The 144,179-nt window shown below is 42.0% G+C and overlaps 1 non-coding gene across 1 annotated transcript; it reads left to right on the top strand.

Annotated features, from left to right (window-relative positions):
• The first annotated feature begins 26,091 nt into the window (after positions 1-26,091).
• Positions 26,092-26,166, top strand: Trnas-uga. The gene has a single exon. It is a non-coding gene; the product is annotated as a tRNA-Ser (tRNA).
• The last annotated feature ends 118,013 nt before the right edge of the window (positions 26,167-144,179 follow it).

Here is a 144,179-nt window from a genome sequence, read left to right as displayed (position 1 = left end):
CATTCCACATCCCGACTCGTACTACGATATCCTTTCGTTGGTTATTCAATCTTTTTCTCTTGGTCACCACCCCCTTGGCAGTCCCCTACCGATGATCCGAATGGAGGACTATTGCCGAAGCTTTTGTCCAGTTACTTATTATGTCCCTTTTTCATTCTACTTCCAGATAACCTGGATGAAACGTTATTTTTATGCGAATGAAGAACTTTCTTCTACCTAAGGCTGCCTGCTGATATTAATCACTACATAAATTTGTTCTACCACTGCACCGTAGTAGATTGTAATACATTTTAACATGATATCAATATTTATTTCATTCGCAGATTGCTAATTACAGTTACTGGAGTAGTGTGGTTTTATGTTGCTTAGTAAGTCCAAGTACAGATGGCAAGATAAAGCCATTAAGGGGCTCCGGAACGCCCTATACTTGCAATGTTAAAATAACGCTTATAAATTACATCTTTCCTCACAAAGTATTTGAGGTAGGAAGTTGAACTTTTTACAGATAATTTATTGGAATATGGGCTATAACTTAACACAAGGACTTTACAAAACTTTATTTCAGTTATTAAAGACGATTTTATTTCAATTATAATGAAAATTCACAACACTTTTTAGCAATTTTTTATTTATATATTCAAAAATATACAGTTTTTTGGAAAAGGGCTGTGTTAAATTATGCAGAAGGTACTGTGTAACATTTACTGAAAGTTTGAAACAAATATGTTTGGAAGATCCTTAGAAAACATGTAATTAGTATGAGAAAATAAAAGTTTTGGGAATCGAGCGACAAAGATTGGATTAACTTTTTAGTGCATTCCAGGTCCATAGGATGGATTATCTTCATCCTCTGCAAACTCCTCCTCCTGCTTCCTCTTGTTCCTCCTCCGGTTGACTCTTGCTTGTATTTCTAGACTCCTTACAGCCCTGTCTGCAGCCCGAAGGCGTTCCTTGTCTAAAGCAAGCATCGATCGTTGTTGTGTTCGTATATTTTGCTACCATTTTCTTCAGTTGCAGTTACTGCAACACTGTTCCAAAAGGTGGTCATGTATGAACACTTATCACATTTCAGTTGTATTTCACTAGCATGTCCTACGTGCTTTATTATGGAGAGTTCCAGAGCAACTTCACTACAATGACTACATCTTACACAGTTTGAAAAAATTCCTTTGAGAACCGACATATCAAATATTTCATTCACATCCGATTCGCCCATAAAACATTCATAGTTTTCACTCATTGAACCATGCTTCTTCTGTGAAGTATTTTCTTTCCCACTTTGACTGCTATGGGCAGGTGTACTTGAGACGTTAGGTTCACTCACTTGGTTATCGTCTTTATTGTTTACAGTAATAACACATACCTTTGGCTTTCCAACATTTCTCCTTTTCTTAAAAGCCTTCAGAGGATTTCTAATAACTTTACTTTTACTCATTATTATACTTCAACAAAACAGAGACTCAAGAAACAGAATTAATTACGAATATTTTCGAGATAACGACAGAGTAAATAAACATGAAACAATCGACAATCACACCAGCGATATATATTGAACCATCACAGGTTAGCCACAACACATACTTTATCTCACATCACTATAATGTACCTGAAGAACACGGACGTTAATAATAACACCATTTGACAGCAGTTTAACAGCGCCACAGTGGGTCACGCCCATGTAGAACACATTTCAAAAAAAATTTAAAAATAGTTGTAGTCTTCGGAATTGAATAAATTATATATCTATTAAAAGGTAATAGTCTGCAGATTCAGAAAACGCAAAAAAGTAAAAATTGAACATTTCATGATTATGAGCCTTTCCGGAGCCCCTTAACAGGTAGTGCCCCTTGAGCAGCAGGCCAGGTATTTAAGTGCGGACTTGTAGACGCAAAAAGATTAATGTCTAGCGACAAGCGTAGTCAACTTACTTGTGCAGTTACGACTATACAGAAAACATCAGGCATTAAATTATGTGATGTATCTGCAGCCCCTAACACCATTCGCAGTTCCTTTTTTTCTTTTTCTTTTTTGCAATACGTATTTCTTCTAGAAAACTTTAATTTGCGGGCATCACTACTCATGCTGCTAAACCTGGTTTTCATATGAACGCTTTTTGATCATACCATAGTACTTATTCCTGTGTTGTAGAAGGCACTGTGCATTGAACTTTGGTTGACGCAGTGAGGCATAGTGATGCTGGTAAGAATTCGTTAGCAAGGAAATAAACATTCGGTTAAAAACTGCTCACTTCACTCCATTTCATAATCATGTGTTTAATATGTGTTCTGTGAGCTCACTGACTCTATTATTATCCATTTTAATTATTTCCTCTTGTGTAAAGTATTAATAAACTAATTGCCGGAATTCATACTTATTTAATAATGTACGATTATTTTTTGAAATAAGTAGAATTTTTTATTGCACGTTTTTAAGCAAGGTATCTTCAAACAAAGTCCAATCTTCCGTCCCGACACTTAAATGGTTGAAACTAACAATCAGAAAAGCAGCAATTGCAGATATATTTATTTGTAAACATAGCACAGTGCAGAAAACAACGCGGAGAACAGCATCGTTCGTATATTGATACTGCAACTGCCACTTTTTGTAAGCTGATGATCATACAGAGCCTTTGCAATCTAGCACACAGAACAAGTAGGTATGAATTCATATTTAATTTTATTTGCATTGGACTAGGAAATGACGTTGTGAAAACGTACGTGCTTCAGTTTCTCAGTTGGGTTACAGTTCACTTGCATAGAGTTATCTAGCACTATCTAACCCTTTCAGAATCTCTGGCTACAATCATGTACTTCAATTTTACTGTGTCTTAGCTGCAACACAAGTATTTTTTCCCAGTGGAAACCTGAGGTACACATTTCTGAGCGTTCAAACTTTTCATTTTGTGCAAGGGCTGCCAAGTACTGGGCATCACTACGAAAGTATCAGGAAGTCAATGTAGCAGTGCACAACAGCTACTGAACACCGGAATACACGGATGTCGTTGGTTCGCTGTATTCCACTGTATAACTGAGTGTCGTTATTGCTATTTTGCACAATAATTACTGAGTGTTCATTTTAGTATTTATTACAATGGAAAATATTTCTTAAGTACTTATTTTAGTCTATAAAATGAAGCCAAGTGCACAAAGTATGTTTTGGAAACGGGTATATATATTTCATTAACTTTGCAACTAAAATCATTAAAAAACCACCTAATAACATTGCGACGAGGGGAATAAATATCCGTCATCCAAAAAAAAAAAAAGTTAGGTCTGATGTTGTTGTTGTTGTCTTCAGTCCTGTGACTGGTTTGATGCAGCTCTCCATGCTACTCTATTCTGTGCAAGCTTCTTCACCTCCCAGTACTTACTGCAACCTACATCCTTCTGAATCTGTTTAGTGTATTCGTCTCTTGGTCTCCCTCTACGATTTTTACACACCACGCTGCCCTACAATGCTAAATTTGTGATCCCTTGATGCCTCAGAACATGTCCTAACAACCGGTCCCTTCTTCTTGTCAAGTTGTGCCACAAACTCATCTTCTCCCCAATTCTATTCAATATCTCCTCATTAGTTATGTGATCTATCCATCTAATCTTCAGCAATATTCTGTAGCACCACATTTCGAAAGCTTCTATTCTCTTCTTTTCCAAACTATTTATCGTCCATGTTTCACTTCCATACATAGCAACACTCCATACAAATACTTTCAGGAACGACTTCCTGACACTTAAATCTATACTCGATGTTAACAAATTTCTCTTCTTCAGAAACGCTTTCCTTGCCATTGCCAGCCTACATTTTATATCCTCTCTACTTCGACCATCATCAGTTATTTTGCTCCCCAAATAGCAAAACTCATTTACTGCTTTCAGTGGCTCATTCCCTAATCTAATTCCCGACTTAATTCGACTACATTCCATTATCCTCGTTTTGCTTTTACTGATGTTCATCTTATATCCTCCTTTCAAGACACTGTCCATTCCATTCAACTGCTCTTCCAAGTCCTTTGCTGTTTCTGACAGAATTACAATGTCACCGGCGATCCTCAACGTCTTTATTTCTTCTCCACGGATTTTAATATCTACTCCGAATTTTTCATTTGTTTCCTTTACTGCTTGCTGAATATACAGATTGAATAACAACGGGGACAGGCTACAACCCAGTCTCACTCGCTTTCCAACCGCTGCTTCCTTTTCATGCCGATCGACTTGTATGACTGCCATCTGCTTTCTGTACAAATTGTAAATAGCCTATCGCTCCCTGTATTTTACCCCTGCCACCTTTAGAATTTGAATGAGAGTATTCCAGTCAACATTGTCAAAAGCTTTCTCTAAGTCTACAAATGCTAGAAATGTAGGTTTGCCTTTCCTTAATCTATTTTCTAAGATAAGTCGTAGGGTCAGTATTGCCTCACGTGTTCCAACATTTCTGCCGAATCCAAACTTATCTTCGCCGACGTCGTCTTCTATCAGTTTTTCCATTCGTCTGTGAAGAATTCCCGTTAGTATTTTGCATCCGCGACTTATTAAACTGATTGTTCGGTAATTTTCACATCTGTCAACACCTGCTTTTATTGGGATTGGAATAATTATATTCTTCTTGAAGTCTGAGGGTATTTCGCCTATCTCGTACATCTTTCTCACTAGATGGTAGAATTTTGTCACTGCTGGCTCTTCCAAGGCCGTCGGTAGTTCCAATGGAATGTTGTCTACTCCTGGGGCCTTGTTCCGTCTCAGATCTTTCAGTGCTCTGTCAAACTCTTCACGCAGTATCCTATCTCCCATTTCATCTTCATGTACTTCCTCTTCCATTTCTATAATATTGTCCTCAAGTACATCGTCCTTGTATAGACCCTCTATATACTCCTTCCACCTTTCTGCTTTCCCTTCTTTGCTTAGAACTGGGTTTCCATCTGAGCTCTTGATATTCACACAAGTGGCTCTCGTTTCTCCAAAGGTCTCTTTAACTTTCCTGTAGGTAGTATCTATCTTACCCCTAGTGAGGTAAGCCTCTACATCGTTACATTTGTCCTCTAGCCATCCCTGTTTAGCCATTTTGCACTTCCTGTCGATCTAATTTTTGAGACGTTTGTATTCCCTTTTGCCTGCTTCATTTACTGCGTTTTTGTATTTTCTCCTATCATCAATTAAATTCAGTTTTTCCTCTGTTACCCAAGGATATCTACTAGCCCTCGTCTTTTTACCTACTTGATCCTCTGCTGCCTTCACTACTTCATCCCTCAGAGCTACCCATTCTTCCTCTACTCTATTTCTTTCCCCAATTCCTGTCGGTTTTTCCCTTATGCTCTCCCTGAAACTCCGTACAACCTCTGGTTTAGTCAGTTTATCCAGGTCCCATCTCCTTATATTCCCACCTTTTTGCAGTTTCTTCAGTTTTAATCTACAGTTCGTAACCAATAGATTGTGGTCAGAGTCCACATCTGCCCCTGGAAATGTCTTAAAATTTAAAACCTGCAGGTCTGATAGGCTGAAGAAATATTTGTCAGAACTTTTATAAGAAAATACTAAGAAGGAAGGAAGTAGTTATGAGATAATTGTGTTTTCCGAAATTCGTTGGTTTACTGAAGCCATTAACCCCTAGTGAATTCAGAGAATTACATCTATAACGAAATTCCCAATGTTCTGATATTCGTTCAATTGGATTATAATTGTGACATCTTAGTTCTTTCCTTGTAACTCCTGTCTTGTTAAGTCTGGTATTGAATATGTTATCTGTGTCTCCAAAAGGCTCAGTTCCACTCAGTAATGTGAGCTTCTGGTGTTACTAGAACACAGTATATCCGAAAGGAGCCCATTAGCGCACCAAGATGAACGCCATGCGAGAAAATGAAGTTGTACTAAATTAAGTTAGATATGTGCAGATACTTTGTAGTTCATTTCGACATTAATATATTTCAGTCTTTCGAGCAAATGCAAAAAGATATAGTTTTTAGACCTTACAGCTACATAAATTTGGGAACACTATCCAGGTGACGATGCATATTCCCATTTCCAAGTTCCTACATAAACTGATTGATCCTGGTATTTGATTCCCAAGATCCTCAGACAGATACGTTTAATTCAGGAACGGTTTTGAAAGTAAACCAAAGAATACGAAATCAGTGAGGAGTGGAACGTATGAGATAATGATAAACATAAAATCAAAATTGGAGAAAACAAAGCAGAGGCAGTGAATTATATATGTTACCCTACAAGCAACATAAAGTATGGTGGACTAAACATGGGGGACCTCAAAAGTAGGTTAACAACAACCCAGAGGGCATTTCCAGCTAAAATATATCTACTAGTATGAAAAATTGGTCTTGATTTGAAGAATAAATTTCTGATTATATACATCAGGAAGAGAGCACTGAATGGAAGTGAATCACGGCCAACGGCGTTAACGGAATTGAAGCGAATCAAAACATCTGACACAGGGTACTAAAGAGGAATGTTCAGAATTAGTTGGACGGATAATACAAGAAATGATAAGATTCTCCGCAGAACCAGCGATGATAGGAGCATACTGAAAACACTGAGAAAATGTTGGGAGAGGATGTTAGCACATCAGGGAATAAACTTCATTGCAGTGGTGAGAGCGCAGAGTATAAAAATTGTAGAAGAAGTCACAGACTGGAATATATCCAACAAATAACTGCGGACTTTCATTGTAGTTGTTACATTTTCAGTTAAACCACAAAAACACATGATTTAGACAGAGGTTCGCTACAGGATGCACTCATGCCGTGCGATCGTTTATCGTAAGTCTTAAGAAGCGCTGCAGAGGTCTCTAAGTCGCGGTATCTCGCTTGACGTCGTTTTCTTGGTATTCCGCGTATCCACCCTGGCGCCATGTCGTGTTAAGTGCCCTTTATTGCAGCGGCCTCCTTCATCAGTGGGGGTAAGCCTTGCGCAGCCGCCTTGAATAATAGCCTGCCATTATTTAGGGACCAATAAGTGGCGAGAAGGGGGGCGAGGGCGGACTAGAATGGCAGCAGGATCCATCGCTCCCCAGGTCACCATCTTGACTTTCTCTAACTACATTTACTGTGGTAAAGTTACGTACTCGAACTACGAAAATCATCTCTCAGCCAAAGCACCTGTGGCGAGCAAGATATAAATCGCAAGAATGACAGACGTATAACTGCTTTATATACTAGAGGCTAAATGGAATACAAAATTCCATTTAGCCTCTTCTTAGCGTTCATGTGACGTAAGGAGAATTTAAATGTTCGATGTAAGCGTTTGCAGAAAGCAGAACGTTAAAAATATATTGAGAAACTGAACATACAAATGTACTGACCTAGAAAAATGCGTTCAACGTGTACCACAACTCTTTTTGAGAAAATACTGTAAATGATAAGCTGCATCCTTTAAAAAGCCTATTTTGTTAGTAGATGATATTATGTTTTTCATGGTTGGATTGTACATTATAAAAGTAGCAGCCAAGCGCTAACTTGATGATATTCTTATTGAACACGTTTTATTGTTTCTTACCGTTACTCGTTTCTAACATTTTGTTCATCGTCGTCAGCTTTAGAATGCTTTGTCATGGTAAATGAAATGAAATAACCGTTTGGCATTATTGGCCGGGAGACCTCAATTGAGGTTTTGTGGCAGCGTGGTTTGCCTATTCATTTGGGGCCACTTCGGCGACTTGGACGTGGATGATAATCACTTGAAATGGATAGGAGAGCCCTACAGAGCAAACATTTCATGTAAAAGTATGAACAGAAATTGAAAATCGAGGATTAACTGAAGTTAGAATTGTATGTGATATGTAATATAGTATTGAATTCAACAGAAGATTAAAAATTTGTTCTGCCAATACAATTCAGACGTCTGATGATGAGCAAAATGTTCGAAACAGGGAATGGCAAGAAACAATGAAACGTGTTAAAGAAAAACGTCATCTGAATAGTTGTTGGTAACTGTTTTTATAACATACAAGCGAACCTGAGAATGCTAAGCACGTATATAAACTGTATATATATCCTAAACACGTTTCTCCCTCTCTCTGCCCTCTCCTTCTCCAGTTCTCTCCTCATCTACTACTCTCACCTCTTTTGTCCCTCTCATTCACCTCCGATCACTCTCTGTGAATCTTACCTCCTCTCTCTTCCCTCTGTTCACCTCTCCTAGCACCCCCTCCACCTCTACGTCTGTTTTCGGGGTCTGAGAGAGGCCTCTACAACTGCATGATGTGTGAGAACAGTAACGTCAGTGACAGTATTTCGCCTAATTTCAACCTGCGGACGGATAAGATTACAAAATTTAGAACGATTCACATCCCGTGACATATTCTAATAATCTACATCTACATCTATACGCCGCGAGCCACCTTACGGTGTGTGGCGGAGGGTACTTATTGTACCACTATCTGATCCCCCCTTCCCTGTTCCATTCACGAATTGTGCGTGGGAAGAACGACTGCTTGTAAGTCTCCGTATTTGCTCTAATTTCTCGGATCTTTTCGTTGTGATCATTACGCGAGATATATGTGGGCGGTAGTAATATGTTGCCCATCTCTTCCCGGAATGTGCTCTCTCGTAATTTCGATAATAAACCTCTCCGTATTGCGTAACGCCTTTCTTGAAGTGTCCGCCACTGGAGCTTGTTCAGCATCTCCGTAACGCTCTCGCGCTGACTAAATGTCCCCATGACGAATCGCGCTGCTTTTCGCTGGATCATGTCTATCTCTTCCATTAATCCAACCTGGTAAGGGCCCCATACTGATGAGCAATACTCAAGAATCGGACGAACAAGCGTTTTGTAAGCTACTTCTTTCGTCGATGAGTCACATTTTCTTAGAATTCTTCCTATGAATCTCAACCTGGCGCCTGCTTTTCCCACTATTTGTTTTATGTGATCATTCCACTTCAGATCGCTCCGGATAGTAACTCCTAAGTATTTTACGGTCGTTACCGCTTCCAATGATTTACCACCTATGGCATAATCGTACTGGAATGGATTTCTGCCCCTATGTATGCGCATTATATTACATTTATCTACGTTTAGGGAAAGCTGCCAGCTGTCGCACCATGCATTAATCCTCTGCAGGTCCTCCTGGAGTACGTACGAGTCTTCTGATGTTGCTACTTTCTTGTAGACAACCGTGTCGTCTGCAAATAGCCTCACGGAGCTACCGATGTTGTCAACTAAGTCATTTATGTATATTGTAAACAATAATGGTCCTATCACGCTTCCCTGCGGTACTCCCGAAATTACCTCTACATCTGCAGATTTTGAACCGTTAAGAATGACGTGTTGTGTTCTTTCTTCTAGGAAATCCTGAATCCAATCACAAACCTGGTCCGATATTCCGTAAGCTCGTATTTTTTTCACTAAACGTAAGTGCGGAACCGTATCAAATGCCTTCCTGAAGTCCAGGAATACGACATCAATCTGCTCGCCAGTGTCTACGGCACTGTGAATTTCTTGGGCAAATAGGGCGAGCTGAGTTTCACATGATCTCTGTTGGCGGAATCCATGTTGGTTATGATGAAGGAGATTTGTGTTATCTAAGAACGTCATAATACGAGAACACAAAACATGTTCCATTATTCTACAACAGATGGACGTAAGCGAAATAGGCCTATAATTATTCGCATCTGATTTATGACCCTTCTTGAAAATGGGAACGACCTGCGCTTTCTTCCAGTCGCTAGGTACTTTACGTTCTTCCAGCGATCTACGATAAATTGCTGATAGAAAGGGGGCAAGTTCTTTAGCATAATCACTGTAGAATCTTAAGGGTATCTCGTCTGGTCCGGATGCTTTTCCGCTACTAAGTGATAGCAGTTGTTTTTCAATTCCGATATCGTTTATTTCAATATTTTCCATTTTGGCGTCCGTGCGACGGCTGAAGTCAGGGACCGTGTTACGATTTTCCGCAGTGAAACAGTTTCGGAACACTGAATTCAGTATTTCTGCCTTTCTTCGGTCGTCCTCTGTTTCGGTGCCATCGTGGTCAACGAGTGACTGAATAGGGGATTTAGATCCGCTTACCGATTTTACATATGACCAAAACTTTTTAGGGTTCTTGTTTAGATTGTTTGCCAATGTTTTATGTTCGAATTCGTTGAATGCTTCTCTCATTGCTCTCTTTACGCTCTTTTTCGCTTCGTTCAGCTTTTCCTTATCAGCTATGATTCGACTACTCTTAAACCTATGATGAAGCTTTCTTTGTTTCCGTAGTACCTTTCGTACATGATTGTTATACCACGGTGGATCTTTCCCCTCGCTTTGGACCTTAGTCGGTACGAACTTATCTAAGGCGTACTGGACGATGTTTCTGAATTTTTTCCATTTTTGTTCCACATCCTCTTCCTCAGAAATGAACGTTTGATGGTGGTCACTCAGATATTCTGCGATTTGTGCCCTATCACTCTTGTTAAGCAAATATATTTTCCTTCCTTTCTTGGGATTTCTTATTACACTTGTAGTCATTGATGCAAACACTGACTTATGATCACTGATACCCTCTTCTACATTCACGGAGTCGAAAAGTTCCGGTCTATTTGTTGCTATGAGGTCTAAAACGTTAGCTTCACGAGTTGGTTCTCTAACTATCTGCTCGAAGTAATTCTCGGACAAGGCAGTCAGGATAATGTCACAAGAGTCTCTGTCCCTGGCTCCAGTTCTGATTGTGTGACTACCCCATTCTATACCTGGTAGATTGAAGTCTCCCCCTATTACAATAGTATGATCACGAAACTTCTTCACGACGTTGTGCAGGTTCTCTCTGAGGCGCTCAACTACTACGGTTGCTGATGCAGGTGGTCTATAGAAGCATCCGACTATCATATCTGACCCACCTTTGATACTTAACTTAACCCAGATTATTTCACATTCGCATTCGCTAATAACTTCACTGGATATTATTGAATTCTTTACTGCTATAAACACTCCTCCACCATTGGCGTTTATCCTATCCTTGCGGTATATATTCCATTCTGTGTCTAGGATTTCGTTACTGTTCACTTCCGGTTTTAACCAACTTTCCGTTCCTAATACTATATGCGCACTATTTCCTTCAATAAGAGATACTAATTCAGGAACCTTGCCCTGGATACTCCTGCAGTTTACCAATATTACGTTAACTTTTCCTGTTTTTGGTCTCTGAGGACGGACGTTCTTTATCAACGATGATAATGTCCTCTCTGGTAAGCCGTCAGGTATTTTATCGTTTCGCCCAAGGGGGGGTCCCTCTAACCTAAAAAACCTCCGTGTGCACTGTGCACGCCACACGTACTCTGCTACCCTAGTAGCTGCTTCCGGTGTGTAGTGCACGCCTGACCTGTCTAGGGGGGCCCTACAGTTCTCCACCCAATAACGGAGGTCGATGAATTTGCAACCATTATAGTCGCAGAGTCGTCTGAGCCTCTGGTTTAGACCCTCCACACGGCTCCAAACCAGAGGACCGCGATCGACTCTGGGCACTATGCTGCAGATATTAAGCTCAGCTTGCACTCCGCGTGCGATGCTGGTTGTCTTCACCAAATCAGCCAGCCGCCGGAAGGAACCAAGGATGGCCTCAGAACCCAAGCGGCAGGCGTCATTCGTTCCGACATGTGCTACTATCTGCAGCCGGTCACACCCAGTGCGTTCAATAGCTGCCGGAAGGGCCTCCTCCACATTACGGACGAGACCCCCCGGCAAGCACACCGAGTGCACACTGGCATTCTTCCCCGACCTACCCGCTATTTTCCTGAGGGGCTCCATAACCCGCCTAACGTTGGAGCTCCCTATAACTAATAGGCCCGCCCTCTGTGACTGTCGGGACCTTGCCGGAGAATCGGCCACTGGCCCAACAGGCGAGGCATCCTGTGGTGGCTCGGAAACGATGTCACCACCACTAGGAAGCACCCCGTACCTGTTGGAAAGGGGCAAGGCAGCTGCCACGCGGCCAGATCCCACCTTCGCCTTTCGGCCAGGCACGCGCGAGCCCACCACTGTCCGCCATTCACCCTGGAGTGATGGCTGACCGGTAAGATGCTCACTGCCGGAAGACGCAGCGACATCAGGGGTTCCATGTGATTCCAAGGCCACCGAAGTAGGTATAGGTCTCACCACAGTTGCCCCAACGCCACTACGTGCCGACGCCTGCGCCTCGAGCTCGATGAGCCTAACAGACAAAGCCTCCACCTGCCCCCGAAGAGTGGCCAATTCTCCTTGCGTCCGCTCACAACAACCACAGTCCCTACACATGACTATGTTTACCCTACTCTATACGGTGACAAATTCCCAAGATAATCTGCTGATGAGCTACTCTGATAATCAAGAAACACTCACTGAAATACGAGACGCGAAAACTACGCTAGGTATTCCCAGAAAAACTATTTAAAAGCTAAGCGCAGCAAATAAGTACAAAAACGCTTTATACAAACAGTACTCGCTGCTGGTGGTGCTCTCGCTCTGGTTGTCGCAAGACAACTGCTGATTCAAGTGACTAGTGGCTAACGGCCGCGAAACAAACAAAAGACGGTTTTAGGGCGCTTTCTGTTCTAAACGATCAAGAAAACACTAAGAAATCTAACACGAATACTACGTAAAGTTTTATCAAGAACTGTTAGTTACCATGCAGAGCAGATAAACACAAATAGAATCCCTTCCTTAGTGGAACCATTAAATATATATACACAATGTCTGTTACCCTTAAATCAAATGGCAAGGAAAAAACCAAAACAGCATGTTGTTGCGCAGCCTGTGGTTCGGTTTCGATCTTTACTTCAGTCCCATGTCCTATAATTGTATCGCTCTCACTTTCGGTTTCTGGAGACTAAACGAAAGACACACCTGACCACAACTTCTCTGGCGGGGATCTTGAATTTGTTGCGTAACTTCAGTGCTAATTAACACGCAAACGTTGAAAACGTAACTAATTTGTTTCTTGACAGTTATTTCTCAGGAAACTATCCTTCAAGACACTTAAAAACTTTTCAGACAATTACTGAACATGCCCTTTACTATGATTCCCAAACTCTCACGAGTAAGCTCGAAGCTCGCCATTTCGATCCTCATTTGTTGTCTTCGTGGAAAGACGAAGTTTTAATATGAGATATACACATAGCGAAAAGAAACATTTACTTTTCTAAACAATAATAATGTATTAAAGAATCGTGATAATACAGGGTGAATCATTGAAACTTGCGCCGAAAATATTGGGGAAGTGGAAGGAACTACTGATGTGCGATTTTCACAGAATGATCGTATGGTTAGCCAACGAACAGATTATAACAATACTGCGAAAGTGTATTTTTTGTGCAAACAAACACTTACCTAAATGGAACAACTCCTATTGATATTAAGAAACTAAAAGTAGGGTGGATTAGAGTGTCAGTGGTGTTCGTTGCGGGATTCTAAAACGAGATATCCTATTTCGAAGATTCCACACTGACACTTGTTTGCGCCATTCAAACAGCGCAGTTGCTACGTACGATATTGTTATGTTTGCTGTGAGTATGCTAGCGTGTTCGTTGAGTGCATTGTGACTTGCTACTCAGTATGTGACAGTCAAATAGCAAGTCGCGAGTGAACGATGTAACTTACAAATGCAGAGAAAGTTCGGCATGGTGTATAGACATTGTAGGAAGAATGCGGTTCGTTCATGTAATGTGTAAGCGGGAAGGTATCCCAATAGACGATAACCATATCGGCAATTATTTATTAACCTCATCAACCAGTTACGTGAAAGCGATAGTGTAGGACATAGACAACGTAAAAGAAGGAAACAAGTAACGGGAGTAGGGGGAATTATTGTTCTTGCTGCTGTTCAGTTTATCGGCACATTAGATCCTGCGTAGTCTCACGAGGAAGTAACGTCAGGGAAGTGTCCTACGCACTCTCCGTCGACAAAGATTCCATCCTCGTCTCATCTCTCTCAGTCAAGAGCTTCCCGGAAACGATTATGTGAATCGTGTTAACTTATGTACATGGGCATTAAGACAGGATACCCGATGTGTCTCGTTTAGTGGTGAAGCCTTGAAACGTAGGCATCAAAGGAGTGTAAATGTGTCATGTCGAATAATGAGACACCAGCTCACAGTCTCGTTTATCATAGATGGAGCACTGAACGCGCACAGGTATCACAGCCTCCTAACAGACCATCTTCCAGGGATGCTAAAAAACGTTCCTCTGCAGACTAGGAGGAACCTGTAGCTCTAACATGATAGATGTCAAGTCCATAGAGCATGAAGTCTTACAGCATGTCTCCACGAGCTGTTTCGAATACGTTGGACTGGACGCAGAGGACCTGTACCTTGGACGACCCGATCCACGGATTTGACGCCCTTAGAATTTTTTCTCTGGTGAAAGCTGAAAGACCCTGTCTATAAGGACGTACAAACTATACCCGATTATAAGCAACGACTCATTACTGCAGCCTACTCGGACATATTTGCTGAATGCTAGCATGTGTGCAGCAACAGTTCCATACCAGCCTGGAAGCGTATATTGCCGCTGCCGGTGGTCATTTTTAACACAACCTGTGATGATCAGTTGTCTCGATATAGGTCAGAATCCATATACCTAGTGTGTAGTCGTATGTTGTTCTTTACAGTGTGTGGTAACATTGCACAAATGCCGGTGTGGGAACTTTTCAAATATGATATCTCGTAAATTACTCGCACTAGAAACCTACAACAAACATCCTGACATTTAAATTTGTCCTACCTTTAGTTGGATAAAGTCAGATGGAACTGTTCCATTCATGATAGTGATGATGATGAAATCCCGTACTCCTTGACAGAGTGTAGGGGAAGATGCGGGAGACCCGCACCACTGCACTAGGCAAGATCCTAGCGGAGGTTTGCCGTTGCCTTGCTTCGACTGTAATGGAGATGAATGATGATGATGAAGACGAAGGCTAGTCCCGGCGGAGGTTCGAGTCCTCCCTCGGGCATGGGTGTGTGTGTTTCTTCTTAGGATAATTTAGGTTAAGTTGTGTGTAAGATTAGGGACTGATAACCTTAGCGCTAAGTCCCATAATATTTCACACATTTGAACATCTTTTTTTATGAAGACGACACAAAAACACCCAGTCATCTCAAGGTGGGTGAAAATCCCTGACCCCGCCGGGAATCGAACCCGCGGCCCTCTGCTCGGGAAGCAAGAACACTACCGCGCGACCATGAGCTGCGGCCAATCATGATAGCGTATATATACACAAAACATTCACTTTCTAAGTATTAATATTATCTCTTGCTTGGCTAACAATACAAACTCCTGACTACTAATCCATTCTGTGAAAACAGCAAATCAGTAGCACTTCCCATATCCGCAATGATTTCGGTACAAGCTTTGGGTGATTCACCCTTCATAGACGGAAGAAAGTGAGACTAGATTGAGAAATATTTTGGGAAAAACTAACAATAATAACGGGAAACGCGCTGAAAATTCCTTCGAAAAATCATTGAAAATACAACTGCAATCACGAATTCTAAAAATCATGTATTGAATATTTCATTGTTGACATGTGTACATACATTGTGCACATACCACACACGTTTAAAGTTACAGAAATCAGAGGAAGTTCATCCCCACGTACGTCGTAAGAATAATTCTCATGAAAGCGAAGGAACTTATCCTGTGACTTACACAATTGTTATTCACTTATATCAAGTTAGCATCATACTCGCAAAAGTAAATGATCAGGGTAATTCAGAAACAACTACTTCGGTTGCCACAAGAAGTAGATGTGGCCAGTTTTTTATTTAGCATTTAATCTACACTTTAGTAACTGCCATATCATGAAGATGAACGAGAGATTTTTCTTTCTACTGAATTAATTACCTATTTTGTTGATAAAGAACAAAAAGATACGAAAGATTGAAGGCAAGCAAAGGATACTGTAAGAGGTTGATGAAATGGGAGGGTTTGGCGCTTTCTTGTGGAAAGAAAATAAGTTCTCTCCAGAAGACCTTTCCACCAATAAACGGCCAGTTCAAATTAATAAGTACGCTTTTGTTGTCTATCGAATTCTCATTATGCCGGCATTCTTATTAGACAGCTGAAATGCGCGCCAGCACCGAGAAAGCCGTCGTAATGCTTTCCCCTGCGGTGTCTGACAGAAATAGCTCAACTTTCTGACAACTCAGACATTCTTCTCACAAATTAATTCGGACCACTTAAGAGGTTCATTTGAAAACCTAGTTTCTGATTCACATAAAAGTAACTGTATTTCACTCTCTAATGGTTGATACGAAAGTACCTTAGCATGCTACTCGACGTTCAAATATATTTTACCTCCACACTATACGACTGCGTATGACTATGATGTGGAACTGTTACAACAAATGAATAACTCTGCATATGTCCTTCCAGAAATAATGGAATTTTTCTTAATTTAATTGTACCTGACTTTCACTGAAATATGCGATGTTGATGACGATACATAATATGACAGACCACACCAGTATGCCTTAACTTGATTACAAATTATTCGTTAATGTGGAGCAACAGCCAAGTACACGTGACAGTGATGTGAAACACTTGCCAGGAATATTTAGGACCATTTATTTCACGTGGTTCATTTCGAAGTAAAAATATATAACTGATAATCTGTGTCTGCCGACATCCCAAAACAAACTCCAATAAAACAAAATACCAGTCGTACTTACATGTTAATCACTATGTAAACTACCTGTCTAAGTAGAAATATGTTTCACATTTTATTGTAGTTACAACCACGAAGAATATATTTCCCAGCGTAAATATGCAGTACGTTTGTTGGTTACGTAACGATGATCACATACAGAAGTAAATATATTTCGTTGCGTTACTTTTGTATTTTTTCAATCACTGTTTCTTTTAATTTGATGGTTACGGTGTCCACTGTTTAATACAAAACTAATTATTAAATAAAATTAAATTATAATAAACCACACGTGAAAATTAGTGAGCGAAGAGTTGAGAGTGGCAGTACCAGGTGACAAAATAAACATCATTCAAAAAAAATTCTATTTACTCAGACCTGGACTGCGTTATCTGAACTGAACCACAAATAGTTGCCAAAAGGTGTGCAATTAAAAGAAAGTGTGCCGAGCGCACCGGCAAAGCTTTTACAATAAGCCGGTAGCTCACCCAATGAGAAGTGGACGTAGGTCACCAGTATTGATGGTGACATCCTGCACCATAGCCCGTTTAGGTTCCCGCAGCCCCTGGGCGTATTATAACATTCACAAAGAAATTCGTTAAAGTAAATACAACAGCTTTAGACAAGAACCGCTGCAATTTCGTTAGCGATTATTAAGTCCCCAACGTTGATGAGAATTAAAGACCAGCAATACAAACTGTTTTACAATAATAAATATTCTAGAAAAATAGGAACAGTTAACACTGATGAAGTAAATGTGTTCAGTTTTTAATTTAGTATTTCATCTACACTTTATTAACTCTCAGATCATGAAGACAAACGAGAGATTTTTACGTCTACTGAATTATTTACCCAACGTGTTGATAAAGAACAAAAAAATAACAAAGGTTGAAAGCAAGCGAAACGATGATGTCAGGGGTGATGAAATTTATTGCTGTAAGTAATATGAAACTGAAGTTGAAATATAATGTAAACTAACTGTAATTGCAGAAGTAGCTGAACTCAAATGTTTCAATATATCATCAATGTGATTTTTCCAGTCCATTTTCTAATATCAATGCACAAACCCAGATATTTTGAATATCCTGCCTTAGAAACAACCTTCTATTAAAATTCTATATTTATGAATCGTATTATGCCAGTTACTCTACAGAACAGTATAATTATGCTGTGTTTTCTCTAAATTTGTGTGAGTCCTTTCACAGAGAACCACTCAATAATTTCTGAAACATATTATTTACCATTTCCTTAATAATTTCTTACTTTCTTAACATAATTATTATACTTATATCGCCAGCAATAAGAACTGCCTTTGCATCTTCAGGAATATAGAGGGGACAATCATTAATATACGTATATTAAAAACAATAACAGACGCAAGACTGAACCCTCCAGCACGTCATTCTTGATACGTCCCCAGTCAGAGAACTCTCCTGGTTTTTGCAGACTATCTGTACTGTTATTTTGAACCTTCTGCATTCTTCCAGTTAAATATGAGTTAAACCAGTAGAGTACTGTCCCACTCATACTACAACACTTAAGTTTATCTAGAACAATTCCGTGATTCACACAATCAAAAGCCTTTGAGAGATCACAAAGACTCCTAGTGGGTGGTGTTCCGTTATTCATGGTAGTTAATATTTACTCATTGAAAGCATATATAACATTTTCTGTCGAAAAGCCTTTCTGAAAACCAAACTGACTCTCTGTTGGTACTTCATTTTCACTAACATATCATGGTGCTCTTTAATAAATTGCTTTTTGAAGGATCTTAAGTAAAGCTGTCAGAAGTGAGATTGGTTGGTAGCTGTTAGCAACTGACCTACCGCACTTTGTATGCAATGGTTTAACAATACCATATAGGAGCCTATCTGGAATAATGCCCTGTTTGAGTTAGCTACTACATAAAGTGCTGAGAATCCATCGTATCTTTTAGGAACAAACTTTTAGTGCTCTGTTGGATACGCTATCAAATCTATGCCATCTTATACTCATGCGTGAATTTAGTATTTACCTTATTTCAGTATCATAGATGGGTTGACCTTCAATTTTATCGGCTAGGATATGTGCTGTCTATTCCATATACAGCCCCGCATTTTCTAACGAAAAGCTGGATACTATTTTCTCTATAACATTAAAAAACGATTACTGAAAGTATTTTCCACTTCTGACTTTTCACTGGGTTTGGTAGGAATACAGTCTTCCTGTGGTCTCCGTTGCCCAGTTTCTCTTTTAACAATATGCTTTATCGCTTTAATTTTGTTTTCTGAGTTGCTAATATCAGACATAAAGCACATACTTCTGTACCTCATAATACTTTTTCTAGATACAGTGGAATAGGTTGAGTAACGTTTGACTGTTAGTGGATCACTGCTCCTTCTAGCTCTAAGTTAAATTTCCCTTTTCTGTTTACAAGATATTTTCTCCCTTTAGCAAGCCATGGATTTTTAAAAAGTTTCTTACAATTATGTTTCAATGTTTTCTTAGGAAAACCGTTTTCAAATATACTCGCGAAGGTACCATGAAATAGGTTAAATTTTAAATTAGCATCGGGTTCCCTGTACACCTCATCCTAGTCTGATTGTTTTAAGCTTTCCCTAAAATTTGCATTTGTTAAATCTTGAATTGAACACTATTTTGCAACAGTGGTTTGCGTTACCATATGAAGCTATGTCATGCACTGTGCTTACATAATTATCTTGCTCCTATGATAGCTGGCATTGATCACGGAGCGCCGAGTATGCTTCCACAGCCGATTCAGCAGTGATTGCGAGCACAACTTGTGGCCAACCGTGCCAGTCGACCCACTGCGCGTTGCAGCCAAATAACCTCTGCCCTGCTTCCTCTTTTGACTCCGCATCGCCTCGGTATGCTGCCATCGACCAGCACTGCGTCCTCCCGTCCTCTCCAGTCCGAGGTTGAAAACACAACCCCTGAGAACGGCGTGAAGTGTACTTTCAAGCTTCACAGACAGATAGGCCATGCCCTGTATGGAGACACTCCCAGACCCATTGTAGCAAAATTACCGTAGATAATTGTGGAGAATCACTATCGATATGAACTGGCATGTCTGAGTTTACCCCCTCCCCCCCACAAAAAAAAGGAAAAAAGTAAAAAACAGGGTGTTTTCACTATGATAATATATGGTGGACAGTCTTAACCTAGCTAAGGTGAGCCTCATTTGTGTTATCAGTAGACAGCAATCTAACCAAGAGGCTAACTGTGGTCAACGCTGTCACGACAAGCACTACAAAACATGGCGGTAGCTTACTCGAAATAGTTGCATCCCCCAGGACTTCGGCTAAAAATTGATGGTAAAAACGACATCAACCACATTCAACTTCGCAGAAGGTCGTTTAAGAGCTTAAGTTGGACAAAGGGGAATTAAGAAGGTATGTAAGGATCAAAGCTACTGAGTTTTGTTTTATCAACTCCATTATTTTCGGTTTCCTTAAACTTTCTGGAAACAAATGCGGGTGCGTTTTCGCTAACTAAGGTCTTAGGTGAGCTGAAAATATGAAAAAAGCGTTAATGAGATGGCAAATGGTCAGCCCAAAAGTCACCATTGTAGTAGGCACCAGCCAAGTTAACGAAAAAATACGTCAGTAATTATAAGTATGTGTATGTTCCCATTTTGAGTGGAAGAAGGAGGCCTCACACAGTCGATAAACACCTTTTGCACGGGTCACTCCTCACAAGTTCAGAGAAAGATACTTCCATGAGTATTCGTATTTTGCTTTGCCCCTATCGAGGCCTCGCATTCACCATCCAATCAAAAGATTGTGCATACCAAGACAGGTGCACCTTGATTTTCAATGCAGTTTTGTTGATTCCCCGGTGTACCCCAAGTATGTATTGATGTTAGGATTTAGAAACAGCAGGAACAAATGCCTCAGAAAGACAAATCTTTAATTTATTATCACCAATCAGTGAGGTAGCAAAGCGGCCTTTTCGTGAGTTGGCAGCCTGGTACTTGTTCCACGGGAAGAGTGTTTCACGTTATGAATCATCAGGTTCTGATACGTTTTCAATACTGTCGAGATTCAAGCTCCATCGTCGGTACACTCCAAATCTACAAGGTCACTACTACCTCTCTGGAACATCTTGTATATGTTATCGGCGACTTGGTTATCAAGTCCTGTTACGTGTTTACAGAAAATCAGAAGGGGGGAAATGTGAACAACCCCGTGGGAAATCACACAGTTAAACGTCCAATGTCCCAGATAGAATCAAAAATTTTTTTTACACTCCCTCTGGAGGTTCGAGTACGCCCTCGGGCATGAGTGTGTGTGTTGTTACCACCATAAGTTGGTTTAAGTAATGTGTAAGTCTAGGGACCGATGACCTCAGCAGTTTGGTGCCTTAGGAATTCACACACATTTCAACCAATTTTTGTCATTTTTCTTAGGCGAATGAGACTCCCAACACCTCCAATTCATAAATAGAGTACTGCAATTCAGCAGCCAACAGAGTCACGGAAGCGGATACTACTAGCTACCTGTTACCCTCTTGCTTCTGAAAGAGGACCATAGCATCTCTAGATCCATAAAATTTAGCTCAAAGTCCAATTGCCCAGACGAGTTTTAAAGCATCAAACAAAGTCTGTTGACCTCTATACACTGGGAATCTTCTCCTTTTCTGTGTAACTTAGGGTGCACTAACTGAGCGAAATTGGTTATAAACTCCCTAAAAGAATTTACCATCTAACAACCTGGGCGATACAGCCCTTATTCGTCGGGTGAGGGAAAGTACAGATTGCTTCGGAGTGCTCCTTGTTGACCTTTATTTTGCTGGCAAAAACAAAAGAACCCAGGAATGCAATTTCCTGATGGACTATATTTACCTTAGTTTGCTTAAAGGTCAATCCTGTAACACAAAAACAAAAGTAATAGTTGCCTGACATGCTCTAAATGTTATTAAAATGTCCTATCACACACCACTAACGTTCTACCATATGCCACTACAGCAGCTAAATAGTTTTAAACACTTTTAAACTTTAGATTCCACATAATGGACTGCCACTACTGCGAAAGGACAGTGGCACCTGTAGACTATTCTAATGAAAACCATCTGACCACGAATCAATTGCAACTGATGCAGAATGTTATGACCGAGTTCAAATCCTCAGTCTAAGAAACCCAGACTTCGAGTCCACCGTGAAAGTGACCTGATGGCAGGTTTCGTTAAGGTCCAGAACCATAAAATAATAAGCGCCCTCTGGGAATCAGGCAAAACAGTTATTTGGCAACGGATCTGGTTGTAAAACTACCATCTGAGTAAGGACACAATAAATCACTGTCAGCCTGCAGCCTGAGGCCTATTGCATTTCCCTTGGGTACCTTGACATATAAGGTGAGGTTGATGGCCTAACTTATTATTCAATCATTTTGTCAGTTATGTGATGCAGTACCCTCATCTCTGGAAGGTAGAATAGGTATTGTGCCTGACTAATAGGTACCCCTTTGGGCAGCTGTATGCATTATTGAATCTTGCTCTTGATTTGTACCTGTTAGTTAATACATCAGCGAACCGTTCGGCCTAATCTTGTTTCAAATGGACAAGTTTGAATCCGTTCGGCCTAATCTTGTTCCAAATAGACAAGTTAGAATCAAACAGCAGGATTGGAAACGTTGTAAATTCCATGGAAGGAACTAAGATCACACAATCGACGAAGCCTACCTGGCTGAAATTTAAAGTTAAATTGTATATTGAAATAATCAATAACCAATTTCTTGCTCTGAACGAAATCACAGCCTGGCAGAAGTTTGGTAGATAATCCTTTGGCAACCATCAAAATCACGTACCATGACAGTCCATGAATTTTTACGCTTCTGGGCCCACAGCCTACTGAGGACAGTACCTGTCGGTTAACAGTAAAAATATTCTGATTGTCTGGGTGTAACAACAGACCCTTAGTGATATCATAATACTTTAGATGTATGGAGATTTTGCTCCCTGAATCCAACAAGGCCAGCATGGTTCGCGATTAGGCACACAAATGAAAGGAGCTGTTTTGTGACTGCATTAACCTTATGACACCCCTTCGGTAGGAACCTGTGTTTGCACTGACTCCTTACTGTCAGCCGTTCTGAAACGTCTCTCATCAGGTTGGAGGCTCGCGTACAAAATGCCCTGGCTAGCCATAACGATAACAAAGGGGTAACACTTTCATTTGGTTAGCGTGTCTACCATCTTATAACAGCCGACTTACTACCTGCTTCTTTGTATCAAGTTTTCAAAAATGGTTCACGTGGCTCTGTGCACTGTGTGTTGAGTGGTACTTAAGATAAGTAAATAAATTAGTGAAATCAAAGTGAAGTAGAAATTAGAAAATAAATGAAAAACTTGGTTTAGTTTAGAGAGTTACATACTGGCAAACAGCGGGCAGAGCAGCAGAGCAGAAAGAGACAATGACTGTGAAGTCAGCAACTTCAGAAGAAGCCATCGCCCTCCCCACATAAGCCGATGCTGTCGATTCAGCCGTCAGGGCATCGCTCGACCGGCTCACGTGTTTCTCAATTGTCACATGTGAGCAAAGACCCTCGCCTACATTCCAAGAGCCAATGACCGACGGTAAGAAGATTTTTCGAGAAGCTTTTCAACGTGACAGAAGAGGCAATGACCGTGAAGTCGTTTACCTCCCGCGAACTGAAGTGAATAACTACGCGAGACGCAGTGGGCCTGACAGAGGGGAAGAGTAGCAATAGTTTTCGGTCAGTTTCGGTGCTGACGTCCGTCATGCAAGAAGAGACTACATCGTACACAGACGCACCAAGTCCGCCGCTGTAATGGAATAGCGAGCAGCAGTCTCGGCGCCAGAAGACAGAAGTTAAAAGGTACTTGAAGACTGATTTTTACGTACCCGGGTAACTCTTGAGGACGGGAAGGAGACGGCCGCGCATCAGCAGTCACCTATGATCTGGGATGAAGACCTGACAGCCGAAGACTGGCAAGCGGGAGTCCGTTGTTCGAATCCGGGACACTGGCCTTCCCCCGCAGCGCCGCTCCGCTGGCCTACACACAACACACGCGGCCGCTTAGAGAAGAGAAACACTGGAACGCCACATCCAAGGTATGACCGTCCGATGCACGACTTCGCTCTCAATAATTAAACGGGCCACAGCACGATGCGCATCTCCAGTCAACTGGGCGAGACGGCGACACGAGATACACACCGCCAGGCGTAATCAGGCGCCGCCGTCGCCGCTGCCGCAGCAGAAGGCTTCGCAAACGACACAGCTGCCGCTCTCCGAGCCAGAACGTCCAGTAAGAAAACCATGGTACAAATCTTCAATAAAAGTTATCTTATGTAAAAATGCTCTTTCATTCTACCTCATACCCGAGCCAAGGAAGAGCCCACCCTGCCCACATGTTGTTAAGAGAGAAAAATTAATTTATTTGGTATTTTCACCCTGACGTAATGCTTTAGAATCAAATACCCTTTGCAGTAATGGTCATCCTGACAACTGACAAGCATCAAAAGAGAAAATCCAGTTACATTTAGTGACAGAAGTGTTACATATGGGACTTAACTGTTGTGGTCATCAGTCCCCTAGAACTTAGAACTAATTAAAGCTAACTAACCTAAGGACATCACACACATCCATGCCCGAGGCAGGATTCGAACCTGCGACCGTAGCGGTCGCGCGGTTCTAGACTGTAGCGCCTAGAACCGCTCGGCCCCTCCGGCCGGCAATCATGGTTTCGGTCACCAAAACGAAATCTGTCTTTACTTGACACAACTCTATCAAAGTCTGTGAAGGCTCTAGTTTTCTCAGAAAATAGTATATATGAATAATATTTGCGTCACATTCCTTCCAAATGTTATAACATCTTCTGTTTCGGTGACCTGTAAACGCGATGCCCAGACAGCGCTTCAGATCTGGTCAGCAAACTTAACTAACAATTCATAATGGATTTGAATGCAAACGTAGTACTGCGTCTTAACTTGGTTCCTAAATCGATTAGAGGAATTTTCCTGCATAGTCTTCTCCCTTAAATCCTTCAACGTGCCTCAGTTACACAAAATTACACTAACCATCCTAATCATGCAAGGAAGATTACCTGACAATCACGACATGACTAACTTCAAGAGCACGCACCAGGTGTTCCAACTGACCACGGAAACCTGTTTCCTGCTATGCTTAATAAACAAATCGCTAATACTTTGAAACAATGGCAAAATGGGATTGGGTAATTTAGCAGATTGTTATGTCCCATTACAATTTCCTCCTTCATCATGCTGTCAACTACTCCTGCCTTTCATTCACAAGAGAGGTTTCTACCTTAACTTAGAAAAAAAGTGTTTCCCTCCTTTCTAAAGCACTGAGTTGGACTTTCGATTGCATAACCCAAGTCTGTAAATTGTCAATAGGATAAGACTGTTCGTTACTGATGTTACATAGTCTTGAATTTGGTTGAGCTAATGACTAATTATGACTCGTACATATGAAATCTGAGGCCACGAAAGACTGGTGCACTCCCGGGCGTTAACATTTTCCGCCACACTGGGGTGTATGAACACTCAGGGAGGAGCTTACCTCGCCAACAATGTCCGTGGTAACAAGCAGCGGACAGCTCTAGGCCCCATTCAACCATATTCGCACTTCGGTGAACTTGGTCTTTTTTCCAGCTGATCACATATCCATGACTAAGACTGGAGCTACTTCTTTTTTAAATAAGAAATCCACAATACACCTCTTGCTTCCAAATCTGATAAGCACGTACAATCCGCACATAACCCGTTGAAAATTTAACCTAACAAACTTGTCAGTAGTTCCAGAATGAGATTTTCACTCTGCAGCGGAGTGTGTGCTGATATGAAACTTCCTGGCAGATTAAAACTGTGTGCCCGACCGAGACTCGAACTCGGGACCTTTGCCTTTCACGGGAATGTGCTGTGCCAACTGAGCTACCGAAGCACGACTCACGCAGGGTACTCACAGTTTTACTTCTGGCAATATCTCTTCTCCTACCTTCCAAACTTTACAGAAGTTCTCCTGCGAACCTTGCAGAACTAGCACTCCTGAAAGAAATGATATAGCGGAGACATGGCTCAGCCACAGCCTGGAGGATGTTTCCAGAATGAGATTTTCACTCTGCAGCGGAGTGTGCGCAGGAGAGCTTCTGTAAAGTTTGGAAGGTAGGAGACGAGATACAGGCAGAAGTAAAGCTGTGAGAGCGGGCGTGAGTCGTGCTTCGGTAGCTCAGATGGTAGAGCACTTGCCCGTGAAAGGCAAATGTCCCGAGTTCGAGTCTCGGTCGGGCACACAGTTTTAATCTGCCAGGAAGTTTCATATCAGCGCACACTCCGCTGCAGAGTGAAAATCTCATTCTGGAAACATCCCCCAGGCTGTGGCTACGCCATGTCTCCGCTATATCCTTTCTTTCAGAAGTGCTAGTTCAGCAAGGTTCGCAGGAGAACTTCTGTAAAGTTTGGAAGGTAGGAGACGAGATACTGGCAGAAGTAAAGCTGTGAGTACCGGCCGTGAGTCGTGCTTCGGTAGCTCAGTTGGTAGAGCACTTGCCCGTGAAAGGCAAAGGTCCCGAGTTCGAGTCTCGGTCGGGCACACAGTTTTAATCTGCCAGAAAGTTTCATATCAGCGCACACTCCGCTGCAGAGTGGAAATCTCATTCTGGAAACATCCCCCCGGCTGTGTCTAAGCCATGTCTCCGCAATATCCTTTCTTTCTGGAGTGCTAGTTCTGCAAGGTTCGCAGGAGAACTTCTGTAAAGTTTGGAAGGTAGGAGACGAGATAGTGGCAGAAGTAAAGCTGTGAGTACCGGGCGTGCGTCGTGCTTCGGTAGCTCAGTTGGTAGAGCACTTGCCCGTGAAAGGCAAAGGTCCCGAGTTCGAGTCTCGGTCGGGCTCACAGTTTTAATCTGCCAGGAAGTTTTTTGTCAGTAGTTATTAGTTTTAATTACAATTTCAGCCTGCTCACGGAAACTTTATTTTTCTATCACTTAAAAATCGTGAGAGAGGTGCCGTTAGTGCCAGGGGACCTACAGAAGAATAAAATTTTATCCACTCAAACCAGAACTAGAGTAACTGAATTATCCCACAAATAGCTGCCAAAACCGTAAAATTGAAACAAAATGTGCTGAGAATGGCGTAAAAATCTTTTAATAAAAGCCCATGATTATCTGGGGTCACTTGAAAAGGCACATTACTCAAGTTCCACCATTAGTATATCAAAATACCGCCTGTTCTACGGCGTTACTCAATGATGTAGCCAACCGCACTAAAGTGGGTACGGCATTTAGATGAAAACTGATCATGTCGTCTTATAAGGATAGCCCATTTTGTCTCTCCCAGGTAAAGTATCATGAATGGTCTTGGTCCTTTCAACACTTCAGCACCTCTAGGTGTCTCAGGACGAAAATTTCTGATGAAGCTTAGTTAACCCTGGAAGGCTTCCCAGTAAGACTGGTCTCCCTTACGTGCTCCAGAATTTGCCTGATTGAGATGTTCTGTAAACGTTTCACTGCAAATGACTGTGTCATCCTAGTAATTATGTAGAAAACGAAACTTTTGTTGTGTCAAGGTAGATTACTAGAAGGGGGTTAATACAGTTGCTGTTGCCGTGAGGGTGCATAAAGTGACTTGGAAGGCCTCAAGACTGAATCCTCTAACAACTAATTTCGCTTTTAGTATCCACAAGATATCCTTTTGTGTCATAGGTTCACCCCGTTATCTAGCTTCATTCAGGTGTACATCAAAATATCATCTCAAGTCTCCTGTCGTGAATGGGAATGGTTTTGGATTGAAGACTTCATTTTTAAGACTCTCCTGAATCCCTTTATACCAAGATTTGGTGAGGAAAGCCTTCTCCACATCTTCGTATGTTTGACATACATTCATCATATCGGTTGCCCACGGGGCTCTGTTCGGTTGGATTTATCCTGAGACATGGCTTATCTTCTGTTGCTCAGCCCAGAACCTGGAGAGTACGTCGCTAAATCCACGAATAAATACCACTGGGTTAACTGTCATTTTATCTGGCGAAAAAATATGGAATCGACAATGATCTGGTGCCTGAGGCCTATTGCATGTTGATGTTCAAATGCAACCCGAAACTCTTCCAGAGTTCTAGAGCAAGCATCTAGAGATTTTGTGTCATCGATTTTCCATTGCGAAAATTCAGAGCCTTTTTGTGCATGTACTCCTTGCAATTCTTCTTTAGTTGAAATTAGTAAATCATAAACAAAAAGTTGCTAAATAGCCTCCTCGAGGCTCTTGTTGACGTAAGGAATTAATTCTGTTTCTTACCTTTTCCAGCTGAATTGAATAATTTTCCAGCAGTTCTTGATATATTTGTTCCATAACCTTGCCGTAAGCTGTAGATAATCGCTGTAATGTTTTTTATAATTAGTCTATAATTGTATCCACTTCCTGATGCTTAGTCTGCAAGTCCTGAAATCCTAGATTAACTTTTGAGAACTCTAGCAGAAATTATTCTTGTCCTTTACGAAGCTAAACTGCCTTGTTAGAAATTTCCAACTGATTCTGTGCAATTGTATTCAATTCAGTTAAAACATTTTGGAAATCTTGCTTTATGGGAATACCTGGTAACTGCAACGAGAATTCCGAGTGCTGGGTACCTACATTGTTAATAGTTGTATGCTAATTAGTTACTGTCGTTGACCAAAATATTTATTCATTCAGTATTTCAATCTTGAGATCTACAATCGTTTGATTTAATGCTGCAAGTTGTTCCATTTCGTGTAACTCCGTAATAGGCTGAACATTCGGTTCCGTTCGCATTTCATTTTGAAATACTGTATAGTTTTGACCATAACCTATTAAGATTTCCCGTTTCAGTAAACAGATTCTACTGGGGCTTCTACAGCTCTGCATTATATCTGGCACCACTCAGTCAACATGAAACAGGCTCCAACATAAATATTAAAATTCAGCATTGTTATAACAATACATAATAATAATGTAACACAGTGTAATACTAATTTGCGATTTACGTGTCCTGTGACGATGGCCATTTAAACTATATGAATTACATCACTTCGCCGAATTTTAGTTAAGAAACTTACTTTAAGGTTATTAATAAAATATTTTTAATTGGTATCATGATTACTATTCTTACTCATCATGTGCAAGTACTTTTTTATTTAGTTATTGTTTTATTTAGCTGTAACTCTGCAAAATAATGTACGATCGCCGAGCTGTCTAAAGCGCTGCAGGCATGGACTGTGCGACTGGTCCCGACGGAGGTTCGTGTCCTCCCTCAGGCATGGGTGTGTGTGTGTTTGTCCTTAGGATACCTTAGATTAAGTAGTGTGTAAGCTTAGGGACTGATGACCTTAGCAGTTAAGTCCCAGAAGATTTCACACACACTTTTAATGTACGATCACTTAAAATTGATAGTGTATTTACTGTCACTCATAGAACGTCCGGAGCCCGTACTAGCGTAATTACAGTATTCCATTGACTCACGGTTGTCATAGCCGTATGTAGATTCCTACAAAAGAATAACGGACTGTAAATTCCGGCGATGAAGATTCGCTACGAAACATCCAGGAGCTAATGTCCGAAAAATGTATACAGTCAGATCAGTCACTTTTGGACAAGTAAAAAATGCAATGAACCATAAATTTCCGTTGTTCTGTTTTCTTCATATTATTACGCTTCCTTAAATCTAGATTTTATTTGTGTCGAAAAATTGACTTTGAATGGATACGTGCAAAAACAGCGTTCAACAATAGTATAAACTGATGCTAAGCAATATACAGGTCTCCGAAACATAGTAAGTAACAATCGCTGGAAACGTTCATTACAAGATTTGATTACCATGGAGAAGCGCTACTATCACAGAACTTCTCGTAGTCAATAAAACTATTCTTGATAACGTTTCATTACTTCCCTTAAGCAAAGGAATATATTTGAGAAGCTTTCCTAATTCCTTTTTAAGCAGGGGCAGACACAAACACACCACATTTGATTAGCAAATCCATTGAGGATTTCTTCGCGAAGATTAGTGTGAAGCCAATGACAGTACTCAGGGCGGACTAGACATTACGTCCGATGCTGGGACTAATTAGTGCTTTATAAAAGCTGCTCACTGCACACAGAACTGAAGGGTTGTTCGGCAACTGCAAGTGATATCAAGATGTTCGAAACCTGAACGAAACCGGTAACCGTGATCAATAAAACGCGACAATAGACAGCAATAAGAAATATATTACAATAATAACAATTTGTCGCAGATTTCTATCTCCTCGTGGTATGTCATGCTTTCATAACGTTTCTTTTTTGAGGTCTGCTACTAGAGCGAATGTGATCATTTGCACGAAATTTTGCTAACAACTGAATGCAAAATTGCAACAAAATACTAACGCATACTTAAGAGATAATTGGAGACGGACAGAGACTAATAGATTGGAAAGAATATCGGTCATTCTTTTTCAAAGGATCGACTCCGGCATTGGCATATCGCACTCGCCAGCTCAAAAAACTTATTCTTGATAGCAATATGAGGATTATGAATGTGGTCCAGAGGTAGAATCTTTGACCAGTAACCAAAATTTCCTTGATTTCTGGTTCGGGTTCCACAGAAGAGCGGCCTGCGTTTAACCTCTTACCAAACTCTTGCATGGTTTTAAAGTTACCTAACGGTCCTTCCACCAATGTTTCTTGAAAATAGTTAAAGACGCACAGAACCAGGTGCAACCGAAAGACTGTTTCGTCGCCTGAACATCCTCGAGATGTGCAGCTTAAATCTTTCCACTCATCAGTCACGGCTTAGCGGTTCCCCCTTTTCACTAATGCTCTTTAGTAGAGGCCAGCTCCATGTCGTCGTTTTGATGTTGATAAATGTCCCTAAAAAGGACTGGCACCCCGTTCAAAATAGGCATAACGTTTCACCTGTTTCAGTTCCTACGACTTTCACTTACTCACCCTTACAGGTAGCTTCCTCGCTTTCACAGCCAAACATTCGGTTTAGGCTGTCAGCAACATATCCCTCGGATACGCTTAACCCTACATTGTAAACCAGCTATCCTGACCGTCCACTTACCTATACTGCATATACGCCTCGGGTGCGCGAGCACACAGATGAGAGCCAGATTATGTGTCTCTAACTGAAACTTCCGTCTTCACCAAAACGATTAAAATGGCCATGGCCTCTTGTTCGTGCAATGAGTACGTAATTACCAGTGGCGAAAGACCCCGAGGGACATACGCTACCGGCCTCCTACATCCTGGATATTCATGTAGCAAAATGACGGCCACTGCTGACGTCGACTCACTAGCCTAGACAACGAACTCCCTTTCAGAAACTGCCACCGCAAGTATATCCTCATTTTCCAGAGCTGTCTTCAGACATTTATACCACGCCTGCTGCGAGGGAAACCACTCAAACCTACTTCCCTCTTCCTGTAACTCGTTAAGAGAAGCAGCTAATTCCGCAAAATTGGGAGAGAATGTACGGGAGAAATTTGCCATGCTTACAAATTGTGCGACCGCTCTCCCGTTCCTAGATGGAAGGTAGGTATGGACTGCTTCTGTTCGAGTTTGATCAGTACTGATGCCCGCAAAATATGCTATATGCCCCGAAGAGGGTTCTGTGGTGATGTACATCAGACGCTGGAAGGTTTTATCGTAAATGCGGCCTCCCTCTGACGCTTCAGTACTTCGGTAGTATTCCATACGTGTTCTTGGAAATCCCGGCTAAACGTGACTAAATCATCCAAATCAACATAAATGAATTTCAGATCACAGAAACATTATCCAAAATTCATGACAACAACGCTGCGTCAGTTGAGAGGCTGAACGGAATCCGATTGTACTCGTACAGGTTCCAGTCGATGGCAAATGTGGTTATTGGCTTAAATTCTTCCCATAACGGCAGCTGAAAATACACCTGGTTAAAATTAAATGTTATATAGACGTTAGCTTCCTGATACTACGCAAAGCAAAAGTACAAATCCCCAAAAGGCTCGAATGCAGTAGTATTTCCTTATTGAGCACACGATAATCAGCTAAAAGCCAAACGCTGCTCTGCGATTTGGGCCTAAGAAACTAGGAGACGTAACCGGTGACTTACTTAGGTGGTCTAGTCACGCCATCCCTGAACATTTCAACCTCTAGCTCCTTTAATTACTTCATGCATGGCTAAGGCAGCCGATATAGAGAATATCGCACATGAATGTTTCCACTCATTTCTATTTTATACTAGCCATTCACAACCAGAACTAGCTGGTTAGTAAGGACATACTTAAATTCCCGACGTACTTCCTCCCACTGCTACCGTTATACATGGCTTCATTGACTTAATCCGGAAACGGACCTTGTGATGGAGTCACTAGTGTTAATCATCGTGTGTGCGTCAAATCTTACATGTTCACAAAATTCAAAGGTGGATTGTGACTCAAAATAAAAGAAAAAAATTATTATCACGCCAGTTAAGGGCTAACACCATGCTGTAAGCAAAGTCCACCTCCAGAATCATTGGTAGTGTGATCCTTCTGTTAACTTGACCTAAGAACGGCCTTGTAAATTTGTCAATGCGAAACACTGAAACGGGACGGTCCTATTAGCCATGATGGTTTTAGGGTAGTTTACGCCATAAACTTCAACGAAATTTCGAATTTGATAAATGTACTAAACCTCTCTAATATTATATTCTTCGGTCAGAGAGGTTACTTCTTTTGAAGAGAGTAGCAGTGTGTGTTGGACAGTCTGGCCATGTACTTGATTTGAAAAGAATAGAAACTGGCTTACCTTGTAGTGGAGCATCATTATTTGAAAATGAGTTTGTAATACTTTACTTTTGAGAAAAAAATATTGCGGAAATGAATTCATGTGAATGGAAGAATGATAAAGCCTATATTTAAGGTAATCTAGTCTTTTTATATTTGTAACTGGGTAGTTTCTTATTGTTAGAACATAGTGTATCGGAGAAATTAGCTGTAAAAATTTTGTTATTAGGCACATGGCTTTATCTTATAACTGAAAAAAGTTTCAAGAAAGGCATTTGTATACAGGAGTGTTATTAAGAAATGTTTTTGCCAACTTGTCTACGAGTGAGAACTTTATGATAAGGTGTATTGTTGCCATGGCTTAACAGAGCATAGCTAAATTTGAAGTCTTTGTTCCCATTTATCAGTCGTTAAACTAGCTCCCTATGTTCTTTTACTTTCATGCACACTCGCATTACACCTCGCGCTTTGTGTACTGAGAGGCATTTAAGAGAAATGGTAAGATACCGTCTTGCATTGCACATTGCAAATATGGCAAATGAAATTTGAATTTGACAGCCACATCATTATGCCACAGGTTGCAGAGCAGACAAGAGTTCCGTGCCTAAAAGTTTGGCAATAAATTTAATTTCCATCAAACCTCATGTCCACTGTGACGCACAGCGATTGTCAGACTGGTTTCTGCGAACTATCAGTATCAGTTCTGGGGCTTAATACCAATAAAAGATTTAAGTAAAGTGCTATCTTCTGAATTTTCAAACAGTTTTATCAAAAACCTAGCTATTTTAATTTCTATATTCATATGCTTTGTAATTACAATAACAATTCTGGCACAGTTGTTATTTGCAAGACTAAGAAACAGGTTAGCTTCATTGAGGGCCAACATTTTAATCTGTCATCTGTTTTGCAGTCTGATAGCACATCTAATTTTAATTCAAATCGGATTGCTTTCTTTCAAATGTACTGTAGCGTGTAGTGTGTGGTCCACATATTTCCGTTCAAAATTGAATTTTCAAATGGTTGTGTTGTCCTGGACTGAGATTTACGTATTTCGATATCAAAATACGTTTTACACATTTCTCAGATACCAACCTGACCAAAACACAAGTTTGAGAACTACAATAAATTTTCAGTCTTATGCCCAACTTACCCAATAAAAATATTTCACTTAAATTGGCCACCCAGCACCCTCCTTCTTCCCTGATCGGGACCCAAACTTAGAAATGTCTTCAAGTGTGTTACAAAAGAACTTAGTCCTACATATTAAGGAACCACATGTATCAACCTCGAACAAGCAGGATCTCTATTAATCTGAATGCATACAAGAGGCACCCTGGTTGTAGGTATCGCAGATATCCTATTATAAGCGGGCGGGAGCACCCTCGTTCTCTGGTATCATCTGCTAGTATGTTTCTGTTTGTCAGGACAGTTCCTGGCCAGATGACTTGTACAGTTATATGCGTGACACCATACATCCTCCCCCTTATATTTTCCAACTGAAAACTATTTACCTTTCTGTTGTACCAATTCTACGATATTTTCCCAGGAAACTGCCTTCACGTGCGCCAGGAACCGCCAAAATATAAAAAATTACTTGCTTGAGTATTAAACACGATTCACAACCTATTATCAGGGCACACACTTTTTGATATGTTATTAACAATCGAAGACATACATCGAGCACTTCGTTTCATTCAGCTAACATAATCATTTAGTGACTCATAAGAATTGTGTACCTCAAGGTACAATTCACAAATCACCTCAGGCCACGCTCTACCAGAGCGGTGCCGGATGCAAGTAAGTTCAAGAAAATATGTAGATGTTACATTTCTCTCCATGACTTCCCATAACAGCTGTTCTAAATGGCCAGAAACGATTGAAACCAACAACAGGTAAAATAGAAAATGCTTCAATCCTAGCACATATCCGTGATATTGTAACTCCAAAAAGAAGTGTAATGTATGTTGGATACCCCTGCCTCCTTTAAGTAACAAGACCTCACCATCAGCAAAAATCCTGATGAGGATCTAGGTGACTTGGTAAATAATTCCATTTACCCCTATATTTTCTACCTCAACATCATAATACCTTTCAATATGGAAACGATCAGAAAGTTTGCATTACAGTGCCTAGTTTCGATCTTCCAAGCATTTCACTTGACTTTGCAATGGAGAGATAGATTCTTAAAATCGTTCGACATCCTGACATTGCAACCATACTGAAACAGAACAATAACAGAGTAGTGTTTGTCACACAAAATTACTGAGATACTAAACCATCCTGTTTACTACTCACAGCAGGCCAAACCCATAGCCGTGGTCTGCTACATATCTGCTGCAAGAGGGAGTGGTAGGACATGATTGAGGTGTGAGTGATTTGCCACAATTAAAATTTTTATCCGGCAGATTCTCAAAATTCGACAGTTTATTTTGAAACATTTTAGATTTGCATTATTCAGTGTAATCTCTTCAACAGTTCAATAATGAGGAGAGTCACAACAAGATTTCACGATAAGAAGAAGAGACCAAAATACTCAGAAAAAGCAATCATTGCATCCCTGGCATCAAAAAATAATCTTCAAATACAAAGCCAATAGATTCGGTGAATAATTCTACAAGTTCTTGGACCATAAAAATTTCCCAACGGCATTCAACAAACATACACTTAGCGAAACTCTTTGAAAATCAACCAAGGTCGAATTCGGCAACGAATGCAGTGTTTAACACAACAAGATTCAAGAAGAACAGTAACTGACCTTACTTATAAGTTAGTTCAAAAGTTGTACGTACGGCATGGCCCCTAAAGCTACTTTAATCAGTGGACCATCAGTCAGATACCAAACGACTTCTTGGTACAGCAGCTGGGCAACAGATTTAAAAAATCCCAATGTAAATTAAAATGTGTATTTGGATTTGCTTCACTGGAGCACATAAAATGAATGAAAAAAAAATGGCTCCGAGCACTATGGGACTTAACATCTTCGGTCATCAGTCCCCCAGAACTTAGAACTACTTAAACCTAACTAACCTAAGGACATCACACACATCCATACCCGAGGCAGGATTCGAACCTGCGACCGTAGCAGCCCCGCGGATCCGGACTGCAGCGCTAGAACCGCACGGCCACCGCGGCCGGCAAAATGAAAGATATAATCTTGTGACAGAATTGAGTGAGAAGGTAATCGGCAAAGAGAAGTGGACTGTGAAGCAAATATACTATATATATGTTGCCACTAAATTTGTGGGCGTACCGAGATAACAAGCACAACATTTGTTTAGTGTGCCGAATACTACGGCACTACTGCAGTGACTGAATGAATCTTGCGAAAGAGGCATCATTGTTTCATAACCAGTCTGTGTAACACACAATAATTAGAGATGAGCTTAGTAAGGGCAACAAATGTTGCACGTAGAAATCACTCCGTTCTTCTCAATTTTACACACTGCTTATAACAGTTGGGATAGAGGCAACCACCACTCACACGGTCTAAGTCGCTGTCTCCAATGTGGCGTACCACAGCCAATCGGTTAGCCCATTTTTCATCGTACCAGCCGACTCCATCAAGCCGCCTAGGTGTACAGTTAAATCCTTGCTGCCCGCTTCTCGGGTGGTGTCCCCAGGTTCCTTCTTCATTTTTCTCATTGGGATTCCACCATCCCCTGCCACTCTCGGGAGCTAGTTTCTCTCGTTGTTTGTTGTCGTGCCCCCGGCAGAAGGACCTCCAAGCAGTTGTTTACCAGTGACCGCAGCGCCACCAGCGCGATTTTTGAATACTTTGAATAGCAATGACGTCCAATGAAGGCACGAAGTCCCTGTGTAGAGTCTGGGAGACGGGCGGCATGTCATCAGACATTCGAGAAAACAATATCACACAATTCCAGTCATACCAAGAGCATATAAACGGCTGAAATACCGCACAATCTGTAGAACAGCTCATGAATCCAATTTGGTGGAAAGAATAATGTACAGAAGAATGGGAAAGAACAATGAGTATCGTTTAGATGACGATCAGTTTGGTTTTATTTAAGGTAAAACCACAAGAGGGGCCATCATAGCGTTACATTTGATAACAGAATTGCATTAGATGATAGAAGAAAGACTGAAAAAAAAAAACGAAAAAAAGTTCATAGAATTTCTCTACCTGAAAAAGCGTTCAACGATGTAAAATGCTGCAAGATGTTCTAAAATCCGAGAAAAATTACGAGTAAGCTACATGGAATGATGGTTAATGTACGATGTGTACAAGAGCGTTGAGGGAACAGTAAGAGGGCGAAACGAAGAACGAAGTGCTGGGATTGAATAGGACGTAAGACAGGGATTCAGTCTTTCGCCTCTGCTGTTCAATCTATACATATGGAAATAAAAGAAAGGTTCAAGAGTGGAATAAAAATTCAAGGTGAAAGGATATCAGTTTTACGATTCGCTGAACTACATCCTTCCAAACGGCGATTTAACCATTCTACTAGATCGTGTAGGGCGGCATCAGTTTTTGTTTCTTATCAGTTGATTCGCGCATGTAGTGCACCTTTGGATTCGAAGACACTTTCTCACCGAAATTCAGAGTGCTCTGCTGCAACCCTCACAAGGTTGCGAACTCTATCGCTTCCTCCGTGGCACTTTTTAACTGCACCCAGACAGTTTTTCTGCCACAGTTTACAGGGTATGTTCTTATTGGTACAAACCATTTAAGTTCATCGTAGACTTCCTGTAGGTTCTTTGCGTCCTGTGGATGAGATAACGTCTTTGATCTGATCATGGTATGACTGTGACGCAGTAAAGTAAGTGACTAGTTGATTCTTTATTAATACAAGCCATTTGTTGTATTATTTGTAAATATATTTAGCAGTTTATTTATTGCTATGTTTCTTCTGTAATACTATTCTTTATTTATTTACTTTTTAACTGAAGGAAAGTTGCTGATGGGAGCTCCCTACTGAGTTATCATATACAACCGCTCGCTCACCGATAGATCTGTACCTGCAGATTGGAAAATTGCGCAGGTCGCACCAGTGTTTAAGAAGGGTAGTAGGAGTAATCCATCGAAGTACAGACCTATATCATTGACGTCGATCTGCAGTACGGTTCTGGAGCATATACTGTATTGAAACATTATGAATCACCTCGAAGGGAACATCTATTGATACGTAATCAGCATGGTTTCAGAAAACATCGTTCTTGTCCAACGCAGCTAGCTCTTTATTCGCACGAAGTAATGGACGCTATCGACAGGGGATCTCAAGTTGATTCCGTATTTGTAGATTTCCCGAAAGCTTTAGACACCGTTCCTCACAAGCGACTTCTAATCAAGCTGCGGGCCTATGGGGTATCGTCTCAGTTGTGCGACTGGATTCGTGATTTCCTGTGAGGAGGGTCGTGGTTCGCAGTAATAGACGGCAAATCATCGAGTAAAACAAAAGTGATATCAGGTGTTCCCCAGGGAACCGTTCTGGGACCTCTGCTGTTCCTGATCTATATAAATGACCTGGGTGACAATCTGAGAAGATCTCTTAGGTTGTTCGCGGATGCTGCTGCAATTTACCGTCTAGTATGGTCATCCGAAGACCAGTATCAGTTGCAAAGTGATTTAGAAAAGATTGCTGTATGGTGTGGCAGGTGGCAGTTGACGCTAAATAAAGAAAAGTGTGAGGTGATCCACATGAGTTCCGAAAGAAATCCGTTGGAACTCGATTACTCGGTAAATAGTACAATTCTCAAGGCTGTCAAATCAACTCAGTACCAGGGTGTTAAAATTACGAACAACTTCAGTTGAAAAGACCACATAGATAACATTGTGGGGAAGCCGAGCCAAAGGTTGCGTTTCGTTGGCAGGACACTTAGAAGATGCAACAAGTCCACTAAAGAGACAGCTTACACTACACTCGTTCGTCCTCTGTTAGAATATTGCTGCGCGGTGTGGGATCCTTACCAGGTGGGATTGAGGGAGGACATCGAAAGGGTGCAAAAAAGGGCAGCTCGTTTTGTATTATCACGTAATAAGGGAGAGAGTGTGGCAGATATGATATGCGAGTTGGGATGGAAGTCATTAAAGCAAAGACGTTTTTCGTCGCGGTGAGATCTATTTACGAAATTTCAGTCACCAACTTTCTCTTCCGAATGCGAAAATATTTTGTTGAGCCCAACCTACATAGGTAGGAATGATCATCAAAATAAAATAAGAGAAATCAGAGCTCGAACAGAAAGCTTTAAGTGTTCGTTTTTCCCGCGCGCTGTTCGGGAGTGGAATGGTAGGGAGATAGTACGATTGTGGTTCGATGAACCCTCTCGCAACACTTGAATCTGAATTGCAGAGTAATCATATGGATGTAGATGTAGATGGAGTATTTCAGCACACTGTAAGGGCAGTGCTAATAATAAACGTCATTGTGACAGATTAAGGATAGAAAATATAGTCAGTCTAATTTACATTTTTCGTCAAGAATAGCTCAGACCTGAAAAGCTTCTAAATAGATCTTTTAAAAGATCTTTTAAAAGATATTGTTTTTCTCTCGTGTTCCGCCGTGGTAAGCTCATTTTAAATATTTCTCCGCGTGTTTATTACATGCGGCGCAGTATCATATGGAATCGTAAGTACTCAGTCGCAGGCTATGGATCATTTAAGTGTTAACGGAACAGTGACTCAAACCAAAGAATTCCGGTAGCGAATTCTCCTCCGAAACACCATACCTTGCTCCCCCGTTCTCTCGTGCTGCCACTAACAAGCGGCCATCAACGCCAGGTCTGGGAGAGCTAATGCCCTTGGGGAGGCTTGTTTCGCGTTTCGCACGGAACTGGCGGGGCATCTGGAGCGGTAATGAGACACGGCCTACCCCAGTGGATCGCTCTTAAGACGCGGCGCAAGCTTTATTGAAAAAGTTGCCCCGCAAAATATTACAGCCAGCTGGCTTGCTCGCCCTAAGTGGAACGGCTAAACGACGACGGTTCACGCAGCTGGCATTAACGGTCTCGTATTTCCACCGTCAACCCGGCTAACGGACTTCGCCCGAATTCGTGACTGCAGCTGTGCGAAGGAAGTTATTCCGAGAGCTGCTCGCAGTACTCCGCAGTTGCGACCGATAAGAGGCCTACTCTGACCTATGCATTATCGCAACGCCGAATTATCGATATTATCTTGTTCTCGGTTTGTAGTAGTAGTAGTAGTAGTAGCAGCAGTAATGGTAGTACTTCCTAAGTACTTTCAGACGGTGACCAATTTCGTGTTGTAATCCAATCGCTTTCTTAAATTTTCTTCTCCCAATTTACTTTTGTAATAAACAGACATATAACATGAAAAGAGGAGAGTAAGTTCTATTTCTTTTTTTTTTTAAATATTGTTTATTTTTTCCTAAAAATTTCATGAGACCGTAAACTTTGCAGCTTCTTTCTATAATTTCCTGCCGTGTAGTCTATGTTCTTTTTATATCCGCCAGTAATGAAGTCACATTAAAAAGAAAAGGAGTGAGAGAGAGACCAAATACATGAGATTCTGAACTACATAATAAATAGACAGAGATTCAGAAATCAGATATATGATTGCAAGTTGTATACAGGAGCAAATATACGCCCAGAACACAATGTAATAGTGAAGAATAGATTTGTCTAAAAAATACAATGTGGAAATCAGTGAGATATTGGAGTACTGAGGAATAACGGTGTACGTTTGGATTTCTCTACGTCTGTAGATACTACGAACAGAGTACCACAATAGGCAGTTGAGCTGAAATGGTGCGAACCTCCAAAATTATCTTTCACAGGGACAACAGTAGATAAAAGGAAATGTAGTGTCTTGCTACACTTTGCAGATATACATTGTTCCGACTGACAATGTATTTAAATTATTTTGTTGACCTTATACACCTACGTGTAAACTACTACTTCTTTATTTTTGTTATTCATATGCTTGCAGGTTCGATTTCTCTAGACAGAATAATGGCACTTGTTGATAAAGACTACTTGTTAGAAATTTATATGAATGTCATTCTATAGTTGCTTATTGCCTCGTTGCTTGTAAGCCAACTAGTATTTATTTTTAATAGTGTGCTCCTTAATACACTCCTGGAAATTGAAATAAGAACACCGTGAATTCATTGTCCCAGGAAGGGGAAACTTTATTGACACATTCCTGGGGTCAGATACATCACGTGATCACACTGACAGAACCACAGGCACATAGACTCAGGCAACAGAGCCTGCACAATGTCGGCACTAGTACAGTGTATATCCACCTTTCGCAGCAATGCAGGCTGCTATTCTCCCATGGAGACGATCGTAGAGATGCTGGATGTAGTCCTGTGGAACGGCTTGCCATGCCATTTCCACCTGGCGCCTCAGTTGGACCAGCGTTCGTGCTGGACGTGCAGACCGCGTGAGACGACGCTTCATCCAGTCCCAAACATGCTCAATGGGGGACAGATCCGGAGATCTTGCTGGCCAGGGTAGTTGACTTACACCTTCTAGAGCACGTTGGGTGGCACGGGATACATGCGGACGTGCATTGTCCTCTTGGAACAGCAAGTTCCCTTGCCGGTCTAGGAATGGTAGAACGATGGGTTCGATGACGGTTTGGATGTACCGTGCACTATTCAGTGTCCCCTCGACTATCACCAGTGGTGTACGGCCAGTGTAGGAGATCGCTCCCCACACCATGATGCCGGGTGTTGGCCCTGTGTGCCTCGGTCGTATGCAGTCCTGATTGTGGCACTCACCTGCACGGCGCCAAACACGCATACGACCATCATTGGCACCAAGGCAGAAGCGACTCTCATCGCTGAAGACGACACGTCTCCATTCGTCCCTCCATTCACGCCTGTCGCGACACCACTGGAGGCGGGCTGCACGATGTTGGGGCGTGAGCGGAAGACGGCCTAACGGTGTGCGGGACCGTAGCCCAGCTTCATGGAGACGGTTGCCAATGGTCCTCGCCGATACCCCAGGAGCAACAGTGTCCCTAGTTTGCTGGGAAGTGGCGGTGCGGTCCCCTACGGCACTGCGTAAGATCCTACGGTCTTGGCGTGCATCCGTGCGTCGCTGCGGTCCGGTCCCAGGTCGACGGGCACGTGCACCTTCCGCCGACCACTGGCGACAACATCGATGTACTGTGGAGACCTCACGCCCCACGTGTTGAGCAATTCGGCGGTACGTCTACCCGGCCTCCCGCATGCCCACTATACGCCCTCGCTCAAAGTCCGTCAACTGCACATACGGTTCACGTCCACGCTGTCGCGGCATGCTACCAGTGTTAAAGACTGCGATGGAGCTCCGTATGCCACGGCAAACTGGCTGACACTGACGGCGGCGGTGCACAAATGCTGCGCAGCTAGCGCCATTCGACGGCCAACACCGCGGTTCCTGGTGTGTCCGCTGTGCTGTGCGTGTGATCATTGCTTGTACAGCCCTCTCGCAGTGTCCGGAGCAAGTATGGTGGGTCTGACACACCGGTGTCAATGTGTTCTTTTTTCCATTTCCAGGAGTGTACAATGGATCTCCAGATTACGCCCTGTCAGTTAATCTGTGATCAAATGGTTTCAGCATAAATATACTCGCTTTCCAATAACGTCTACACTACTCTCCTATAACACTTATTACTAAGTTAAACCGCAGTCCGTCTATCGATCTGAAGAAATAAAGACAGGCTGGCCGGTGTGGCCAAGCGTTTCTCGGTGCATCAGTCTGGAACCACGCGACCGCTACCGTCGCAGGTTCGAATCCTGCCTCGGGCATGGATGTGTGTGATGTCCTTAGGTTAGTTAGGTTTAAGTAGTTCTAGGTCTAGGGGACTGATGACCTCAGATGTTAAGTCCTATGGAGCTCAGAGCCATATTTTTTATTAAAGATATTTTGCTTTTGTACTTTACGTAACAGTAATCATTCTAATTCTCTTTCTTTTCAAGGACATCAATCGTCCTATTGATTATTCACTAAGTCCCCGTGTTAAAATATTTTTCATACATATACTTTCAGAAATATTCACCATTCCTGGAATTTTTACCTGCACAAAACCTTTACATCCGTTTACTTATCAGTGCAGCGTCCGTAACACTGCCATTTGGTTAAAGCTCTTCGTAGTGATGTCTAAGGTACTGTTGTCAAATGTAAACTAATAACAGCTCTAAGATAAAGATTTTGGTTTCTTTTTTCTTAACTTCAGATTCTCTTATTACCACGGCGTGGTGAAAAGTGATACCTCCGAATTTTTTGTCTCTAAACTCTTAAGACTTTTAAAGTAAAACTAACTTTATTAACATTCTACACACTTAATATTCGTTTCCGCACATTTTATTTCTCTACCTAGTTACCCTGTAGTGAACACATTTCTACCAACATGACATCAGTTTATTGATACCGTCGCTCTTGCATTTGTTGACGGAGCCACAACCTCACCTCTACTTGCACCGCTTCATCAGTATCAAAGTGAAGTCGTAGATTGTTTTTCTTAAGTTTTGGAAACAGAAGGAAATTGGATGGGGCCAGGTCGGGATTGTGCGGAGGATGGTCAATGACAGTGAATCCAAGGCGCCACATTTTTGCAGATATTTCAGAGCACATGTGTGTTCTGGCATTATCGTTCTGAAGGAGAGGGTTATCCATTTGGCGTCAAGCTCTATGAGTCCGTGCTTATAGTTTTCTGAGTGTTTCGCATTCGATGCACTCGTGTTGACACAATTTTCGGTTCCGCAGTGGTGCCCCGTAGACGCTCTCGTGATATGCCATACTTACTGAGAACCTTGTGTGCGTTATCCAACGATTTTCTACGATGAGTTCATCAACCAAATTCCGATGAGTCTCTTAACTTACAGAGTTTATGGTGGGGCTTTTATGTATCAGTTCGAAATGCAACATACCTTGAAAATCGAAGAACACTGAGTATGACTTTGCCTGTTGGTGGCATGGTCTTGCCCTTTAGTGGGGTCGGTAATCGTTCGTGGAGGAGCTCCACTGATGGGCTCTTGTTTTTGAGATCAAAATGATAAGCCCAGTTTTCATCATCTATCACAATATTGATAAGGAACCCATCACCCTCGCGCTTAGCGCACAAAAGAAACGGTTGACGGATGTCCAGTCTCCTCTGTTTCATGTCGTGTGTAAGCTTTCGATCCACCCACGGTGTACGCAGTTTCGAGTACCGGAGTTCTACAATAATGGCCTGTAAACGCTCCTAAGATATACCACACTTACCTAATAACTGTACGTGTGATATCTTGCGATTTTCTCTGTTAAGTTCGTCAACCCAGTGCCGGTGAGTGTCGTCGGTTGACATTCGCCATTGTCCACTCGGACTCTGTCACACACGATGAGGTTAGCAGCGCTGTTTCCTTTATTATGACCACGGCCATCCAAAAATCGCACATTATTGATGTCGATACAATCATCAAGGTATACGTCATTCATTCGTCTACGGATTTCAATGGGAGGCAGGTTTTCTGCGATTGGAAACAGTACAATATTTCTCATGCATCGACGTGGTTATGTTGCACAACGGCGTGTTACAGGCTGCAATTCAGCGCCCTCTAGCGTCAGTGAAGGGGGAAAGTCAACCGAGAAATATGCACGACGAATAATACTGCCAACAGAATAAAAAAAATTCGGAGGCATTACTTTTCCGCTCACCCTCGTAGTATTCATTATCGGGCACTTCTTCCGATAGATGGCCGTCGACCCAGTAAAGATTTGATCCGGTAACGTGGTGTTCCCGTGTCACGTGAAGAACAGCCGTTAGCTCTCGTCTGATGTCTGTATCATCATGTGTCAAACAGAACACAAAAACATTTTTAGGTGTTTAATCTCAAATAGCTGCTACTGTAAAATCCTTGTCATACTTATATGACGCACCGGATGATCCAGCTGCCCTTAGCCAGTGGTTTTGCGCAGCCCTAAACGCCTTCAAATAGCACCAGCAAGATTTTCGTATTCTTTCACTCGTAAAAAGTCGTACAGAAAGAAATGAACAGAACCTTTCTGCATAAAATTTGGCGTAGTTAATTTTTGCACTGGGGCACATTTTCTCTAGATGCCGTATTTTCGAATTATTCAAGAAAAACATATAGAGATGGCCTTCAAACGCGTTCTATTTGAATAACTCCTAAAGCCTGCCTTCCAGCGAAAACGCATCCCAGTACAAAATTTAGCAACGCTAATTTTCCTACAAAAGTGTCCCCTTCATTGTTTTCTGTAGCTTAACAGTTTGCATGTAGTCAGCAAGAGAGTATAAATACCTCGAGTGTTGTTTCTGTAGGCGTTGCGGGTTGTGTAAAACCCATTACAAAGTGAAGCAAAATCTTCCTGTAATGCATAGTTTACAGTATGTCGTGGAGGGTGAATAAATCTCAGTGGTACATCCTGAAGTCTGTATCACTGTGGAGGGTAACAGCGAAGGTAAGTTGGATAACAAAAGAAATATCTCGGTTGATTGCCGAGAGAAGAGAGTACGCAAATACCCTGTGAGAGATACAGCATTCTATAACTTAATTGTACAACACTGGTACACAAAACATAAGACGTAAGCAAATTTGCCTCGAAATGTCGCCGTCCAGTAAGACAGCTCAATGAAACTTGGACTACATGTAGTAGAAAAACGGTAAATGTAGTACAGAAGGTAACTGGACATTACAAAAAGTGGAAAGTGGTCCTCAGTAGGTAGCATGTTCACGATGGAAAGCAATACGCGCTCTGCAGTGTGATTCTGTGCTGGCCGCAACGTTGATACTGAGTTATTGTGGTAGCGCGTTCCACTCCCACATCGGCACGGTTAACAGATAACGGCTGGCGTTGTTTCATGTGGACTTGCTGCCTTACGTCCCTCCAACACATCCCACGTAATAGGATTTAAGGCAGGGTCACGCTCAAGTCAGTCCATTCGCTCCATATCCTCTGGTTCCAAGAGCTGCTCGACCTGTGCTGTTCGATGCACACAGGGAGGGAGGATGCAGCATCATATGGCGCCGGGTGAAGTTACATGAAATTTTCTACCAGAATTGCTCCGAACCCTAATTAATAACCCACTATTCAAATTAGACTATCAAGCGAATTCAAGTTACAATAGCCGGCCGAAGTGGCCGTGCGGTTAAAGGCGCTGCAGTCTGGAACCGCAAGACCGCTACGGTCGCAGGTTCGAATCCTGCCTCGGGCATGGATGTTTGTGATGTCCTTAGGTTAGTTAGGTTTAAGTAGTTCTAAGTTCTAGGGGACTAATGACCTCAGCAGTTGAGTCCCATAGTGCTCAGAGCCATTTGAACCAAGTTACAATTGACATATGAAAACAGGCGTGTAACTGAAACGAACGTCAGTGACTCTGAATTTAGGTAGTGCTTCATTTCATTTCTACAGCATGTCCCAAAAAACATAGAGAAATTTTGGAGACAGGTTCATTACTACAAAGAAAGAAAAAAAATCCGAGTAAAGAACGACTCTAAGGCGCATACCTGAAGATATATGAACACTTGTTCGTCTTCGATACTATGAAACACACCCTCTTCTAATGTGAGCTCTTTGCTTTTCATATTTAGTTAGAAGGTAATACGGACCGGAAAAAGAAAAAGTCTGCTATAAATTGTTACCTTCAGTAGAAGAGATGTGTTTGACTCTAGCGAAGATAACAAAGTGTTCATAGCTCTACCCCCTGAGGAGTAAAACGAAATTTTCTCACGAGTAAAAACTAAATGATTTGATTCTGTTTCAGTAAAGAAACTAAATTATTTTCAAAAGACGATAACTATTATCAAAGTTTTGTAAGATTGTAATATTTTTTAATTTATGAATTTGGCCAGCTATGGACCGCATACAACTTAAAACTTACGGTGTTTCTTTTTCTTCCGTGCTTCCCAGTACATCGTCATTATCTCGCCAACTGCTCGTCTCTGCTCGTCTGTTCTCACTCTCTTGAGTCGAGGTTTTGGCTCATCTTCTTCATAGTTTGCGTTTTCTGTTAGTAGCCTGAAGTGATTCCTGTCACGTATTATTTCTTCAGTAACACCTATTTTGTTAGCGTTTTCCTTTAGTGCTTCTATCCATCCTACAGGTTTTTTTTTCCAGCTTACTAACGTAATTAAAAATTTTCTTAGTAACCCGTGTTTCTTCCATTCTTTTTAAATGTCCATAAAATTTTAGCCAACTCTTCCTCATTCTATCTGTGATATTTTCTATATTTTTGTGTAAGTCTTCATTTCTCCTTTTAATCCACCTATTTTCCTTGTTTTTCTCAGGATCTAGAATTTTTCTTAGTAATTTTCTCTCTTTTTTTTCTAGTTCTCTTAATTCGCCTTTCTTATTCAATGTTAGGCACTCTGATCCATACGTTGCTTGTGTCCTAATAACTGAATTATAATGCTTAATCTTCGCTTGTATGGATATTGATTTCTTATTGCAGTAGTTTTGTGTTAATTTATATGAAAATTCTAACTTTTTTAATATTGATTATATAAGTTATCAATAATTACGAGGGTTATTCGAAAAGTAAGGAACGATCGGTAGCGAAATGGAAAATACAGTGAAAATCTGATGCGTTGGGCACTGTGTCTAGTACGCCCGTCGGTCGCATCATGTCGCTCTTTTACGTTCTGAGCTCACAGGGAGAACGTAAAGATGGCTAGGAATTAGCATCTCCCGCCAAGTATAAGAGCGTGGCGAAATATTTCGCCTGAAGCTATGCATCCACATAACATAACTGTCATGTGGTTCGTTCTACACGCCAATTCTCGGCCGTACTCTGCAGTGGCAATGAAGATGATCCTTCAGCGTTTTCGCCCACAATACAGCCAGTAATTGTCTACCCTGAGGTTCATCTCTGCTCTGATGAACCGCTGGCTATGAAGACGATGTTTTGACACAGACAACGATCTGAAGTCCAGAGTAGCAAAATTGTCGTAAAGCACTGGCGGCTGTCTTCAATAACGATGGAATTGAAAAGTTGGTAAAACGCGGACAGATCTATAAGTCGGAGCGGCGACTGTGTAGAGAAGTAGCTGCAAGGTGTCACTAACGGTGGCAGATAGAACAGTTTTGATTTTAAGTGTGGTTTCCATTTCGCGACCTATCGTTCCTTACTTTCCGAATAGCCCTCTCAATCAGGAGCATTAATACAGTGGAGGTCACAGGTTCTTCACATAGCTCATCCACTACACACATATGCTGTGCCCTACCCCATACATCGCTGATGGTAAAAGTGAAAAATATACGTAACAAGTGTTCAACATCGAAAGAAAATGTCTTGACAAAGTTGGAGATAGTACTTGCAGCAGCCCAGAAATTGCTTCATTACTCGCCTGGAAACAGATAAATGAATTAATTGACTGCAGGACAAATCAGTATCTACATAAGGGCTACTACGGTACAGTACTATTATTATGATTACTATTAGTGGTTGAGGTCAGACATAAAGCATTAAGAGCCTGACGTCTTCCAATTTTCGACAGTTAAGAAGTAAGGAGTGCAGCAAGCAAGAGCCACAATGGAGAGAAGTACTGCAGGGGAAGTACGTTTTGTAACAAGTGTGTACCCTCAATGTGGATAGTTAGCTTTCTTATCAAAGAAGGAGACGTGGGTAGCAGTAGCTAAGCACCACGAATTCCTTCGTCATTCATTCTAATACACACATACACACACACACACACACACACACACACAAACAAACACAAAATAAATATCATTCATCTTTTATCAATTTGTAAGTAAAAGTATTCCACAAAATTGCTTCATTCTACAGTTTAAATAGGTGCTCAAATATGTGATACTGAGGGGGAGGGGGTGTTACAGTTGGCAGGTGAGGAGTACTAACTAATGTCTAATTGTACTCAGAGGTAATGGTCTCAGAAAGGTTGAGAACCAGTGTCTTAAGCTATGAGCTTTAGACGCCATGTTTACTAGACACTTTTTTCTTGTTTTGGTAGATACTTCCTCCTCCCAGAATATGGAAACCACAGATCTTGCAGTAGAAGAGATCTTTTCATAGTATCTAAGATGAACAAGTGCTCATATCTCGTAAGGCATGCATTTATATGCATTAACGGAAAGTAAACCAGAAGTGATCTCTGGCGTTCCCCAAGGTAGTGTTATAGACCCTTTGCTTTTCCTTATCTTCATCATCATCATCATCATCATTTAAGACTGACTATGCCTTTCAGCGTTCAGTCTGGAGCACAGCCCCCTTATAAAATTCCTCCATGATCCCCTATTCAGTGCTAACATTGGTGCCTCTTCTGATGTTAAACCTATAACTTCAAAATCGTTATCAACCGAATCCAGGTACCTTCTCCTGGGTCTGCCCCGACTCCTCCTACCCTCTACTGCTGAACCCATGAGTCTCTTGGGTAACCTTGCTTCTCCCATGCGTGTAACATGACCCCACCATCTAAGCCTGTTCGCCCTGACTGCTACATCTATAGAGTTCATTCCCAGTTTCTCTTTGATTTCCTCATTGTCGACACACTCCTGCCATTCTTCCCATCTACTAGTACCTGCAATCATCCTAGCTACTTTCATATCTGTAACTTCAACCTTGTTGATAAGGTAACCTGAGTCAACCCAGCTTTCGCTCCCATTCAACAAATTGGCCGAAAGATTGAACGGTGCACAGAAAACTTAGTCTTGGTACTGACTTCCTTCCTGCAGAAGAGAGTAGACCGTAGCTGAGCGCTCGCTGCATTAGCTCTGCTACACTCGCTTCCAGTTCTTTCACTATGTTGCCATCCTGTGAGAATATGCATCCTAAGTACTTGAAACCGTCCACCTGTTCTAACTTTGTTCCTCTTATTTGGCACTCAATCCGTTTATATTTCTTTCCCACTGACATTACTTTCGTTTTGGAGATGCTAATCTTCATAACATAGTCCTTACATTTCTGAACTAGCTCTGAAATATTACTTTGCAAACTTTCAATCGAATCTGCCACAACAACTATGTCACCCGCATATGGAAGACTGCTTATTTTGTGTTCACATATGTTGATCTCACCCAACCAGTCTATTGTTTTCAACATGTGATCCATAAATAATATGAACAACAGTGGAGACAGGTTGCAGCCTTGTCTTACCCCTGAAACTACTCTGAACCATGAACTCAATTTACCGTCAACTGCTGCCTGACTATCCATGTAAAGACCTTTAATTGCTTGCAAAAGTTTGCCTCCTATTCCATAATTTCGTAGAACAGACAATAACTTCCTCCTAGGAACCCGGTCATATGCCTTTTCTACATCTATAAAGCATAGGTACAATTCCCTGTTCCACTCATAACACTTCATTATTCGCCGTAAGCTAAAGATCTGGTCCTGACAACCTCTAAGAGGCCTAAACCCACACTGATTTTCATCCAACTGGTCCTCAACTAATACTCGCACTTTCCTTTCAACAATACCTGAGAAGATTTTACCCACAACGATGATTAAAGAGATACCTCTGTAGTTGTTACAATCTTTTCTGTTTCCATGTTTAAAGATTGGTGTGATTACTGCTTTTGTCCAGTCTGATGGAACCTGTCCCGACTCCCAGGCCATTTCAATTATCCCGTGTAGCCATTTAAGACCTGACATTCCACTGTATTTGATGAGTTCCGACTTTATTTCATCCACCCTAGCCGCTTTATTGCACTGCAATCTATTGACCATTTTCTCCACTTCCTCAAATGTGATCCTATTTCCATCATCATTCCTATCCCATTCTACCACGATATCTGAAACATTGCTGATCGTATTTTCACCTACATTGAGCAACTCTTCAAAATATTCCCTCCATCTGCCCAGGGCATCCACAGAATTCACCAGCAGTTTTCCTGACCTGGCCAAAATACTTGTCATTTCCCTCTTACGTCCCTTTCGAAGACTGCTAATTACACTCCAGAATGGTTTTCCAGCAGCTTGACCCATAGTCTCCAACCTGTTTCCAAAGTCTTCCCAAGATTTCTTCTTGGATGCTGCAGTTATCTGTTTGGCTTTGTTTCTTTCTTCAACATAACTTTCTCTGTCTACCTGAGCTCTAGTATGTAGCCATTTTTGATACGCCTACTTTTTCCTTTTACAGGCTGCCTTGACTGTGTCATTCCACCAAGCTGCTTGCTTCATCCTGCTTTTACACACTACTGTTCTAAGACATTCTTTAGCCACTTCTAGTACTGTGTCCCTGTACCTTGTCCATTCCTTTTCCAATGACTGTAATTGACTACATTCAACTAACTGGTACCTTTACTTATCTATTTACACGATTTGGGAGACTGCCTGAGAAGCCGTCTTAGGTTGTTTACAGATGACGCTGTCGTGTATCGACTAATAAAGTCATCAGAAGCTCACAACAAATTGCAAAACGATTCAGAAAAGATATCTGAATGGTTCGAAAATTGGCAGTTGACCCTGAAAAACGAAAAGTGTGAAGTCATCCACATGAGTGCAAAAAGGAATTCGGTAAACCTCTGTTACACGATAAATCAGTCAAATCTAATTGCCGCAAATTCAACTAAATACCTAGGAATTACAATTACGAACAACTTAAATTGGAAGGGACACACAGAAAATGTTATGGGGAAGGCTACTCGAAAACTGTGTTCTATTGGCAGGACACTTAGGAAATGTAACAGATCTACTAAGGGTATTGCCTACACTACGCTTGTCCGTCCTCTATTAGAATACTTCTGCGCGGCGTGGTATCCTTACCAGATAGTGGTGAAAACTGTGTGTAATTTTTCTGAGAGCTGAGTCCACTGGCTGACTGTGAGAACGGGAGGGCCACAGCAATAAAATAGAGGGTCGTAAAACTGATATTCGTTAAAGACGGAGTCCCTGGCAGTTATGCACTGGGAGGAGGGCGCTCTTTGGGACAGTGTTCAGCACCCCGGTGGCTGCGACAGCAGGGGAAGAAAGGTCGAACTAGGCAGTCGTACTTGTTACGTTGTGAGAATCACTGGAAATAATTCATTCCACAAAGACAGAGATCTTAGAAATCTGTAAGAGGAAGGGAAGGAATGAGGCACGCAGAGCGAGAGGAACATGCTGAACTCAAAGGACATCAGCACTAAATGATGTGTAAATTATTTTAGGGAGCTCAGAATTGGTTCACCAAAATTATTTTCAAAGCGGACATGAAAATCTACGAGTGTCTGCGTGTAGTAGCTATCTTTGGTCGAAACGTCAAACAAATAGCATATTGGAAGGTAATTCTGTTTTTTTCCCACTCTAAGACATAAATATAATATGTGTTACTAATCATAGGAGATTCTTTAGGAGGAGGAAGATTTTGTAGTATTTTTACGAATTGTATGGAACGACGAAGGTCCACAGCGATTTCCAAATGAGAGTCCGAGGCTGGCAGAACGAGCATGATTTTGATGAGTACATATAAATCAATAGTTTCCTGTGTATATAGGTCCTTATCCACTTCAAATTTCTTCAGGGACGTCATTTCACTGCGTACGCTGTCCTTATTTTTGATATAAAGGCTTTACTTTATGACTTTTGCTGGGAGCTTATTTCGCTCCCTAGGGAACTTTTAAGCAACACAGATGTGAATTTCGTATGTTCATTGATAAGATGCAATCCTCATGCGTGCCATTTCTGGCTGTGGCAGCGTGAGCCACACTCATGTTGGATTGGCAAAACAGACCCGCGTGTTGATTCCACTTTACCGTTTCACATTCTGGATTCACATCTATATAGATTCAAAATTCTCTAAAGGGCGAAATTAGCTAAGAGCGTAAACTCGTGAAATAAAATGTTTATTTAAAAAATAAAATCGTCATATCCAGGACAATGACTGCCATGAATAACAAACAGACACTTAGTGGTAGAGCTCTATGGTAGGGCGCTTCATCTTACAGCTCCAGATAGGAAAAACACCATCTTCATCTGCGCTTACAGAAGACAACGCTTTAGTTAATGGTCGTCTTAGGACTGTTTCACAGCCGATCTTTGACGCTGGGGCCAAACCTGTAGCTTTCAGCTACCACTGCAGCCATTGTGATCAATTGAGTCTTAAAATGATGGTAAGCATGTGAAGCACTTGTGTCTGATGTGACGTGGCGAAGCGGACACTATATCATTTGTCTGGAGTGAATTAATTGACGCACTCACCAAGTTGAACGCCACATGTGCTTATGCAAGAGAACCGGTTTCCATATGTACTTTACTGACTGTATCCTTTACTCTGTTAGCTGATTCCGCAAAACATTGGATGTCTACTTGGACATACCTAATTTTCCATCATTATTGCCATTTTCTTTGCTATTCCACCCACCTGGGCCAATGCATTACCGTGTATATTTATTGTAATATATAGTTTCATTGCATGAATGAAACAATGTCTCATTACATGGTACCTATATTTAATGTTTTATCGGGCCGCTCCAGTTCAAATTCAGATGTGCAGTACCATCAGTTGCGTGACTTTGTCTTATCAATCAACAGCATTCTATTGGGAGCGGACTGTTAACTGCTCATGTCACCGTGTTCAGTTCTAGAAAGCGTCAAACGGTTATCCTCGAAACTCACTGTAGTCTCACATTAGGAGCATGTAATGCACAGAGGTACATTGTCCAGCATGATCATGAGATGTTATGATGTGGGGAGACTTGCATGGATGTACTGACCTCTAAATCTTTGAACATGGCACATTAATCGGTCAACGTTATCGTAACACTGTACTGTTTGATCATACGCGTCGTTTTTGGCCATAACTGCATCCTTATGGGTGACAATGCATGACTGCAGCAAACTGCGAAGTTGGAGGAGCTCCTGGAACGAGAGGATATTTGGCAAAAGCCCTGGCTTCCCTGTCCTCTGACTTAAATCCCATCGATCACATATAGGACGTCTTGGGGAGATGTAGTGTACCGCTTCCACATGCACCATCCAGTAGATGTCAGCGGCACTGGCGGAGGAATGGAATGACATACAACAAGAACTCCTCACCAACCTTGTGACCAGAATGGGTTCACTTTGCAGATCGTCTGTGGTGATCACACACCCTATTAAGATCCACGTCAGGCAATTTGTAATGTCCAGGGCACCACCACGAATCTCGATGACTTCAGGGTACATATAATCTTTGAATAAAAGGGTCATTTGTGTTCGGCTCATTGCGTATTTTATATGCCAACCTGTACTATAATGTATCAGTTGTGTCTACATATGGCTTAAGTTACATCGATCCGTGTGCCTTAGCGGTGGCAAAATATGCGAAAGCTATTCCCTCCTCAAGTTCTGCAACGCTGCAGCAAAGCTTAGCACATATTGCGGATGCAAAAATATCCACAGTGGTACAGCCCGAATTCTATTTTATTATAAAAGGTAACTGCGAATAAACCTGGAGTAACAGAATAAATGGTTCGGTAAATCAACGAAAGAAGAAACTACATAGATGCTCAATAGAAGGCAGTAATACAGGAAAGAGTAAAAAAAGAAATGGTCAGTCTAATCGTAGATTCAACATACCGAAAAGTCAAAACGCGAATCTGTGAATGTAATGGCAAAAGCATCAACATAAATTATGCAGCGGGATATCTTCTTTTAAACGCAGTAATGTCGTGTGACTAGGGCCTCACGTCGGGTAGACCGTTCGCCGGGTCCAAGTCTTTCACTATCAGTGATTGCAGACCGAGCGCCGCCACTCGGCAGATCTAGTCTAGAGACTCCCTAGCACTCGCCCCACTTGTACAGCCGACTTTGCTAGCGATGGTTCACTGACTACATACGCTCTCATTTGCTGAGACGACAGTTTAGCACAGCCTTCAGCTACCTCATTTGCTATGACGTAGCAAGGCGCCATATTCGGCTACTACGAATTTATTCTGAACAGATAATATTGTGAATCATGTACCGTCAGGAGCGACGTTCATCATTAAAGGATTGAAGTTAAGTATCAAACTAATTACGTCCGCTTTCTCAATTCTAATTCCTTTTTATGTTCCAGACCTCACGTCGGTATATTCCTTCCCTCCTCACGCCAGCCTGCGTGAGCTAAAACGCGTGCATTTCGGCCTCCACTAGTAACACGGTGTTGGCTCTTCTGCCAACACAACAGCATTGACGTTCTGTCGCACTGACCACGCAGCTACCGGTGGCGGACTTAATCGCAGTGATAGGGTGGATAGGTGGAAAGGCAATTTCGACGACTTATTCGATGACGCAAATGAGGAAAAAGTGGGAGACAATACGCAGCATATAGGAGATCCTGTATTGCAGTTCAACAGGGATACTGACGCTGATTGAGGAGCTACTTGATTGACAAATAACTGCTCGAAGAGATAGGGATATGCTGACCTAACACAACCTGACTCCGTGCTCATTCTTACCACATCCAGATGACGCCAACGGCAAAGAATGACACTGTGTTGGGTCGATCTCCATTGGCCAGTGTGAGCCAGAGCTTCGCTTGTTATATCGGTTTATTTTCCATGCATACAAGGTACTCGTTAGACTATACATTCCATTCAGCATGTAACGTAGTGTAACTCTAATGAATTGCCTATTTGCATCTCAGAGAAGTTACCTACAATAATCGCTCATGATATTAAAATTCCCGTGAACGTGACACCATCTTTCCATCGCATCAACGTCTTTATCAGAGTGCACATTTTAGTTTCTGAGCGACGTACGTTTCCAGTGAAAAATTCAAGTTAACTGTTTCAAATGTGATATCTTAGCCTCACTCTACACTGTGTCTGTTAAGAAACATTGTGTTTATTACCAATGATCTTGGTAACGAAGTAAAATGAAATGATCGTAGGCCATTACAGGACGGGAAACCCCAGATGGGTTTGTTCAGCTTCCTGATGCTAGACTTTCTATTTGACGCCACTTGAGCGACTTGCGCGTCGATGAAGGTGGCATTAAATCATTAGGAGTGCACAAAAACACACTCTGCGAGTGAAGAAAATCTCTGATCCAGTCGCAAATCAAAGAGAGTACCCGGGATCTAGAGGTAGTGACCGCAAGCTGCGTACCAAATAAGCAACAGTCTTTATTTGAGAAATGCATGGCGTGATAGAGTCTCGTATTTTTGCTGTAATAAATAAGAATTACAATACAGCACTGTATTATGTATTTTTCCACATACAGGGTGCAAAAATTTTATTTGAAGTTAGCTCTTCGTCATTTTGTTTTATTCTTGACCTGTGTTCAGGCGATCTAATAGGGACGTGTTTAGTATAGTTGTGTTAGTTTGAAGATTCGTGTTTGTGTGTCGTAGATAAAAACGCAAATGAAAGATTTAAGTGCACAATCGCGTCTGAAGAGGTTTGCTTTTGTTACCTGTGATAGTTTGTTGCACATGCTAACGTAGTTGAGTGTTACCTATTTGCGTATGGGAGGAGAATGTTACTACGAGGTAGCAGCTTCCACAATGAAATTTCCACTCTTCAGCGGAGTGTGCGCTGATATGAAACTTCCTGGCAGATTAAAACTGTGTGCCAGACCCAGGCTCGATCTCGGGACCTTTGACTTTCGCGGGAAAGTGCTCTACCATCTGAGCTACCCAAGCAAGACTCACGCCCCGTCCTCACACTTTCCAAACTTCACTGACAATTAAAAGAATTAACTTAAATACAGAATGAAACATATACCATGCAAGTAGCTGAAAACCGTCTTTTTTAAATATTTGAATCTTAATCGTAAAACAAAACGTTGGGTAATACGGCTATTTTTTTATCATATTGGCGTTCAAGAGAAACTACGAGAATAAGTAATTTACTTTATAAAAGTTTTAGCACTGTTGGCAGCTGCCATCAGCAGTGAGATAACACGCGCAGAGTCATCAGCGGAGAAGACTAATGAGTTGTGTCTATTCACCGGGAAAGTTAGCAGATTGGCCTTCTGCTGCATCACTATCGCACTCATTTAGTAGTCACATTACAACAGGTGCCCAGGAATGTTCGATCATCCCAAGTTTGAAGAGGGGGAAACTGTATGGCTTCTTTCGTCGAATAGGGTGGTGGTGGTTAGTGTTTAACGTCCCGTCGACAACGAGGTCATTAGAGACGGAGCGCAAGCTCGGGTTAGGGAAGCATTGGGAAGGAAATCGGCCGTGCCCTTTCAAAGGAACCATCTCGGCATTCGCCTGAAACGATTTAGGGAAATCACGGAAAACCTAAATCAGGATGGCCGGAGACGGGATTGAACCGTCGTCCTCCCGAATGCGAGTCCAGTGTCGTCGAATAGGGAACCTGTTCCGCGGAACTCATAGTTTGCGAGTAAAACTTTGTTGGAATATATAGCGAGGTGCAGAGGCAAGCTACGATCGACCTTTCCGTTACATACTGACGTGTCAAATGCAGCAGGAAAACCTGAATTCAGCTTCGACATAGAGAAAAGGCGTAATTTAAGTGTATCACCAATAAAGCAACTACTGCTCTTTCCAAGGCTTGACTTAAGTTTACAAGACGGTAACCAAAGGTAGGATCATGTCGTTAACAGTAACTGAACATAATGATCCTCTGGTGTCTGGGCAATACCGCCGCTACTGGTCTGAAGTGTTGTGGTCACCTTAGGTAGATGTTCAAAGTGGTTCAAATAGCTCTGAGCACTATGGGACTTAACTTCTGAGGTCATCAGTCCCCTAGAACTTAGAACTACTTAAACCTAACTAACCTAAGGACACCACACAACCCATTCCCGAGGCAGGATTCGAACCTGCGACCGTAGCGGTCGTGCGGTTCCAGACTGTAGCGCCTAGAACCGCTCGGCCACTCCGGCCGACCTTAGGTAGGCGTCGAGCATAAAAACACCTAGAAACTAAATCCCCACAACTGATATCACTCGGTAATTGGACGTGAACTGCTTGCAGGCTGGCTTCAAATTTTTCAAGGGTAGTATCTCTAAAACAAATTCACTAGGCAGGTCGTGACAAAAGAATCATTTACTGTAATAAGATGCATCACAAGTACTCAGCTTTGCAAGCAGAATGGTGAACACTGATGTAAGGTAATACACCTAGACCAATGACCATCAAACTTTTTTTCTCGAGTGCTCATACTGACACTGTTAGGTGCTATGTCGGGCCGCAGGGAGTCGACGGGCAGTTAGGTAGGGTGCAAGGGGGTGTAAAGTGAGAGCTCAAAGGGAAACTGAATTTTAACAAAACCATGCAAACTTACCACTTACACACTTATCGTCTACGTAATTTACATCGTATCACACTAAATATTTTTAATTGAAAAAATATTAGAACCTACATGGACGCTTCTGAAGAACATTTTTTTCTTATGTAAGCGGGTAATATGGCCAGCACTATTGCAACAGGATCCCTCGTTCGTTTTTCCTGATTTTCGAGCACATTTTGCAAGTGTTTACACGTCCTACTACCTGAAAAAATACCAGGCGGCTGCAGCAGAACGTTTTCAGTCCGGCTTTTTGTATTAGGCCAAATATAACAGAACAGATACGGTTTGGAATAATATAAATAAATTAATTAAAATTTAATGAAGTAATGAGTGTCGGATGATAGCTATGGGTTTAAGAGTCAGTTACGTATGTTCTGTTATACCTGTTTTCAGGGAGTCACTAACTGTTATTGGGGTAAATAAGTTCGCCGCTTTTCCCGACGACTTGTGCCGTCATTGTTCCATATCTGACGCTGTTTCGGCATTAGTGATCCACAGAACATATTAACAGACTGACTGAAATAAGAAGAAACTAATTTGTAGGACAACAATGGCATTACGCAAAATTACTATTCTCTGTACAAGTAAGGTAACAAGATAACACAAATAACTTACGTGAATAGGGCCGCAAGCGGCTTGTGGGCCGCAGCTCGACGACTACTCACCTAGGCAGTGATCATGCAACATGCAGTGTAAGTAAAGAAACGAGGCAAAGTGATTTGCGAACAAACCAGTAAAGTTGATTTCGATTCCTCTCGCAACACCCAAACAGTGTTTTGCTGGATCTGGAAACTCAAGATCAAGAAGCGTTTTACTAAAATATAGCGGATCAAGCTTTCCCTGTCAATCCCAGTAATGGCGATATGTATCAGAACTAGTGTGACCACTTCTTGGTAGGCAGCGGCTTTGTTTGGTGCTAAAACTGTGTACTGACCATTTTTCCCAACCTGACCACTATACCACACCTTTGCGTACCGATTTTATCATTAATTTGTTATAATACATAAATAAGTAGACTATATTAACTGATAACACTAACTGCAATTTTAGTGACAATCACGAATGTTTGTTACAAGTTTTCAATGTAACCTTTCTTTTATTCACTGCATTGTGTTACAACAGCCTTAATTTGATTTCATATTACTTGCTAAAACAAGCAGTACACTTGAAGATGACTCTCACTATAGTGTGCGAAAAAAATGGTTCAAATGGCTCTAAGCACTATGGGACTTAACATCTGAGGTCATCAGTCCCCTCGACTTAACCTAAGGACATCACACACATCCATGCCCGAGGCAGGATTCAAGTCTGCGACCGTAGCAGCAGCGCGGTTCCAAACTGAAGCACCTAGAACCGCTCGTCCAAAGCGGCTGGCTATAGTGTGTATTCACGTATCCATGTTACTTCCATGTGACATTTATACCATAGCAGATCTTGGGTGCTAGTTGCTCACTTTCTTCAGTTGTCAGCTATTGAAAGACAAACAATAAAATAGTCCCAGACCCGCCAACTTCCATTAACCCCGTACTAGGAGCGCTGCATACTACTCTGCCCTGAAGTAATGGGCATACCTTAATTAGTTCACTGCCGAATTCACCAACGTCAATTGTAATTAAAAAGAACTTAAAATATTAATATCTCTGCTAGTATTTTTGTTCGTTACTGAGCTAGAAAAATATACTCTTAAGGAACTTTTAACCTTTGTTGGATTTTTTGCATTATGCTTTTACGGAGTTGCTAGAAGAATACTAATATAAACTTCGGCTGAAATGGTTCAAATGGCTCTGAGCACTATGGAGCTTAACATCTGAGGTCATCAGTCCCCTAGAACTTAGAACTACTTAAACCTAACTAACCTAAAGACATCACACACATCCATGCCCGAGGCAGGATTCGAATCTGCGACCGTAGCGGTCACGCGGTTCCAGACTGAAGCGCCTAGAACCGTTCGGTCACACCGACCGTCAAACTTCGGCTGAGAACATGGCCACTTTATTTGAACCGTATGTGGCCTGGGGGCTGCAGTTTGACGACCATTCACCTAGATTGACCTAAGACAGTAGATGATTACTAACTGATCTAAATGAGCCGGCCGTTGTTGACGAGCGGTTCTAGGAGCTTCAGTCCGGAACCACGCCGCTACTACGGTCGCAGGTTCTAATTCTGCCTCGAGCATGAATGTGTGGGATGTCCTTAGGTTAGTTAGGTTCAAGTAGTTCTAAGTCTAGGGGACTGATGACCTCAGATGTTAAGTCCCATAGTGCTCAGAGCCATTTGAACCATTTGATCTATCAGGAGATCAAGCAGTTAAAGGCCAGTCTCTCTACAGGTAAACGCTTTGACTGTCACTTCAAAATCAACATGAATATTGTGTAATATTTTCGACGACGCCATTGGTCGGCATTCTGGATAACTTGTACAGAACGGTAAAATCGTAACTCTTGACGATTTATTGTATCTCTCTATGGCAACGCCTCAGTGTTGTCACAGCTTTGTAATCGGCTACTGTTTTCGCCTATAGCCGTTAGCGCTCCGCATCTGTAAGCTGGAAACAGCGCTACAAGCTGTCAGAGATCTGCTTACGCCGTGTCGAACAGAGCCAGACGTATATCGACGCTTGCGGCCGGTAACCGTAACAGTTGCGATCCGTTTCGAGTTTGTGTGCTGTGTCACTCTGTGCGTCTAGTTTCAATGTGTGAAGCTTGCAGTGGAAGCATGCAGAAAAGTGTGGCTGCTAAACAGAATGGTCAGCCATCTGCTCATATTTGGCGTCATCAAACATGTGAGTTTGGGCAGTCGTTGCGCGAATATTGCTAGATGGAGAGAGACAAAGGTGCCATTCTATCGCCACTAACGACGGTAGTCGAAAGAACTGCTAACGCTTTGAAGGGACGTTAAAACGCTCTTATCAAAGTTCGTAAGGAAAAATAGTACATAAACAGAAGAACATGGTTCATCGAAGCTATGGACAACTGGTACGTGGACGAAGGCGAAAACATGAGTAAAAAACCTGGACTCATTCCAGCAACTTGCTGATCACCAAATATATGGATAATACGAGAGAAAAACACATCCAATTATAAAAAAATTGTGCGTTTATTATTTGGTGGCAGCAAGACTTCACTATAAACTGTTGTAGAGTCTTCGGTATTCAGTTCAAAAAATTTCTGGGCGGTAAAATTATAATGGAGAAATCTAATATAGTAGAATGGGCTTTGTCAATTTTTAAGAAACATCGTTAAACATCCAACTGAAGATAATCTTTCGCTCGACGAAACGTGGATAAACTGGAGAGACTACAGGACAGGTGAACATTCTGCTGGTCCCGTCTGAAAGGAAGAATGAATTATGGCATTGCTTGCAGGAACCTCATCTGGTTTAGCACCAACTGTCTCCTTGGTCACAAATCGAGGAAGAAATGCGACCACCACGGGAAGATGAAACACGACAATTCTCTGAAGTTGTTCAAGGGCAGCTACTAGAAAATTTAAACCGGCCGTCTGTCGTTGTAATGGATAATGTCTCGTACCATTCGGATGTTAAGGATAAAGCTCCGGCGATTGTAACTAGAAATGCCGGCATTGTTGAATGGCTGAAACAAGGGAAGGGAAAAACTGGCAGTTTAAATCCGGTACCGATTTTTTTCCTCTGAATGATCGATGTCTTTCGGTATTTGTTTGGTCTCGGTTATAAGAGATTTGTCTCAGTTTTAACTAATAACCTGGTAAAAAGTTGTATATCAATTTGTCAGAGCAGTGGTGCTAAAATGTTTGTTTTTTTAATTTTTTTAACGAATAAAAACCTTTTTATAACCGATTTCAGTATATTCAAAAAAATTTTCATTGCTTTGAAACACTGTGCTTAATTTCTGAAAATGTAGAATGCGGTCAATGATATTTCAACAACAATGCCGACAGTTAGAAAGGAGCGACAAATTCGTGATGTATGTCTCGGGAAACCATTGTTGAGATGAGAGTGTGAGCCTACTTTTTGTCCTGTACTACTCAGGAACAATGATACTTCCGTTTTTTTGGGAGCATAGTAGAAGGTATATGCCAAGCTTGTCATTTGCACCCAAACAATATTTATTGTTGGTAGGAAGTTCTGTGGACTCTAAAGGATTGTTATTGTGTTTGAATGATGATGTTTCTGATGAGTCGTCTTAGAGATCCACACATTATAAGGTTCAAATGGCTCTGAGCACTATGTGACTTAACATCTGAAGTCATCAGTCCCCTAGAACTTCGAACTACTTAAACCTAACTAACCTAAGGACATCACACGCATCCATGCCTCAGGCAGGATTCTAAGCTGCGACCGTAGTGGTCACGCGGTTCCAGACTGAAGCGCCTAGAACCGAACGGCCACACCGGCCGGCTACACTTTATAAAAGAGTATTTATGAACGGATTGGATTGTAAATATTGGCAACTAGATTAATCATTTTCTGAAAATTTAACTATAATGAAGCAATGGTTCCTGGTGACTGGTTTATTTTGCCTACTATCTAAATCGTTTGTTTGAATTTTTTGATAGGGCACTTTCAGTTTAGTCTTCCGAAAATCAGTTGTACTCAGATTTCTGTTAAGAGGTAACTGACTATATTTGACTACAGATGGGTTTTTCGTTCGAAATTGTTGCAGATAAAACGCTACAAATTTACCCAAAAGCGTATTTTTGTCTGGTATTTCTGTGAATTAATAAAAGAGAATGGAAATTAAGGCAACAGTAATAAGTAAAAACCTAAGAAATCATTCACTGTTTATAATATAGAAAGGAGCTAACCCGTTGCCAGTTTTTACGTATTATGCCTTTATCTAATTTTAGCCCTTGGAAATGGACAATATAGTACGAAAAATAGAGCTCTCCAGCCAGTGTCGGTTGGTCACAGTCAGTGTGCTCCCTGCCGCCGTTGGATAAGCAGCTGAGCAGCAAGTCGTATACTCCTAGCTCACTCGTTTGTTACATAGTTTAATTCTTAATTTCTTTGGGTGTTTTTGGTACTTGCATTGTTTAATTCATAAATTTCGGGCGTATTATAGTATTTGAGAGTGTAGCATCGCGTTTTAGTACCTGAATAGTGTAATTTCGCTTAGTCTCCTTTCGCCGCCGAGCAGTGTCAGCAGTGCGCAAGTAGCAGCATTACTGCATTTACTAGGCAATCTTGTATTTTAATAACCGTTTAAATTTTGTCGATTTGTTTGCGCTCTCTGTAGATTAGCTCAGACGTCCTTTGCAAAACAGTTTTTAGCATGGGTAGGGACTGCAACTGCTGTGTTCGGATGCAGTCTGAGTTGGCATCCCTTCGCGCCCAGCTTCAGGCAGTGTTGGCTTCCGTCACACAGCTCGAGGCTGTTGCCAATGGGCATCACTGTGGGGGTCCGGATGGGGGTTTGTCGGGGACCGCCAGCTCGTCCCACGCATCCCCTGATCGGACTACGACTGTGGTTGCCCGGGATACTGCCCGCATTGAGGCTGATCCCTCACCTGTGGTAGAGTGGGAGGTCGTTTCAAGGTGTGGCAGGGGGCGAAAGACATTCCGGAGGGCTGAACGGAAAGCCTCTCCAGTTTGTCTGACGAACCGGTTTCAGGCTCTGTCTCAGGCTGATACTGATCTTCGGCCTGACATGGCTGCTTGTCCTGTTCCAGAGGTTGCCCCTCAGTCTGCAAGATCCGGGCAGTCGCAGAGGGTGGGCTTACTTGTAGTTGGGAGCTCCAACGTCAGGCGCGTAATGGGGCCCCTTAGGGAAATGGCAGCAAGAGAGGGGAAGAAAACCAATGTGCACTCCGTGTGCATACCGGGGGGAGTCATTCCAGATGTGGAAAGGGTCCTTCCGGATGCCATGAAGGGTACGGGGTGCACCCATCTGCAGGTGGTCGCTCATGTCGACACCAATGATGTTTGTCGCTATGGATCGGAGGAAATCCTCTCTGGCTTCCGGCGGCTATCTGATTTGGTGAAGACTGCCAGTCTCGCTAGCGGGATGAAAGCAGAGCTCACCATCTGCAGCATCGTCGACAGGACTGACTGCGGACCTTTGGTACAGAGCCGAGTGGAGGGTCTGAATCAGAGGCTGAGACGGTTCTGCGACCGTGTGGGCTGCAGATTCCTCGACTTGCGCCATAGGGTGGTGGGGTTTCGGGTTCCGCTGAATAGATCAGGAGTCCACTACACGCAACAAGCGGCACACGGGTAGCAGGGGTTGTGTGGCGTGGGCTGGGCGGTTTTTTAGGTTAGATGGCCTTGGGCAAGTACAGAAAGGGCAACAGCATCAACGGGTGCGGGGCAAAGTCAGGACATGCGGGGACCAAGCAGCAATCGGTATTGTAATTGTCAACTGTCGAAGCTGCGTTGGTGAAGTACCGGAACTTCAAGCGCTGATAGAAAGCACCGAAGCTGAAATCGTTATAGGTAAATAAAGCTGGCTTAAGCCAGAGATAAATTCTGCCGAAATTTTTACAAAGTTACAGACGGTGTTTAGAAAGGATAGATTGCATGCAATCGGTGGTGGAGTGTTCGTCGCTGTTAGTAGTGGTTTATCCTGTAGTGAAGTAGAAGTGGATAGTTCCTGTGAATTATTATGGGTGGAGGTTACACTAAACAACCGAACTAGGTTAATAATTGGCTCCTTTTACCGACCTCCCGACTCAGCAGCATTAGCGGCAGAACAACTGAGAGAAAATTTGGAATACATTTCACATAAATTTTCTCAGCATGTTATAGACTTTGGTGGAGATTTCAATTTACCAGATATAGACTGGGACACTCAGATGTTTAGGACGGGTGGTAGGGACAGAGCATCGAGTGACATTATACTGAGTGCACTATCCGAAAATTACCTCGAGCAATTAAACAGAGAACCGACTCGTGGAGATAACATCTTGGACCTACAGATAACAAACAGACCCGAACTTTTCGACTCTGTATGTACAGAACAGGGAATCAGTGATCATAAGGCCGCTGCAGCATCCCTGAATATGGAAGTTAATAGGAATATAAAAAAAGGGAGGAAGGTTTATCTGTTTAGCAAGAGTAATAGAAGGCAGATTTCAGACTACCTAACAGATCAAAACGAAAATTTCTGTTCCGACACTGACAATGTTGAGTGTTTATGGAAAAAGTTCAAGGCAATCGTAAAATGCGTTTTAGACAGGTACGTGCCGAGTAAAATTGTGAGGGACGGGAAAAACCCACCGTGGTACAACAACAAAGTTAGGAAACTACTGCGAATGCAAAGAGAGCTCCACTCCAAGTTTAAACGCAGCCAAAACCTCTCAGACAAACAGAAGCTAAACGATGTCAAAGTTAGCGTAAGGAGGGCTATGCGTGAAGCGTTCATTGAATTCGAAAGTAAAATTGTATGTACCGACTTGACAGAAAATCCTAGGAAGTTCTGGTCTTACGTTAAATCAGTAAGTGGCTCGAAACAGCATATCCAGACACTACGGGATGATGATGGCATTGAAACAGAGGATGACACGCGTAAAGCTGAAATACTAAACACTTTTTTCCAAAGCTGTTTCACAGAGGAAGACCGCACTGCAGTTCCTTCTCTAAATCCTCCCACAAACGAAAAAATGGCTGACATCGAAATAAGTGTCCAAAGAATAGAAAAGCAACTGGAATCACTCAACAGAGGAAAGTCCACTGGATCTGACGGGATACCAATTCGATTCTACACAGAGTACGCGAAAGAACTTGCCCCCCTTCTAACAGCCGTGTACCGCAGGTCTCTAGAGGAACGGAGGGTTCCAAATGATTGGAAAAGAGCACAGATAGTCCCAGTCTTCAAGAAGGGTCGTCGAGCAGATGCGCAAAACTATAGACCTATATCTCTGACGTCGATCTCTTGTAGAATTTTAGAACATGTTTTTTGCTCGCGTATCATGTCATTTCTGGAAACCCAGAATCTACTATGTAGGAATCAACATGGATTCCGGAAGCAGCGATCGTGTGAGACCCAACTCGCCTTATTTATTCATGAGACCCAGAAAATATTAGATACAGGCTCCCAGGTAGATGCTATTTTTCTTGACTTCCGGAAGGCCTACGATACAGTTCCGCACCGTCGCCTAATAAACAAAGTAGGAGCCTACGGAATATCAGACCAGCTGTGTGGCTGGATTGAAGAGTTTTTAGCAAACAGAACACAGCATGTTGTTATCAATGGAGAGACGTCTACAGACGTTAAAGTAACCTCTGGCGTGCCACAGGGGAGTGTTATGGGGCCATTGCTTTTCACAATATATATAAATGACCTAGTAGATAGTATCGGAAGTTCCATGCGGCTTTTCGCGGATGATGCTGTAGTATACAGAGAAGTTGCAGCATTAGAAAATTGTAGCGAAATGCAGGAAGATCTGCAGCGGATAGGCTCTTGGTGCAGGGAGTGGCAACTGACCCTTAACATAGACAAATGTAATGTATTGCGAATACATAGAAAGAAGGATCCTTTATTGTATGATTATATGATAGCGGAACAAACACTGGTAGCAGTTACTTCTGTAAAATATCTGGGAGTATGCGTGCGGAACGATTTGAAGTGGAATGATCATATAAAATTAATTGTTGGTAAGGCGGGTACCAGGTTGAGATTCATTGGGAGAGTCCTTAGAAAATGTAGTCCATCATCAAAGGAGGTGGCTTACAAAACACTCGTTCGACCTATACTTGAGTATTGCTCATCAGTGTGGGATCCGTACCAGATCGGTCTGACGGAGGAGATAGAGAAGATCCAAAGAAGAGCGGCGCGTTTCGTCACAGGGTTATTTGGTAACCGTGATAGCGTTACGGAGATGTTTAATAAACTCAAGTGGCAGACTCTGCAAGAGAGGCGCTCTGCATCGCGGTATAGCTTGCTGTCCAGGTTTCGAGAGGGTGCGTTTCTGGATGAGGTATCGAATATATTGCTTCCCCCTACTTATACCTCCCGAGGAGATCACGAATGTAAAATTAGAGAGATTAGAGTGCGCACGGAGGCTTTCAGACAGTCGTTCTTCCCGCGAACCATACGCGACTGGAGCAGGAAAGGGAGGTAATGACAGTGGCACGTAAAGTGCCCTCCGCCACACACCGTTGGGTGGCTTGCGGAATATCAATGTAGAATGTAGATGTAGATGTAGATACCAACGTAATGATAACCACAACACAGTACTCAGTCCCTAAGCGGAGAAAATATCCCACCCGGCCTGGAATCGAACTCGGGCGAGGTGGCTAAAGAGATTGGCAACACGGTTCTTAACCTTTCACCATACCACTGCCAATTCAACGTCATCGAAATGATTTGGGAGCAGATCAAACACTATGTGACAACAAGCGACAGAAGAGTCATTGTGGCTCAACAGAGACACCAATAACGTCAGAGAAGTGGAGTAATGCTCTAAGCTGCACAGAAACGGTTGTAAGTAGGCCTAATGCCGAAAATGTAATTATATCATTAGACAGTAGCAGTGAGTCATCCACGGACCATGCCCAGATAACGACAGTGTCGAGAAAAACGTTACATCTTGGTACATCTACTGTTTACCATGATTCGTCTATATTTTTGTGTCTGTGTCACATACTTTTGACTGAAGGATGTCTACGGCGTTTCCACAACGAATCTCATGATATTATTAAGGAATAGCCTTCTGCACATGCATAACTTACTAAATACATCCTACAGTGATTGGTATGTGCCTAAGGAGTTTATACACTGAAGAGCCAAAGAAACTTGTATACCTACCTAAAATCGTGTGGGACCTCAGCGAGCACGCAGAAATGCCTCACCACGACGTGGCATTGACTCCACTAATGTCGGAAGTAGTGCTGCAGGGAACTGACACCATGAATCCTGCAGGGCTGTCCATAGACTGGTAAGAGTACAAGGGGGTCGGGATCTCTTCTGAACAGCAAGTTGCAAGGCATCGCAGATATGCTCAGTAATGTCTAGGAAATTTGGTGGCCAGTGTTTAAACAGAGAAGAGTGTTCCTGGTACCACTCTGTAGCAATTATGTACGTGTGGGGTGTCCCATTGTCCCACTGCAATAGCCCAAGTCCGTCGGAAGGCACAATGGACATGAATGGATGCAGGTGATCAGGCAGCATGCTTACGTACGTGTCACCTGTCATAACTGTATCTAAACATATCAGGGGACCCATATCACTCCAACTGCACACCCCCAACATCATTACAGAACCTCCACGAGCTTGAATAGCCCTCTAAAGACACTCAGGGACCATGGATTCATGTGGTTGTCTCCATACCCGTACACATCCATCCGTTCGATACAATTTGAATCCGATGACCTCGCAGTTTGGACTCTACCCCCAAAGAACCCCCACAATTTGGTACGAGATTCATTCGACCAGGCAACGTGTTTCCATTCATCAACAGTCCAATGTCGGTGTTGATGGGCCCAGGCGAGGCTTTGTGTCGTGTAGTCATCAAGGTTACACGAGTGAGCCTTCGGTTTCGATGACCTAGCACTGAAATCTGCAGCAATTTGCGGAATGGTTGCACTTCTGTCACGTTGAACGATTCTGTTTAGTCGTCGTTGGTCCCGTTCTTGCAGGATCTTTTTCCAGCCGCAGGGATGTCGGAGATCTGATGTTTTAGCAGTTTCCTGATAATCAAGGTACATCGTGAAATAGTTGTACTAGAAAATGCTCACATCATCGCTACCTCCGAGACGCTGTGTCCCATTGATCGTGCACCGAATATAACACCGAGTTCCAACTCACTTAAATCTTGATAACCTGCCATTGTAGGAGTAGTAGCCCATCTAACAACTGCGCCAGACACTTGTTGTCTCATATAGGCGTTGCCGACCGCAGCGCCGTGTTCTGCTTATTTACATATCTCTGTATTTGAATACACATGCGTATACCAATTTCTTTGGAGCTTCAGTGTATTGTGTTAACGTTTTGAGTTATTGTTTTTACATCTATTTCAACACCTCTTTTGTAAGGAAACCGTAAACTAAACGTGAATCTTCAGATTATTACAAACGACAGCAAACATTCTGTTGTTTTAGTTGAGTTATACAGATAATACGAACACGTTGTCATTTTATACACGAGAATATGTATGCTAAATGACAGGGATATTACACTAATGCGGTTATCAACAGTTTAAGTGGGTCATATGTCGTTAGACATCCGTTATCGAGCAAACTTTGCCTTAATTTGTCGAATGCTCTTTGGCATTCAGTCTTTCACTCAATATTGTGCCTATACTTAATAATTTGGTAAGCTGTTCTTTTATAGGCGAAGCATATGGAAATAACTTCAAGTAGTAAGTTCTTTGTCCTAATACAGTACGTCGTTGTACTGTACTTCATTAAAGAGTTAAAAACTTTTTAATATAGTCACTGTATTGTGGTTTTAGCCTGAAACCGCGTGCAGACGAAATGTGTCCATATTACTGTATTTCACTCTAGAAGAATATATACTTGTCCTATGATTTTAAATTTGCCATTTGCGAAAGTTTTAAGACAGATTCAGAATTGTGTAATAGTTTGGCTGGAATTTTACTGTGACATTCATGTCGTCCAAGTTGTTTACAGCGTAAGGAAACTTGATATAGTAATTATTGGAAGTAATGCCCGACCGAATTCGGAGCATTGGCGATACCAAACGTTATCCTCTTTTGCCAATATAGATACATCAGACAAAATTGCATCGCCCAGGTTCCCAGAACTCCAAAAGGTAGAGGTTTACCGTGGATATTCTATCACAGACACAGTCCCTTTGACTGTTCCGAGATGACACTAAACCCGCAGAAAGACGTAAACAACCAGGCATTAGCAGCGCGTGTTAGACGGAGGGGGTTTGACAGCCGATCAGTTCCAGTCATTCCACAAGGAAGGAGGTACACTGCTCGTGTTGTTTTTAGTTCAACCATGCCTAGACGATCAATACCGCGCTCGATCACGTACGTATTGTTACTTTGGGCCATGAAGGGCTCTTAACAAGGGAAGTGTCCAGGCATCTCGGAGTAAACAAAAGCTATAACGTTCGGACATGGAGGAGATACAGAGAGACAGGAACTGTCGATGTCATGCCTCGCCCAGGCCGCCCAAGAGATATTACTGCTGTGGATGACCGCTACCTACGGATTATGGCTCGGAGATACCCTAACAGCAACGCCACCATATTGCATAACATTTTTCGTGTAGCCACAAGACATCGTGTTACGACTCAAACTGTGTGGAATAGGATGCATGATGCTCCACTTCCGACGTCCGTGGCGAGGGCCATCTCTGCTACCACGACACTATGTAGCGCGGTACAGATGGGCCCAACAACACGCCGAATGAACCGCTCAGGATAGGCATCTCGTTCTCTTCACCGATGAGTGTCGCATATGCCTACAACCAGACATTCGTGGGAGATGTGTTCGGGGGCAACCCGAGGCTGAGCGGCTTAGACACACTGTCCAGCGAGTGCAGCAAGGTGGAGGTGCCTTGCTGTTTTGGAGTGGCATTATGTGGGGTCGAAGTACGCCGCTGGTTGTGATGAAAGGCTCCGAAACGGCTGTACGATACGTGAATACCATCCTCCGACCGATAGTGCGACCATATCGCCAACATATTGGCGGACCGATAGTGCGACCATATCGCCAACATATTGGCGAGGCATTCGTCATCACGGACGACAATTCGCGCCACTATTGTGCACGTCTTGTGAATGACTTCCTTGAGGAAAGCGACATCTCTCGATTAGAGTGGCCAGCATATTCTCCAACATGAACCCTGTCGAACATGCCTGGGATAGATTGAAAAGGGCTGTTTATGGACGACGTGACGCACCAACCGCTTTGAGGGATCTACACCGAATCGCGTGTTGAGGATAGGGAAAATATGGACCAAGAGTGCTTTGATGAACTTGTGGATAGTATGCCACGACGAATACAGGCATACGTCAGTGGAAGAGGACGTGGTACTGCGTATTAGAGTTACCGGCGTGTACAGTAATCTGGGTCACCACCTCAGAAGGTTTCGCTGTATTGTGGTACAACATGGAATGTGTGGTTTTCATGAGCAATAAAAAGGAAGGAAATAATGTTTATGTTGATCTCTGTTCCAGTTTTCTGTACAGGTTCCGGAACTCTTGGAACCGAGGTGATGCAAAACTTTTTTGATGTGTATAGATTGAAAGGAGTATTTATAACCCAAAATCCTTACGTGTCGTCGTCCAAAGGTATTTGAAATAGGCTTTCTTGAGATGAAGTTTTACAAAGCATGCAGCAGCCGCTAATTTAAACATTCGTTCTTCTGGTTTCGGCACAGGATAAGACTCAGCGATAGATTGTGCATTTGCTTCTCCACAGACAACTCAGCCGTTCGATTCCTGCAAAACAGCGAAATTTGTTGCCCTCTGACGACGTTATAAATTCTGCAATACTATTTTATTCAGGGCAGTTACGTTTCGTCTTACTTTATCCATTAAAACAAAGGGATTGTTGTATGCTTGCAAAATTTTGTTACAGAATTGTGACTCGAAGTGCTGTGAACCATCTTGTAGTAAATTTTACTTGTTGGTTAGGAAAAAACGTCAACATATTTTTCAACAGGTTTAGCAACTTTTCCGTCGGATCATCTGCATAGTTCTGGTTCAGTCCTTCGTGAGTGGTGATAGGATTTGTACTGAAGATATCGATTCCCAGCAAATCTGTTGCTTTCTGGAAATCGAGAGTTATGAATCAAGCTTGTTTTGTTAATTGCTAGTATGAAACACATGTACAAATTGATCATTAACTGGTATCTGACAGAGGTTGTAGGTAAATCACCAAATCTGGATTTCATTTAATTTCAGAGATCGTAATTTCTTATTGTATTTGCCGGTCATTAATGATGGATACTGGCGAGCCTGTGTCAGTCTGAAATTTTAATGACTACGTTAAAACGAAGTCTTAGACATGAAACGTTACCATTCACTGGAGTCATCGGCATCAATTACTTTTTGGTCATGGAAGTTTACTGATTTGCATATACTCATTGTGAACGTCCTTTGAATTATTATTCTGAATCATTTATGTATGCCTTAATGTCTTATTTAGTTGTCTGATTTGTTTAGTATTACGCACATTTGATCGATGTCCTGACAAATGACAATTACTAATATGTGCATTTCGAGGCAATGGTCCCGTTAATGGTTGACACAACAATTTATACAAGACTTTTGTTTAACGTGAAATAATATATTGACAGAATACAGATTCCATCGTGGTTTCTAAATGCCTGTGCCTGCTGGCTGCGGCCACTGATTACGTGGCGGTGAAGTTCCTGAATTTACTGCCCTCCAGGAAGCGTATGGCGCGCAAATTATTCTCGGGACTGAGACCTGGCTGAACCCTGATATAGTAAGTTCTGAAATATTTAGTTAGGGTTGGAACGTGTATCGGAAAGACAGATTAGACACCGCAGGAGGTGCTGTCTTCATTGCAGTTGACAAAAGTATCGTGTCTATTGAGGTCGATGTAGAGTGTGATTGTGAAGTTATCTGGACACGTTTAACAGGGCTAGGGGAAATAAACTTAATTGTGGGGTGTTACTACCGGCCACCAGGTTCCACCGTGACAGTTCTAGCATTATTCAGAGGGAGTCTACATTCTGTATCGCAGGAGTACCGGATCATGCTATAATAGTCGGAGGCGACTTCAACCTACCTAGTATAGACTGGGATGTCTATGGATTCATTGCAGGTGGTACAGACAAGCCGTCGTGTGAATTACTTTTGAACACATTATCCGAAAACTGTCTTGAGCAGCTAAATCGACAGCCGACGAGTAATGGAAATATTTTAGATCTGGTAGCCACGAACAGACCAGACCTCATCGACGGTGTCAGAGTTGAGACAGCGATTAGTAATCACGATGTTGTCATTACGACTATGGTTACGAAAGTTAAAAAGTCGGTCAAGAAGGCTAGGAGAGTATTCTTACTAGAAAGACCTGATAAGCAGTTGTTGGCATTCCACTTAGTAAATGAATCGACTTCATTTACTTCCGGTACGATGGACGTGGAAGAATTATGGGCAAATTTTAAACACATTGTAAATCACGCATTGAACAAGTATGTGCCGATAAAGTGGGTTACGGAAGGAAAAGACCCACCGTGGTTTAACAGCGCAATTCGTAGAATGATCAGGAAGCAAAGACAGTTGCACTCGCGGTACAAGAAAGATCGGGAGAATGAGAACTGGCAAAAGTTAGTAGAGATTCGTGCTGCTGTAAAAAGAGTGATGCGAAAAGCATACAACCACTACCACCGTCATACCATAGCAAAAGATCTTGCTGAAAACCCAAGGAAATTCTGGTATGTAAAATCGGTAAGCTTCCATCCAGTCACTAACTGATCAGTCTGGCCTGGCAACGGAAGACAGCAAAATGAAAGCTGAAATTTTAAATTTGGCATTTGAGAAATCTCTCACGCAGGAGGATCGTACAAACATATCGCCGTTTCAGTCTCGTACAGATTCCCGTATGGAGGACATGGTGATTGGGATTGGGATTGTGAAGCAGCTGAATGGGTTGAAAATAAATAAATCGCCAGATCCTGATGGGATTCCAATTCGGTTTCACAGTTTGTACTCTACTGCACTGGCTCCTTACTTCGCTTGCATTTATCGCGAATCTCTTGCTCAACGTTAAGTCCCGAGCGACTGGAGAAAAGCGCAGGTGACGCCTGTATATAGGAAGGGTAGAAGGGCGGATCCTCAAAATTACAGACCAATATCCTTAACATCGGTTTGTTGCAGGATTCTCGAACATATTCTCAGTTCGAATATAATGAATTTCCTAGAGACAGAGAAGTTACTGTCCATGCATCAGCACGGCTTTAGAAAGCATCGCTCCTGCGAAACGCAACTCGCCCTTTTTTCACATGATATCTTGCGAACCATGGATGAAGGGTATCAGACGGATGCCATATTCCTTGCCATCCGGAAAGCGTTTGACTCGGTGCCCCACTGCAGACTCCTAACTAAGGTACGAGCATATGGGATTGGTTCCCAAGTATATGAGTGGCTCGAAGACTTCTTAAGTAATAGAACCTAGTACGTTGTCCTCGATGGTGAGTGTTCGTCGGAGGTGAGGGTATAATCTGGAGTGCCCCAGGGAAGTGTGGTAGGTCCGCAGTTGTTTTCTATCTACATAAATGATCTTTTGGATAGGGTGGATAGCAATGCGCGGCTGTTTGCTGATGATGCTGTGGTGTACGGGAAGGTGTCGTCGTTGAGTGACTGTAGAAGGATACAAGATGACTTGGGCAGGATTTGTGATTGGTGTAAGGAATGGCAGCTAACTCTAAATATAGATAAATGTAAATTAATGCAGATGAATAGGAAAAAGAATCCTCTAATGTTTGAATACTCCATTAGTAGTGTAGCGCTTGACACAGTCACGTCGATTAAATATTTGACGTAACATTGCAGAGCGATGTGAAGTGGGACAAGCATGTAATGGCAGTTTTGGGGAAGGCGGATAGTCGTCTTCGGTTCATTGGTAGAATTTTGGGAAGATGTGGTTCATCTGTAAAGGAGACCGCTTATAAATTACTAATACGACCTATTCTTGAGTACTGCTCGAGCGATTGGGATCCCTATCAGGTCGGATTGAGGGAGTACATAGAAGCAATTCAGAGGCGAGCTGCTAGATTTGTTACTGGTAGGTTAGATCATTACGCGAGTGTTATGGAAATGCTTCAGGAACTCGGGTGTGAGTCTCTAGAGGAAAGGAGTCGTTCTTTTCGTGAATCGCTGCTGAGGAAATTTAGAGAACCAGTAATTGAGGCTGACTGCAGTACAATTTTACTGCCGCCAACTTACATTTCGTGAAAAGACAGACGAACATACAGGTAACAAAGTGATACCACAAAGGTTCCGTTTTCAGCGGTTGAGGTACGGAACCCTAAAAATGTAGATCTCCTCAGACGGGTAAACAATCTAGAACATCTTACAAAGAAACGCTGCAGACGGTTTTGTAGTTGATAAAACTGCAGAATTTTTCCTGTTGTGAGCACCACTACACTAAATAAAAACTAAGAGTACTGAATTCCCTTCTTGAAATTACTGAAATACAAAGGCAGGTTAATACAAAAAATTTGGTACTATCCGGCGGCAACAAATTACGGGAGGAATATGGGAATATCGAAAATATGAAGCGACAGGTCCTAATTATCTGTGTATCACAGAGTAATGTTCGTTAAAGTGAGGGCAATATCATTTAAAGCCTACCGTCAGAAGTTATATGTTCCATTTTCTCGGGCGATTTCACGAAAAAATATGAAAACAATGGAAATCCATCCTTTCGGGAAAGCCACCAGGACTGCAGTACCTCATATTTGAAGTAGGTAGTTGTAGGATTCCACATCACCAAGCACAATGATGGTGATAGATTACTATATTAAAGTGGCGAATTGTAAGTTAGATTCGTAGACGAGACGTGTCTTGAATTAAGAGAACTTGGGGCAAGATGGAAAGGCTCATTTGGGTTAATGATAGAAATCCAAACCCACCGTTCCCTGCTCTCCCGTGAGTTTAACAATGCTCTTCAGGATTCATGCAATCCAAAATTATATGGTCAAGGAAATATTCTTGTGTTCTGCCCACAAATTAAAGCAGTACAAACTAAGCAGAAACAAAGTTTTGCAGCTAATACTGTTGTATGTATTAGAGTTCCTTATCTAACTTATATTATGTTACTTTAAAATTGTCATGTTACAGCTCGTAATGAGCAGTAAATGCATTATACGTTCAGAGATTGTCGTGATTCTGTATTCCCAGGATGCATGAACTATCTGTACATAAAAGTAAGTTTCTATGGGACCCTCGCAGCGCGAATATTACTTGCATTTCACCATCTTCTTCTGATATTTGGTTTTTAAAGTGATGTGAACTGATTTGCTTATCAGTCTCGCGAGAACCCTTACACGCCTCTTAGGGCGGAAAGCTAAAACAGTTGCTTTCCAGACGCCCAGAAGGTGTTTAGAGTTAAATTTGATATCGGACGATACCGGCTCCGGAAGCCGTCAACGGTTTTATGGCGCCGTAAAGCGCGAAGAGCGAATAATGTTGCAGTTGTGGGTCCGTACTGTAACAGCAGATTTCCGCGCAGCAGATATGCCCTTTGCCTGGCCTCAGTGCCCCCTTGTAACATCTGCGCGAGCGCCCACGCACACACATATACTCATGCCCATGTACGGATATACACACGCACACACACACACACACACACACACACACACACACACACACACACAAGTATATACAGGGTGTCCCAGCTATCTTGTCCACCCAAAATATCTCCGGAACAATAACAGCTATTGGAAAACGACTTTCACCGGTAGCAATGTAGGGCTGGGGCCAATGAATGTACATATTTGGAAACATTCTAAAACGAAAGCATATGTGCTTTTTAACACAAACTTATGTTTTTTTAAATGGACCTCCTATATTTTTTCTTCAGCAATCCATAGCATGACAAAACACATACACAATGGCGTTGATTGCATCGCAATATTCCCATTACATCCCGAGATATTGAGACGCGAAGTTGACGCTTGAAACACCCGACATGCGCTGCTAGCGCACGTCCTGAGGCTCAGGCGTGAACCCCATGCTGCCCGTAATCGCTATGTGATTGACATGCGTAATCACACTTTCATACTTATCAAGAGGTCCGAAACGAATCATACGGTCTGCTGCCATCAACACATAATGGTTTCCCTCTTGCACGTTTTACGTATCTACGTACACAATATGAACCAGTACCGATCGGTGTACACCCGTCAGGTTGTGTTATTTATCCTGCACACCCAAAATAAGGTTTATCTAATGTATTATATGACCCATTATGCCTGTCGCTCAGGGTCTGGATATACCTAGTCAAGTGTCCAACGTAGTTCCCACTACTGCCACAGTTATCACTTCGCCTTGTTTATGAGTTGCGACCCATGTAAACTGCTGTACTCCACCACCCTCCAAGCATACCGTTTGTTGTTGATTTGGCGTGCAGTACACCGCTTGCCAGTGTAGTCGTGCATCAGAGTAATCTAGTGACGGCACGGAGGTAGTACACATTGTGAATAAACGTTGTGCTGTGGAACTTATACTGTACAGTATAATGTACACACGTGAAGATGTGGTAGAAATGCTGCTGATCTATGGAGAATGTACGTTGACGGGAAATACGTTATGAGATTGCTTGTTTGTTGATAGCACTGTTAGCGAACATTATGATTATTAAGTTAATATGTCTGTTTTCTACCCAACTCTACATACCTGTACTGTACCCTGTTGTAGGTGGACGAAATGCTGTTCAGGCAGAACAACTGCACAGAAGACGATCCCCTGACAATCCATCGCCTTCGCGCCATATGTTTGGTCGTCTCACATCTCGTCTACGTGAGAAGGGAAGCTTAAATCCAAGACCTCGACATCGTCCTACAACACGCACAGATGAACGTGCTCAAGTTGCTGTGCTCGCTACCATAGCCGTGAATCCTCAAATCTGCACACGTCAAATTGAACGTTAAGTTGGTGTGTCGAAATCAAGCACACAGCGTATTCTTAAACGTCATAAATTTCATCCTTACCATGTTCATTTGCACCAGGATCTTCATGGAAATGACTTCCGCAATATGGTAACATTTTGTCGGTGGGCTAAGCAAAAACTTCTGACAAATCCAAATTTATTTGCAGATGTTCTCTTTACCAACGAGGCATCATTCTTCAACAAAGGAATTGTCAATATGAGGAATATGCATTATTGGTCCGCAGACAATCCAAAAAGGCTCCGTCAGGTAGAGCATCAACGTCCGAGGACAGTTAATGTTTGGCGTGGGATTATTGGAGATACCATTATCGTACCTTTCTTTATAAATGGCATCCAAAATGGCGGACAATTTTCCAGATATATACGACACAATCTTCCTGTTCTCTTGGACACCGTACCTCTGAACCGGAGAATGGTCATGTGGTATCAGCATGACAGATGCCCTGCACATAACGCCTTACGAGCAAGACGACTTCTGAACCGTAAGTTCACTGGTAGGTGGATTGGACGAGGTGGCCCAGTTAGGTGGCCTGCCCGATCTCCGGACCTTACACCGCTGGATTATTTTCTTTGGGGAGCAGTGAAGGATGCTGTTTACCAACATGAACCAACAACACCAGAGGACATGAAGCAACGAATTATTGATGCTTGTACAGCCATCAAAGAGGAAACAGTAGCACGGAGTAGGGAATCCTTCATCCGCAGAGTGACCCTATGTGTGCAAGCCAATGGGCATCACTTTGAGCATGAGATGTGAACGCTATGTTTAGTATGTAGTGCTGGTATCACAGTGGAAGTTTCTACAAAGGCCATTTTACCCAGTGATGTTCAGAAACATTTGTTTGCAACAGTTTGTCATTCAACGCATTAGATAAACATAACATTGATAATTATGTGATAATAAAACTAATTGGTTAAACATGTTTACATTCATCTTCTATGTCCTACCTGAACTTCCCAAATCAAAACATTTTTACCTAAACAACGGTAAAACTTATAGTCCACTTGCTCGTTTCACTAAAACCATCAACATGAATTTTACTATTACGAGTGGATGATTAACTGTCACTTGCGCTAGATCTACAGTAAAGTAAAGTTTTAACGTTGAACGGCATTACCTTTTTAGTAACGGATTATCGATAAGCGAAGTTAACTTTGTGACTAACGTTGCGGTACACAGATATGTTACAGAACCGCATCACCCCTAGCCTATGGGATAAATACCTCCTGGAATGTACGACGTTAATGCAGGATTATTCGTTTCGGACCTCTTGATAAGTATGGAAGTGTGATTACGCATGCCAATCACATCGCGGTTACGGGCAGCAAGGGGTTCACGCCTGAGCCTCAGAACGTGCGCTAGCAGCGCATGTTGGGTGTTTCAAGCGTCAACTTCACGTCTGAATACCTCGGGATGTAACGGGAATATTGCGATGCAATTAACGCCATTGTGTATGTGCTTTGTCATGCTATGGATTGCTGAAGAAAGAATATAGGAGGTCCATTTAAAAAAACGTAAGTTTGTGTTAAAAAACACATATGATTTCGTTTTAGAATGTTTCCAAATATGTAGATTCATGGGCCCCAGCCCTACATTGATACCGGTGAAAGTCGTTTTCCAATAGCTGTTATTGTTCCAGAGATATCTTGGGTGGACAAGATAGCTGGGACGCCTTGTATATGTAGATACAGTAGCGACTAACAGATTTGATAGCCAAGCAAAGTAATTTGTACAATACAGATATCTTTTGGACGGGATATGTCTCTGACATCTTCAAAATTAATTACTGTAACATAAAAGACATTTACAGGTGCCTCTGCAGTTTTCCATATAGTTAGGGGTATCGCGACTGAGATAATAAGCAAAATTTGGTTTTTTGTATTTTTATATACTTCAGGAGTGGAGATATTCGTTTTTAAATGACGTATCAATTTTGTAGTTTACTAAATCCTAGAGCTCTTAATTTTTAACATTATCCTAACAAAGTTTGGCACTACATGGCATCTGGTAAAATACCTCATTAAAAGGTTTAGTACTTCCACAAATAATATGTTAGAAACATATTCGCACAGTCGCCTAACGTAGTGCTACAGACGACTGCTTTCTTAGCAGACGACGAATATAAATAACACAATACATATCTTTTCGCTTTCTGGATTGCAGTGGTAGTTCCGTTCCAAAACAGGTCGATTCGTAAATCTCCAATGACCTCAGAGTCGACGTGATGATAAACCTGAATCTGAAATCCTTTCTTCATTCTTACGTGAAGACTTTTATTTAGTAACTCAGCGTCAGACAGATGTCTCAAAATTGTCATTATAATGTCCAAGAAAGAACAAGTTCTTATAATTAATATTTATTTTATTTGAACAAACAGTCCGGGTTATTTGAAACCTACCCATATTAAGATTCAAAATGTGTAGATAGAGAACATTAAACTCTACACTTTTGAGTATGTGAAGCTAGTACTTCATACCAAAAAGGAAAATTTATCGTCACCTACTCTACCAAGAACATGATTGGCACTGTTTCATTCAGAGACACTGACAGCGAGAGGAATGCTGGGAGGAAATATAAGCATTTATATAAGCAAGCTAGGTGAAGGACTGTAGCTGCAGAATGAAGCTTAGACGAAGAGTTGTTTAGCGACCAAGAAAATCATTCCCAAGAGATCAACGTTGTTGTAACTACATGCACGGTTTCCCATAGAAGGAGTTATTTCAGGTAGATTGTAAATAAGATTTAAAGATGCCGCTATTTGTACAATATTTACACACTTTATCACAGCGTTTCCATAATGTGTCGAAGATCAGAAGATCGGTACCTACTACCTTGTCACGATACTAGTTTAATTTCCAACATGATGGAATTTCTTTGAGAAAAATGGTTCAAATGGCTCTAAGCACTATGGGGCTTACCATCTGAGGTCATCCTTTCAAATGGTTCAAATGGCTCAGAGCACTATGAGACTTAACAGGTCACCAGTCCCTAGATTTAGAACTACTTAAGCCCAACTAATCTAAGGACATCACTTACATCCATGCCCGAGGCAGGATTCGAACCTGCGACCGTAGCAGAAGCGCGTTGAAGGGCGGAAGTGAATAGAACCGCTCGGCCACAGAGGCCAGCCTTTGAGAAAAGATGTCAAAAACATCCAGCTAGTCATTCCAAATGAAGTTATTACTACGCATGTTGTGTAAAGTAAAAACGATGCCTAAATTTAACATGTCCTTTAAAAGAGGTACAGGGCCCCGTTTACTCATGGGTACTACGACAGACATCCCATTCCTCTATTCTGTATTCACCTTACGCATTCCCAAACACATCACACAGCTATTATTTGGTCTATCATCTGTTCATATTGTTCTCTTTTCCTTTCAATACACCATCATGTTTCAGTTTTATCAAACTGTTTCGAAATACAGTGTTTATTGTTTTGAAATACATATTACCTGGTAGTAACATGTCTTCAACGAAATTCATCAGTTCATTTCTACACTCTAGTGAAAAGAAAAGAAATGTAGTTGTACCTCACTGTAGTTTCAAGAGTGAGGCAATGTTGGAACAGGAAAACCAACACCACGTTCTACGGGGTTAAATTCCTTTGTCTCCATAGAGGTGATGGAGATGTATAGTGTTCTCCCACAGTGATGAAGTCGCTGCCATTATCTCTGGTTTACACATGCCGCTCAAGAAGTTAAATTATTTCTAGCAAAATAAGTTACTAAGCGATCTGGTGCGGTGGCTAAGACAAAGAACCATGTTTCTAGCCCTCTTCAATTAATCGTAATTTAGAATTACTGTCACATCCCCAGTTCGCATCAAACAAGATCCAGAGTGGTTCTTTCGTAATGGCTGCATTCGATTTGCCATCTAATTTTTCTAGAAACCGAATCTTTATTCTGTGTGCAATGTTCTTGCACTTCGAGCATACCATATTCTCAACTTACGTTTCTTTACATACAGTTGGAAGATTACCTCATATTTGGAGTTTCAGGAGGAACAGCAAATACTTTAAGAGGTTTTAGCATAGATTAACTTAAATGAAGCATTCCAAATAACATGTATCAATTCTTTGGTTTTAGAGATACTGTTGCTAGAATGTAACACAAACAAATGCTAATAAAAGTTGTTAACCAAAGGCAGATGATTATTGCCACCTAGGCATTCTTTTGAGAGGGATCCTCAATATATAATCCGAACAATCACTACATCTCTCGTGTTAGCTGTTTCTTTGTAGACTTAGCCTTTCATCAATCGTCACAGGCCAAGTGTAAAGGGACAAGGTCCACGGAACTTGGTGCCCGAGATACCTGACCGTCCCTGCCGATCCATTCACATTACACCTACACTCCATAAGTCATCCCACGGTGAGAGATTGAGGGTACTTTGTGTGCCAGTGTCACATTCCCTTTTCCTCTTCACGTCACGAATAGTTCTTGGGAAGAGCGACGGCTGGTAAGCCTACGTGTGGGTTCGAATCTCACTGATTTTGGCTTTATGATATTCTCGCGGTGCAAATCTAGGAGGGAGCAATATATATTTCACTATTCCAGGACCATACGCTCTCGGAATCTTAACAGTAAACCTCATAGTGATAGAGAATGCCTCTTTGGAGTGTCTGCCACGGAGTTGCCTGAGTAACTCCGTGACTCCTTCTTGGGTATTAAATGAACCTGTAACCAAACGTGCTGCTCCTCTTTGAATTTTATCTATTTCCTCCATCAGTTCTGTCCGATACGGAACGCATACTGACGAACAGTATTGGTCGAAAGAGAGTTTTGTAAGTTACATCTTTTTTGATGGTCTGTATATCCTGAGGATTCTTCCCATGAATCTGAGTCTGGCACCTGCCTTTCCAGGGAGCAATTTCACGTAGTCGTTCCAATTCAAGCTTACTCGTACATACACAAATCAAACATGTTGTACATCACCCTGGTTTCCAGAACTCCTGAAGATAGAGGTTGACTGTGGATATTGTATCACAGACACAGTCCTTTTGACTCTTCAGAGACGTCACTAAATGAGACCAAAGATGTAAAAAACCATCATCAATAGCGCCTATTAGACGGAGGGGATCCGACAGCCGAACAGTTCCTATCATTCCACAGTGAAGGAGGTACACGGCTCGTGTTGTATGTAGTTGAATCATGCCTAGACGGTCAATACCGCGGTTCGATCACGTCCGCATTGTCATTTCATGCCAGGAAGGGCTCTCAACTAGGGAAGTGTCCTGGCGTCTCGGAGTGAACCAAAGCGATGTTGTTCGGACATGGAGGAGATACAGGGAGACGGAAACTCTCGATGACACGCCTGTCTCAGGCCGCCCAAGGGCTACTATTGCAGTGGATGACCGTTACCTACGGATTATGGCTCGGAGGAACCCCGACAGCAACACCACCATATTGAATAACGTTTTTCGTGAAGCCACAGGTCGTCTTACGGCTCTGACGGTGTGCAATAGGTTGCATAATGCGCAATTTCACTTTCGAAGTCCATGACGAGGTCCATATTTGCAACCACGACACTATGCAGCGCGGTACAGATGGGCCCAGCAATATGTCTTATGGGCCGCTCAGGTTTGGAATCACGTTCTCTAAACCGGTGAGAGTGGCATATGCCTTCAGCGAGACAATCGTCGGAGACGTGTTTGGAGGCAACCCGATCAGGCAGAACCCCTTAGACACACTGTTCACCGAGTGCAGCAAGGTGGAGGCTCCCCGCTGTTTTAGGGTGACATTATGTGGGGCTGACGTATGTCGCTGGTGGTAAGGAATGCGCCGATACGGCTGTACGATACGTGAATACCATCCTCCGACCGATAGTGCAAACATATCGCCAACATATTGGCGAGGCATTCGTCTTCATGGGCGACAATTCGCGCCCACATCGTGCACGTCTTGTGAATGACTTCACTCAGGACAGCGACATCGCTCGATTAGAGTGGCCGCATGTTCTCCAGACATGAACCCTGTCGAACATGCCTGGGATAGAATGAAAAGGGCTTGTTTATGGGAGACGTGACCCACCAACCGCTCTGAGGGATCGACGCTGAATCGCCGTTGAGGAGTTTGAGAATTTGGATCAACAGTGCCTTGATGAACTTGTGGATAGTATGCTACGACGAATACACGCATGCCTTAGTGCAAGAGGACGTGTTACTGGGTATTAGAGTTACCGGTGTGTACAGCAATCTGGACCCCAACCGCTGAAGGTCTCGCTTTATTATGGTACGACATGCAATGTATGGTTTTCATGACCAATAAAATTAGAGCGGAAATGATGTTTATGTTGATCTATATTCCAGTTTTCAGTACATGTTCCGGAACTCTCGGAACCGAGGTATTGCAAAGCGATTTTTTATGTGTGTATTTTATGGAAGTAACCACTTCCACTGATTATTGTGCAATCAGGTACTAGTATAGTAAAGCGTCTTTCTTTCTATGTGTGCGCAGTACACTACGCTTCTTTTTGTTGTGGGTCAACTACAACTCGATACACCGACCGTCTATCCTCTGCAGGTCTTTCTTCATATCTGAACAAAGTTCTAGCGTTGGGACGTCTCGGTACACTATACATCATCCCCGGAAATTCTCATGTATCTTCCGACGGTACCTTCTATGCCATTTATACATACTGTGTAAATTAAGTGTCCTATAATCCTCGCTTACTGTACGTCCGAAGTTACCTTCGTGTCCAAAGATTCCTCTCCGTTGAGAAAGATACGCTGTGTCTTCCGAGCTAGAAACTCCTCATTCCAGTCAAAAAGATGTTCTGATAGTTCGTATGCCCGTTCTTTGTTCAGTAGGCAGCAATTCGGAACAGTATCGGACGTCTTGTGGAAGTCAAGGAACGTGGCCTCTAACTGTATCTTCTGCCTTGACGGTCTCGTGGATGAAAAGAGTGAGATGGGCTTCACGAGAAACTTTGTTTTGGTCCACAGAAATGTCTTAATGCGGGAGCATAAAGCGTGTTCCCGAATCCTACAGTAATACGACGCCAGACATATATACCTATAGTTCTGTGTGTCTGGTTGACCAACTTTCTTTAAAACAGTAATGATGTGTTCAATCTTCCATTCATTAGGAACGCTTTGTCACCTAGAGACCTGTTGTAATGAGCTGCAAAAACAAGGGTAATTCCTTCCACGTGCTCTATGTGATTCTAAATGGTTTCCCCTCAGGTCCAGTAAGCGTTCCTTCGCTGAGCGACATTAGTTGCTTTCCCATCCCATCCTCATTTTCGGTACCTGCCTTATTGACATCCGTGCGACGATTTAAATCTGTTAGGTTTAGATTATACACTCCTGGAAATGGAAAAAAGAACACATTGACACCGGTGTGTCAGACCCACCATACTTGCTCCGGACACTGCGAGAGGGCTGTACAAGCAATGATCACACGCACGGCACAGCGGACACACCAGGAACCGCGGTGTTGGCCGTCGAATGGCGCTAGCTGCGCAGCATTTGTGCACCGCCGCCGTCAGTGTCAGCCAGTTTGCCGTGGCATACGGAGCTCCATCGCAGTCTTTAACACTGATAGCATGCCGCGACAGCGTGGACGTGAACCGTATGTGCAGTTGACGGACTTTGAGCGAGGGCGTATAGTGGACATGCGGGAGGCCGGGTGGACGTACCGCCGAATTGCTCAACACGTGGGGCGTGAGGTCTCCACAGTACATCGATGTTGTCGCCAGTGGTCGGCGGAAGGTGCACGTGCCCGTCGACCTGGGACCGGACCGCAGCGACGCACGGATGCACGCCAAGACCGTAGGATCCTACGCAGTGCCGTAGGGGACCGCACCGCCACTTCCCAGCAAATTAGGAACACTGTTGCTCCTGGGGTATCGGCGAGGACCATTCGCAACCGTCTGCATGAAGCTGGGCTACGGTCCCGCACACCGATAGGCCGTCTTCCGCTCACGCCCCAACATCGTGCAGCCCGCCTCCAGTGGTGTCGCGACAGGCGTGAATGGAGGGACGAATGGAGACGTGTCGTCTTCAGCGATGAGAGTCGCTTCTGCCTTGGTGCCAATGATGGTCGTATGCGTGTTTGGAGCCGTGCAGGTGAGCGCCACAATCAGGACTGCATACGACCGAGGCACACAGGGCCCACACCCGGCATCATGGTGTGGGGAGCGATCTCCTACACTGGCTGTACACCACTGGTGATCGTCGAGGGGACACTGAATAGTGCACGGTACATCCAAACCGTCATCGAACCCATCGTTCTACCATTCCTAGACCGGCAAGGGAACTTGCTGTTCCAACAGGACAATGCACGTCCGCATGTATCCCGTGCCACCCAACGTGCTCTAGAAGGTGTAAGTCAACTACCCTGGCCAGCAAGATCTCCGGATCTGTCCCCCATTGAGCATGTTTGGGACTGGATGAAGCGTCGTCTCACGCGGTCTGCACGTCCAGCACGAACGCTGGTCCAACTGAGGCGCCAGGTGGAAATGGCATGGCAAGCCATTCCACAGGACTACATCTAGCATCTCTACGATCGTCTCCATGGGAGAATAGCAGCCTGCATTGCTGCGAAAGGTGGATATACACTGTACTAGTGCCGACATTGTGCATGCTCAGTTGCCTGTGTCTATGTGCCTGTGGTTCTGTCAGTGTGATCATGTGATGTATCTGACCCCAGGAATGTGTCAATAAAATTTCCCCTTCCTGGGACAATGAATTCACAGTGTTCTTATTTCAATTTCCAGGAGTGTATGTCTCCTGACGTCTGAAACGTGCAGGGGCCCAGTCCTGCTATGTAACTTGAGGAATCTCTCATACTAACGCTTGCTTCCAGTTCTCTAGGACGTGTAGATGAGAGGTTACTGTAAGGCCATGGGGTATCGTCACGAGACTAATGAGCGTTCCGTGTCACACCACACATTTACAAATAATCTTTCCTGAAAATATGTCACCACAAAGGCCTTTGGCGATTCGTCGAACTACCATCACGAGTGAAGATGGCTTCATCATTAATCAGAATCAATGTAAATACGAGGGGATTTGCAAGTAACTCCTGACGAAACTCTGATCGTCTGCCTGTATTTTCTTCTTGAAGGTTTTGATTTCACTGCAAATGAGAAGGATAGAGGCCATGCATATGTAATATGTGCCACATTCTTGTCACTGTGTAACTCCGATACGTGTATAAATTCTGCGTAAGCTTGTTGATTGACTATGTTCCACCAACTGAAAAGCATTCTACTTCATTCTCACTTGTTTATTTTATGAATTAACGGGCCTTTGGTCGGTTACTTCAAATAAATTTTGTACGCTCAAATGTCGGTAAACAAAATCCGTAGATGAAAAAAGACACATCTGATTACCATGCTTTATATTTTTGCTCAGTTAATTGCATAATGCTGACCTTATATTTTCGCGCATTGCTAACAAAAAGGCGGTGTTTTGACGCATAGTATTTACGAATAGGTCTGCAGCCATCTGCATGTATGTGGACAATATGTTCAGAAGTTACTGAATTGTGATTGAGTACTGCAATCAAAGACTCAGAAACAACAAAGACCAAGGGGAGAACAGAATAACAGGAGGATTAATCGGAGAGGGAGGCGGGATCTTGCACTTTGAAGCATATAAACCGATCCATTTGATATGGCATAGTGAGACATTGCAAGAAGAATAAAAATCCTATACAATATGCCCGAACTAAGGACAGGAAGCGCAATGGAATGTGGAAACCATACAAGTATCAAATTATTCAACGTACACTACAAGGTACTATGATCAGCCTCAGAGAACTGCAACCATTCATAGAGAGCAACATGTAGGAATACCAAGCTAGCTTTCGACCAAACCGACCGAAAATAAAACACATTTTCATTCTAACACAGTTGCTTGAAAAACACTAGGAAAATGATAAGTATATCTACAGTCTGTTCGTCGAGTTTCAATGTGTATATGACAGCATTTATAGGTCTAGCGTATATAGCTTCATAATCCATGAGAAGCTTCTATGCATTGGTCAATGACAGCAATGCGTTTGTGATGTCTCATATCAGAAACTTTCGAGGTCGAGACAGGCCTCAGACATGGGATTTTCTCATGTGTTCTGCTCAATGTCATGTTAGCGAAAGTAATAAGGTAATTTAGGCAAGAGGAGTGGACTAGAGTACAGAGGGAGGGTAAATTCATTCGTCTCGCATATGGAGATGATATGTACTACTGAGTGAATCAAACCGTGAGTTGTAAGAAATGTACGACGAAATGGACAGCTACACACAGAAGGTTGGGCTAAATTTGAAACAAATCAAAACTGAGCTCATGAAATCAGGAAGATGATAAGAGAGGGAGTGATTTCTTGAGACAGATGGCGTGAGGTTCAATGAAGTTTACCAGTTCTCTGACATCTCGCTTTACTAGCGAGAATAGCATAGGCATGAACGTTAAGTAAAGAATTACGATGTATATGAAAAGTAGGTATTCCCTTCAGGGTGAGGTTCAACTGAAAGTTAGTATCAGCGAGTATTAAGATGAGAGCGTATAACACGGTGATATGCCCACCAGTCAAGTACGGTTCAGAAACCTGGAGCATGACTAAAAGAGAGGAGGAGAAACTATTAATATGTGGAAGAAGAGTAATGTGGATGAACTGTGGATCTGTCTGAGGTAAATGAGAATGGAGGAGGAAGAAGTACGAGCAAATCTACCTCTAGAGGCAACAATGGCCGATCCTACGGCAGGTGAAGAGGAAAGAATCTAGAGGGCGCGCCATTTAGCCCGTATGCAATGAGACAGACAGATGAAGAAGGCGTTTTAGGGGAAGCCAAGCACCAGACGCCCCATAGAGCGAACAAGGCAGTGTTGGCAGACCATTTACGACGCGTCTTCCGAATCTTGGGGACTGCAGACAACTGAAGTAATCGTGCACAAAAAAAGAAAAGAATGGAGGCAGTTTACGGTAGCAGTGCGTGTTCGCACCGCCTGTGATTCGACACTGAGCATATTTTGCACAAACAACCGAGAATTCAATCAAATTAGTTACAAAAATCAATTTGTATATAGTGTAGAGAGACATTTAACTTCGAAATTTACGAATTTACGTTAATTCGACAGTTTATAATAAGATAACTAAAAGGTTAGAGGACGGGGGAAGCATATTTTATTTAGATTTAATCCAAACTAGTGACCTTGGATAAAACTCAGTTGTTAAATATCCAAACTGCCATTCAAATCGTATTTTAGGAACGTACTTAGTTCAGACAATGTTGGTACTAATATAATTTTTGGATTTTTGAAACACTAAAACAATATTTAACACTTGGAAAACCACATCCTAATAAAATAAATTGGAATGTGTTGTTTAGGAGTGTAAAGAACCCAGATCAAATTACTTGGGCTGTTGGAGATAAGAATGCTAAATTGTGTTCATATAGAATGCACGAAAGTAAAGAAAGTACTTTGAAGTTACCTATATTTCTTTGATATTTACTCTACAGTTAAATAACTATCAGTGACATTCATAAATAAGTCTGTATATAAAAATTGTACTGACTTTGAAAATCTGCATCGTATTTGACATTGAAAAACTGGTCGTTAAATTGCTTGTCAAGCGTGTTGCAAAATAAATCTTTTTGTGGATTCTGGCATGTTAAATTACTGCACAGTGTCATCGTCCACGTGTGAAAAATAATAAAAATGAATATTTATGAAGCTGATGGTATTTTTTAAATTGCTTCCATTTATTTTAGAAAGTTACTTATGTAAAATTCGGCACAGTTTCTGCAACAAATGTGGAGACAGAATTCAAGCAATTTCAACTTCACCGAAGTCATCAAAAAATAAGATAACACACTGGACCCCTGCAGTTTGTAGGCTCTCAAGGAATCTGTAGCGCTGATCTGACATCAGATAAAACGTCACAAGCCAATTCCAGTGAAATGTTGAGAGGAGGTCACAGTTTATACCTTTCAGTATGACCGTTGGGCACTGCACCAGTTTCACACCATGTATCGAAAACACTGCTGAATCTACGTCTTTATGTTTAGGAAATCATGTACTGTATGTTCTATGTTCATTACAAAATCTGTACACAAGTACCATATTAGTAGACCTGGGACTATTTTGTTTCTCATTAAATAAAAGCAATAAACGTTGTACATACACGAATTACATCAATTTACTATCGAAAACGCTAGTTGTATAACACCTAAAAATATCTAATTTCAGGTTAGTACCAGACGGACCTAAATTTTAAAAATCCAGTTAAATAAAATTTTTTATGACTAACATTCTCTCATGGTCTTCCCAGCTATGAATTACGCAAATACTTTATCGAAAATTGTAATTTTATAGTACATGAAGTACTGAATTACATGTTAGAACTTGACTGTACCTCATTTTTGAAAATCCTAAAAATACCTAATTTTATATTAGAACCTAACGGTATCGAATTTTTAAAAATCCAGTCAAATAAAATTTGTATGACTAAAACCACTCTTCTAGTCTTCCTGACTACTTTCAGAAAACAGTATTGAATGATAACTGGTTTGTTTGCATGCGTGAACGCCAATCGTGAGTCAGATGACAACAGTATACGCCAGGCTGTCCCAGCCCGCCCTGTTCGGCAGAGCGTTTTCACTCGACGTAAACTGTCAAATGGGCCGGCAGGGCACGGAGGAGCCTTGTGATCTGCGACAGGCTGTTCCGACAGAGCAGAAAGGCGTCTTCCTGCCCTGTCCTAACGGCCTGTTTAAAACACTTGAACTGTATTCATCCAGTCGGTCTGCGTGCTGCTTGGATGTGGTGAAATATTCGACAGCCAAAGTGTACTTGTGGAAAGTAAAGCATGTCGAATGTAGCCAGCTCCAAATAATTTCTGATTCGTCAGTGGTTACACGGATTTCCCGATTTCTCTGCTTATGGAAGAGTTATTCACTGCAATGTGTGTGTGCAACTAAGTCGTAAGTAAAATGTTAACCTTTTATCTGGTACACTCACTCACAGAACAGTGATGCCACTGTTTTTCCCGAGTTAATTTGCACCAGACACATGCTAATGCAAAAACAATGTTTGTTTACCTTTTATGTAGGTTATTTTGTAAGTAAATCTCATACATAAATTCTCCCACGAAATATATCACATTTCTTCTTGTTTTTAGGTACGTTCTGAACAGAGGTCGCATTTAAGTCAGCAGGTTGCAGTGATTAAACACCGGGTAAAATTAAAAAATAAATCAAACTTGAAACAAACGTTTGTAACTAAACCAAATGCAACAAACAAAAACAAATATCATCTTGACCTGTGTCAATCCATTGTTGCACCAAACACACCATTCAATGTAGTTGAAAATAGCCAGTTCAGAAAATTTCTAGACAAATACTGTCACCGCAGCATTCCATCAGAATCCACACTGAGTAAGAACTATTTAGATAGTTTGTATCAAAATACGTTGAGAGACAAGGTCGATATGTGGCTAATATGATTGCTGAAAAGTTAGATCCTGACACTAACTCTGTGCCTCATCTGATCTGCAGCAAGGAGCTAAAAAAGACTAACCAGGAAACAATTGCTCACTTTGTTAATAAAGCACTCAAATTACATTTCCACAACAGTTTAGATGAAAATAAAGTACTTGTAATGTACACTTATGTAGCTGCATGCATGATTGCTGCTGTTAAATGGTTAAAAGTATTTTACCCACCCTTGCTCCAAATCACATGTCTTGCCCAGGCCATGAATCGTGTAGCTGAGACTATAAGTCTCGAATTTCCACATGTAAATAAGCTAGTTTCAATCACCAGAAAGGTTTTTTTATCAAAGCACCTACAACAATCCAGCTATTTCGAGAGGAACTTCCCAGCGTACCACTTCCACCTGAACCCCTACTTACTAGCTGGGGAACATGGCCAGAGTCCGTGGAATATTACAGCGATCATTTGGAAGATATTAAGTACATTGTTCAAAAAAATGTTCAGATTTGTGTGAAGTCTTATGGGACTTAACTGCGAAGGTCATCAGTCCCTAAGCTTGCACACTACTTAACCAGGACAAACACACACACCCATGCCCGAGGGAGGACTCGAACCGCCACCGGGACCAGCCGCACAGTGCATGACTGCAGCGCCTGAGACCGCTCGGCTAATCCTGCGTGGCTTAGTACATTCTTCTTAAATTGCAGGAGGAGAGAGTGGCCATTACTTCAGCTAAAGATCTACTAAGGGACCCCACAATTTACAGTGACATTGCATAGGTACACTCTCATTATGCATTTTTGGTCGGTATAAGAAAGCTCGTAGAGTGTTCAGGGAAACCAGTCTGCACCCAACTGCGAGTGATAGAAGAGGTCACAGAAAAAATCAATTTGGTCCCAGGTTCTATTGGTACGAAAGTCAGTGAGAAACTAAAGACAATACTACAAAAAATCCCAGGACTTACCACCCTCTGCACAATGGCTGACATCTTATCAGTAAATCAACAGAACATGGGTGTGCGGTCCAATTGCGCCTAATACTGTCATTAAAATATGCTCCGGTGACACCTGTTGACGTGGAACGCTCATTCTCGGCATAAAACATGTTATTAAAGGACAAGAGCTCAGTGTCGCAACGGAATATCTGGAGGATGTGTTAGTTTTTACTGCGACTGTACTTACGGACGTGGACAGTAATATAGTGTGCATTTTAGTGAATCTACTTATCTTTCTAGAAAATAAAATGTCAGGTTTTTGTGACCTATTTTCTGATTTTCATAACCTATTTTTCCAAGTGATAGAACTTATTTTAGGTACCTTATTTAAGATTTTTAGAACCTAAAAGTCCGAGGTCTACATATTAACATACTCAGGAGCTGTGACGCTGAACATCTGGTTACTTAACAGGAATAATATGGACTTTGAGACTGCCTTACGCTTATTAAACTATCTGTCGGATTTAAAGCTAGATCAACAATTATACTAGCGGATTTGGACGGAATTATGCAGAAAATTCTTACCAAGACATGGACGAGATGATATTTGCTCTGTCAAAGCTTCTTTAATTTATGTAGGAAGGACTTTTCATTTTTTGAAAGTAATTAATGGTGGTGGGGTATTTTGCAAAATTTCAGACAATTTTAACAGATTTCAAGGATGTTAATTTTGTACCAACTTTTACATGATAAACCTATTTTATACACCAGCGTTTCCTAAATATTCCTTCTGCATCTAATATGGCGCGTTACCTTCGTGGTCTAGGGGTAGTGTCTTTGAGGAGCGGACAGAGGTTCAGGGCACTCTCTTGTCCTAGGAGTGGGAAACTGCCCCTAAAGGTGGAAGAATCAGCAATGATCAAAGGCACGAGGATGCAGAAGGCAATTGAAACCACTGAATTAAAGACACATAACGTGTATCCACAAGTCATGTAGTCTATAGCTGAAGAAGTGTCATGATGGTTTCTCCATTGGCAAAAGATTCCGAAATAGTCCCCCATTGGGATATATGGGAGGAGACTGCCAAATGTGAGGTTCCCATTAGAATATGTTTGAATAATCAACGGAAGAATAACGTTCTACGAGTCGGGGAGTGGTATGTCAGAAGCTTCAACGTGGTAGGGAAACTAGAAAACCAAAAAAAAGGGAAATGCATAGGCTCAATCTAGATATGGTAGGGGTCAGTCGAAGTGGAAAGATGACAAGGATTTCTAGTCAGTTGAGTATAGGGTAGTATCAAGAGCGGCAGAAAATGGTATAACGGGATTAGGATTCGTTATGAATAGGAAGGGAGGGCAGAGAGTGTGTTACTGTGAACAATTCATTGGCAGGGTTGTTCTTATCAGAATGGACAGCAAAGCAGCACCGACAACGATAGTTGAGGTATACATGCCGACGTCGCAAGCTGAAGCTGAAGAGATAGAGAAAGTATTTAAGGATATTGAAAGGGTGGTGGTGGTGGTTGTTGGATGTTTAAGGGGGACTAAACAGCGAAGGTCATCAGTCCCCCTATTGAAAGGGTAATACAGTGTGTAAAGGGATATGAAAATGTAATAGTCAAGGGAGACTGGAATGGAGTTGTAGGGATGGAGTAGAAGTAAAGGATACAGGAGAAAATGGGCTTGGGACAAGGAATGAGAGAGGAGAAAGACTAATTGGGTTCTGTAACATGTTTCACCTAGATTTAGAGAATACTCTGTGAGAATCACAAGAGGAGGATGTATACTTGGAAAAGGCCAGGTGATACGGATAGATTTCAGTTAGATTACGTCATAGTCAGACAGAGATTCCGAAATCAGATACTGGATTGTAAGACGTAGGAGCAGATACAGACTCAGATCACAATATAGTAGTGATGAAGTGTAGGCTGAAGTTCAAGACATTAGTCAGGAAGAATCAATAAGCAAAGAAGTGCGATACTTAAGTACTGAGGGATGACAAGATACACTGTAAGTTCTTTAAGGCTATAGATACAGCAATAAGGGTCAGCTCAGTAGACAGTTGAAGAGGAATGGATATCTCTAAAAAGGGCAATCACAGAAGTTGGCAAGGAAAACATAGGTACAAAGAAGGTAACTGTGAAGAAACCATGGGTAACAGAAGAAATACTTCTGTTGATCGGTGAAAGGACGAAGTACAAAAATGTTCTGGGAAACTCAGGAATAGAGAAATACAAGTCGCTGAGGCATGAAATAAATAGGAAGTGCAGGGAAGCTAAGGCGAAATGGCTGCAGGAAAAATGTGAAGACATCGAAAAAGAGATGATCGTCAGAAGGACAGACTCAGCATATAGGAAAGTCAAAAATACTTTCGGTGACGTTAAAAGCAATTGTGATAACATAACGGGAATTCCACTGTTAAATGCAGAGAGAGCGGATATCTGGAAAGAATGAAGTGAAAGCTCCTATTAGAGGGAAGATTTGTCTGATGTGATAGAAGAAGAAACAGGATTTTATATAGAAGACGCAGGGGATTCAGTATTAGAATCAGAATTTAAAAGAGCTTTAGAGGACTTAAGATCAAATAAGGCAGAAGGGATCGATAATATTCGCTGAGAATTTCTAAAAGCATTTGGGGAAGTGGCAACAAAACGGCTATTCACTTTGGTGTGTAGAATATATTAGTCTGGCGACTGTGATAAACCTTTTGCATTTCCTTTATGTTTTCGTCTTTTTTAAAGGCAAAGAGAGAAGATGAAGCGGTAGCACATCATAGAGCCTATGCCTACCGTCATGTATTTTTTGCCTTTCAGTTGTTAAAAAACAGAGGATTTTTTCTGGTACCAGTAGGACGAAGAAAGGATTCGCGCTTAGCGAGTGAACGAGTGAGAAGCACGCCACACGCCATTTTTAGCGAGTAATTGTAGACCGCCATTTTGGGGTCGCTATGAATAAGTGAGGAGTATGTATTTCATATGTGCACCGTTTAGAAAATTACACTATTGTTTTACTAACAGAAAGGTCGTGTGAGTTGTTATTTCAAATAGTACAATAATTACAAGAACTGAAGCCCACCTGTGTACTTTGGAAAATTACGAAGATCCGATAAGATTAATGGGAACACGGTCAAGACTTCAAAGGTGAACACGGCGACCAAACGTAGCATTATAATGAATGGTAAGCACAAATCTACAGTGGAGAAAGAAACTACTTCGCCCTGCAAAATAATATGAACTAATACGAACTTATTTCCAGGCATAGCTCAGCTTATTGTGCTTGTCATTCATGCCGAAAAATTAATCTCATTAATTCAATACATTTTAAAAAGCCACGCATTTCCACATTTTATTATCATCTATTCCGTTATTTTATTATATTATAAAGTGGCGACAGGTGACAGGCACGATGTGTAGTGGACAAAACTGCGAGTACTAGTATTGTTAGGAAAATGAATATACATGTATGTTAACAATTTCTTTATGTTCCATGTACGCTGATGATGTGACGGAGACGGTGATGTGATACTGAAGAAATACTATCAAAAGGAAATAATAAATAAATTAGAAGGAAGAAGGCGACAATACCAAGAGCACACAAGAAAGCACAATAGAGGAAGTACCATTTACAAGACAACAATCAGGTAGGACCGCGCAATGCATATGGAGAATGCGTTCCCAGTAGACCTATTAGAAAATCCATCCACCTATTTCCTAAACTCCAGAACCTAAAGCTTCAGAGATTAACGCTATTGTAGTCAATTAGAGATAATAACATTTCTTTATTAGCACGGAAAATATATTGATTGAAGAACAGTTGAGATTACAATTACATTCAACTGTATATGCATTTTTTCGCGTGAGACGTAGCGCGGAAGTAAAATCTTAAAAAATAAATTTTTTATTTTGATAACTGCATTGGTGTAAGGATTTCTATAATGGAGGGTCAAAACAATAAGGAAATGTCATTCGAAAATCAGAATGCCCATGTAGTGGATGTTCATTTGCAAAATGCAACAATGAGTGGTTTGGAACCGTTTAGCGGTGATTATTTGGATGCTGGGCGCGACATGCCGTTGTTGCATTCGACGCCCGTGTATACAGAACATTTAAATACAAGCAATACGTTAATTACAGTAGACATAACTAATGGCACCTCGAGGCAAGAGACTATTTTCAATGAGAGCAGTACGCGTAGTACGAACGCAGATGCTGACAGGCGTAGGCCGGAAGTGAATACGGAAGATATGCAACAGAAACCATACAAACCATACAAACAAGCATGAATGCAATGGAAGCCGACATAAATTCAAAAATGTCGGGTTTAGAGACTAAAATGTCAAGTTTACAAACGATACAAGCAGACATGACTAATATGAAAGCAGACATGACCACAGTAAAGTCCGAGATCGAGAAGGTTAATACAAACATGACACACATTCCAGACGAGGTAAAAAATTTGCGCACAGAACTCAATAGTCTGGACTCAAAGTTCACACAGCAGATTTCACAAATCTCCACGGAGGTGGATAGGAAAATTAATGAACAAGTACAAATTTCGGTTCACGATATGGGTGAGAAATTTAAAGGCATAGTGGGCGAAAAATTTGAAACACTAACACACACGTATCGACAGGAGCTATACGGAATTAGAGAAACCCAAGAGAATTTACAGGCAATGCAAAAGAATACGCAGGTCAACTTAGACAATGTACAATCAGAAGTAGCGAAACTACATTCTTTCCGTGACGACCTGCCAGAAAATGTAGAAAAAATCACATTGGATGTAGGATTACTCAAGTTAGAACACAAGAGGATCAACTCAGACATTGTGCAGCTTTATGAATCGGTAAAGAGCAATGCAAAGGACGAAAATACAACGTTCGCCGAAAAATGCGTACGTGAGCAGCGTACCTATGTGGAAGCGGTAAAGGAAGTAATGGGAGACAAGGAAGAAGAAATCTTAAAACGCGTAGGACATGATATCAGACAGTTAGAACAACGGTTAAGAGACGAAATAGCTAGCAAACAAAGTAGTGTAATATCATCGCCTGGGGCGGCAAGCGGAGCGATAAACAGCCATCCGCCAGTGGGAGAAATCAGTGGCGCGGACAATAATGCCCAACCCACGCCGCGCGACCGCATGTCGACGCGCGACGCGAGCAGCGGGCAAAACTTTGCTGAAGCAAATATACCATCACCGCAGGGAAATGCTCTTCCGCCGTGCTGGACAGCGTTGTTAATGGATGAGAGCTTAATAAAACATCGACAGTTTCCCGTATTCTCAAATGATAAAAAGCGAACGCACCCGGTAGTGTTTGTCCGAGCCTTTAGAAATGTACTGCCCAGGACTTGGACAGAAGCTCAAAAGGTTAAATATGTAGTAGGACACACCGAGGGTGATGCCCTTTTGTGGGCTACGGAGATGTCAGAACTTTGCGAGACATATGATCAGTTTGAGAATGCATTTTTAGATAAATGCTGGTCAACAGCTATCCAGGAGAGGTTAAGACGAGAGGTATTTAACCCAGTACCATATCATTCAAAATTCGGGGGGCTAAGAAGCTATTTTGAAAAATACCTAAACAAGACCCGTTACTGGAATAATCCGATATCTCATGTCGATCTACTGAAAATCTTAAGGAACAAGTTACCTGCAAATTTTAGGGAAAATTTAATAACAGTTCCCGAATATGATCTCGAGTATTTTCTTTCAGTGCTCGACTCAATAGATCTGATTCTTGAGGATGGGCAAACCACGCCTAGTTATCGTAACGGTAATGGGCACAACCCAAACGGGAAGAACTACGGTAACGGCAATGGCTTTGGAAATTATAACGGTCGTGTGTGTATGAATGAACGGCATCCGTATGCACCGCCGCGCCACAACGGAAATCCGTACAATCGGTCTACCCATCAGCCACAGGGTGGCCGAGGGTACGAAACTAAATATCAGCCCCATAGGTACGGTAATGGCCGAGACATTAGAAATTCGAGGGAAAACTTCGACAATAGGTGACAAGGAAATGCAAATTACCAGGAATGGAATATGCAACACAGGGATCCGAGAGATTACAGGCAGCCCGTACAGTCAAATCGAAACAACCGGGACACGAACTGGCGAGCACGCGAACATACGGTAAACATAGTAGAAGTGACGGCAGAAAATGAAACAATACCTTTACCTTTACCGGCCCCAGGAAATAATAATCGAGCGTGACTAGAGGAAGAAGGGAATGAACTGTCAGTGTGCCACAGTACTAATATGAGCGACTTAAACACTAAAACGAACCGGAACGGAAAGGAGGAAGCAGACACTGAAATAAACCTACACATACAGCATATCCGGAATCTATTTTTAAGGTATGATAAGGACGCAGAAATGAAAGAAGACTTGTTTATCGAAGAGAAAGAAACAACACGCAAGGTAAGTGAAATTATTCAAGCAACAATAAAGGTAAAGGTGGGAAACATAGATGTACTAGTTGTTTTGGATACTGGCGCGTCGACAAGCCTAATGTCTACCAGCTTGTTCAAAGAGATAGCGAGGGAAGTAAATGTTCCCACACTACCTGTAGAGAACTGTAAGAGCGTAACTGTGATGGGAAGTAAATCTAATGTTATAAAATTACAGGCCAGCATACCCATTAGCATATGTGGTGTAATTTTGCAGTGTACTTTCTTGTTGGTAGACAAACGTATAGCGAACTGTATACCTGGTATGGAGGTGTTCAGAAGCTATGGGATAAAAATAGATATCGGCAGCGGGGAATGCCAATTTCATGTAGGGGAGCGCACACTGACTGTGGACTTAATAGGAACTATAATGACAAATCAGATTAGGCCGATACCAGACATTAATGTTAATCTTGTCTACCCTCAGTCCTTAATGGCAAAGTAGATGGAACTTGATGACACTGGTAGGGAGATCCTCGATGAGCAAATAGTAGACAGTAAAATAAGTAAATCCACTTGTCTTAACAATGAACAGCGAAGTGAACTGACAAAATTACTCTTCAAATATCATAACATTTTTCGTAAACAACCTAGTGTTATTAAGGGATATGAGTATATTATTGGCTCTGAGCACTATGGGACTCAACTGCTGTGGTCATAAGTCCCCTAGAACTTAGAACTACTTAAACCTAACTAACCTAAGGACAGCACACAACACCCAGCCATCACGAAGCAGAGAAAATCCCTGACCCCGCCGGGAATCGAACCCGGGAACCCGGGCGTGGGAAGCGAGAACGCTACCGCACGACCACGAGATGCGGGCAGGGTATGAGTATAAAATGGAAGTATACCCGCATGAAACATATTGTAGAACGTCATATGGCACCCCTTGGGCAAAGAAAGAGGCAGTAAGAAAAGAAATAGAGCGTACGATTAGGTGGAGGGTTATTGAAACATCGCACTCACCTTACTGCAGTCCGATTCTCGCAGATGGTAAAACTGACGGAACGGTGCGTTTGGTGTTAGACGCGAGGGAAATAAACTAAATCATCGTTCCTATAAGAACAAGGCCAGAGAATCTAGAAGAGCAGCTATTAAAGTTTCATGGCGTTAAGTATTTAACATCCCTGGATTTGAAAGCTTCGTACGGGCAAATTTTATTACATGAAGAGAGTAGAAAGTATACAGCTTTCATAAATGCTGGGAGGAGCTACCAATTTAGGGTGCTGCCTTTCGGATTAAATGTGAGTGCTCGTGTATTTATTGAAGCATTAGACAGGGTACTTGGACCGGAACTGCTTATCCAGGTTGCACCCTACGTTGATGAGCTATTAATTGCAACTCAACCATGGGATGAACATGTAAGTATTTTGGAAAGGATCTTTCAAAAATTTGATGAATGCAATGTCACAGTTAACTTTACAAAGTCTGAATTCGGGAAAAAAAAATAAAATTCTTGGGGCATATTATTTCACCAGTAGGAATTCTACCTGACCCCAGTAAACTAGATGCGATACGGAATTTCCCAACACCCTATACTAAGAAACAATTAAAAGGTTTTCTAGGAATGGCCTCGTTTTTCAGGAAGTTTCTGCCACAACAATTATTGAACAGTAGTTCACTATTAAACTTACTGCGTAAAAACCACAGTTGGTTGTGGACTAAAGAATGTGAAAATGAATTTCAGCAGATTAAGCAGGCGCTGATTAACGCGCCTATCCTGAAACACCCAAATATGGAGTTGGATGTTTGTTTAAGCACCGATGCTAGTTATCAGGGGCTCGGTGCGTTCCTGTTTCAAATAACAACAAAGGATGGTAAGGAACAAGTCAATGTAATCAGTTTTGCCAGTAGAGCCCTCACAGAATGTGAAAGATCTTATTCCGTAACTAGAAGCATTCGCAGTAGTTTGGGCGTTTCGTAAATTTCAATATTGCCTTTGGGGAAAACATACCAAAGTTTACTGTGATCATCAAGCCTTGTCCTTTCTCCTGACGTGCTAGTTGTTACATAAGAGAATAGCGAGGTGGTGCATATACGTCCAAGAGTTTGATTTTGAGATAGTGTACATAAAAGGGGAACAGAATGTTTTGGCAGATGCACTATCACGGTTAACTCAAGGTCTTATCGATTTCCACGAGTTAGAGGAACAAACATCAGACTTCAAGGTGGTTTCAATAAATGATGGAACTTTTAAACCATATTATATTAAAATGTGCAAAAACATGCAACGTTTACAGGAAGAAGACCCGAGATGGAGCAAGGTAAGGAAAAAATTGCAGGCTAGAACACACGAACGTTTAGAGCAGTATTACATTATACATAATGGCGTCCTCTTTCACAGAAGAGATCGACGAATGGATAAGTGGTGTGTGTGCATACCTCAGGAATATGTGGAAAACTTAATTCAACACACGCACCGCACATGGGGGCACTATGGAGTGCTAAAGTGTGCCGCCAAAATTTCTACGTATTGTTATTTCCCTAATATGAGGCGACGTATAGAGCAAGTAATCAGACGCTGTGCGATGTGTCAAAAGGTCAAACATCAGAATAGGACATGTCTTAACGTACTAAACCCAATAATACCAAAGCAACCAAGAGATCGTGTATCTATTGACGCCGCAGGACCTTATCCCCAAGCCCGCGGCGGAGTTAAATACATCGTAGCCCTGTACGATATTTTTAGTAAGTATCTCCAGCTGTACGCAGTCAAAACAGTTAGGTCAGGGCCAATTATAAGGCGAATTCTGGAAGACTACATACCACGCATTTGGAAACCCCAAGCAGTCCTAACTGATAACGCCTCAAATTTTACATGTGACCAATGGAAATCATTTTTAAAATCACAAAACGTACGTCATATTTTAGTATCCAAGTTCCACCCGGAAGCAAGTAACGTCGAACGGTGCTTCCGTGAATTTAAAAGGTTTATCCGCACATATATACCACAGAACCAAAGGAAATGGGTAGAATACTTGGGTCCGTTTCAGCACATAGTAAATCACTTACCACACACATCAACAGGGCACACACCGGCCGAACTAATGTTTGAAAAGGTGGAGCTAGATGAATGGGCAAAACCGATACCTAAATTACGGCACAAAGACGTAGTCTTAGATGAGAAAGTATGGCGAGCGCTAATAACATTGGAAGAGCAAGCTCAAATAGGGAAAGGAATTTACGACAGGAAATTGAAAAATGTAACAGAATTCCAGATAGGACAGGAGGTACTACTAAGAACACATCCGAAGTCATCGAAATTAAAGGCATTGAATAAAAATTGGCAATTGTTATATGTTGGTCCGTATATCATTGTTGACAAGCCACATCCGGGGTGCTACTTGATAGGAAATATAAAAAATGGTAAAATAAAAGGCTTGTATCCACATAAAGATTTGCGGAAATTTATTAAATGAAAATTCAAATCTCTTTCTGTCCTTATCTGTTGCATCAGTAAAACGCAAGAAGGTAGGAGGTTTGTCGCTCTTTGACGAATAAACCGACTTGCGATAGGTTCCTCCCCCGCTAGGGGGTACAATATTTATATTTCCGGTGCCCTCTCCCTCTTCTACTATCCTGCTTAATCAATAAGGAACGTTCAATTTTCTTTTACTATCTAACATGCAGAGAGTGAGACGCAGCCTAGTGAAAATAAATTTTTCTTGTATTTTGATATTGTACTTTCTTAAGACTTAATTCACAGCACGCGAGCTTTAAGCGAGAGGCATGAGCGATGAGGTATACTGAGCCGTGCTGCCGTGCTAAAGCAGAGCGCGAATGCGATTAGCACATAACTTAAGAACTAAGCGACTTACATACAACACAGAAGTGAGCGACGATGTGAAAGGTAGAATGAGATATAAACATAGAAAAATGTGTGTGACTGAGACGTGCGTGTGACTGAGACGTAAACTATAAAATAACATATCGTAGAACTACACTTCTTTACAGACAACATTAGAAGTAGTGAGCTTAATGTACAGGGAGAATGCAAATCCACAAATTTGTTATTACAGAACTCACCTATGTTAGTTGCTATTAATTACACGATACCTTATAGTATAATCAGCAAAATAAAGCTGTAAACATGAATTGAACAACACGCCTGAGATAAGCTAAGTAAATACAAAAACCAACCAGTACGCACACAACGTAATTACATGAACTTAAAACAAAAGAACTGAGGTAAGTACTGTATGTTTACAAAAACGATATGGAGAAATAAATGAAATTTCACTGCTGGATAATATTTTGAAGTAGAGAGAGTGAAAGGTTTTATTAGATTCGATTGAAGGTATTAAGTAGTTAATCTATGTTTGTGGTGACGTACCGTGCATGGAGTGAATCTGGGAAGAGAATGAAAGTGTATTAGATAATACGAGTTCATTTATATTTGTGAGAAGAAATAAATAGGGCGGTGGTTCTAGTGCGAGAACCCTGTAGGTAGTACATGAGTATAAATGACGATTTATGTGGAATATTTTTAATGAATAATTATATGGGTATACGGCGATGAATATGAAGATTAATATTACAAGGGTACCTAGGAAAGGGCCACGAAGCCGACGTAAGAAAGAATACACTACATAGTTTTAAGTCTTAGAATGAATGGTTGTATGAGCGTGGAAAGCAAAGTATGATGATGCATGTACGGTAAGTAATTATGAAAACGAACATCACGAAGAAGCAGTGAGGAGTATAGAAGAAACAGTGAAGTCGATAGTAACAATGGTACATGATAACATTTAAAACACACCACAGCACAGTGATTTGCTACACACACATCAGAATGTAAAACAACCTAGTATGAAAAATATTTCCTTAGCGACTAACTGTTACAGCTCGAGAAACTATAAGGTTAATATAAATGAAAATATGATACACGATTCGTATGAGGAATGAACACAAAATGCAGTGAAACAATATTTTCTACACTGAGTTCTTGACGCATGCAGGAGCGAAAGCATTATTGTAGCACATGCGCGTTCTTATTTAGCGATAATGAATTATGAGTGGAGCTACACATGACAAAATTACGGTAAAATTATCGGTCACACGTCACAAAAGCCCGCATCTCGTGGTCGTGCGGTAGCGTTCTCGCTTCCCACGCCCGGGTTCCCGGGTTCGATTCCCGGCGGGGTCAGGGATTTTCTCTACCTCGTGACGGCTGGGTGTTGTGTGCTGTCCTTAGGTTATTAGGTTTAAGTAGTTCTAAGTTCTAGGGGACTGATGACCATAGATGTTAAGTCCCATAGTGCTCAGAGCCATTTGAACCATTTGAACGTCACAAAGGTAAACATGTACATGTCGTCGAATCAATAAGGCAGAAATATGGCTTGAAATATGTGTTCACGAATGTGGAATATTACAACGATTAACAAGCAGTGATGAAGTCAGGATTGTCAAGGCATGAAACATCACCCACACTCGCTCACAAACGAGCACTTGTAAATATTAAACATAGTATGAAGATTTATCAAATGCCAAGGATAGAATAAGTACACTAACGACGCACTACAAATAGCAATCCTAGAAGTAGCTTGATCTCTGAAGCAGACCTTAGCGAATCCTGTTTTCCATGTAGTGAGTAGTGCTAGAACGTATTTTCTATGTGTATTTGTGATGGTAAACAGGCACAGGAGGTTGTGCCTGCAAGTCAAGAGAAAAGCAAAAATTCAGAACAAATGAGAGATTTCTTCTAATTTACTTATTAGTGTGTAAGATGGATGATGCCTAACATGGAACCCATATAGGATATGTGAATGTGACTTGTACATTTATGTGTCAACTTTACTATTGCCAATGTCGATGTCTGTGAAAATATGTATGTAGTATTTTCTACTGTAGTTGTGGATGTAAAAACGCGCAGGAGGTCGGTCCTGCAAGACAATAACAAGAAAGAGCAAACATTCAGAACAAGTGCAAGATTCCTTCTAATTCAGTTATTGCTGTGTCAGATGCTGCTTAACATAAGAGTCCATATACGAAATGTGAATGTGAATTGGGCATTTATTTGCCAACTATATTATTGTTAATGTCGATGTCTATGTCAAATGTATGTATGTACTCTTTTCTTCTTTTCTATGTGTAGTTGTGGACGTAAAAACGCGCAGGAGGTCGGTCCTGCAAGACAAGAATAGAAAAGGCCAATATTCAGAATAAATGAAAGATACCTCCTGATTTACATATTAGTGTGTAAGAGGGTGCATGTCATGGAGTCCGTATATGAAATGTGAATGTAAATTGTAAATTTATGTGTCAACTCTATTATTGCCCATGCTTATGTCTATGTATGCACTTTTATCAACTTTATGTGAGATTTTATAGTTGAAGAAGAACAACTTATGTATGTATGTGAAGTGCAACGCAATGGACGAGTAAAATATCCGCACGTGTGAAGCGATACAAAAATATTAAGTCCTAATAATATTGAAAATAACGGCTCAGCCGTAATATGAGTAAACGCTACAGTCTAGCAAAGTGAATACAGAGAGTGTGATGCGTGTGCGACGGAGATATCGGAGGAAATCCGTATAACCACGAGTTGCGGTGTGAGAACCGCTGAAGTACAATGCACGACGGAAGATAATGCCGTATCCTGCAGTGCGGCTCTTACCTTCAATGTCACTGGCCGAAAACCTCGTCCAGGCGCGAAATGAGGTATTGGTGTTCTTCGGGTTGAGCGTTGAAGCTGAATCCGTCGTATCCAGTCTCCGGACTGGAGGGCATATACAACACCGACTTCATGAGCCTGGAGCGACCTTACAGTGTGTGCGCGGGCAGTGCTGCTGCTCACGTGGCGCTTGCGTCACTGCGTCGGGTGCGTTAAACAATGAGCTGCTGGTGGTCATGTTGTTGTTGTTGTGGTCTTCAGTCCTGAGACTGGTTTGATGCAGCTCTCCATGTTACTCTATCCTGTGCAAGCTTCTTCATCTCCCAGTACCTACTACAACCTACATCCTTCTGAATCAGTGCATTGATCTCTTGGTCTCCCTCTACGATTTTTACCCTCCACGCTGCCCTCCAATGCTAAATTTGTGATCCCTTGATGCCTCAAAACATGTCCTACCAACCGATCCCTTCTTCTAGTCAAGTTGTGCCACAAACTTCTTTTCCCCCCAGTCCTATTCAATACCTCCTCATTAGTTACGCTATCTACCCACCTTATCTTCAGCATTCTTCTGTAGCACCACATTTCAAAAGCTTCTATTCTCTTCTTGTTCAAACTGGTCATCGTCCATGTTTCACTTCCATACATGGCTACACTCCATACAAATACTTTCAGAAACGACTTCCTGACACTTAAATCTATACTCGATGTTAACAAATTTCTTTTCTTCAGAAACGATTTCCTTGCCATTGCGAGTCCACATTTTATATCCTCTCTACTTCGACCATCATCAGTTATTTTACTCCCTAAATAGCAAAACTCCTTTACTGCTTTAAGTGTCTCATTTCCTAGTCTAATCCCTTCAGCATCACCCGATTTAATTTGACTACATTCCATTATCCTCGTTTTGCTTTTGTTGACGTTCATCTTATATCCTCCTTTCAAGACACTGTCCATTCCGTTCAACTGCTCTTCCAAGTCCTTTGCTGTCTCTGAATGTCAATGAAATAACGTGTGCCGAAAGGACAGCTTCTCAGAATGGCTAATGAACCAAAAGCCAAGGAGAAAAACAATTATTGAAATATAGTGAAAGGACAATTTAAGAAATGTAACATTTTCCCCCTGGTAATACTGCTTAACAAATGTAAGGAGAAATAAGAGACTACGACGTTAGCACGCCATGGACGTGAGATATGTAATATGAATATATGTGAATGTAATTACGTAATGTAAGTATATGTGAATGTATTTATATGTATGAATTTGCAATGGCAGAGAAAATGAGCTTTGTAGATATACTTGTAGTAGCATAAGGGTATTAAAACTCCATTGACGTGCACCAAGTGACTGAACTATGAGCCCCAAGGTTAATAAGGCTACTGTATACTGTCTCCCTAAATAAAGAGACTTATTTCCGACAGTATGCAGTAGGGGGGCATTTCTGATAAACCTTTTGCATTTCCATTATGTTTTCGTCTTCTTTAAAGGCAAAGAGAGAAGATGAAGCGGTAGCACATCATAGAGCCTATGCCTAACGTTATGTATTTTTTGACTTTAAGTTGTTAAAGAACAGAGGATTTTTTCTGTTACCAATAGGAGGAAGGAAGGATTCGCACTCAGCGAGTGAACGGGTGAGAAGCACGCCACACGCCATTTTTAGCGAGTAATTGTAGACCGCCATTTTGGGGTCGCTATGAATAAGTGAGGAGTGTGTATTCCATATGTGCACCGTTAGAAAAATACAGTATTGTTTTATTAACAGAAAGGTCGTGTGGGTTGTTATTTCAAATAGTACAATAATTACAAGAACTGAAGCCCACCTGTGTACTTTGGAAAATTACGAAGATCCGATAAGATTAATGGGAACATGGTCAAGACTTCAAAGGTGAACACGGCGTCCAAACGTAGCATTATAATGAATGGTAAGCACAAATCTGCAGCGGAGAAAGAAACTACTTCGCCCTGCAAAATAGTATGAAATAATACGAACTTATTTCCAGGCATAGCTCAGCTTAAGGTGCTTGTCATTCATGCCGAAAAATTAATCTCATTAGTTCAATACATTTTAAAAAGCCACGCATTTCAACATTTTATTATCATCTATTCCGTTATTTTATTATATTATAAAGTGGCGACTTTCGGAAAAGCATCATCCACAGAAGACGGAAAGAGCTGACAAGTACGAGAATTACCGGACAATCAGCTTAACAGCTCATGCTTCCAAGTTTCTGACAAGAATAATATACAGAAGAATGGAAAACAAATTTGAGGATGCGCTAGACGATGATAAATTTGACTTAAGGAAAGGTAAAGTCACAAGAGAGGCAATTCAGACGTTGTCTTTAATAATGGAAGCAAGACTAAAAAAAAATCAAGATACATTCTTAGGATATGTCGACCTGGAAAAAGCATTCGACAATGTAATATGGTGCAAGATAAAAGCTGGGGTAAGCTATAGGGAGAGATGGGTCATATACAATATGTACAACAGCCAAGAGTGAATAATACGAGTGGACGACGAAGAACAAAGTGCTCGTATTAAAAAGGGTGAAAGACAAGGATGTATCCTCTCGCCCCTACTGTTTAGTGTGCACAGCGAGGAAGCAATGATGGAAAAAAAAGGATGGTTCAGGAATGGAATTAAAATTAAGGGAGAAACGGTATCAATGATACAAAATGGCTCTGAGCACTATGGGACTCAACTGCTGAGGTCATTAGTCCCCTAGAACTTAGAACTAGTTAAACCTAACTAACCTAAGGACATCACGCACATACATGCCCGAGGCAGGATTCGAACCTGTGACCGTAGCGGTCCCGCGGTTCCAGACTGCAGCGCCTAGAACCGCACGGCCACTTCGGCCGGCTATCTATGATGCAATTCGCTGATGACATTCCTATCCTGAGTGAAAGGAGGAACAGTCTTATGAGTACAGAGATTGAGAGTAACTCAAAGGAAGATGATGGCAATGAGAAGTAGGAGAAAGGAGAACAGCGAGAAATCTCTACATCTTCGTGGTTACTCTTCTATTCACAATAAAGTGCCTGGCAGAGATTTAAATGAACCACCTTGAAGCTCACTCTCTACCGTTCCACTCTTGAACGGCGCGCGGGAAGAACGAGTGGATACATTTTTCTGTGCGAGCCATGATTTCTCTAATTATATCGTGATGATCATTTATCCTTATGTAGGGTGGGTGCCAACAGAAGATTTTCGCCATCGGAGGAGAAAACTGGTGATTGACATTTCATTAGAAGATCCCGTCGCAACGAAAATATAATGTAAAATGGTGCAAGATAAAAGATCTGGTAAGCTATGGGGAGAGACGGATCATATACAATATGTAAAACAGCCACGTTTCATGTCTGTGGCACTATCTACCCTATTTCGCGATAGTATTAACATATGGATTGATGATCACGAAGTAGATGATGTTAAGGAATTCTGCTACCTAGGCAGCAAAATAGCCAATAACGGACGAAGGAAGGAGGACATCAAAAGCAGACTAGCAATGCCCAAAAAGGGATTCCTGTCCAAGAGAAGTCTACTAATATCAAATATATAATTTGAGGAAGAAATTTCTGAGAATGTACGTCTGGAGTACAACATTTTATGGCAGTGAAACATTGACTGTCGGAGAGGTAAGGGATGAGGAGGTTCTGCGCAGAATCGGAGAGGAGTGTAATATGTGGAAAACACTGATAAGGAGACGGGACAGGATGATAGGACATCTGTTAATACATGATGGAATGACTTCAATGGTACTAGAGAGAGCCGTAGAGGGCAAGAACTGTAAAGTATGACAGAGAATGGAATACATCAATACATCCAGCAATTATTGAGGACATAGGTATCCTTGGCGGGCCGCATCAAACCAGTTAATAGACTGATGACAAAAAAAAGAAAAAAAGAAAAAAAGAATAAACCTTCTTGGGGTGTGTTTTACCCCTAACAAGCGAAACTGGGTACAAACAAAAAAATACGTATGTCTTTATCTTGTCCCCCCTCCCCGCAAAGAAAAAACTCTGACCATATTACAAGTGGGCTGCACCTAGGGCGTGAAAGGTATCTGGACTGAGGGGGTAGTCTTTGCAGATGTATGTACAAAGCCACAGTGCTAAGGCGCCGTATTAATTAACGTATCCGTCTAGCGAGCAGGAGACCTGTTTTCGAATCCCGGCCTCAGCGCAAATTTTCATTTGTCACTTCAGTCTGCGTACACACATCATAGATGTTTCAGAGATGAAAGGACGTAAATGTCTCTGGAACTATATAGATTCATTACAGTTTCGCAATATGGTGTATTTTCATTTGGGATTGTTCCCTAGTCAGATACAAACACTGAATGAGTAGAAACAAAATCCGAGGTCTCAAAATGAACTAAGAACGATGAGAGCAGACAAGTTTTACGAGGTTAACCGGTAAGAACGTTTGGAGTCTAGAAAATCTATGATTAAGAGCTCCATCTTTATGGATACTGTGAAGAATCCTACGCTTCCTAATGTTTCAATCAACGAAGCATATTACCACAGGCCCTTATCATTTCATTCACTCAATATTCGTTTGCTTTGTGTACATATGGCGAAATACTGTTCATTTTATTCACTCAATATTCGTTTGTTTTGCTTACGTATGACGAAATACTGTCCAAATAAGTTGTCTGACGAAGTTTGTTCAATGTTGTGTCATTTCTGTTCGGAAATTTTTCCTGTCACTGTGCGTGAACTCAGTGCAGCTGTGTTCTGCACAGTAGAAAAACACCTGGATGTAATGCTTTGGAGAAACTAAGATGGCCGACGTAGGCTACAAGTTTCTGACGTCATGTCAACTCCCACTACTTTTATCTCCATTAGCCTGACGCAGTTTACTACCTCTGCTACTTCAATATACACTTTCGAGAAGTATATGTTGCAGGCAGAACTGTACCACTTCCATTTAGGACCAGAGACTATTTCACTTTACCAGTGTACGATCTTTGTCTCGTTGGAGCAGACGCCATTGACTTCGGTATATTTAGCTGTTTCGTATTATAACTTGCAATATGTCTTTCCAAGGCAACGGCGCATTCAAGATTTATCACAAACATGGAACGCTTATTGTTAAATGTCAGTTAATGACGTTGAGAAAAAGTATGATAACCGAGACCATACCCATGAAATATACTTCTCTCCAGAAAAGAAACCTAAAATCTTAGTAACTGAGCGCCAAGTTGACCCTTAAAGTTGCTTAATAGGGTCTTTAAGACCATGACCGCATACTAACCCAATGGCTCAAGAATGCAATGTATGCTATAACCGGTCCTTACCAAACTATTGTGGGCAAGGATACATCGATTATGCAGACCGTATGTAACTGTAGAGATGTAACTGCCATAGCAGATGATCTCAAATCAAAATCCGCTACAATCTATTACTTTCAAAATGCCGTTAACAGAGTAAATCATCATTATTTATTCGTTTTATAAATTTAATGTTCAGAATATTAAGCCGGAGCCATGCCGAATCCCAATAAACAATTAGCTAGCGAGAACATTAAATTTCAGTAAGACAAAGACGTCCAATAAAGATGGCGCTGTTTGCCTTCGTATTAGAGCCTCTTCCACTCACTCTGCAACGACAGCTAAGAGGACTGAAAATAAATGGTCAAAGTATCATATGTACGGTATACGCTGGTGACGTGGGTATCGTGGTTACCAATGAAAATGGTATAGGGGAGGCTCTACAGATCATTGACCAGTACGAACTGGTGACAGGACCAAAGCTAAGTAAATCGAAATCAAATATCATTAATATTCGACACGGATTAAGTACGGAAAACGCAGGACAGTTAGCAGTCGTCACCCATTTGAAAATATTAGGGACCAGTTAACAATCCAACATAAAGCACTCAATTGCTATTGCCAAAAAATACAAACAAGTTTGTGAGTAGGTCTACAAGAACACAGAATGAGGAGCCGCCAGTTGCGGCCGAGCGGTTCTAGGCGCTTCAGTCCAGAACCGCGCTGCTGCTACGGTCGCAGGTCCGAATTCTGTCTCGGGCGTAGATGTGTGTGTTGTCCTTAGGTTAGTTAGATTTAAGTAGTTCTAAGTCTAAGGGACTAATGACCGCAGATGTCAAGTCCATTGTCCTCAGAGACATTTGAAAGATTTGAAGAGAATGAGGAAATTCGACGAATTTTAGAGAGTATCCTGCCAGTTATATATTTTGTTACAAAAATCAACTATGTATGGCAAGAAATACCCATTTCTCGCGGCATGACTACCAAAATGACGTCTACCTTCCCTTCATACCCCATGGGAACGCATTCCGAGTGAAATCCCTGCTGAAAGTGGTGGAATAAACCTTTTTGCATGTTAGCATAAAGTCTAAAATTCTATTTTCATGTGCGGTATGCAGATTATTGAAGAAGATCATCCAACAGCCTAACATCTCACTTGCTCAGTGAAATTACTCTTGTCAACGGCAATCCGTCTGTAAACGTGCAACGTGACTCAGTATGATTTCACCATCTGAAATAATTTTCATCGAATACAGTTACATACTGTAACCTCCCCAGAGAAATGAAAGATAATATTTAAATGTTAATGGGACATAGAGCTAAGTGTAACCTCCCAGCAAATAAAATTATTCATTGACAATGACAATTAAATGATAATGAAATCTCAGTGACAATGAAAACGCAAATAGACCGAAATGTCGATCTTAGGCCCCGTTCTTACCTCAGTAAAATTGGATCTGCTCTTAATTTTTGCCATAGCTTGGAGGAAATGCATCGCAAAAATTCCTTGAACTTAAGTAAATTTTTTCTTTAAGGATATGCATGGGAAATTTTCTTTCAATAAAATGTTTGTTTTGTTAAAATGCTTGGTTTGAAAACAAAATTATTATTGGGGCGATTCTTGAACAAATGAATTACACTTAAGATGCATTACATTATCAGATGAGCGCAGTGCTGCTTCATTACCTTATTTAAAAAATACCCCTCGTCCTGAATCTTGACCAGAGCCCCATGTCGACGTCCACCGACTCCTCACACACAACAACGACCGACTACAACTCGCAGCTGAACTGAACTCTCGCGCAGTCAAGCGCAGACTAGGAACGATAAATAACTCTCTGGTCAGAGATTCTGTCATGCCTCGCCATCGCTGCTACAGAACATACGTGTTTCAATACAAATATACATTCTGGCGAAGAATATGACGAAGACCTGGGAAATACATCTTAAATTAATAGGAAACAAAAGTAAAAGTGCTATCGAATTTAAATTTTCAGCCTATAGTTGGAAAGCCACATCGAAAAACACCAATTGTCGGAATGTAACATCAAATGTGAATGCAGCCTGGTATAAAGCAGTTAGAAAAAGAGTGTGGATCACTTCGAAGCTTTATAATTCCCACTAGCAGACTCACCATCGTGTCTGTCTTGCACTTCAATCGACAGCGGAGGACACAGATGTGTGTGTAAAAAAGTAAACGAAATTTGGTAGTTATTAAACAGAATCTAGAGCTGCTCCCAATCACATTGCACCTATGGATTCTTTTGTACCCAATCAAGAAACACAGTTCTGTTAACTGGATCAAAGGACACACAATACGCTACCTAAAAAGGAAGGAAAAAATTCTGTTTGCATATCATTACACTGCATCACAACTCAAGGAAAACCAAGTAAAATACAGGGAAAAGTTCACAAAATGGCAAAAACGTATGTTTGTGTAACCAAAATGCAGCTGTCTCAAATCGACTAAAAAGGGAAACTGAGTAAAAGCTACTTTGGAAGGTTTCAGCATATATCCTCAATTCCTAAAGTTTATAGCCAACGGATATACACGAAAATATGATGACGTTATACAAGGGTAAAAACCCGATGAAACAAACAGAAAGTAATTCATAAATTGATTATTTTGCCCTGATGTTACTGAAATGTCTTATTTGGTTAAAGAGGACAAGTTGTGGTGTGCGGAGTTATGGGACGTAGGTACGAGTCTCTCTCTCATCTCAGTGTTGTTAAAACATACTGGGACTTCCTTATGAATTTACTACATGTACGACCTACAATATTCGATTTTATTTACATTTTGGTCTGATTATTTAGGGAAGGCAGAAATAAACATTTGGTTGTTTCTTTGGTAATTTCGAGTGTGTGGTTAAGCAGTAACCTAACAGGACAGCTTAAAGCACTAGAGTGAAACAAGGAGCAGTAACATTCATGTTTTTCTTTCTCACAAATATCTGATGGTTTGCAAATAGGTATACGTGGAATATAGGTCATGGGATGTTTATTTCCTAGAATATGCAAAGATAATGAAGAGACAAATACCTCACAAATTACAACATTCAGCCACTCTGGTTGTTGCATTTCCGCAGATAATAACATATTTTTCGAAATAATCTGTAATTAATTCACCAAATATAAATTCAATTAATCTACAGCATCGGTTTTAAGGAAAGCTTTGGATTTAAGTTAGTGCTTATCACATTCCTTTCTTGAGTACTTTGACATCACACATTATTACCGATTTCGTCCAAAATTATGACGTCCAGCGATATTAGTATTGTTTCTGAATCAGCGTCGTTTTGCTGAAAATACTACCTCTGTTTCGTTATTTGTTAACTGCCACTTGATATTTATTGCACCGTAAAACTTATGTATTTTCTTTACAGGAGGGATATAAAGTTCGAATAGCTTTGAAAGAATCTCATTAGTAATCCAGAGATGTAACTGTGTCGTATCATTTCTTGCGATAATCTTTAAATGGCACTCCAATTCCAAAAAATTTTCACTTGATCCAAAAGAACTTCCATCCAGGTCATAAGTCACAAAACTGTTCTTGTAATAGAAAACCAAAATTCACAAAATTATTACGTCCCCGTTTTAAAACTTTTTAGAGATAGGGTCCCTTGTTAATAAGAGCCACGTTTCAAAAGTTAACAACGTATTTTAACACATCACAGGTGTGCTCCCTGCCGCTGTTGCATAAGCAGCTGCCAGCAGAAAGTCGTATACTCCTAGCTCACTCATTTGTTACATAGTTTAATTCTTAATTTCTTTGCGTCGTTTTGGTACTTGCATTGTTCAAATTCATAAATTTCGGGCGTATTGTAGTATTTGAGAGTTGTAGCATCGCGCTTTAGTACCTGAATAGTGTAAATTCGCGTAGTCGTCTGTCTTCTGTTTTTGTTTTGAACGGCCAGTGTCGGTTGGTCACAGCCAGTGTGCTCCCTGCCGCCGTTGGATAAGCAGCTGCCAGCAGAATGTCGTATACTCCTAGCTCACTCATTTGTCACATAGTTTAATTCTTAATTTCTTTGCGTGTATTTGGTACTTGCATTGTTGAAATTCATAAATTTCGGGCGTATTATAGTATTTGAGAATTGTAGCATCACGTTTTAGTACCTGAATAGTGTAAAATTGCGTAGTCTCCTTCCGCCGCCAAGCAGTGTGTCAGCAGTGCGCAAGTAGCAGCATTACTGCATTTACTAGGCAATCTTGTATTTTAATAACCGTTTAAATTTTGTGTCGATTTGTTTGTGCTCTCTGTAGATTAGTTCAGACATTCTTTGCACAACAGTTTTCAGCATGGATAGGGACTGCAACTGCTGTGTTCGGATGCAGGCTGAGTTGGCATCCCTTCGCTCCCAGCTTCAGTCAGTGTTGGCTTCGGTCACACAGCTTGAGGCTGTTGCCAATGGGCATCACTGTGGGGGTCCGGATGGGGGTTTATCGGGGACGGCCAGCTCGTCCCACGCATCCCCCGATCGGACTACGACTGTGGCTGCCCGGGATACTGCCCACATTGAGGCTGATCCCTCACCTGTGGTAGAGTGGGAGGTCATCTCGAGGTGTGGCACGGGGCGAAAGACATTCCGGAGGGCTGAACGGAAGGCCTCTCCAGCTTGTCTGACGAACCGGTTTCAGGCTCTGTCTCCGGCTGATACTGATGTTCGGCTGGAGATGGCTTCTTGTCCTGTTCCAGAGGCTGCCCCTCAGTCTGCAAGATCCGGGCAGCCGCAGAGGTTGGGCTTACTGGTAGTTGGGAGCTCCAACGTCAGGCGCGTAATGGGGCCCCTTAGGGATATGTCAGCAAGAGAGGGGAAGAAAACCAATGTGCACTCCGTGTGCATACCGGGGGGAGTCATTCCAGATGTGGAAAGGGTCCTTCCGGATGCCATGAAGGGTACAGGGTGCATCCATCTGCAGGTGGTCGCTCGTGTCGGCACCAATGATGTGTGTCACTACGGATCGAAGGAAATCCTCTCTGGCTTCCGTCGACTATCTGATTTGGTGAAGACTGCCAGTCTCTCTAGCGGGATGAAAGCAGAGTTCACTATCTGCAGCATCGTCGCCAGGACTGATTGCGGACCTTTGGTACAGAGCCGAGTGGAGGGTCTGAATCAGAGGCTGAGACGGTTCTGCGACCGTGTGGGCTGCAGATTCCTCGACTTGCGCCATAGGTTGGTCGGGTTTCGGGTTCCGCTGGATAGGTCAGGAGTCCACTACACGCAGCAAGCGGCTACACGGGTAGCAGGGGTTGTGTGGCGTGGACTGGGCGGTTTTTTAGGTTCGATGGCCTCGGGCAAGTACAGAAAGGGCAACAGCCTCAAAGGGTGCGGGGCTAAGTCAGGACATGCGGGGACCAAGCAGCAATCGGTATTGTAATTGTAAACTGTCGAAGCTGCATTGGTAAAGTACCGGAACTTCAAGCGCTGATAGAAAGCACCGAAACTGAAATTGTTATAGGTACAGAAAGCTGGCTGAAGCCAGAGATAAATTCAGCCGAAATTTTTACAAAGGCACAGACGGTGTTTAGAAAGGATAGACTGCATGCAACCGGTGGTGGCGTGTTTGCCGCTGTTAGTAGTAGTTTATCCTGTAGTGTAGTAGAAGTGCATAGTTCCTGTGAAATATTATGGGTGGAAGTTACACTCAACAACCGAGCTAGGTTAATAATTGGCTCCTTTTACCGACCTCCCGACTCAGCAGCATTAGTTGCAGAACAACTGAGAGAAAATTTGGAATACATTGCACTTAAATTTTCTCAGCATATTAGGTGAATATTTCAATTTACAAGATATAGACTGGGACAATCAGATGTTTAGGACCGGTGGTAGGGACAGAGCATCGAGTGACATTATACTGAGTGCACTATCCGAAAATTACCTCGAGCAATTAAACAGAGAGCCGACTCGTGGAGATACTATCTTGGACCTGCTGATAACAAACAGACCCGAACTTTTCGACTCTGTAAGTGCAGAACAGGGAATCAGTGATCATAAGGCCTTTGCAGCATTCCTGGATATGGAAGTTAATAGGAATATAAAAATAGGAGGAAGGTTTATCTGTTTAGCAAGAATAATAGAAGGCAGATTTCAGACTACCTAACAGATCAAAACGAAAATTTCTGTTCCGACACTGACAATGTTGAGTGTTTATGGAAAAAGTTTAAGGCAATTGTAAAATTCGTTTGAGACAGGTACGTGCCGAGTAAAACTGTGAGGGACGGGAAAAACCCACCGTGGTTCAACAACAAAGTTAGGAAGCTTCTGCGAAAGCAAAGAGAGCTTCACTCCAAGTTTAAACGCAGCCAAAACCTCTCAGACAAACAGAAACTAAACGATGTCAAAGTTAGCGTAAGGAGGGCTATACGTGAAGTGTTCAGTGAATTCGAAAGTAAAATTTTATGTACCGACTTAACAGAAAATCCTAGGAAGCTCTGGTCTTATGTTAAATCAGTAAGTGGCTCGAAACAGCATATCCAGACACTCCGGGATGATGATGGCATTGAAACAGAGGATGACACGCGTAATGCTGAAATACTAAACACTTTTTTCCAAAGCTGTTTCACAGAGGAAGACCACACTGCAGTTCCTTCTCTAAATCCTCGCACAGACGAAAAAATGGCTGACATGCAAATAAGTGTCCAAGGAATAGAAAAGCAACTGGAATCACTCAACACAGGAAAGTCCACTGGATCTGCCGGGTTACAAATTCGTTTCTACACTGAGCACGCGAATGAACTTGCCCCCCTTCTGACAGCCGTGTACCGCAAGTCTCTAGAGGAACGGAAGGTTCTAAATGATTGGAAAAGAGCACAGGTAGTCCCAGTCTTCAAGAAGCGTCGTCGAGTAGATGCGCAAAACTATAGGCCTATATCACTGACGTCAATCTATTGTAGAATTTTAGCACATGTTTTTTGCTCGAGTATCATGTCGCTTTTGGAAACCAGAATCTACTCTGTAGGAATCAACATGGATTCCGGAAACAGCGATCGTGCGAGACCCAACTCGCTTTATTTGTTCATGAGACCCAGAAACTATTAGATACAGGCTCCCAGGTAGATGCTATTTTCCTTGACTTCCGGAAGGCGTTCGATACAGTTACGCACTGTCGCCTGATAAACAAAGTAAGAGCCTACGGAATATCAGACCAGCTGTGTGGCTGGATTGAAGAGTTTTTAGCAAACAGAACACAGCATACTGTTATCAATGGAGAGACGTCAACAGACGTTAAAGTAACCTCTGGCGTGCCACAGGGGAGTGTTATGGGACCATTGCTTTTCACAATATATATAAATGACCTAGTAGATAGTGTCGGAAGTTCCATACGGCTTTTCGCGGATGACGCTGTAGTATACAGAGAAGTTGCAGCATTAGAAAACTGTAGCGAAATGCAGGAAGATCTGCAGCGGATAGGCACTTGGTGCAGGGAGTGGCAACTGATCCTTAACGTACACAAATGCAATGTATTGCGAATACATAGAAAGAAGGATCCTTTATTGTATGATTATATGATAGTGGAACAAACACTGGTAGCAGTTACTTCTGTAAAATATCTGGGAGTATGCGTGCGGAACGATTTGAAGTGGAATGATCATACAAAATTAATTGTTGGTAAGGCGGGTACCAGGTTGAGATTCATAGGGAGAGTCCTTAGAAAATGTAGTCCATCAACAAAGGAGGTGGCTTACAAAACACTCGTTCGACCTATACTTGAGTATTGCTCAACAGTGTGGGATCCGTACCAGATCGGGTTGACAGAGGAGATAGAGAAGATCCAAAGAAGAGTGGCACGTTTCGTCACAGGGTTATTTGGTAACCGTGATAGCGTTACGGAGATGTTTAGCAAACTCAAGTGGCAGACTCTGCAAGAGAGGCGCTCTGCATCGCGGTGTAGCTTGCTGTCCAGGTTTCGAGAGGGTGCGTTTCTGGGTGAGGAATCGAATATATTGCTTCCCCCTACTTATAACTCCCGAAGAGATCACGAATGTAAAATTAGAGAGATTCGAGCGCGCACGGAGGCTTTCAGACAGTCGTTCTTCTCGCGAACCATACGCGACTGGGACAGAAAAGGGAGGTAATGACAGTGGCACGTAAAGTGCCCTCCGCCACACACCGTTGGGTGGCTTGCGGAGTATAAATGTAGATGTAGATCTTGGCTCCATTTCAACAAGAACTGAATACATATTTTAATCCATTACAATGCAAATTACATATTTCAGTTTTCGTCCTTGTTAATGTAGGGTCGGGCGAGTAGCTTCAGAACGTCTTCTTTGGGAAACGGCTGTTGGGTCAATACCATATAGTCTAGCGATGGTGATTGCAAACTACTTGCTGTCAATGTATCATGCGGCGAAGGATAAATCGTTGGCACAGTCTGCAAACCACGGTATCATCACAGTATTCATAGCATCCAAATATTTATTGTAAATGCTCTACACAGGGTCCCACTTATAAGGGATACTTGCGGAGTGCTTACAGAAAATTTGCAATACTTCGCCGGTAATTATGTTAATTGAGATACGAAAGCCATTAATAACGGCAACATCGACCGCCAGTCTTAGGCTGACATTCTGCCTTGTCGAAATATCTCCCACATTTATTTAATTCTAAAAATGTTTCAAATGGCTCTAAGCATTATGGGACTTCACATCTGATGTCATCAGTCTCCTAGACTTAGAACTACGTAAACCTAACTAACCTAAGGACATCACACACATCCATGCCCGAGGCAGTATTCGAACCTGCGACCGTAGCAGCCGCGTGTTCCCGGACTGAAGCGCCTATAACCGCTCGGTCACAGCGGCCGTCTATTTAATTCTACTTGTAACGACAGTACCTGATCCCCTCACTTCAGAGCACAGAAATCGAATGGAGAGACACAGCAAACGATTGACGAGAAGTAAAGGTACTTTTGAACAGTAAATTAAATATGTATCTAATAATTAACGCCTACGTTACGCCGTCATGACGCCACGTACACGTTACGTACGCCACGAATACGCCGTTGCGACGCCGCTGTCTTATCGTTTGGATAGCTTCGGGCACAATTCCTCTCATCGGATTAGGTGCCACTCGACTAACAGTTCGAAGAATATGTTATGACGTCATAATTTTATACTGTGTGCCTCTCACAACAGCTTCGAATAATTTTTGTAAAAAAAAAAAAAAAAAAAAAAAAACATTTTATGTCAAATACACCAGCACTGAGCTAGAAGGGAGAGCATTTTGCTCGGGAGCAGTGGGACCCGTTCACCCTCGACGTGCAGACAGTAAATGATGGCGTTAAGCAGTAGGAATATAACAACAAAAATTGCTAGAGGGGCGCGGGTAGAGGTTACTCGTCATTGGTCGAAGCATCAGTGCTGATACTTGTCGAACTGGACTTGTTGGTGTGTAAATGCATACACATTTCTTCGTTTATAATCATGACAGGCTAAAAGTTAAAGTATTACGAAATATTCAATAATCCCACCACCATTTCTCCAAAGTATCGAATGCCTGTTTTGGTAGTTTAAGTGAGAGAAGAAGTAGTTTTTGTGTGATCTAGTATAGCAAATGTATGGTCTGTTTCTACTCATCTGTATGTTTATAACGTCATATTCCTTGAACTAGGTGCCATACATTGATATAATTTTTCAAGTACAACCTTTATTATGCGAACAGAGTTGGTAGAAAAGAAGTAACAGATTAAAACGTCATGCCTGTTGCTGAAGATTTACTGCCCGTTCATCGATAATCTAGTAAGCCATAATCCTTTTTCCTTTCTTAATTTGCTGGGGTGTAAATAGAGAAAAATGTTTCGAAGTGATTTGATATTATGTGTAAATTTTGTCGAAAGATGCTAAATTCTCTCATTCATAAATACTAGATGAGTGTCGTTTGGGTAATCTGAACTCCTTGTTTGCTCAAGACGGTTTCTAACTTTAGTATCTGACTTATTTTGTTACACACTTAACGAAAAATTACACGTATTAATTAGTAGATTATGATAAATTCAGTCAGTAATTATATGAAATACTGGAAATCAATTGTTTTTGTCTCACGAACTCATTAGATACACTACTTAAAACTTGTATTGGTTTAGTGTGTGACTGTTTTAGCATTTTCGTGACGTGCATTAACACAGTGAGGTAGGGCTCTTATCTTACCTGTGTGAGATACATCAGAGTGGTGTGTATTAACTGCATGCTGATTACATGGCCATAGGGTGTCTGAGACAAGCACGTATGGTGCTCGTGAAATTCTGTTTTGGAATCTATTCTGCTTCTATTTTGCATTAATAATCATCCACTTGCATTAGCGAGGATGTAGATTTAGTGCTTACTAAAAGGGTAGCACATGGTATATCCAGTAACTTCCACATATGGTCGAAGGAAAACATATTGCCGTTGAATTGTAACTGGATTCATTTTGCACTGTTTCTCACTTTTCACAGAATTCGATCAGCTACTAAGTATATACTGTAACAAGAATAAAGGAAATACGAACTGTTACATTTTTGGCACTATATATTGATCACGGCAATAACTGGAAGACGCACGTGTTAGAACTGATGACGCGTTTCAACAAGATCCTTTGCTGTTATGAAAACTTATCTTTCTCCAAAATAAATAATGGACACCAAGTGAAAATTAATGTCTTTCGCTGTTTTGAATTAACTTTAGCTCTCCAACAACTAAATAAAGCGAACAGTTTTGACAGCTTTCCAAATTTGAGAAACGCCTTTTAAAGGGATAGATAAAATACGTCTATTTTTATGTAATGTAAAGGAATGTTTGGGCACAAATCAAATATTCACTGCATCAAAACGAAGAACTGTTTTGCACAGCTCGTGGATTTCCATCCGGTCCATTTGCACGAACTATGTCTACACATAAAATGAAGTATTACACAGATTCGTTTCTAAACTGTAAACTCACAAAGGCAAAGACGTAGTTTTACTAAATCATCTGCACTTCTCCTCATGTTACTGGTTGTGCTTGTCTTCTACTCGTATACATAAGTGTTCAAAATGTTGAAATGTGTGTGAAATTTAATGGGACTTAACTGCTAAGGTCATCAGTCCCTAAGCCTACACACTACTTAACCTAAATTATCCTAAATACACACACACACACCCATGCCCGGGGGAGGACTCGAACCTCCGCCGGGACCAGCCGCACAACCAGACTGCAGCGCCCTAGACCGCTCGGTCAATGCAAGCGGCCTACATAAGTGTACTGTGGTCCACTTCTACACAAGTATCTTATTACGGTAGCAAGTTGAGTTGAATACACTGGGCAAAAATGAGAACTACATTATGCTCACGTCGGTTAGTATAACACTGCAGTAATACTGTCTATCACAGTTCATCAGACACAGAATTACAAGACTAAACCAATGAGTGGAGGATGTTCTAAGTGATTCTTATAGTAAGTAGCAATGGTCACCAGCTGGTTAATAAGGCTACAGGTAACACGCATTATCAAAACACTGCAAACATACGACTTCCCAAAACAGTGTTCCCATATTTCGTCTGAAAAATGTAAAAATTTAATTCTGTTTTTGATACTTGGTTTGTACGTCGACAGCAAGGTTGCGGAAATAAACACATTTTTCTGTGAACAGGATTCATAAACTACTGTAATTCGAATGTTCAACACAACAGAGATGTAAGCGTCGGAACACCAAAAATACAATGTCACAGTAATATTTTGTTGACATATGAAATTAAGTTAATTTGAACGAGGTGTTATAGTCGGCGCAAGAGCGATGGCTCGCATCATTTACTAGGTCGAGATGATGGGGAGAATTTCCCGTAAGACCATTTCACGAGTGTACCGTGAATATCAACAATCCGGTAAGACATTAAATCTCCTACATTTCGGCCACCAGAAATTGATCCTGCTAAAACGGGACCAACGACGAAGGAAGAGAATCGTCCAACCTGATAGAAGCGCAACCATTCCGCAAACTGCTGCAAATTTCAGTGCTGGGCCACCAACAAGTGCCAGCATGCGAACCATTCAACGAAACCTCACTGATATGGGCGTTCGGAACCGAAAGCTCACTCGAGTATCCTTGACGACTGCAAGACAGTAAGGTATACGCCTCGCCTGGAGCTGTCAACACCTACATTGGACTGTTGATGACTGGAAACAAGTTGCCTGGTCGAACGAGCCTCGTTTCGAATTATATCGAGCGGATGGACGTGTACGGATATGGAGACAACCTCATGAATCCATTAACCCTGCATGTCATCAGGGGACTGTTCAAGCTGATGAAGGCTCTGTAATGATGTGGGGCGTGAGCAGTTGAAGTGCTACAGGACCCCTGATACGTCTAGATACGGCTCTGACAGGTGACACGTACGTAATCATCCTGTGTGGTCACCTGCATCCACTGTGCGATCCGACGGACTTGGGTAATTCCAGTAGGACAATGCGATACCGCACACGTCCAGAATTGCTACACAGTGGCTCCAGAAACACTCTTCCGAGTTTAAACATTTCCGCTGATCACCAAACTCCCGACACATGAACATTATTGAGCATTTCTGGGATGCCTTGTAATGTTATGCTCAGAAGAGATCTCCACTCCCTCGTAATCTTACGTATTTACGGACAGCCCTGCAGGATTCATGGGGTCAGTTCCCTCCAGCACTACTTCAGACATTAGTCGATTCCATGCCTCGTCGTGTTTCGAAAATTCTGCGTGCTCGCGGCGCCCCTACTCGGTATTAGGCAGGTGCAGCAGTTTCCTTGAGTTTCAGTGTATATTAGTTTAAACCTCATTAGATGTATCAGCTAACAGGTACTCCATTCATTGGCTTGCTCTTGCATTCTTGCATCACATGGACTTCAAAATAAACCATCAATATTGAATTGCCTTATAGTGGTATAACAATAATGAAGTTCTCATTTTTATGTCGTAAAGTACTAGAAAAAATCAAAAACTTAAACGACAAATACGTATTCAGAATGAATATTGATTGACATTTGATGGACAAAAAATACACTTTCAAACATGACCATGGTCATCACAGTGTTTTATTATGAGTGATGCCATAAAACAGAGTAAACATCGAAAAAATTTAAGTCACAATGATTTGAGTTTTGTTGCATAAAGTAGTCGTGGAAGCCTGACCTATTCGTATTCACGAGTGTCTCTGGTCCACACGTGAACGGATGTGCTTAATATGCAAATAGCCCGTGAAGCCATCTGAGATTCCATTAACGCGCCACGCGTGTAAGTCACTTGACGCTAAGCGCACAAATTACGCGGCAATTAACCACCTTAGGGCGTCGCCAAGCGGCGGGCACGGAGCAGGAGCTACGCCAAGCAAGGCGAGACGTACCCGAGCCATAATACAGCACGTTTCGACGTGTGAACCTGTTAATAGTGATGTATAGGATTAGAGTTGTGTCTTGCAAATATACTGTACGCGCAATAAGCACCTGCGTAGGGACACTGCGAATTGCGTTTCGTACCTAACCACACAAACAGAAACACACACGCACACACACGCAGACACACACACACACACACACACACACACACAAACACACATACACAAGCACGCACGTAGAAATTCATGCTTCATTATAATGGATGTCATTCAGGTTTTTAGAACAAATTTGTGACTTTGTACGCTCATGGTGGTCTTGTTCGTGCTCAAGATCAGTTCTCTTTAGTCATGTTTTATTATGATAATCATCTAAGGGATCAGCGTATCTCGCCACATATGTATCAAGGGTTTTACCTCTATAGAGTAGAAAATTCATTAGTGCACACGGTGTGGTGTTTTCATTGGTACATGTTAAGCTTGTTTCTTGAGTTTTTCGGTGCTTATGGTACGCCTTTTAGTACTCCATTATTTTATAATGTAAGTGCCTGAGAGCGGAAAGAATTTGTCAGAATGAAGGCCACATTTTGTGGGTGTTTCTTGTGCAATGACTTATTCAAGCTGTCTCACGTAAATTCAAGCACGTTTCATCTAGCGTTTCATTCTGAGTTATCAGGGAAGATGATCGAACTGCTGAGTAGCGATTATCAGCGGAGAGCTGTACTTTACACTTCATCACTTAGTACGCGAATTGTTAAACTTCGAAGACTGAGTTCCCTTTACTGTTGTGCAACCACTAATCGAAGAACCTAAAGCTGTTTCGTTTGAGAGATATGTATGTTGTTTATATATTACTGTGCAAAACGAAAGGAGGAGCTAGGAAAAGTAACATAACGTATTAACTAGTCGATGAAAATGACACAAAGAGCGGGAAAATGTTTCTAGAGATCACCCTGTCATGCAAAAAAAATTGGACGTGACATGGGATGAGGTTTCTTTGAGTATAGTGGCAGATGGGCCTCGTCCTGTAACACGATAGTTACTTTGCACGGTGGTGGTACTCTTCATTACAACATGGCCTAGAAAAACATCTGGATAACTTCACAAGGGAAGAATTTGAGAAAAGTGTATGAAGGACGAAGTGTGACGACTGTAGCCCGGGAGTTTGGTATTGCTCATAGCATTATTTCGTGTGAGGGGGGAGCGTTCCCAACCACAGACACTGCTACCTAAAATGGAGGATGTGGTCGACCACGGACAACTACAGCAGCATAAGACAGCAACCGGCAAGAAGGAACCTAGTTGTTATTTCAGTCAGATGTAAGAGGACTGCAAGGCACACGAACTCTCGCTCCGCAGTGGCAACGCGACTACGGGTGTGGTGTAGAGGGGGGGGGGGGGGGGGTGGAGGAGGGCGGGATGGTGGAGGGAGCGAGTGATGTCTTTGCCCTGCGACCTGTACGTTGTGTTCTAGTGTCACACGCACATCGGAGGCACCTTTTATGAAGATGCCAATAGAATAGCAATTGGTTCTACAAGGAATAGGTCGCGTGCTCTTCTTGGATGGGCTCGGATTTTGTCTGAGTGCTATTCGGGATGTACCCTCATATGGCGTACACGTAATGCAGCCAGGAACATTACCGAACATGAGCGTTCTGTTGGGCCAGGTGTTACGGTGAGGGGAGAACGTAATTGTGCATGAGTATGCTGGCCGCCAAGTTCTTGAATACTCTCAATAACGTTTACTCTCACGAGTAAACGTTATTGTGAGAGTGTAGTCCTTCCTCCTGTGCTTCTCTTCACGGATGCATTCGGCCCTGATTTCATTTTTATGGATGACAATGTCCGATCGCTTCTATCAGGACTGGTGGGGAATGGAGCACCTTACCGAAAGAATTCTACATGAGGGCCCTGTACTGAGCATGCATTGCTGTCTGTGGAGACCATGCGCTCTATTAAGAGCCATGTTCCACCTTATGTAACGTCCAGTCGAACATCATAAATCTTAGTGACTTCAGTGTATTGATTGTCTCTGAATAAAAGAGTCACTTCTCTTCTTCTCACTGCTTATTTCATTCATTTACCTTACGTAAGATACTGCAGCAGCTCTTTCTGTTTAAGGTCCAAGTTTCGTAGAGTTACGTTACTTGGCATTGATACATCATGTGAAAATTCCTTTAATCATTAACTTTAGCATACCATTGTATATATTGATCATTGCGAAGGGTGAAAAAATTCACTGTCAATTTCAAGATCTGTGGCAACGAATACAGCATCACTGTAGAACATGTCACTCATCAGTTCTCCACTGGACAACAAAAACTGGAGGCCACTCAGGACATCTATGGGTCAGAGAATCCACATCTCCTCATGTGTCTTTTAGCTCACGGGGTTCAGGAACATTGAAATTGGACACTTAAACTATAAAAAGAGAGAATACTGAGTGATGAGTCACGTAACAAGATGGTTCATGCCGACTAAATAGCGAACACACACTGCTAATAGTTCTCCATCAAGCTCATCATAAGATATTCTGAGAAGGGATCTGGCCCCAAAATCACTAACATCAGTAGGACAGCACAGGAGGTTATATATCTGATAACGATGTTATCGCTAGATTACTGATAAGGACAACCAGTGTCATGTTACACATCTAGTGTCAGGTTAGCAACTTGTACACTTGGTGCCCCACGCCCTTTCCCCTAAGGAGCCTCCAGGAGCTGATAAAGGTTACCCAGGGGAATTACCCAGGAAATTGTGCTATTCATATTCAAGTTCATAATGCAACCAGTCTCGTGACTTAAAAATAGAGGAAGCATCTCTAAGCCCGTGAGGATAGAGCACCTTTCCGCCTCCCCCATATCATCTTTTATAATTGGAACATTTGAGTGAGAGGAGCTCTTCAAAGAGCTGGGCAGCAGAGGGAGAAGATGTGTCTGTATGTTAACAACAAAATACTTGACATCGGCAGAGATAACATCCAGGCTGATATGTAGTTACTACTCTATATTTTCCCTATTTTTCATAGTTTCCCACATTTTACGCATTTTTCCATTTTTTCCCCAGTTTTACGTATTTTCCAACTATTTCCTTATTCGTAACCAGAGATGCACCGGAGAATATATATTTTTCCCCGGCTTTCCCGAAAATAATGTATTTTTTCCAGTTATACAAGACTTCGGCCTGACATCAGATAGATGTCATGACTCTCTCAGGCAATCACAGTGCATAATTAAAAATCACTGGTACTGAGGCACACCTGCCCGACGCCATCTTTTATAACTGCGACACTCTGGAGCTGGTGATCATAAGGATTGGCCAAATGAGTTTGTTAATAGCAAATTACATCACTTGTGGCCGATTTGTTAACAGCAACCTAATATTGCGAAACACAAATAGAGACCTCATCCAGAAAGATATGTAAGTATCCTTAGCATTATGTATTTTTCCCTTATTTTTCACCAATTTAAACACTGTACCCTGTTACATGAGGAAATTCCATAATCGCCACCGATTCTTAAACAGAGATATTGTTTAAGAAATAAAACACTACATTACTAGACCGTGTGATCTCATAAAATATTCTGGTGCGTGGAACTAATTTGTAGCACAGAGCTGCAAAAATACTCCTCCAGAGTGATGCGAGCAATATCTGCTCCAACCGCAGTGAAAATATCACCTGCAGCAGTGTAGATCACCCCTCAGACTCCGACGTGATGTGGTGTAGCAGAGAACGCCGGTGATCGCGGGCACAGTACCCAGTGGTTGCCGAGAAATTCGGGGTTTGTACGTAAAATTACTGCTATGTCAGGTCTGGCTGAGAAATCTCCCTCTCCCGACCACAGGTCCCAAGAAATACGTGAAAATGTTACAGACTGGTGCAAGTACAGACCGCTCCCCCCACTATATTCGCTGTATAATGCCTGTATTGCTTGAAACTCCTCGTATGATCTTCGATACCAGGTCGCATATGTGAGTGCTAAAAACGTCTGCCTAACGTCTCCAGATCATCTCCTCAGGCATGTTACACAAAACTGCCCAATCAGCTCCGACCTAGTAGCTGACACAAATATTGCTCAGTTGTTCAGGAAGACACATCCCACCACAACAAATCCTATCGTAGCTCGCTGACATCTTTGCAGATAAACGCTGCAAACAATTGAAGCACCAAGCGCTCCCTTTCCCCACTCCTCCAGCCTTTTCTCTCACTGGTCCACCCCCTAGACAACCAAGTCATAACTTATTTATTTTTTATTTACTCATCACGTCCCATAAGACCAAATAGAGGGGCAAATCTCCAATATAAAGGAACGTGTCAGTACATGATATTACAACATAAAAGTAATAACAGATAAAAATAAAATTTTTATGAACCCGAAAAAAAGTGGGTCCATATGTTTAAGTAAATGCAATCAAAAATATGATTTAATTTCTTAAGGAACCCCTCGATAGAATAGAATGAGCAACTCATGAGGAAACCCTTCAGTTTCGATTTGAATGTGCGTGGATTACTGCTAAGATGTTTGGATTCGAGTGGTAGCTTATTGAAAATGGATGCAGCGGTATGCTACACATCTTTCTCACAGGAGTTAAGGAACTCCGATCCAAATGCAGGTTTGATTTCTGCCGAGTATTAACCGAGAGAAAGCTGCTTATTCTTGGGAATAAGCTATTATTGTTAACAAGGAATGGCAGAGGCCAATGTCAAAACACCCTGACTCATGAACAGGGTTCGGCAAGAGGTTCCTGAACTTTCACCACCTATTGTCTGAACCTCCCCTTCCTGAGCAATTAATATCCTTTTAGAATGGGAAGAGGTGCCCCAAAATATAATACCATACGACATAAGCGAATTAAAATAAGCAAAATAGACAAATTTTCCTGTCGAACAATCACTCACTTCAGATATCGTTCAAATAGTAAGAATGGCAGCATTATGTCTTTGAACAAGATCCTGAACATGGGCTTTCCACGACAGTTTACTATCGATCTGAACACCTAGAAATTACAACTGTTCAGTTTCACTAATCATATGCCATTTCTGTTAAATTAAAACGTCAGGGTTTGTTGAATCGTGTGATAGAAACTGTAAAAACTGTGTCTTACTGTGATTTAGCGTTTGTTTATTTTCTACAAACCATGAACTGCACTATTTGAAACCTGGCCAATGTTGGACGCAACATTATTTACTACCAAGCTATTGTTATCAGCAAACAGAGATATTTTAGAATTATCAGTAATACTAGGAGGCATATCATTTATATAAATAATGAACAGGAGTGGCCCCAACACTGATCCCTGGGGCACCCACGACTTGACCATACCCCACTGAGGTCCCTCATCACAGTCCTTCTCAATGTTGTGATTAATGACCTTTTGCTGCCTGTTGCTAAAGTAAAAGGTGAACCAATTGTGAGCTACATCCCGTATTCTGTAACGATCCAACTTCAGGAGCAATATTTTGTGATCAACACAATCAAATGCCTTAGTTCAATAAAAAATCGTGTCCAGCGTTCGGAACCTTTTGTTTAACCATCCAGTACCTCACAGAGAAAAGGGAATAAAGCCGAACTGTACATTTGATAGCATATCGTATGGTATAAAATGATCAATTATCCTTACATACACAGCCTTTTCAATAACTTTAGCAAACACCGATGGCATAGAAATAGGTCTAAAATTGTCTGCATTATCCCTTTCTCCCCGTTTATAAAGCGACTTCACTACCGAGTATTTTAATAGTTCAGGAAACTGACCATTCCTAAAGGAAAACTTACAAATATGGCTAAGTACAGCGCTAAAATGCGCAGCGCAGTATTTTAATGTTCTGCTAAGCACTATATCATATCCATGAGACTCCTTAGACTTCATTCATTTAATTATTGTCTAAATCTCCCCCTTGTTTGTATCGCAGAGGACTATTTCAGACATCAATCTCGGAAAGGCATTTGTCAAGAAAGTTAGATGATTCCCTGCAGGAAATTTTTATTTAATTCACCATCAATGCTCAGAAAATGATTACTAAATACTGTACATATGTCTGATTTATCAGTAACAGAAATCTTTTTACAACGAAAAACTTTATATCATCGACTTTCTCCTGCTGACCAGACACTTCCTTCACAACTGACTGAATGGTTTTAATATTATCCTGTGAATTAGCTATTCTATTTCCATACCACATATTCCTTGCCTTCCGAATAACATTTGTAAGCACCTTACAATACTGTTTGTGATGGGCTACTGTAGCTTGACTGTTACTACGTCTAAGAACTCTAACGCAAAGCAGCTCTCAAAGAGCAAGAGAAATGTGTTAAGGAAAGCAGTACATCTATCATTTATGCTATCGGCACTATAAACGTCCTGCCACTCTTGTTCCTTGACAGGGTCTAAAAAACTCTCTATTGCTGTTGGACTAACGTAGTTTGTAATTATATGTGACATTTGTTTGAGTATAAAAGCCTTTTGGTGTTAAAATTTGTGCATCATGATCTGAACGACCATTCACCGTTTTACTAAAAGAGTGCCCACATAGCAATTAAGAATGAATAAAAATAGCGTCTATTTCTGTGCTACAGTTCCACTGTACCCCAGTTGAAAAAAAAAAAAAAAAAAAAAAAACCACATATCACATTAATTTAGGAGATCTACCAACATCCTTTTTCTTGCACCACCATATATAAAATTTATATTGAAGTCACCACATATTTCTAATTTCTAGTACTTCCTGCATAGTATCAAGAACCCTCTCTAGCTTGAGCAGAAATGCTCTAAGTCAGGGTTACGGGAACTATAAACAACGATTGGAAGCTTAGTTTCTCTAAATTAATCTTCCCCTGCACGGCATTGAAATATCTGTTCAGTGCAGTGCCGAGATACATCTATGAAGTTAAATTTACTCGCGAACACCTTTGCAGATGAACTTTGGTAAAGTGTAAGCTCTAAGGACATCTCCCCCCACCGTCCATTCCCTCTGGACCAACCAGAACCATACTCCAACTCATCTGTCCACCCAACTGTTACCCTTAAAAAACTGGCGTGTGTGAATGAATTTGCAGCCAGGCGGCACTTGCATTTGGAATGAGGACACATAACAAAATAAACGCTATAAGTGATGACATTATAAGCCTCATATATTAACCATAAGGAAACCCAAGTTTGGTATGTAACTTCGTCCGATCCATAAAAACAAGAAGATACCCCACTGGACAACTAGCACACTGCAGTATTTGCCACTAAATCTTATCAGTTCATAAATAATGAGTATCCCTCAAACGTGAGCACGAATGGTGCAGCAGACATACCCCTTTCCGCATTATTCGTGAACCGTAACTTGTATATTAGGGAAAAAATTTGGTGACAAATTGCAGTTGTAGGACCGCGTCGAGGGTGAGCTAGACCTACCAGACATGCAAGCCCGACGGTATTATAGTGTGGCGCCACTATAAGCCTTGTAAATAGATGCGGAAGTTATGTACGACCTCGCCACAACCAAACGAGAATGGGAAATGGTCACAGTGCATCAAAATGTAAACTCTTTCTACATACAAAGCTATAGACTCGAAGAGGTTACGGTTATGTAAAATGCGACCTTAGAGACCGAGCACTGTGTGAAGTTTAATTGGTTCTCCGAATACCAATTACCAACGTGATTAAAAAATGCGAAAAACATACGCGTAATGACAGTGGAAAAAGCGTGTTGTACGTACCATCTAACAATGCAATCAGCACCATATTTTTGACGAGATACTGCTCGTATCTACCGGCGCCAAAGAGCCAGGAACCACGAGGCCCGAAGCCGCTACTGTGAGACTGCAAACAGCTCAGCGAGTACGGACTAGTCTTCGGTCTCGCAGTACCTCTCTCGCTAATTCGATGATGGCAACCCCAAGCTGCGGATATTGGCTGATGGAAAGTGTGGGGAGCAGTCCGCGCAAAGCTAATAAATGGAGGATAATTACTGACCTGTGTGTGACTAGGAGTAGCGGCTCAGAATTATTTTTCAACGGCTTCGTGTGATAAAATTAAGGCTACAGCAACTGTTGATAAGCCGGCCGAAATGGCCGTGCGGTTACAGGCGCTGCAGTCTGGAACCGCAAGACCGCTACGGTCGCAGGTTCGACTCCTGCCTCGGGCATGGATGTTTGTGATGTCCTTAGGTTAGTTAGGTTTAACTAGTTCTAAGTTCTAGGGGACTAATGACCTCAGCAGTTGAGTCCCACAGTGCTCAGAGCCATGTGTGAACTGTTGATAAATAGGATCCTGAGACCAAGCACATGCTGGAGGTATTAGAAGATTCCGCCAACTGAGAATGTTGATAGGGTGTGCCACATGCTAAATTCTGATAACAGCCAGAGGAATAAAAACACACTAAAGGTGTTCTTTTTACGCATCAGTGAGCTGCTGATGCAGTCTTACTACCAAAGAAAAAGCATTATGTAGTAGAAAACGCGCTCCATACTTGTTCTCCTTATAACAATATCAGAAGACGCTTGACATTACGATTCAACTGCGAATCCTTCTATCACATATCGTTAGAGAACTGACTGCGAACTACATGTAACAATGTCATCGCAGATGAATCGCAAATCAGATAATATTGGAATCTGATACTTCTGAGAGGGACGACTGCAGAGTCTATGGGCGCAGTAGGTTTTTAGAAGGACCACTGACGAAGCAAAAGCGTTCTGAGACAGAAACGCAGTACCTTGTGTCGTATTTGTCAGCGTAATGAGAACCACTAAACATATTTAGAGCCGCATTCCGACTGATGGATCGTAAGACAAAGAGCCAGGCAGACACGCGCACACACACTCACGTGCACACACACACACACACACACACACACACACACACGCACACACGCGCGCGCACACAGAAACACTGTTTTCTAAGAAGAAGAGAAAAAGAGCTATGAGTAAACCACGTGGTTTTTAGAGTTGTTGGCCAAGACCCACAACTCGATGCTGGGCATGTTGCTGATAGAATCAGTCAAGACGCTCGAAAATACTGCTGTGAATCGGTATTCAGAGTCAACCCAATATAAGGAAAATAGACATTGTACAAATAGACGTATTCTTCCTCTCTCTCTCTCCCTCTCTCTCGCTCTGGATTTGTGAGTGGCACGTCGTACTATAAGGGATATGTGTATGTCTGTGCTCTTAAATAGTTAGGGGAATGCATCCTCATCGCATGATCCTCTTATAAGTGGCGTAGATGTCGAGAACCATTAATAAATCCCCATCGCAACTCGCCTACAGAGATCGTGGATCTATAGCTGCGAGGGTGTGTATGTTTAGCAGTCTTCGGGCTACAGGAAGTAACAGAGTAGAGGCTGAATAGCTTTGCTTCCACCACTAGTTTGGCTGACAGTATAGAAGTATCAAGTAATCGATTGCAAAGTTAAAACTACGCCGAGGTGATAAAAATCATTGGATATCTAATACTACAAGGTCAGACCTCCTTATCCAACTTAGTTCAGAAACTTGAAGTGGCATGGAGTCAGCTAGTCGTTGGAAGTCTCTGCAGAATACTGAGCCATGCCGCCTTTACATCCCTCCATAAATGGGAAAGTGTAGCCCGTGCTCGAAGTCACATCCAGATTATGTCCCACAAATGCTAGGTAGGATTCATGTCTGGCTATCTCGGTTCCTAAATCATTCGGTTGAACTGCCCAGGATGTTCTTCATGCCAGTGGCAAACAACTGTGGTCCGCAGCCCAGTCAAACTGTCATCTGCACACAAGATTTCTACGTGGCTTTTGAAATTTTCCTGGCGTATTTCTTCTTCTAATAATATCCGGGTATGCAGCCGGATCCCGTCGACATTCTGCCACGATATTTCAGCTCAGAGACGTCCCGCCATCATCTGGTGAGTAAACAACTACTGAATAGCCCAGGTGCAATCGCGGTATTTATGCCGAGTCTCGTGCATGCGAAATGTACTGGCATCCTACAGCGCATGCGTCAGGTGTTGACATGCGCGGCATAGCCGAGATGTACGTGCTGCCCTCGGTGGTAAAAGTAAAAGATCATCTAGCCATTGAGTATCGAATGACGCCGTCGATTCCGCTATGATTGCCGGCCGGTGTGGCCGTGCGGTTCTAAGCGCTTCAGTTTGGAACAGCGTGACCGCTACGATCGCAGGTTCGAATCCTGCCTCGGGCATGGATGTGTGTGATGTCCTTAGGTTAGTTAGGTTTAAGTAGTTCTAGGGGACTGATGATCTGAGAAGTTAAGTCCCATAGTGCTCAGAGCCATTTGAACCATTTTTTTCCGCTGTGATTGTATAATTTTAATAACAGGATTCCAATATTTGTCCAGTTGAAAGCCGTTGTCACGATTTATAAGGTTATCGTCAAGACGTATTTCCACTGATTCTTTGATTACATAATCCCAAAATCTGGAAATCGGAGGTAAAATTTTTGTTCCATTGTGTTCCATTGATTGTCCCAAAGACATACAGTGATCTGCTACTGCCGATTTTGACGGTTGCCGCAGACGAGTGTATCATTCATGTTCTGTACATCGCTCATGGACAGTTCTTGTCGTCTGTCCAATATGTGCAGAGCCACATTCACAGAGAATATTTTAGACGCCTGCTTTCTTCAGTTGTAAATCGTCTTTAGCGGATACAACCGGGGCCCGGTTCCTTGCTGATGGACGGAAGATAACCTTGATTTTATTTTTCTTCAGTAATCTGCCTATTTTCGACGACACATTCCCAGCGTATGGAAGGAACGCAGTTGATTAATAGTCGTCATCAGCGTCCTCAGTGTGTTGTTTCTTGTTAAGACAGTTGCGCATGGCCTTCCTTATTTGGCGTTGAGTGTAGCCATTCTCATTTAAAACATTCTACAAGTGTTCTAATTCTGCTTGGAGGTTTTCAGCATCCGATATTACACACGCTCGATGTATTAAGGTACTGAGAACACCGCCTGTTTGTGCTGGGTGATGTCAGCGTGATGCCTGGAGATACAGATCTGTGTGAGTCGGTTTCCTGTACACAGAATGTCGTAATGACCAATCATGTTTACGGCGTACTAGCACGTCTAGAAATGGTAAAGTGCCATCTTTTTCAATATCCATCGTGAATTTGATGTTCTCATGTAATGAGTTTAAATGATGAATTTCTCCAGTTCCTGTGTACCATGAGGTCATACAACAAAAGTAACATCTACGTACCGACAGAAGACCGTAGGCTTTAAAACAGCGGACTCAAGTGCTTTCTCCTCAAAATCCTCCAAAAAAAGGTTAGCCACCACAGGGGACAAAGGGCTCCCCATGGCGACGCCGTCTGTTCAAAGAATTCGTCACTGAACAAAAAGTACCTTGAGGAGTGTATATGTTCAAACAAGGCCGCCAGGTCTGCACTGAATAAGTTACCAATAAGATGCGACGATTCCATTAAAGGCACTCTGGTAAAAAGTGAGACCACATCAAAGCTGACTATAATAAATTCGAACTGCTAAGCTTAACTTCCTTCAAGCGACTGACAAAGTCGTCGGAATTACGTATATGGTGGCAACACATACCCACATACGGCTTTAGTAGTGAGACCAGATTTTTTGCTGTAGAATAGGTCGAAGCACCAATATTACTCACTATTAATCGTAGTGGGGCACCATCCTTGTGTATCTTGATAAGAACATAGAGTCTTGGTGGTACTGCATTGTGTGGTCTCAATCTCTTGATAACTTGTTCAGGTAGAGAACATTCGTTCAAAAGGGTAGCAGTTTTCCTAGATATTCGGCTTGTTGGGTCTTTTTCAATTCAGCGGTACGTAAAATCATTTAGCTGACTATATATCTCCTCGTTGTAGGCTTCTCCTGTCAGAAGAACTGTGGCCTTAGCCTTATCTGCAGGCAGTACGACTGTGCTAGTATCTTCTCTGAGGCTGCGGAGAGCAGCTCTTTCAGCTGGCGAGATGTTACTTTGTTGTGGTGCACATTTCAACAACTTTCGGCAAGATTCACGTCTCCCTGTGGGTTCTGCAACCTAAATTCGACGTGAATCTTGCCGATTGTTGTTGGATAAACCTCTAGTTTGTACGTGGTTAGCTATTGTTCTCAAATCATTGAAGCTCTTGTATGCACAGTTGCTGAAGCGCAGCCTTGCTCAAAATCTTAGATGTTTATCCAACCAAATGCCAAAACTGAGAGTCGAAACCATCGCTAAAAAACGCATAAATTGCCACTCCGGACAGTGTGTTCACATCATTCTGTTGTGTACACACATAGCGTAATTGTGCTATGCTGGTTTGCAGCAGAGAACTATACTTCCACCTTTCACCGACGCCAGAGATGGCGACGGCTGCGGTGGAGGTGGCGGTGTTGGACCTAACGTAGGATGACTCAACTTTTGACTCATAACTTCCACCATTCCGAACATTATCCAGGACTTTCTGTGCATATAGTATTATGCAAGACTTGCACAGGCAGATCTGCCCTGGATGTATTACATGTTGGGTCCAACCTCAAATAATCTTGCTGTGCAGCCGGCCGAAGTGGCCGTGCGGTTAAAGGCGCTGCAGTCTGGAACCGCAAGGCCGCTACGGTCGCAGGTTCGAATCCTGCCTCGGGCATGGATGTTTGTGATGTCCTTAGGTTGGTTAGGTTTAACTAGTTCTAAGTTCTAGGGGACTAATGACCTCAGCAGTTGAGTCCCATAGTGCTCAGAGCCACTTGAACAATTTTTGAACCATTTTTGAATCTTGCTGTGCATATCACTGGCTCATCTGTCTTCTGAAAGATACCTCCGTTCAAACGTAGGTAGATCCATACAGGTAATTGTCCATGATTATTTTTGTGTAGAGGGATTCACCTAATCGTTATCTTGGCCACTTGCATAGACGGATTTGACCCAAATGTACTGTGTACTGGATCTAGCCGGTACAACATTGCCTGCTGGAGCACATGTTGGACACAGCCTGAGCACTTTTCCCAGAAACAGCACCTACAGAATCACCTTTCAGAAAATACCTCGGATCATATGTAGCTGAATCCATACAGAACATTATCCAACAGTTCTTGTACCCATACAGGGTGTTACAAAAAGGTACTGCCAAACTTTCAGGAAACATTCATCACACACAAATAAAGAAAAGATGTTATGTGGACACGTGTCCGGAAACGCTTGATTTCCATGTTAGAGCTCATTTTTTGTTTCGTCAGTATGTACTGTACTTCCTCGATTCACCGCCAGTTGGCCCAATTGAAGGAAGGTAATGTTGACTTCGGTGCTTACGTTTACATGCGACTCATTGCTCTACAGTACTAGCATCAAGCACATCAGTACGTGGCATTAACAGGTTAGTGTTCATCACGAACGTGGTTTTGCAGTCAGTGCAATGCTTACAAATGCGTAGTTGGCAGAGGCCCATTTGATGTATGGATTAGCATGGGGCAATGGCCGTGGAGCGGTACGTTTGTATCGAGACATATTTCCAGAACGAAGGTGTCCCGACAGGAAGACGTTCGAAGCAATTGATCGGCGTCTTAGGGAGCGCGGAACATTCCAGCCTATGACTCGCGACTGGGGAAGATCTAGAACGACGAGGACACCTGCAATGGACGAGGCAATTTTTCATGCAGTTGACGATAACCCTAGTGTCAGCGTCAGAAAAGTTGCTGCTGTACAAGGTAATGTTGACCACGTCACTGCATGGAGAGTGCTACGGGAGAACCAGTTGTTTCCGTACGATGTACAGCGTGTGCAGGCAATATCAGCAGCTGATTGGCCTCCACGGGTACCCTTCTGCGAATGGTTCATCCAACAATGTGTCAATCCTCATTTCAGTGCAAATGTTCTCCTTACGAGTGAAGCTTCATTACAACGTGATCAAATTGTAAATTTTCACAATCAACATGTGTGGGCTGACGAGAATCCGCACGTCATTCTGCAATCACGTCATCAACACAGATTTTCTGCAAACGTTTGGGCAGGCATTGTTGGTGACGTCTTGATTGGGCCCCATGTTCTTCCACCTACGCTCAATGGAGCGCGTTATCATGTTTTGGCTCAAATGGTTCAAATGGCTCTGAGCACTATGGGACTCAACTGCTGAGGTCATTAGTCCCCTAGAACTTAGAACTAGTTAAACCTAACTAACCTAAGGACATCACACACATCCATGCCCGAGGCAGGATTCGAACCTGCGACCGTAGCGTATCATGTTTTCATACGGGATATTCTACCTGTGCTCCTAGAACATGTGTCTTTTCAAGTACGACACAACATGTGGTTCATGCACGATGGAGCTCCTGCACATTTCAGTCTAAGTGTTCGTACGCTTCCCAACAACAGATTCGGTGACCGATGGATTGGTAGAGGCGGATCATTTCCATGGTCTCCCCGCTCTCCTGACCTCAACCCCCTTGACTTTCATTTATGGGGGCATTTAAAAGCTCTTGTCTACGCAACCCCGATACCTAATGTAGAGACTCTTCGTGCTCGTATTGTGAACGGCTGTGATACAATACGCCATTCTCCAGGGCTGCATCAGCGCATCAGGGATTCCATGCATGTATCCCCGCTAGCGGAGGACATTTTGAACATTTCCTGTAACAAAGTGTTTGAAGTCACGGTGGCACGTTCTGTTGCTGTGTATTTCCATTCCATGATTAATGTGATTTGAAGAGAAGTAAGAAAATGAGCTCTAACTTGGAAAGTAAGCGTTTCCGGACACATGTCCTCATAACATATTTTCTTTCTTTGTGTGTGAGGAATGTTTCCAGAAAGTTTGGCCGTACCTTTTCGTAACACCCTGTATATCCACCTCAAGATATACTCTATACTCTGTGCTTGTGGATTCGACTCAGATTTACCACATGCTAAATCCAGACTCAATATTGTTGCCCGATGTACCACAATCAGCATCCAGCCTTAGCAACATCCAACATGAACACACACACACACACACACACACACCAACACCGCCGTTGCCACTGCCGCCGTCTTCAGCCAAACTTGGCAGTCATTATCCCTACTGCAAACAAACGTAACGCAATTAGACTATGTGTGTTTACAGCAGATTAACGTCAAACACAATCTCCAACAGCAGTCCATGTGTTTTTCAGCAATGGTTTTGGCACTTAGTGCTGGGATTTGGTTGGATAATTCTATACCTTGGCTGGAATCGGACGCTGTACGAAGGATGGATGAGATTAGAAAGATAGCAGGTCTCACGTGGTCGTATAAGCAATAAGAGCATACTTATATTTGGAGGCTTAGAAATGGTAAAAAAAGAAGAAATACATGAAAACGTGAAAAATCTCAAAAACTTTGTCGAAAAATCAGGATGTGTTGTGGTCACACAGGATGTCTGTGTTTGTAAGTAGAGTGTGGTAGAAATGCGGCATAAACACTAAATCAGAATATTTGGATAGATATCTTGGATGCTTTGATAGAAAGGTACGATAACGAGCAAATTATTAGAATTATTACACCATCTTTCTCCAAATTGACTGACCTCTGTGCTTAAGGCTGAGAACAGATAAAAGATGAGAAGAGAGAGCTCGTCGCAGACAGACATCTTGAAAAAAATGGATTTGGTAGTTAGTTCCACAAACAAGGTGTGGTCATGTCGTGACGGATGTAGTTAGAAAAAACATAATCATTATACAGATGCGGTAATCGGTCTAGAGGAGCTGTAACGAGTAGTAATAGGAATAGTCACGCGACAAAAATTGCATAACAATAGACTACAGCTTCAGCATTAAAGGAGATTGCCAGGGGAGCAGTAATGTGATGGTTGTAAACGTTAAGACAGCTGGTATAGATTGTTAATAGTGAATGACATTCTATCTTAGAGTGAGGACATAATACATTTTTACTTCAGATCTCAAACGCCGGGCGTGATCACAGTTATCGGTAAGCAACTAATAGAGCTTATAAAGGGTACATTCAAGTGAGTATGAGGAGCTTTCTAAGTCCTTCTTGTCTAAAGATCATTGTATTACCAGTCTTGAGGCTGCAGCATACGACTACACGATGGATGATGTGTTTGACGCACTGAAAGTTCGTGTAAGTGTTTTGGAACTATAACAAACAATATTTATAACGTACTCGACTGTACCCAGTCACATCTATGTAGTGCCAGCTAGCGGATAACATGCAGAATAGCTGCAGTTTGTCTACTGAAGGTGGTAAGAATACTCGAAAATTGTCCTAAACAGTCCTGAAACTCAATACCCAGAGATGCTTATTAATTGTGTCCTGTCTGCGTAGATTTTGAATTATCTACTACACGTAGCTTCTTACTACTAACAGCATAGGTATTATTCAGAAGTGCTGTATTAAGCGTGAGAAACATACTCATCTGAGTCTAGGAGATTGTTCTGCACAGTACCGTCAGATGGGGATGTCGTCGAATTAGGATTGTTCCCCACAAACTATATTACCCCACAAGTTGAACCAAAAACGTATGTGTATCACACCTACTTAAGCAATTCCCGATTAAGGAAATTAGGCCTTGAATTGCAGTTAAGTTGTTGTATGTGCGATTAAAGAAACTTAAAATGGAAGAGACCAAAGAAAAGAATGTGGAGCAGAAGAGTTGCCAACATACGCCAAGAAGACGTGGAGGCTCTTATCAATACTGTGTTATGATGGAGATACTAACAAAAATAAAACTTTCCGAATGCTCTCACCTAAAAGAACTGTTGGGAGCAATAGAACTAATTGTAATAGTAATAAAACCTATTACCACAGGAAGAAAATTATTTGTGTCCTTGAAATTGAGGACGCTGGGAAACTTGGTTGTTATTTATTGTTTCTAAATTCGTTAGAAGTATCACCCTTCCCACAGGTTTTCGCTAGTGCGTTAAGAGTATGGGGAAAAAACCAAAGAAAGTGTAATTCTGCTGACTCAAGGGAGGGGCCTAACTGGTGATTGTATAGATGTGCAAATTAGGCAAGGTGTCAGGCCGGCTTAAATTAGGTAACTTAAGGCGTAGTGATCCTATTTTCTTTTCATATGGCCGAAGTTTTTCCATCTTTACCCACTTGTTTTTTCGATCGTCAGTGCGAATATCGTCATCGATTGTTTACCGAATGCACACAAAAGATGACTCATGAGAGACAGAGAGGTGGCAAATACCAAGACAGACCTACGTGAGGTCTAATACACAACATTCTGTGGAGTTATACTTTCCACGGATTAAATTGAAGAGTAACATATGTTTCTGGCAATCCCATCAATTAAGAGGTTACAGAAGTGTAATATTCCAGTTTTAATTATTCAAGGCAAAAATATCTGTTCCAGGGATTGATCTACACAATGACAGCGAAGTGGCAGATATATAACAATTACTGAAATAGACTGACTGAGAATTAATGTGGATATGGCAGGTTGGAAACAAGTCTACTCACACTAAACTCAGCTGATAAACGGTTACACAAACTACCAAACGGCGTACTGATGATAGTATTGTGGTCTGCATCTTGGCGGTAACCTATGTTGTAACTCCCCATGACTGTCTCTTCATTGTAAGCAAACCGGTATGGAATATTTTAGTGAGAGAAAATCTCTAAAACAATAGAAAAACTACACAAGTGTTCTAGCGGGTTTGGTTGGTTGTGATACGCAACAAATTGTGTCTTCCTGATACATACGGGAGACATTATTTGTCTAGTAGACCTAGACCATAACCTATTAAAATTTTCGTATGCGTAGTTCCGAGATCATTCTGCGCCTGCTCAGGGTGAATAAAACAAGATTATATGGTGCTTACCCTGACGTTTTTCCTGGTTATGAATCTTAACTTAGAATAAATAAATGTTCTATTTTAAGGTATAAGTGTACATGATGTGGAAGGATTCAGTGTTAATGAGTTGTTTGGGAACGGTAGGGTGTATCACCTCAATACTCTGCTCAAGAAAGACGATCTGATGCTTAATTGTTTATAAAATTATGCTTTTTGTGGCTATGGTTTTGTTATGGAAATCGATTACACGAAGTAACTAGACTGAAACCGAACTAATGGTGGATTTCAAAGTTACTTCGCCTGGTGATGGAAAATTGTTTCATTGTACCATTACTTCCTATAGACCGAAGACTGGTAAGCTTGTTTTATTATGCCCTCGTAGCTGTTGACGATAGAACAATGATCTCTCTGCATGTGATGCGATCGTGTTTATTTAATGGTTGTCAGAACTCTACGTCATTTGATAGAGGATCATGTGATGATGTTGCATCCTCCTAAATTTTTGCAATACACACATACACATATTCTTCATGGTACGAGGTACCACTCACAAAACCAGATTTAGAGACAAACGTATCTGCCTGTACAAGATCTATTTTCCCTTATATTAGGTTGGCTCTGAATGTTAAATACCAGTCGTGTTTTCAGAGCGTGTTGGTTTAATCTACGAGTTCCAAGGCCAGCATTACGTCAAGATTTTTCCCAGAACCCTTAAAAACACCAGAAACTGATCATAGATTTTTTCTTCTTCGTAGGAAACAGTGTGTGTCTGAGTCTGTCCTGTGATACACCTACTGCAATGTAACACAACATGCGTTATTAGAACGCTATTTAGAACGTTTCTCATCACGATGGCCAACATGACGGAAGGTACAGTATTTTTGTTTCCAACTGCTTTTGCCTCGTACAATCGACTTTATAAATTCTCACTATACAGACTGACTCTGCATCCGTCCCTCTCATTAAATATTTGGCTCCTATATTACGAGATTTGCGGTTTGTCATCGATGGCATTCTTGTAAAGCAATCGTTGTCAGAGTTTCACACATATGGGATTCTTAACGTCCAACATCTGCTGATATTATGGTAACGAGTACATGTATGAAGTCTTTTTGCTACTAATTAATGGTTTTCTGTTAATAAGACTGCATTTGGCAGCCCACTGACGCCTAATAAAAAAAATTATTTTATTGCGCCTTTTTTTCCTTTAGCTGTTACCAGACTTCATCAGATGGCACTCATCGTCAACATTCTGAATTGCCCGCATCCTCTGACACCAGCAGACCGTAAGCGATACTATGTTCCCATTTCTTAACGGTGTTCGCCTGAAAGGGGCAGTGATAGTTATCGTTACTCCTAGTAGCACAGTGGTTTCTGACTGCCCTCCATTTATCAGCTTTGCGCTGTCCCCTCTCACAAGGTCCGCAGTCTGAGGTAGCTGTACCCCGGGACGAGCGAGAGAGGTTTTGCACGACCGAAGACAAGTCTGTAGCCGCAGGGCTGTCAGCAGGCTCACACTGGTGATGTCGGACATTCGTGGTTCCTGGCTCTTGAGCGCCGGAATACAAGAGCATCTCGTCGTAAATATGATGCTGGTGCACTGTTAGAAGGTATGTGGATCTCTCTTTTCTTGCGGTCGTTCTGCGTGTCTTTTAACAATTTTTAATCACATTTGTAATCGGTCTTTCGTGAATCGGTTAATCAGTGTACTCTGCTCGGTCTGTAAGTTCGCATTTAATTTTATCGTGGCTTATGCATATGTACTGGTCCTGTATGCAGAATGAGTTTACACTTTTCTGCACTGTGACAATTCCTCAGTCTCATTTGCTTGTGCCGATGTCGTTTATACTTCGGATAATCTCCGTATGTATTTACGGGTCATTTAGTGACGCCGCGCTGTTATATTGCTATTATTCTCTGGTAGGTGTAGCTCATTGTCGACGTGGTCGTAAGGCCGTATACTGTCACTCATTTTTTCTTCTATATTCAACCCCATGCATGAAATGTATTCGCAGTTCAAAAGTGGAGAACGATCACTTGTATAATGGAACGACGACATTGAAAATGTGTGCCAGATCGGGGCTCGAACCATAAGTTCCCACTTATTGCGAGCGTTCGCCTTACCGTTTAGCTACCCGAGCACGACTCATGTCCAGACCCAAACTTCAATACTTGGTCAAACATGTAACTACAACCTGTACTCACGTACTTCATAATGGCTGTAGTAACCGCAAAGCTTGTTCCTTTGGGCATGCACGCATATCTGAAAGAAAGTTGCATTGTAATTTGAAATAACACAGACACTGCAATATCGTATACTATGTATGGTTCATGGGAAATCGGGCGGGGCGTAAGGTCTGTTGTAGCGGTCCCACTCACGTTTGAGGAATTCTCAATATTCATGCACGGATAAGATTTCGTGGCAAATATAGCAGTGTGCTGGCTGTCTAGCGTGTGTGTTTGGACTTCTATGGATCAGTGGAAATTAGGTACCACAGTCGGATTTCCCTGTTGTTAATACAGGAGGCTTTTAATAATATCGCTTACACTTCTAACGTTTTTCCACCTATGATTGCCGTAATGCTGCGAATGCATTCGCCCACGCCAATTTTGTAAGCTTAACTGTTGGTGATGGGACAAGTGGGAGCAGAAATCTCGTTTGCCAGGGAGAAAGGTGGTGGGGATGGATTTGCTTAGCGCTTAAACCATTAGCAACGTTATCTGCAAAGGCATCTGCCAGTTCCAACAGTGTAGGGACAAATCCACTGACAGAACGGGCTGGAGAGGAGGGGAGGGGGAGAGCTAAGCGCTTCAACTGTTACCCATGTTTATCTGCAAAGGTGTCGGCAAGTTAAGATTGGTTTTGCTGTTGTGTGATGCCATCTCTGTGATGTCTCCTGTGCCATCTGCCAGGTCGGAGGTAATTACACATACAATGTGCAAATATCTCTACCAAGCTGGTCTGGTCTAGTGTTAGGCAGACGTGTGGAGCTCTACCGTTGGCGACCTGATAACCACGATCCTGCGCGAAGTTCGATACAGGCTTTATCCCGTGAATACAGGGGAGAGTAGTGTGTATTCGCACCAGTCTTAGAAATTTTCACCCACGTATTGAGATTGAGTTGCCGTTATTACCCCAAACGGGAGGTACCTCGGCCAGAACCGATACAGCAGTAATATTAGACACAGACTGCAACTTTCTCAGCGATTACTGGGGACTGTGTCCGCGATCTTCAGGTACGTATCTGCAATTATCGGCGTTCTCGGCTACACCGCATCACGTCGGAGTCTCTATGGGATGATTTGCACTACGGCGGGTGTCCTGATTTTCGCTGTGTTTGCTGCAGATACTGCTTGCTCTCTCTCTAAAGGAGTATTTTTGTAGCGCTGTGATACAAATATAAAATATTTGGTTGGAGGCATCAGAATTTTACTATAACGTCATACGATCTAGTAATGTAGTATGTTATTTCTTAGACAATATATTTGGTATAGAATCGGTAGTGCAATATGTTCGTTCC

This window comes from Schistocerca americana, chromosome 3 (assembly GCF_021461395.2).
Source record: "Schistocerca americana isolate TAMUIC-IGC-003095 chromosome 3, iqSchAmer2.1, whole genome shotgun sequence".
In the NCBI taxonomy this organism is placed as follows: Eukaryota; Metazoa; Arthropoda; class Insecta; order Orthoptera; family Acrididae; genus Schistocerca; species Schistocerca americana.
Note: the sequence above shows the minus strand (reverse complement) of the source record. Positions and strands in the feature narration are given on the sequence as shown.